The sequence below is a fragment of the Mytilus galloprovincialis genome, chromosome 3 (assembly GCF_965363235.1).
Source record: "Mytilus galloprovincialis chromosome 3, xbMytGall1.hap1.1, whole genome shotgun sequence".
Taxonomy (NCBI): Eukaryota; Metazoa; Mollusca; class Bivalvia; order Mytilida; family Mytilidae; genus Mytilus; species Mytilus galloprovincialis.
The window spans coordinates 53,590,840-53,705,226 of record NC_134840.1 but is presented as its reverse complement, the minus strand read 5'-3'; the positions used below and the strand labels follow the sequence as shown (position 1 = coordinate 53,705,226).

The 114,387-nt window shown below is 32.0% G+C and overlaps 2 protein-coding genes and 1 long non-coding RNA gene across 6 annotated transcripts; 1 reads left to right on the top strand and 2 right to left on the bottom strand.

The window, feature by feature from the left end:
- Positions 1 to 7,951: 7,951 nt before the first annotated feature.
- Positions 7,952 to 92,120, bottom strand: LOC143068310 (transient receptor potential cation channel subfamily M member-like 2). Of its 3 annotated transcripts, none has more exons than XM_076242253.1 (33): positions 91,978 to 92,120; positions 68,317 to 68,526; positions 65,736 to 65,921; positions 63,428 to 63,655; positions 61,762 to 61,954; positions 61,230 to 61,416; positions 59,995 to 60,142; positions 59,701 to 59,730; positions 58,193 to 58,286; positions 57,788 to 57,918; positions 52,821 to 53,015; positions 52,122 to 52,289; positions 51,400 to 51,581; positions 50,107 to 50,359; positions 48,601 to 48,694; positions 40,536 to 40,603; positions 39,657 to 39,794; positions 39,124 to 39,267; positions 36,457 to 36,690; positions 34,987 to 35,161; positions 34,625 to 34,678; positions 33,413 to 33,466; positions 32,158 to 32,287; positions 30,602 to 30,824; positions 23,856 to 23,995; positions 20,707 to 20,846; positions 17,271 to 17,395; positions 14,996 to 15,090; positions 14,385 to 14,576; positions 13,838 to 14,033; positions 13,378 to 13,497; positions 11,680 to 11,853; positions 7,952 to 11,100 (listed from the first exon to the last, which is right to left on the bottom strand). In XM_076242253.1, exons 2-33 carry the CDS (start codon positions 68,488 to 68,490, stop codon positions 10,999 to 11,001), a joined length of 4,767 nt encoding a protein of 1,588 aa, XP_076098368.1. In that variant the 5' UTR covers positions 68,491 to 68,526; positions 91,978 to 92,120; the 3' UTR covers positions 7,952 to 10,998. The 3 variants fall into 3 exon arrangements, with proteins under 3 accessions (XP_076098368.1, XP_076098369.1, XP_076098370.1); XM_076242254.1 differs by lacking the exon at positions 91,978 to 92,120 and adding an exon at positions 73,654 to 73,777; XM_076242255.1 differs by lacking the exon at positions 59,701 to 59,730 and having other exon boundaries at positions 91,978 to 92,119.
- LOC143068313 (uncharacterized) lies at positions 25,838 to 30,312 on the bottom strand. 2 transcript variants are annotated; one of them, XR_012976150.1, is made up of 5 exons: positions 29,698 to 30,312; positions 28,398 to 28,459; positions 27,831 to 27,918; positions 26,991 to 27,129; positions 25,838 to 26,253 (listed from the first exon to the last, which is right to left on the bottom strand). It is a non-coding gene; the product is annotated as an uncharacterized LOC143068313 (long non-coding RNA). The 2 variants fall into 2 exon arrangements; XR_012976151.1 differs by lacking the exon at positions 28,398 to 28,459.
- A 57-nt stretch (positions 92,121 to 92,177) lies between the features above and the next one.
- Positions 92,178 to 104,066, top strand: LOC143068312 (ADP-dependent glucokinase-like). The gene is made up of 5 exons (XM_076242256.1): positions 92,178 to 92,549; positions 94,188 to 94,378; positions 97,252 to 97,348; positions 97,815 to 97,951; positions 99,049 to 104,066. Exons 1-5 carry the CDS (start codon positions 92,215 to 92,217, stop codon positions 99,717 to 99,719), a joined length of 1,431 nt encoding a protein of 476 aa, XP_076098371.1. The 5' UTR covers positions 92,178 to 92,214; the 3' UTR covers positions 99,720 to 104,066.
- Positions 104,067 to 114,387: the final 10,321 nt, after the last annotated feature.

Here is a 114,387-nt window from a genome sequence, read left to right as displayed (position 1 = left end):
TATTTTGATGATCCAGCTATGTATCGTTCTTTATATGGAGTTTTGTGAAGTTTTGGTATCCAGTATAATGACGGTAAATTTTCTTCGTTTTATTTGATATGATACCAAAAGAAAGAAGAACAGATTTGTGATTTTGTAAAATTTCATCCGTAGAAAATGATGTTAAAGAATATGTAGGATTACCAGTTGTGCTGTTTATTCCAAGCTCTGTTGTAAGACATTGCAAATAATGGCTTTTACATATGAAGACAATATCATTGGAGGCTTAATCTGCGGGAACATCGACATATTTGTCATGTAAAGAGGATAGAGCATCCACAACCTCCGGATTCTTAAAAGGGTTAGAAACTTTTGTGCTCGTAGTTTCTGAATGCGCCTCTGAGTGCACCTTGAATTGCGCTTTACCCATTTTCTTGCATAGTCCTCAACTGCATCCATCAGAAACCTTAAGTTTTTTTCTTTGTTAATGGGCTGGGGAATTCTAGATTTTGGTCCCTTGGCTTACAACTCTCTTAGATCTTCATTGGTAACGATACCAAGGTCGCCAGTAAGAACATGACCAGCTGGACTAATGAGCAATCCGGAGGCTTGAATTTCACATCTTGTAGGTTAAAGGCCTCTAAAACCCTTTTGTGGTTGAAAATCTTGGATGCAATAGACTTGGTGTAAGTAAAAGAAATTACAGGTGTAGCTTTATTTTTGAAGTAATCAGGTATATTTTTTTGTACAGATTTCTGGTGGAAAATATTACTAATATTAATAGCATCTAAACCTTTATTGGCGAATTCTACTTTAAAGAAATTACGTTTTTCCTCATTTTTGGATGTAGTTGATACGGGTTTAAATAGTTTATGGTTAGCAATGTCCATGATTGTTGCCACTAATCTATACAAAACATAATTAGAATCAATAACGGAAGTATTTTGGCCTCTTGAAAGTGTAGACGATGAAATTGAGTATAATTTAGTTCTGATGGTGAATTCCTAAAGGTTTTTGAACAGACGTTAACAGACTATCAATTGTGACGGTGTGCACAGCAGGTGGTGTATATTTTCTGTGACCATGACTTCTATTACGTCGAGCAGTAGTATTAAATAATTGTAATGTATTGACAGTACTACACCTGGGACTAGACAAAATAACCATACCATTAATTTTGTCATTGCATCCATAGTGAATGGCTGTTCCCAACTCTCTTATCCAAAAGTCTTCTCTTTGTAAAAGAGTGACGAAAGATACCAAAGGGACAGCCAAACTCAGAAATCTAAAATAAACTGACAACGCCATGGCTAAAAATGTGAACGATATGGGGTCATTTGTTGAATGATATATTTTCTCTATAATCCGGACTTTCATTCAAACAATAGAATGGTCAGATTAATCGAAATGTTTATAGAGAAATTTGTTGTTATCCGGATCATTAACATTAGACCGATGGCCATTCATTTTAAAATTGGGTCTTTGTCAAGTTTCCCCGACGTAGATCAACCCACAAAGAGTACATTCAATACCGTACACATTATTAGAAGCAGTGGAATTCAAATCCTCATGACTGTGTGTATTGTAACTTTTGGTGGTCAAATTACTTTGAAAGTGGGTATCAGATATTACATGTAGTATATCACAGGTTTTACAATTTTTACGCTTACATTTGGAAATAGAGCAATATTGAAAGTTGTCATTGAAATCTAAAATGTCTGTAAGCTGAACAGTACAGGGCCGAATATAATCAAATTTGTCTAAATTTTTAAAGGACAACGAGAAATCAATAAACTGCACATGTGTCATTTTCATTACATCATTTAAGATGATCCCGGGGACACCTGAAAAAATCGATGTTGTTGTGGCCTTGACAACATCCGGTTAATACCTTTTTGATCCTGGGCGGCATGTCATCCAGTATTATATTTTAAATTCTACTAGTTTTCATGCTGTTAGGCTACCGGACGGGTAGAATCCTCGGAGACAGATTGTCCAACAGCAGAGATTCCGGTCCGGTGGTGATAAATAAAGGCAACAGTAGTATACCGCTGTTCAAAAGTCATAAATCGATTTCGAGAAAAAAAAATCCGGGTTAAAAACTAAAAACTGAGGTAAACACATCAACGAGGGGAGGGGGATCAACTATAAGAGGAAAATAACGAAACAACAGAAACAACAGAAACACTGACAAAACCAAATCAACCAACGGAACGAATGGGACACATCTGTCATATTTTGAATGACATATAAAGAATTTGTCATGTTCAGGCTTTCCTTGTTTAGTCAAATCAACTAATAATGAAAATTTCGCAGTTAGTAAAACAAAGGTTGCAAAACATTTTTGAAGTTTATTTGCATTATTGCAAGTGTAGACATCTATATACTATCAGATGTATCATATGTCTCTGAAACTATATTGCCTGTTTATTTTGTTACTCATAATTGTAATTTATATAGAATCATGTATCTCCATGCCTAGCACACAGAAAAAAACACCAAAAACACAAATATCTCATTGACAACAACAGAAACGTGTCAATTTTCCACCTTATATTCATGAAATGTGGTAAACGAGTCAAAACAAGTCATAAGATGAAGCCGACGTTTTTCAACAACACCGCTAGACGAACGTTTAACAGGTATCAGACGGAACAGTTGGCTATGCCCCGAACGTCAATTCCAAAATGGCACAACAAGAGTAAATCAGAATGAATTCTTCAATGAAGTCAACTATCATTTAAACTTGTCTTGATGACTCTGATTAGGAAAAGATATACTGTTCCCAGCTTTGATGTTAGTTATATGGCTCACTCGAAACAGTTAAACGGTTTAGGGATCTGTTCAACGAGAAGTCGATCAGAACATAACTCTTATTTGTCTTCATTCAAGAACAAAAAAAACGACGTGGTATTTCACCTTATCTAAAGTAAGTTAATAAGGAAAACGAAGTTTGTGTACATAATGTGTTTTTCTACAGCACGATGTAGAAGTTGAATCTGACACAAAAATGAATAATATACTAGTGGTATTCTAAACAAGGGTTAAAGGAAAGGCTTGTATGGTTTTCAACTTGATTTTTTTTATCACACGGCAAATATATACAGAGCATAGAAGAACCATTATAACAGAATAAACTTACAGAAACATTCTGGCCCTTGCTTCACATTATGGGAACACAATTCAAACCAGATGCTCCGCAGGGCGTAGCTTTATACGACCGCAGAGGTTGAACCCTGAACGGTTAGGGCAAGTATGGACACAACATTCAAGCTGGATTCAGCTCTAAATTTGGATTGTGATTAAATAGTTGACACAGCATAGGTTTCTGACACAGAATGAATGTGTTCTAATGAACTTAAAATTTTTGTTTCTCTTAGAGCAATTCACTATGCTGTTGAATATTAATCCTCTCAAAAAAATGTTTGAAGAAATTTTCTTTTTTATTTATGAAATTTCAAATGAGAAAAATTGAACCCATTTTTTTAATCACATCCCCCTTTCCCTTATTCCAAAACTAATCTCAATTAAAATTTCTAATGGAGTTTGCAACAATAACTACTCATTTAAATACATCATAAAATATTAAGATGTAAAAAAACTGCTTGTTATCACTGAATGGTAAAGATTATTTTAATTTATCAGTTGGTAGTAAAAAGTGAACATACATTGTATATTGTATATAACAAAGATTTAAGTTGATTCTGGACAAAGAAAGATAACTCCAATTAAAAAAAAATCTTGCTATTGCACAATTTTTTGCAATTAGATATTTCTTGCTTACTATTCTGGACAAAGAAAGATAACTCTAATTAAAAAAAAATTTGATATTTCACAATATTGTGCAATTAGATATTTCTTGCCATTGCGCAATACTGTGCAATTGAAAAGACTTGCTATTGCACAATACTTAATATAATAATTTTAGATCCTGATTTGGACCAACTTGAAAACTGGGCCCATAATAAATCAAAGAGCTGAAGAGCTCTGAAGGGAAAAGACGGCCATTGTTCCAATTTTAGGGGGGGGGGGGTATCTTTTGATAGTCTACATACAAAGAATTAGCAAAAGAACAGCTAGAACATATAGAAAGGCTGACAATAATGAAACTAATTGTTGTTTGTTGTTATTTCATTTCCTTAGTCAAGAATTCATCATAGAGACAATTTGGACCAATGAGATCTGGGAGTTAATTATCTAAAATTCAATTGAATTTAACAACTACTACATTATATTTTAAAATTTTAATTATGTACAACTGAACGGCAGGCTAAGACTATTCTCAATTTTTTGTGACAATATTCTCAAGAAAGTGAGGACTGAAAAATCTATTCAGTTTTAATTTTCCATTGATAAAGTTCCCAGTTACAACTCTCATCACAGGGATACATGTACTTATAAAATCAAATATGATTGATATAAAAGCTGTGTGAAGTTTGTTTCCAGATCCCACATTTTGATATATCTGTAAAATTCATGAATAAATAGCTTTAAACTACAAAAAGCAATATTTAAAAAAAAAAATGAGAAAAAAAAAAATGACCACTACAATAATTATGTTGGTACGCAAAATTATTTTTTAATTGATGACTACTTATCATATATATACTTAATGTGCTATTTTTAGTGTTCATATACATTAACTTTCATTTTAGTGGGTAATTACTCATCAATTGAGGTGCTCCTTAATTGGAGAAAGATTCTAAAAACATAACTTTACAGAAAGAATGAAAACTGCAGTTGCTCTCCCCAATCTCAATAGATATAAACTACAAAAAGCAACATTTTTTTTTTTTTTTTTTTTTTTTTTAACCATTTCAATAAGTATGTTGGTACACATTTTTTTATATAGAAGACTACTTATCATATACTAAATGTCACATTTTAAATGTTCAGAAACATTTACTTTGATTTTAGTGTAAAATTACTCATCAATTGAGGTGCTCCTGAATTGGAGGAAGATTCTAAAAACAGAACTTTACAGAAACAATGAAAACTGCCGTTTCTCTCCCCAATCTCATGTATCCCCATTGACATTGTTTACCGCGAAAGTTGACCTACATATTATCTGATTATAGCCTCAGATTCAAGCATTTCATGTTGTTGTGTGAATCATCTACACTACAGCAAACATCATTAGGTTTATATTTAACAAATACGGATTTTAAATTAGTATACAAGTACTGTGAATGATTTTTATAATGAATAAAGGATATCCCTGTGTAGTGTAGCATTCCAACAATGACGTCACTAGGTTAGATATATTTAGAATATTTCGTAATACTGATTTTTCCGGACTGTAAAAGAAACGTATATAGTGTAAGGGAAAGCTCAGTATACGATAATTTCATGAGAAACAGAAGGGAAATGTGTAAAAAATGTATTTAAAGTCAATCTGTTCTCCTTGTCATCAATTTCAGTATGACATTTTGAGGGGGTTTCCAAACTATCAAAACAAAATGATTGACGTGAGGGAATGATACTCTGGCCAACCCCATTAGGGAATTGACGGCTTGAAGCCGTCTTTCCCCAAAAATCTAAGTACATTTTTGGATTCAGCATATCAAAGAACTTCAAGATTTCAATTTTTGTTAAAATCAGACTAAGTTTAATTTTGGACCCTTTGGACTTTAGTGTAGACCAATTTAAAAAAACAGGACCAAAAATGAAGAATCTACATACACAGTTAGATTTGGTATATCAAAGAACCCCATTTATTCAATTTTTGATGAAATCAAACAAAGTTTAATTTTGGACCCCGATTTGGACCAACTTGAAAACTGGGCCAATAATCAAGAATCTAAGTACATTTTTAGATTCAGCATATCAAAGAACTTAACTGATTCATTTTTTGTCAAAATCAAACTAAGTTTAATTTTGGACCCTTTGGACCTTAATGTAGACCAATTTGAAAACGGGACCAAAAGTTAAGAATCTACATACACAGTCATGACAGTTAGATTCAGCATATCAAAGAACCCCAATTATTCAATTTTGATGAAATCAAACAAAAGTTTAATTTTGGACCCTTTGGGCCCCTTATTATGTTGGGACCAAAACTCCCAAAATCAAACCCAACCTTTCTTTTATGGTCATAAACCTTGTGTTTAAATTTCATAGATTTCTATTAACTTAAACTAAAGTTATAGTGCGAAAACCAAGAAAATGCTTATTTGGGCCCTTTTTGGCCCCTAATTCCTAAAATGTTGGGACCAAAACTCCCAAAATCAATACCAACCTTCCTTTTGTGGTCATAAACCTTGTGTTAAAATTTCATAGATTTCCATTCACCTTTACTAAAGTTAGAGTGCGAAAACTAAAAGTATTCGGACGCCGGACGACGACGACGACGACGACGCCGACGCCAACGTGATAGCAATATACGACGAAAATTTTTTCAAAATTTGCGGTCGTATAAAAAGGAAATAAAAGTAGTTTAAATGCATTATGAACTGCAGTTATTTCTGTGTCTTTGAGGAATTTTGTGTCGATTTTCAATCAATTGTTGGAGTAGTGAAATCAAATTCAATAGACAATTGTATAAAGCGTTCTCGTTGACACTGAGATTGACAAATTTCTTCTTTGAGAAATGACAAGAATATATTATTTTAGGAAAATAGAAAAGTAGAGCGTTTACTTCAGAGACAATAATTGTACCTGGTATACATGAAGTAGTAGCTAAAATAGGGTCTGACAAGAAAGGGTACTTCATTTATAATTTACAATGTTGTGTCTCCAGGAGTAATTTTTATGAAAAAAATATGGACAGGCGCTAATGAAAGATCTTGTGATTAAACACCAAATAAAGAATCCCCCATGTAAAGTACCATTGTTTAAGAAGAAGTTTTGGAAATGGAATAGAGCAACTGTAGAAGAAAAGCATCTAAGGAAATAATGAAGTCTATGGTCCGCTCCCTGTAAAAAAAGATTATGCGGATATGTGTGGATTTGCGGAAACTAAATGAAATGAGAAAAACAGATGCGTATCCAATCCCGAGATTTAGGATAATTTGGTTATTTGTGTGGGTCTCAGTAGTTTTCATCACCGGACTTGATACAGCTTATCGTCTAATTCCAATTACATCTAGTGACTAGGTAAAGACTGCATTTTCGACCCCATGCTGTGGACATACACAGTTTGCATCAATGCCATTTGGACTGTGTAACTCGGCATCAAATTCCAGAGAATAATTGTAGCATCAGATAGCTAATTTCAGTGACATATTGCAGTGTTATATCTTTATGACATTATTGTTTATGGTAAATCATCACAATCTTTCAAACTTTTGTAAAGGCCTCAATGGTTCTGTGGTAGCATGTTCTCACCAAGTGCGGGAGATTCTGGGTATGAACCCTAGCCTAGTCAAACCAAAGATTTTAAATAAGTATTCGCTCCTGCTACGATAAGCACACCGCATTTTAAAAGCAGTGAAAGTAAAGACATATCGCAAAAGAGTCAAAATAACGTGTTCAGGTACGGTGACATATATTCCTGTAGACTGTTACATTTAAACTAACATATTAAAAATTAGACTCAACGTGCCCATCTTGTACAAAGCAGACTTAATATTCCTATTACATTAAAATGTTTTTATACCAAATATGCATTTCATCAGCTGCTGGACGTGAAGCAGTCTTTTTCCTCCTCATGTGGGTGATCTTAGGTGCTCTGGAAGGATATGCAAATCTTGCTCAACATGTGGAACCCATGTGTTGCACATTTTAGTACAAAGAATTTTGACAGATGGTATTTCGTCTAAAATGTTAGTTCAAATTGGCAGGAGAGGAGTGGTTGCCAGTATTTTACCAAACTAAAGACATACATTTTTGGATAAACAGCTTTAAAGATAGAACCCAAATGTTTCACAGACATGAAATTTATCTTGAACTATATTTCAATGTGTAAGCATAAAGATTGCAATTTGGCAACTTCCTGTTTAAAAAATTAGTTCCTATGGTTGAAAAAAATATGTAAAGAAATAAGGTAACTTTTATTGACAATAAGACAAACAATCATCAAAACAAGTTGTAAAATCTCTAGGTAAGAAAGGCATATATTATAAATGGTAAAAACCATGCATAGTGATAAAACAAATTACTAAACAATGGTCAAAATCTTATAATAAGCATTGTATATAGGTTATAATTGTCCTAAATGACGTTTGAACAAATAAGCCACTTATATCAAGTTTGTGTAAATTTTTTGTTAAAGATATCTAAATTTATAATTTTCTTTTTAAAATATTTCTTAGACCAAAATAAATATGTAATCTAATGTTTTAAGCAAAAGCTAGTCGACATTTTGATTAAGCATGGTATAAGATAGTAGTTATGCTCTTTCAATAAGTGTCTTTGAGATATAGATAACATTTTGTCCATTTATCAGTATGTACATTGGTCTAGTTTGAGAAGATTTTTGAAAATTATTGCGCCATTCTCATAGATTTATAATGGTATTTTGAGTCACCATAACATACAATTCATGCTTGAATGACTAATGAAAAAAAAGATGCACTTTCCCCAATTTAGTTTAAAACAATTTATCATAAACTGTTGACATAATTGTATTAGAAACAAATGTCAAAAGACTTCTAAGGACAACTAAAAATACTTAGTGCAAAGATCACAAATGATACACTACCCATCACCCCCATCCCTTATTCTCATCTCAACACTTGTATTTGTAATTTAAACAAAACTGATTATTTCTTTGTAGATAATTCTCCTTTAAGTTATGAATCTAACATGATCTGAATGGAAAAACTAATGGACAGACAGAGTGGATACACTGAACTAATTTGCTCATAAGGGTGTAAAAAATTAACACTTTTTTCACTGTGTTATAGTGGAGAGATTTATACAAAACCTTACAAGGCCATTTGAATAAAAATAAATAGTTTAAAAATATCTGTCACACTAACATTCAAGATCTATAAGATCAATATTCAATAACAATCACAGTAACAAAACTTTTACAACCAAAGCAAAGCTTTTATATTTTGATTACAAACATTTACGTGGTATAGTTTGACAAAAATGTCATGCATAAAAAATAAAACTACCTGACTACAAACTAACACATTTTACCTTGAAACTGATCAAATACATTCTTTGACTCTTACAGAAGCTTTTTAAAGTTGTGGCTATTGTAATTAAAACTAAAATTAAAATAGCTTTTTTCAAGGCTATCAGTCATTGCAATAACTCCTAATAATTGAATGTGATAACAAATTTTCATGCAATTGGTCAGTTCAATTCAATACCTTATAACTATTCAAAAAATTGTAACTTATTGAAATAATCATTGCTTAGGTCAAAAGCTTGGTTCAGGTGACTTTACTTATACATGTATTTACCAGATTTACAAATACAAAAAAATAATTTTCAACACCTGAATATTTTGAATTAGCTTTCTAAAAATTAAAAATAGAATTGACTGGCTGCAAAAAAAATAGTTAACACTTGACAAATTGTGAATTTTTATAAAATTAGCAACATACATTCATTTTTTGTTTACATAGTAGTTTCATAAATATCATTCAATAGCAACATTATTTTATGCGCTTAAAATGGCACATCAAAATGTTAATGACTAGAAATGAAAGAAAATGCTTCCATTTTTATACTAAAATGGTGGGAGGTATGATTAGATCATCAAATTACTTTACAAAACATCATACATGTAAATATAAAAAAATAGCACTTAAAAACTGAACACATGTAAAAAAAAAAAACCAACTAAATACAGAGGTAAGAAAATATTATCAGAAATAACACTTAACAATATACCATAATGTAAACAAAAAAATTATTTTTTTTCTTTCACTTTAATTTTGAAATAGATGATAAAATTGTACTTGATATAAGTTCAAGGTTCAACTGACTTTTGCCATATTGAAATGAGATATCATCAGCCAATTCAAACTTTATTTCAAAGTCTTAAATACAAGTTTTCTTTTACAATTTTCTCCAGTAATCAATATGGGAGTAATAAAAGCCTTACATTATATTGTATAGCTTTTTTCATCATATATCAAAACTAAATAAATAAACATAATATAATACCATCAATAAAAGTCCTTTTGCATTTTCAATAATTAATTTTATTACATTATAAACAAAGACTCAGTACTTCATTCTCCCCATGAAAAAAAAGTCTACTTATAAAAATAGTGTATATGTACTACATGTACTAGAGGGGTGTTTAACAACCTTGATTACCCCTGCAGGTCTCACTTAAATATTGTTAAACAACAGTATCAACTTTCATACAAATCTGTACAGAGAAATCATGATGTGACCTGATTTACACAGAAAGTGAGCAAAGTATGAATTACCTGGTCATGGGTCATATAAATAGTGTTAAGTATCAGGTCATTGCTCCTATGAAAAGTGTAAAATATCAGATTATGACTCCTATGAAAGTGTTAATATCAGGTCATTGCTTACATGGTGGTATTGCACATGGAAAGTGTTGTACAGTGTTAGATCCTCACTTACATAAAAGTCTTTTCCAGTATCAAGTCTTGGCTTACATGGAAAGTAGGTGTCTCCTTACATTTCAAGTGGAATAGGTTTTGTAAGTATAAGGCCCTGGACATCATTTAACAAAGCTAATAAAATTTTAGTCCACATAACAATGTATATACATTATGCACATGTAACACATTTGACTGTTTTGGGAAATAACATCCCAAATTGCTTTCATAAAAAGGGCTGGGAAATTGTAACTACTCCATTAAAAAGTTCCCCAATTTGTGGAAATGAAATTTTGTGAATTGTTGTAAAATGTTAAAGGTTTCAAAAAATCCTAGATTGAGACTTGGTGAAGAGTGAAAATAACAAGTGAACTCAACTCAAGGATATATATAAAAAACTTCCATGCTCAAAATATACTGACAACTTTGCCTAAAAAGCCTATAAATTTGCATCTCTTCGGGTAGTAATTTTATAGTTTCAGCACACAGTTAAAAGCCACAAATTTTGTCAATCACAAACAATAACACATTTATAATATATTCAGTAATAAGCATTATGTAGATTAGCAGCTTGTCTAAGTATCAAGTCCTGGCTTCCAAGGAAAGTATTGTAGGAAGAGACAGTTTTCCATTTCTTCTCTTTCTGTAAAATGTAAATAAATAAAATGATTGATGGATAGGTGCTTTATGTCCACATGCAAATTTAGGAAGATAACATGTTAATGTCATATGAATATATCCGACTATGTTATTAACAACAAAGAAAATGCTACCATTATTTGATTGGTTGATGTTTAACGCCACTTTCAGCACTAATATGCTATTTCAGGGTGATTATGTTTTGTTGGTGTATGAAGCCAGAGTTTCTGCAGAGAACCACCAACCTCTGAAGGAAAACTGACAATCTTAGTCAATTGAGATCGAAACTGAGTACACCTGCCATGTTCAGGATTGGAAATCACAACCTCAGTGTTTACATGCAAAGCTAAACCCTTCAAACAGAAGTTGTAGCATTATATATGGTTAATGTAAAAATTTGACACCTCAAATCTAAATAATTAACTTTTTTTTCAAGAGGATATATTCTAAATAAATGCAACAGTAGTATACCGCTGTTCAATAGTAATAAATTGATGTAACTGAAACAAATCTGAGTCACAAACCAAAACTGAGAGAAACACATCAACTGTAATGAAAAAAGAAATTTTATCAAAACACTAACATTTTTTAAGTTGAATTCTTTCTCTCTGTCTTCCTCATCAAAATGTAGATTCCAAACCTCTACCTCTCTCCATGCATTATCTGTATTATACTGATCGTCAAAATATCCTTTGTAGATAACAGTGGAAGTAAAGGGAGAAGAAGATCCATGGGAGGGAGAATACTGACGGAAAAACTAAAAAAAAACAAAACATTCTTCACTATAAAATAAACTAAAAAAAAAAACACTAGTTGCAGGTCATAAAATCCAAAGCTACTTGTATTAGCAATCATTACATTACAGTTCAATTATTTGTATAAACGCAGAATTTAGATTATGCATCTTCATTTTAAACAGGTGAGCCACAAATTGTTTATTAGCTACAGTAAATATAGAAACCTACTGACCAAACTGGTTTGAGAGATATCCTTTTACAGGATCCATGAATTAATTGGCTAGTTACATATGAACAGTAATCAGGCTTGTCTTGTTCACATGGTATATTGTCAGCACCCCCTTCTAGCCACTCAGGTTTAGGTAAAAACTTTTTGAAACTGTTGGAAAATGTCTAATGAAACTTCGGTCAGAATTTAGTTTATATTTCATGAATTTAGCTTAACTCATTCGCCCCCAAGAGACTTCTGGAAAATTAGGCATTTTCAAAAATTTGCAATCATATGCAAATTATATGCAAATTAGTAGACTCTTGATGCTGTAACTGATGCTCATCTATTAAACAATGTATTGAGATTTGGGGTGGATGCCATGGGTGGGAGGTGGAAGGTTTTCTCGTGGGTTTGAACCCTACCTAACTGAAAAATGACCATTTTCTGTCTATTTTCCAATTTTAAAACAACCTTGAGAGGTGAACATTGACCAGACTGTGTTTCTTTGTCATTCAAGTATTACCCTATAGTTACAGCAATCCATTCATGCTAACTGGGAGTATATGGGACTTTAAGTGTCTTGCTGGCGAATTATTATTATCAAGTCAGGTCTGCCTAAATGTCCGTTTTTACAGATTTTTTTACAAAACAGAGACCTAGATTTTACAGACTAGATTCCTATTGGCCATATTATACCTCTTTGTGTTCCTATACCACCTATATAGATATAGGAAGATGATGTGTGAGTGCCAATTAGACAACTCTCCATCCAAATAACAATTTATAAAAGTAAACCATTATAGGTCAATGTACAGCCTTCAAATGCAGAGCCTTGGCTCACACCAAACAAAAACCTATAAAGGGCCCCAAAATTACTAGTGTAAAACCATTCAAACGTGAAAACCAACAGTCTAATGCATTAAGAATTATAGTTTATACCTACAACAACTACTAGTTACGTAGTGGCCATCAAAAGATACCCACCCCCACCTGATTTTGGCTACTTTTCACGTTTTTCTGATTTTGAACTCTTAAACGGCTTTCAAAGTGCCATATTTTCATAAACAGATGTCTGAGAAGAGTTTATGGACCATGAACTGCTTGGTTTAAGTCCCTGCTATCATGACAGTTCAGGTGGGGCAGTTCAAAAAAGGTATTGAGGGTCATACGGGCCATCAAAGAATGGTTGTCACCATCACGTCTACAGGCGAGATTGGGGGTTTAAGGGTTAATACAATAACTAGACATATTTCTTCCAGGATATAACTTTTTTAATTTATTCTTTATTTTATATCCATGTAAGTGCAAAATCTGATAATGCTTGACAACAAACCTTTATCATATCAGTGTCTTCCATGTCTGGATTGACCTTGGTAGCTGTATCTTCTGCTGTGAAGGTCAAAAACTTCTGACATACAGCACTATACATAGTCAAATATCCATAATCACCTCCCTGTAAAATACACATTCAAAGTTCTTACTATTCACCTACCGGTAAATGTTTTAAACTATTTATTAAAATTTCTGCACAAAGCTGACGTCTTCTATGCTGTTTTTACATTTTTAGAAAAGAATTAGATTTCTATTTGGTTAAAAGCCTACAGTTATACATGTACTGTCAAATTCTTATTTAAGTTTGTAACTTTTAAAACTGATTAGATATATACTGATCTTGGTAATTTAAAGTATTTTTTTCCTAATATGGTTAAAGCGCACAAAGTTTAAATCAAATCTGATTGTGGACTGTATTGCATGGTTTTAAAGTAGACTTGTCCTTAAAAGAAGTATGTTACCCTTGGTAATGAATATTCTGAACTGTCACTGTTCTGTATAGCTATCACTTCTAACACTCTTTTATCATCAACGCTGAGGAAATCATCAGAGTTATCTTTCCTCTTCCAACGTGTGATGACCACCATTACATTATGATTAGGTCCCCATCTGTGTAGTCTTCCTCGTCCTCTTAAACCTGTTCTCCCACGGGGGTTGCTATTTGTTAATATATGAAATAATAATGTATTTTTTTGCTTGGCATGACCAGAAAATGTGTTCTTAGTGTTTTGTATTATCTTCTTGATTTTTTCTAACATAAAAATTACCGTTTTATATCGAATTTGATATTTGTCCATCAAATTTTGTCTCATTTGAAAATTTATAAAAACTGATAAAAAAAGAAGGCTAATTATAGGGAAAGAAAATACAATGTTTTATAATTATTTTGTTTGAATGATGACTTTTTAAATTTATTAAGAAGACAATATTGTTTAAGCAGAGAAAGTTTTGATTTTGATTTCACATAATGTTTAATCAATAAAATGATATTGATAAAAACTGTCTTACATAGGTAAATTACAGGTATCTAGCTGATATTTAACTTTGACTCCATCTTGTTTGATGTAAGTTTTCCTGTCTATATTCCTCTTCTTGCCTTTAATAACAACAGTTGTAGATGCATTCCATGCAGGCATTATACTGACTATTTCTGATTCTCTCACATTCTGCATAGACATGGCTTTACTGTCTATCAGAGATCTGTAGCATCAATGAAATAGTTTATCAAAGATACAAGAATTGCCCCCTAATTGAAAACTTATTTGCATGTAAGTATATATTCAATGATACTTTCAATATTTAGAGGTTCTTTTCAAACTGGAAAGTACTAACTTATCTCTAAATAACTCTTAGTGTTCCTTTCATTACAAACTGAACTTTCCCCTTCTTTAAAATACATCCCTATATCAATTATAATTATAACATAACGTCCAGAAACAATGCTAACTTGTAGCAATTCCATTTCAAATACCCAGAATGCTGAGATTGAACAATAAACCACATATTCCAATACACTGATACAGGAATGGCCAATGTACTTGAAAACTCCTCTGCTTAACAAAAGCGACATAAAAAAGTAAGTATCATTTACATTAAGCCACTGTTAATATTTAACCTACTGTAAGAAGTCTTGATCAACATATGGTTGTGTCTTCTCCGGATAATTGTCTTTGGGGCAGGAATAGACCACAGGATCATAGGTAATGTACACTATCTGTAATGGTAAAGTATAAGTTATTGTGAGTTTTAATACTGCTGTAATCACTAGCCAGTTAACCCTGATGTTGTGAGTTCAAACCCGGCTTGTGATGGTGCACTTGACTCCAATCTTAATTGATTAGGATTGTCAGTTTTCATATCAAAGGTTGGTAGTTTTCTCCAGGCACTCTTTCTTCACCAATAAAATCTGGCCGCCATAACATAGCCCGAAAGTGGTGCTTACAAGTGGTGTAAAAACACAATCAAAGCACTGTAAGCGCTGAAGGAAGTTAACCAAAAACCAAGGCAAATATAATTATGAAAACTGTGGCAATGTTTTAAGATTTAAAAGAATAAACATAAAACATTCTTATATTGTACATTAATGTTCATTTAATGAATTAATCATTATTAAAGGCAAATAATTCATATTTTATCAAGGTTTTCAAAAGCAAGGCATATATCAAATATATTTTTTTCATGGTCATGAGTCTGCAGTGGTACAAGTTCGCAATGATTGCAGTTCTTCTAGTTGATAGTTAACGTTAGTATTAGTTGACTGTTAGTAGTTCAAGTTGACTTTAGTACGAGCTTGTAAAAGTATGAATGGACTTGCTTCCCTGGAAAGAAAACTGAGTTTGTGTTCTATAGTACAAAAATTATGAGACACAAATCAGACAAATGTTTACTACTACAGGGATCAATGGTGAGGTCTGACTGACCTGCCCATAGTAAATGTAAATGACCCCCACCTTCACCCCAAGTCCGTGATGTCTAAGTTTGGAATAAAATGACAGGTAATTTTAAAACAGTTGGTCAAACATTCTTGGGCTTGAAAGATATGTTTTCTTTAAAATGAGCCATATTAAAATGAGAATTTTTATAGAACCAGAAATAATTCAAAATATAATTAAGGTAAATTCTTTAAACCTACTCATTTTTTTCCATCACTAAAATTTTATAATAAAAAAGAAATAATTGTATCATAATGCTGCTACGAAGTCTCCCAAACAAAGCTCCCATAATTATTCATTACCATTGTCGCCTGACATTGGGCAAAGTCTAGTGCACATTGGTTTGGTCTTAGAAAGTGATATGCATATGTGACGCCTATGAAATTGACCTTGTATGTCATTCAATCTTTTTGAAATGACAAACAGGAATGGATATGGTTTAGGAGTTGGTATCTCAATCTTTTACAAGTTTTCAAAACACACACAAGAAGGGGTGGGGTGACCCTAGGGAATACCCCTATATTTCATTTGATTTTTTATATTTTCCCATACATGAATATATATGGTTTAGGGGTGGGGATCTTGACCATTATCAAGTTTTCAAACAGGAGGGAGTGGGGTGACCCCAGTGACTTCTATATTTCATTTGATTTGTTATATTGTTCAATACATGAATATATATGGTAGAAGGGTGGGGATCTCATCTGTTGCCAAGTTATCAAACAGGAGGGGGTAGGGTGACCCTAAGAACTCTCCCTATATTTCATTTGTCCCATACATGAATATATATGGTTTAATTTAAAGGTGGGGATCTCGACTGTTTCCAAGTTCTCAAACAGGAGGGGTGGGGTGACCGCAGGAACTCCCCCTATATTTCATTTAATTTAAAGGTGGGGATCTCAACCGCGATTAAATATTTCATACATTTCTTCTTTGACATCTTAGCCAAAAGCTCAGGGGATAATAAACTACATAAGGATTCCTAATGTGCATGTGCAACTTCAAAACTTTTGGGTGATTCGACCATCATTTAAAGTTTTTCTGGTCATATCTTTTGTAATCCAGAATTAAAAGTATGAAAAACCTGTCCAATTAGTTATAAATAACATAATATCCAGCTAGATAATAACAATGGCACGTATTTCAGCATTTATTGGGTAGAACACAAATCTAGGGTGCTCACATAAGGCAGCTTAACTGCCTAAAAAAAAATCAAATTGTAAGTTTTTAAAGGCTCCAACTTCTTTCAAAAGGCAAAGTTGACTTTAGATGATTTTTATTTTTATTTTTGCCCAATCTGGATACAGCTTTATTCATACTACATGTGAATGTAAATTGTTTATTGATTCCAGATAAAAGGAATTTAAATACATGTATAGAAAGGACACACCGACGAGAAAACATGATGTCCTCCTTTTTATCAAAAGTGGGGCATAAAATATTATTATATATCTAGTTATACCTCCCAAGGCACATATTTATCAAAGACAGGAAATCTGGTTACAGTTGTCTCTGGGTAAGGTGATCTTCTACTAAGCACATGTATAAAACTTTTTTCTGCTACCAAGGCTGGCTGTAACTGTGGATCTTAAATAAATAAATGGACCACACAATGTTAATACTTGTTTTATTTTGATCAGTTCATGTATATTAATTGCTTCTCACTATGTGATAACTTTTTTTTATTATTGAAATTTCTCATCTATTACAGTAATAAAAATGTTTATCATATAGTATATATTATACTTGTATTAAATAATACTTAAATTTTACAGTTCAATAACATTTAAAAATATTAAAAGGCTATGAAAGGATTATAAGGTTTATTAATCAGATTCCTACAAATTTCCTCACCTAACTGATAAAGGCACCTTTATTAACTGCTTCCAAAATGTTATCACATGCTTTTCCGTTATTGTCTGTGGGGTTTATCACATGCAACTTTGGGTATTTCCAGAAAGTTGAATTGTTTGTAAACATGGCAGACGACACGGACACTGCTGCTTTTGTTCAATCGTTGAAAAACGAAAATACAGTTAGGAAAACTGCTAGTGATATGAGACTCTTTACCAAATGGTTGAGATGCAATAACGAGATGAGGTTAGCAGAAGAAGTTCCTGTTACGGAGCTTGATAAATATTTGGTTCATTTCTTTATGACAGTGAAAAATTTAAGACGACGAGTCAAACTATGAACCACAATCTGTCAGATCAATGCAGAGCAGCATTTCAAGATATCTAACCAAGAAATGTGGAATAAATATAATGGTGGACAAAGAATTTCATCATTCTAGAGATGTGATGTCTGCCAAACTGAAACAGCTTAAATCCATGGGAATGGGAGCCAAAAAAAGGAAAGCAGACCCCTTCACAGCTGAAGAAGTTAATTTACTATATGAAAAAGAGCTGCTTGGTGCAGGTAACAATTCTTTGCATAATTATTATTTTTTGTTAATGATATTTTAAGTAACTTTGTCTTGTTATTTCACTCTTTGTGACGTCACAATTTCCTCTAAAAAATGTACACATGTACAGATGGTCAGCAGCATCTAGAACATACTGAAAGGATAACTAAAATAAGAAATGGTGCTAACTTGGACACACATGTCTTTCAAGCCAAGATGTTTGCTGACACAGGTAAAATTTCAGGAAAAAGGGAGACAAAATTCAAAATTATTATTTAAATTTTTAATCAAATTACAGAAAAAAATCAATTAAAAAGCACAAAACATAGTTAATATTACATAGTTTATATTGTCGGGTTGTTGTCTCTTTGACACATTCCCCATTTCCATTCTCAATTTTATTAACATGTAGTGTAAATATATATCTAACAAGATATCAAGATATTGCCATCACAAATTAACAACCAGATATTACAAGTGTAGCTATATATATATTGTAAACATGTGTATAATAATGATATTTTAACAATCAATATTGAACCGGTTTATCTTCTTTCAGGTAATCCTAGATGTCCTATACAAACATATAAACAGTTTCTTAGAAGAAGACCAGAAAATATGGTTACTGATGATTGTCCCGTTTATTTGGGGTTTTCCATGCAAATAAAGGATGACGGTGTCTGGTTTTCAAGACAAGCTTTAGGAAAGAACACTTTAAGGTGGCTCGGGCCTATTCGAAGTTTCTATCAGAAGTGCCATATTTTTTGTTATTTTATTCTTTACATAAAGTGAATCAAATTGGTCCAAAAAAAATAGGAGGTCACGGACCATTTCAGCTCAAAATTTTACTTTTAAACAGGTATGTAAAAGGGACAATTTTTCAATGAAATGATAGGGAAAATAGAGGTGTTGACATATTTTTATTGGAATATCAAAAAAACTTTCTATGACAATTGGTCCAAAACTGTAATATAAAATGCTGAAATATAGCTTCATAGAATGAGCAAATAAAAAACATAGGTCACCTATAAGGGAAACAAATATTTGCCTTAAAACACAAATTTTTGCGGCAAATGGTAAAAATGAGTGAAATGTCATTTTCAGCCTTTAACAGATACACATAATAACGAAAACATTCTTTTAATGACATAACTACATATTTCAAAATTTCTAATCAATCAAAATATTTAAAAAAATAATATTGAATTTACGACAAATACTTTTTGGGTGCATTGTAATTCATGCGTGAAATTATGCGCAGTCGAATAGTCCCGATCCACCCTAAGTAGTTTTGTTAAAAATATGTGTGAAGACGGTGGTATTCAGGGTAGAAAAACTAATCATAGTGTCAGAAAAACTACTATCACTGCCTTGGTACATGAGGACATACCAGATACACGCATAATGCAGCTGAGTGGACATAAAAATGTTCAATCCATAAACTACTATAGCTCAGCATCAATTGAACAACAGAAGGAAATGTCTAATATTTTGAGTAAAATTGGTACAGGGATAATAACTTCGGACAAAAACCCAAGGCCTTTGGATGATAACAATAATGATATACCATCAGATGATGATGCAGAACTTTTGTCTGCTTTCCAAGAAGCCAAACTTTCTTTTGTTTTAAAGGACATTTCAAATTTCAAATCTAATTCTAAACCAGTTTCAGTAACAACAACTACAGGAATAAATGAAATGCCAGAAATCGTACATGAAAATCACAAAGGAAAAGCAATGCATATGTTTGCAAGGGCAACTATTACAGGAAATGTGACCATTAATTTTTCAAACTAAGAACATTATACATGTAATTGTTGTCATACATTTATGTCACCCTGATGCTTGTTATATTCTTTAAAACAACAATTAAAGTTCAGAAATTTGTATTTGGTTAATTATAAATTATTTTCTTAAAGTTCAAAGAAAGACAAAATTTTAATAGTTCTTGTCTGTATTTCTTCTGTTGAAGTATATGATAAAAAGATGGATACATGTCATTTTTCATATCATACCCTTTATCGGCCTTTGGTCATGATATTATCCCTTGACTTGAGCCTACGGCTCTTGGGCTGATATCATGACCGAGGGCTGATAAAGGGTAAGATATGAAAAATGCCATGTAATAATCTATACATATTTTATGGAATGTTTCAGTTTTTTTAATGTCAAGCCTACATAAATCAGAGCCATCTAAATAATAATTGCTTATTTGATGTGCTTTCATCACTGCATGAACTCATAAAGATCTATTAAGCATAAAAATTTGCCTTGTTTTTTTTATCTCAAAAAGCTTAGATTAAAAACTAGAATGTTTAAATGTTTTCCTAAATGCATCATGATATGTATATAAAAAGTTTTCAAACATTTATCAGATCTGAACGTTTAAGTGATTTTTTTTCAAATTAACCATTAACAAGAATGTTAAAAGTATAAACTGTTGGAATACTCCAATTTGACAAAATTCTACATAATGTGGTTACTACAAACTTACTGATCTTCTCAATCATGTGACGTAGTTCTTCAAGTGCCATTTGACAGTTAGTAACATTCTGTTCCAAATTAGAAATCTGTTCAACCAATTTACCATCAAATTTTCTTTCTTGTAAAAACTGGCTCATTATACTGTCTAACCTAGAAATGTATTATTTGTAAGTGTAGAATAACAGATATGTTATTTTTGTACAATCATTTTCCTAAAAATTCATATCTAAGTTTGTTTCTGTCTACTTGTCATTTCTCAGACTACTCAAGTGGGACTTAACATTTAACCCTTTCATTATTCAAATAATTTACCAGAGTTTGTTTCAGGTCTTTAATTCATCTTTAAAAACACTACTGTGTGTTCAGACTGCTTACATTTGACTGATTTTCAACCCTATTGTATGTGACATAATAATGTCATACTACCGTTCTGACATTCAATAAAATTGAGAATGGAAATGGGGAATGTGTCAAAGAGACAACAACCCGCCCAAATAAAAAACAACAGCAGAGGGTCACCAACAGGTCTTCAATGTAGCGAGAAATACCCGCACCCGGAGGCGTCCTTCAGCTGGCCCCTAAACAAATATATACTAGTCCAGTGATAATGAACACCATACTAATTTCCAAATTGTACACAAGAAACTAAAATTAAAATAATACAAGACTAACAAAGGCCAGAGGCTCCTGACTTGGGACAGGCGCAAAAATGCGGCGGGGTTAAACATGTTTGTGAGATCTCAACCCTCCCCCTATACCTCTAACCAATGTAGTAAAGTAAACGCATAACAATACGCACATTAAAATTCAGTTCAAGAGAAATCCGAGTCTGATGTCAAAAGATGTAACCAAAGAAAATAAACAAAATGACAATAATACATAAATAACAACAGACTACTAGCAGTTAACTGACATGCCAGCTCCAGACTTCAACTAAACTGACTGAAAGATTATGATTTCATCATATGAACATCAGGCACAATCCTTCCCGTTAGGGGTTTAGTATCATACCATCATAACATATATGAGAAGAACATAACCCGTGTCATGCCTTTGTAACCTATAGCTTTTTCACATAACCCGTGTCATGCCTTTGTTTTGACTAGTTTGTGATATCGACCATACTTTTCAGCCCTTCTATTTATCAGAATATTTATACATGACTTTCACATACAAGTGAATTTCAGTCGGCATACAAAGGACTCTCAGTTATCATTTCAGCTTTTAAACTTTTTAGCCCCGTTTTTTTTCAGCTTATTAGCCCTGTTATCTTCTGCTTGAAGCTGCTCTTCCTCAGTTTCTAATTTCTTGACAAAGTTTCCCCAATAACTGTAGTTCTCTGTATATGAGAAGAACATAACCCGTGTCATGCCAACAACTGTTTTTAGAATAAATGTGTTTAGTTCCGATGCAAAGACCTTATCAGTGACTCAATATTAACGCCAAAATATGCAATCTTTAATGACTTGACAACAGTATCGTAATTATATCCCTTCTTAATAGTATTAATTGCATAACAGTGTGGTCGACAGTAAAACGTTTGTAGGTTGTAACTTGTTTGTCAACGGCTATGATTTTATGCTCACCCAGTCTGTCAGAGGCCTTCCAGTGGGGATTGAAATATTCACTTGTCACACATTCCGATACATAAAATGAAACTTTCTTTTTACAAAGCTTGAAAGGAATTTGTTTTAAATATTTATTATAATCATCACATACAAAAGTGTCATTTATAAGAATAATAATGTTCAGAGATGATATTATTTAATAATAATAAAAAAAATAGGTTTATCTATTGTAAAAAAACTATTAAGTTGATGGGGTTAATTCACAAAATATCTCATTGATTAAGAGCACAACCCCTTCTACGGTGTGATCATTTAAGAATGGCCTACTATTTATTCAATTCGTATACATGTGGGTTTTGTTTGTGAAGAGTTCTGGATAATTAAAAAATCATTTGATTTCTTTGTTTAATACCATAAAACGATTCATTTTTTCAGATATTTGTCACTTTGCCTTATCTTCAAGTCCAACACAATTTCTCACGTTTCTTACAAAACTAATATTCTTGTGATGTATTCTTTTGTTGAAAAAAAAATGTATAGATATAGATAGATATAGGAAGATGTGGTATGAGACAACTCTCGTCCCAAGTAATAATTCATAAAAGTAAACCATTATAGGTCAAGGTACGACCTGCAACACGGAGCCTTGGCTCACACCGAACAGCAAGTTATAGAGGGCCCCAAAACTACTAGTGTAAAACCATTCAAACGGGAAAACCAACGAGAACGAAAAACACATATGAACTACATAAACAGGCGACATCATACATTGTAACTTTTAAAGCCAATTAAGTAAAAAAAAATATCTGAAAGAACGTGCGATATCATATTAGGAAAATTGATGGTCAAACCATAACAAAAAATCAAGTAAAGAATTTTAAGTATTCAACCTTTATAGCTTGCTGTTCGGTGTGAGCCAAGACTCCGTGTTGAATGCCATTTTTATTTATTTTCAAATTACAAAGGTTATTCCTGATTAGTATTTTTAATTATTTTATTTAGGCGTTTAGAACCTTTGGTGACCTCACAGTTTAAATTTCTATGATAAGTACGTCGTGAGCAGTGGGCATTACAGACGAACGTTCACCTAATTTTCCCCAGTCAATGAATGGCCATAGCTACACTGTTATGAATTTCATTCTAAGTATATTCAAAGGTTTTGTAAGTTTCTGAGGTGAATACTGACACCTTTGTGCTTTATAAAGAATATTACCATAAAAAATTGGATGTGAAATACCTGAACGTATTAGAAGTCTGCATGTTGAGCTATATTTACGAATGATGTCTTTATACCGATGATAAAATTTAGTAAATGTTTTGACTAGTTTGTGATATCGACCATACTTTTCAGCCCTTCTATTTATCAGAATATTTATACATGACTTTCACATACAAGTGAATTTCAGTCGGCATACAAAGGACTCTCAGTTATCATTTCAGCTTTTAAATTTTTTAGCCCCGTTTTTTTTCAGCCTGTTCAAACCTGTTTTTCAGAATACTCTTACCAGATATCATTTCAAAGCAGATCTGTTTTCAGACGACTGAAACCTAACTTTCTTTAACTTTACTGTTTTATTTTTAGAATACTCACATCTGACTTTGCTTATTAGCCCTGTTATCTTCTGCTTGAAGCTGCTCTTCCTCAGTTTCTAATTTCTTGACAAAGTTTCCCCAATAACTGTAGTTCTCTGTATACTGAGTCATCATGATATTTATCTTACTAGCTCCATCCTAAAATATTTTAAATGTTAAGGTATTCGGCCCATAATTAGCCAATATACAACAAGCAAAATAATTTACATTTTTATCAAGTATTGTAAGTAGGGGGGTCTAAGAATTCTTACTATGAAATAAAAATCCGCAAAATATTTGAGGTTAACAGCAGAGCTGGGTTACAGTGCCCCCCCTTTTTGTCCTCAAATGCCAAATAAGGGGTTTAAATAGTATGTAATTTTAATAAATCTATATAGTATAATTTACTAATCTATCTTTTAAAAGGAACCTTACATGTAACCTTGTAAAATTAAACATAAAAAATAAATTGTTTTTTTGCTATTCTATTTTTAGAACTGTGTTATTGTTACTAATAATAGAAAAAGGAGAAAAGTCTAAAATTTGTCAATTTTATATCATCACTAGTTCAAAAGTGAATATTTTACCAGAGCATTAAAAAATGACATTTAAATTAACTTTATATATTGTTCCATCCTAAAAAAAATTTTTAGAAACTTTTACCGTACCAATTTCGAGAAATTTTGATTTAGAATGTCAAGGTCACAGTTCGTAAATGGAGACTTGGTATCCCTGTTCTGATGTTTTTTGGTATAATTTATGTAAATCTTTAGCAAAACTAACCATACTTCATATAATCTTATAATAAGAATAAACTATGATATTTATGACATGTAAAGTTCAAAAGGTCAAAGGTCAAGGTCATTTTAGGAGCTAAAATTAACAAAAATCTCCTTTTTTGCTTAATTTTCAAAAGTGTATCTACCTATTGGTCCCATAATCTTCACAACCTTTGTAAATAAAGACCATTTGATGATATTCAAAAAGATCATGGTTTGGTTTCAACCTTTAGGGGTCAACAGGTCAAAAGGTCAAGTAATTTTAGGAGCTAAAATTAGACAATGACCTCCTTTTTTGCTCAATTTTCTATAGTAAACTTACCCTTATGTACTATAATCTTTCATTACATTTGTTAATTATGATAACTTTATGATATGCAATAGATAAAGGATTAGCTTCAACTTTGAGGTCAAAAGGTCAAAGGTCAAGGTAATTTTAGGACCTGAATTATGAAAATTCTCTCCTTTTTGCTAATATTTCAAAAGTATATAATAAAAAGAAGATGTGGTATGATTGCCAATGAGACAACTCTACAAGAAACTAAAATGACACAGAAATTAACAGTTATAGGTAATTGTACGGCCTTCAACAATGAGCAAAGCCTATACCTCATAATCAGCTATAAAAGGCCCAAAATGACAATGTAAAACAATTCAAACGAGAAAACTCACAGCCTTATTTAAAAAAAATGATCAAAAAACAAATATTTTACACACAAACAAACCACAACAACTGAATAACAGGGCCAGGCTACTGACTTGGGACAGACACATACATACATAATGTGGCGGGATTAAACATGTTGGACAATATTTATGGTTTTGCTACATGTTTTCGATTTTGTCCAATGTGCAACACCAGACATCACATGACAGCATTAGGGCTCAGACTGAGGATGCATTTTCTTACATTTCACACCAGCATTAACTAGAGCTCATTAAAAAATACCCCATCATTCCTGTTCAACATTGAACTCAGTAAGGTTAATTATCTCCCATGAAATATTTCAGAAAGTGTTTATCCTACTTCATGCACATAATAAATAATAGAAATAATCTTCTTCAATGATATAAATAAACTCTATCACATTTCAATATTTATTTGTCAAGATGGTTCAAAGGATACAAATAAATATTATCATATCTAAATATACAATGTACAATCAATATTAAATCTTTTGAATATTAACATTGATCAATAAAAAATGACAATGGGATCAGGATCAATCATACAGTATACCAAATTAAGCAGACCTATTGCTTTTTGAATCTGATACATGGACTTGACCATGGGTACATAACTTTTTTCACCGATCCATGAAATGTGGTCAATGTCAAGGGAAAACAGTTTTACAGACATGAAGAACTTTCAATTCATGCTCATTGCAAGTATAGATATCATATTATTCATAAGAGAGAGAATTAACATTAAAAACATTAATAAAAATTGTTGAGTTCAAAATATCTGTAATGCAGCAACAACTTTGATCTTCAGTCTAAGGTTGGTCAAATCCCACACAATTCCTGTTATGTCTTCAGCCCCTGATGGTGTTGGAGCTTTTAGTACCACATTATATCAATACTGGCTGCCAGTTTCATATTCTATCTCTTTGATATGAGAGATAACATCTTGCCTAACTGGAAGTAAAAAAGAAAATTTATCACAAATTAATTAAAACTTTTAAATTTAGCATTCTGAAGAAGAAAAATATCACTATAGTATATGGTTGAAAGCAATCTGACTACCAAATGTGTTTATGTGTTACAACACTGAGGGATGTTCCAGAAATAAATGTAGGGGGAGAGGGGGTCAGAAGACACTTTTTATTTCACCCCACCATGCATAATCTTTCATTTGTCATTTCAGTGCCTTTTAAAGCTGAATATGCGGTATGAGCTTTGCTCATTGTTGAAGGCCTTACAATGACCTGTTGCTGTTAATTTCTGTGTCACTTGGTTTCTTGTGGAGAGTTGTATCTTTGGCAATCATATGACATCATCTTTTGTATATAAATAGGGGTATTAAAAAAAAAAGATTGTAAAGTTCTAGATTTCTTTTTTCTTTTTTTTTAATAGAAGTCATTGACTTTCAAATATATACACTACGTTTACAGCTCAGGTGGATTTTGCTTTGTCCACAACTTTCTAGCTTGTCAACTCTGCCCACCCATAGGAGTGGGCATGCAATTTCTTTTGTTTAATCAAAAGACTTGCAAGTACAATCAATTGAAAAAAAAGCAGATAAGCATTAGATATTTTAACAAAAAAGAGATTATAGCTGGAGTGGGCCAGTGGAAAAAGCAAAAAAGCAAAATCCATCCAGGCTGATGTGTAGCACTGTTCAAACATAATTGATTAAATGTTAGCTAACATACTCAATCAGTTGTTTCAAAGTCCATTACAATGAAGGATGTATATGTATTCATAGGTCCCTCAACATTTGAAAATGTCTGCTTTGGTGTGGCATTTGGTATCTGGTGGATATATCTGCATCTTGATCTCACAGGCTAATTTCTACAAGAAGCAAATTATAGTTTAACAAATAAGTAAACAGCAGAGTAATCTGAGTTCACTTACATGTAGTAATAGGCATTTTTAGTTTGATAATGGGTAATGTTTTAATAAAGTTCAATCTAGTTTATCCCTGCCACATTCTGTATGTGCCTGTCCCAAGTCAGGAACCAGTAATTCAGTAGTTGTATTTTAATGCTGTATAACCAATAATTCAGTAGTTGTATTTAGTCTTCTCCTTTGAATTGTTTAAATTTATAGCTGATTATGTAGTACGGGTTTGTCTTATTGTGTAAGGTTTTATGGTGACTTAAAGTGGTTCCTTTATATGTCATGTGAAGTACATGTATTGGGGAGAGTTTTCATATTGGCAATCATACCACATCTTCTTATTTTCAAAATGGCTTTGTACCAATGCAAGCATTATGAATATTTTATCCAACTTTATAGATTTAATTTTCAAACTCTATCCATTATAAGATAAATCATGGACAAATAGAGAAACAAATAGACTAAAATTATGATAGTACTAAGTAGTTATAAGCTTTTAAACAGTTTAGATAACTCTCTAATACATGTAAACATGGAACATGTACATATGTGTTCATGTTTCATATCTACCTTTTTTAAAGACGAGACATAATATACATGATATAACAATTAACATGAACATGTATCTTAGAAAACTGCTCTAGATTTATTACCTATGCCCATCTGTGTTTGTCTGTGTATTAGGTACATGTAAATGTAGCATAAGTTCTCCACAGTCATTAACAAGGTTAATTAGCATCTCTGAAATTTAAAAAGTTCCTTGCCATCATTGATACATTGATCATGTATGTACATATAGATATACAAATGTAAATAAAAATTGGTTATACAATGTACATTGTATCTATATATAAGTTAAGTTCAGACATGTTTCAAATAATTTTAGGTACAACCATTTATTTCATTCATTTATCAATGACACTACAACAATTGACAACAAAATTGCTATCAATCTGAACACAAAAGAAAAACCTGTGTATTAGTTAATGAAAATACACACGATTAGTCTTTATACATGTATCATGTTTTGATTATTTACTGACCCCTAATGTACATTTAAATTAACAGTGACAGATGGCAGAAATACATATACAACTGTACAAATTACAAGGTACATGTATCTTCATGATCATATAAATGAAAGAAGAGTAATACATGTACATGTATGCTACATTTCTTGGGATGGTAATCAAAAATATCTCAGATAATCTGCAAATTACCTAATCAATTGTGTTTTGTAGGTTTTGAGGGATTAATGTCACATCTTTAACAAGGATGGTTTCTTTATAAAATGAAATATAAATTTCTGTTACAAAAATGTTCTTCATTTTTATAAAACACATAGATAAGGAATGTATACATGCATATGTAGCAGTACAATGTACATGTACATGTACATCATTTGTACATGTATGTATGTACAAATGATGTTTGTTAGTTTGTAATACAAATTTTCTTACCAAATATAATAAAGTGAAAACTGGACATATATTAAAAACCACATTACATTTTATAATAAAATAATATTTGTTGTAAAAATGCTATTTGCCAATGTACATGATGTAATAAAAAGAATAAATAATCAAAGAATTCAAATATTGAAAAATTAAAGCTTTACAACTTGTGATCTTACAACGCTGAAAATTTACTCAGGGACAATGCACCTTGGTGAACTTGTGTCTTATTCGCTCAGTCTATATATTTGTCAGTATTTAAATTTTTCGACTAGTTATTGAATAAAAAAAAATAAGTATAGTATGGATATCAGATTAAAATGGGAAGTACATGTACAAAAAATGTACATTGTTTTGTACATGTAAAGAATCAACTTCTTCTTGCATTCATAGAAATTAAACAGAAAAAACTCCCAGATATATACATGTATGAACGGTCAATTGTTTGTTTGCTCTTCATTTATGTTTCTTTGTATCCTACATCATGTACATGAGCATTTGACTTTTAATCAAATACTGATTAAATTATTAGATGATTTTTAGATGGATATTATCAAATATATTACTATAGTCATGCTAGTATATACATGTATCAATTAATTAGTGTTGTGGCAGTGTCTGTGTCAATGTGACAAGTTTAACAGCCATTGATGGTTCATGCTACATGATGATCATACATGTACACATTGTATGTGTACGGTACCATGGCAATTCAACTTTTGAACATGTTGAAGGGTAGCCTTGGCTGGAATCCCTCAATTATCTTATAGCATGCATGTTTTCCTATTTAGTTCTACTGCACTTTTGTTTAATGCTTTCTTGCAATTCATTATTGTTATCAATATGTTTGTATTTGTTTTTTGCCTTGACTTGGGTGTTTGTTCCTAAATTATTACAAACATATAAACTGACCGACCTGGATTATTTTTTAAATAATCATTTTTTTCATACATGTATCTAGTTAATGGCTGTTTTGCCAGACAAGCTGGTGTCGTGGGGCATAATTAACATGACAATGTTGTCCAACTCAAGTTTTAAAATGTTTAGATTTGTAAATGCAAATTACCTGGCACCTGCTCAAAGTTTTACACTGAAGCTTGGCATCAGCTTGGCCTTTGGTTTACTAGGTTCTCCATGTTAGGAACCATAAGGAAGTCGGTTCAATTCCATCCAGATATACACTTTACATATGAATACAGAACTTTAAAACATAAAAATGAACGATCCATTCAAATTGTCTCCCAGAGCAGATCGCCAGATGAAAAGGACAAGTGCGTGATGTGTTTACATTCCTTCTATCAACTTATCTTCCTATGCCGGTACAACATATTTGACAACCAGTTGCATCCAAACTGCACACATTATTTCCGCATCACGATAAGACAAATAGACTTAAATCGGCGTACTTGTTTTGGTAAAACGCCTTCGTCTGTCTTGGCAGCCGACCGAGTCGTCCATATTTGTTTACCATAACTTCTGTTTCCAGATTGTCAAAATTGGACAATTTATAGAAAAAATGAGCGTTTACTCTATAGTTAATGAAAATATACTTCAATTAAGCCTTTCTGATATTTTAATCGTCATTTTAAAAATAATAACTATACTTTCGCTTACTAGGCGGAAAATACCGAGGTGTTGAAAAAATTGACACCTCGGTAAACTCCGGAAAATTTTCCGTAAGTCTTTATTGTGGGTCGGATACCTTAAACTATAGGATTAAACTTTTCTTTACAGTTATATTTTAACTACCATACATTATACATGATTCAGCAAATGCCATGATTTCAAACTCATTCAGAAAATTGATAAAAGGCTATTCATTTGAAAAGTCAGGATCATCAATTGAACTTTATCTACTCTACTGTATATTTTTTATTCATAAATTTTATATAACTAATATGAAATAACATTGTAAAGGATGTTTTATGAAATTTTGTTTACACTAGGAGAAAATATAAATTTTAACTCACTACTGTTTCCTTTTTTTTCTTACAGCAATCAGATAAACGCCTGCAGCATCTCCTCCAACAGTACCTGCATGAGCTGAATATACATTGGAATACCATTATAATATAGCTGATGATGTTTAATGGTGGAGGGAGAATAAGCTTCTCTTCAAAGTCTATAATCAGACTATACTTCTGGTACTTATATATAGATTCTGATTCACTCTGCACTTTGGAATTTGTAGAGCTGTAAAAGAAATATAATCACATTTAGATTATTAGCATATGTCTTGATTAATGCCTAATTGATAATTGACGTGTCTGAAAATATAGACTGATTTATATATAAATTTTAATTTTTTCACTAAAAACTTAAATAACAATTGATACATTTTAAGTGTCTGATGTGCTTTTTGGATATACCGACATCGGTTAATCGGTTACACTCGAAACCAAATATTTGAAAACCAAGGATGTATAAGAACTGATACAGGTGAAGTGCTATGTGACCAAAAGTGGCATGAATGAAATAGTCAAAATAAAAGAGCTGTTCCTTTACTTTTGTGTGTGTTTTTTGTTGTTGTTGAAAAAATATTGATAACAGTAAAATCAAAATTTTATATCGATTACTATCTGTTAGTTCTAATGATAAAAATAGATACATAACTATTTCTCAATAATAATAAAATTAGGAAATAATTCATGGAAGCCATGGATTTGTTTGAAATTTACACGGCCAAGGCCATGTGTAAATTTTCAACAAATCTATGGCTTCCATGAATTATTTCGATTCTAATAGGACAAATACGGTCATTAAAAAACTGAAAAGGGTGGGTATTGCCGTGTGTATGGCTGTTCTTTTTTACTCCCTGTTATTTAAAGCTCAAAGATTCTAATAAATCTTTAGCTTGCATGGATTATTTCATGAATAACTGCTAGAAAAAATATGTTTGATTCTTTTAATTCTCAAACGCAATATTTGCCATTTTTCATTTACATGGTTTTCTGCTACTTTCAAATCCAAAGTTGACATTTTGTAACTAAGGAGCCGCCATGTTGACTTGCTGAAATCAGTAAATATGCAAATAATGCAATAGAAATCAAAACAAAACAAAACCTACCTCAGAAATCCATTTTAATACAATATCTTAATAATTTCGATGGTTCACGTAACGAAAAACCTTCAACTCTAGCATTTTCATTGTATAATGTCATGTTTTGAAATGACTTAAATGTGCCAAAAACATAAATAGACTTTCGCGGAATTTCATTTTATTTTTTATTTTGTTAATTTCTCTGAGCTCTTGTGTATTAATTTCTTTTTATTATGCAACCAAAAAAGAATAAAACTTCTTTGGTCTTTTTTTAATTGCAATTTTTTAAACAAAAAAATCAGCAGAGCGTTTTCAAATAGGTTCCAATACATGTGGATTTATGTGGGAGGTAAATTGTAACATCCATTATTATGTATATCTCTGAGTCTGCGATAAGTATAGATATATCAAGAATATCATCACGGAGTTGTTTACAAAGCGAAAGAGGCTTCTCATATTAGAATATATTATTACAGCTCAACTTACCTAAACAAAGCATACAGTAAAGTGACCATTATCAGCTTAACAATAAGTAGATACTGTATAACTATCAGGTAACCTCCTAAACTATTGTATGGACACTTTTCTATTGGGGTAGTATCTCCCGGTGCTGATGCTGCAAGAAAATGATAGATACATATCAAAATATCTAAACTTAACTTCAAATACATGTACAATACTGTGGATTCATTTATTTTCGTGGGTACCAATTTTCGTGGTTTGAGGAAAACTTGCATATTCGTGGATATTTAATTTCGTTGTTTTGGCAAAGTCTGCATACATTCCTTTAGGAAATTTGTAATTCGTTGAACATTTGAATTTGTGGTTTCCCTGTTCCCACGAAATCCACGAAAATTGAATCCACAGTTAACCAAAGTACAATTTTCTCTCCTGTTCACAACTCTTCTTACATTGCAACATTGACTTATTATCATTCAATTACTGAGGTCAATTTTTCTTAAAAGTCCACATCAAATACCTTACAAATACCTTAATAAAATTATTGCTACCTTGGCATAACACTATTTTGTTAAATAGTCTAAAAAAAGAATTTATAATGAAGGATCTAAATAATGTTCTCTTTAATGCATTTTGTTGTGTGTACTCAGAAATACAGGATAAGATGATGGTTAACAAATTGCAAACCTGCTGGTTTCTATAATAATAATAATTCTTTATTTAAAGAGGGTTACACAGTTAGCTATAAAGCTAATCTTCACTGAGGCCCTCATGAAATACAATGATATATTAAACAAACAATTACAAAATAACAAACACACATACATGAATAATGAAATAAAAAATTGTTATGAAATATAAAATTTTCATAACAAGTAAAAGTTACAAATTCATATATGAAATATATATAGTATTGGCATCAACAATATCATAAGTTTGAGTAAGTGTGTGAAAATTATTATGTATATAAAAACGCACAGCTTCTTAATGTTCCAACAAGTAATTTTTTAAATCTTTTTTGAATGAGCTTGTACTTGAGGTTGATTTTTTCAGGGATATTGGTAAGCTATTCCATAAAATAGATCCTGAATATATAAAAGATTTCTTATGAAGCTCTGTTTTGGCTTTTGGAACTTGTAAATTTTTGCAAGTGGCATTTCTCAAACAATATAGGGATTCAGTTGCAGTTTTTTCTTCTATACATAAAAAAGATCCCTCCATTTATTAGCCTTAATATGATATCATCTCAAATTATTTACAGAAATGACAATCAAATACTTACCAAGATTAGTAGTGTTGAAATACTTCCTTGTCCACAGAGATGCAGAATCTTTATCTAAAAACATAAAAATAACACAATCATATAAGTTGCCTTATTCCTTCAAATGACTAAAACTATTATAGAGGTACAACTTTGTGACCTATAGTTTTTAACTTAACGTCATTTTGGTCTCTGGTAAGGTAAAATGTTGTTACATTGACAATCATACCATATCTTTTTTATTTTTATAAAGATACCATCCAGTTGATAAAAGATTGCAGTATTTATTCCTGCACAGTAGATAGCTAAAACCTCTATTAATAGATTTGCAAGACCCAAGATATTTGTTGACAGTCTCATGTATCTTGATAATAAATAGATTTCATGTGATGTGTTATAATTACATATACAAAAATGTACTAAAGTTTAAACTAGAGGCTCTAAAGAGCCTGTGTCTCTCACCTTGGTCTATGTGCATGTTAAACAAAGGACACAGATGGATTCATGACAAAATTGTGTTTTTCTGATGGTGATGTTTTTGTAGATCTTACTTTACTGAACATTCTTGGTACTTACAATTTTCTTTATCTATAATAAACTTGGCCCTTTAGATGTAAAAATTTACAAAAATTTACAAAATTAGTGAAAATTGTTAAAAATTGACTATAATGGGCAATAACTCCTCAAGGGGTCAACTGACCATTTTGGTCATGTTTGACTTATTTGTAGATCTTACTTTGCTGAACATTATTGCTGTTTACAGTTTATCTCTATCTTTAATAGTATTCAAGATAATAACCAAAAACGGCAAAATTTCTTTAAAAATTACCAATTTGGGGGCAGCAACCCAACAACCATAAACAATTTAACCCCTTGTCAGATTTGCTCTAAATGCTTTGGTTTCAGAGTTATAAGCCAAAATCTACATTTTACCCCTATGTTCTATTCTCAGCCATGGCGGCCATCTTGGTTGGTTGGCTGGGTCACCGCACACATTTTTTAAACAAGATACCCTAATAATGATCGTGGCTAAGATTGGTTAAATTTGACCGAATAATTTCAGACCAGTTTCGGACGCCAAGTGATGGGAAAAGCTCACATGGCCCTGTGGGCCAGGTGAGCTTAAAATGGGATCAGTATCAGCATCATATAGTTTTATTTTGGATGAATTTGCATGGACTCATCAAGCGCAGAAATGTACCTTATCTTATTAAAATATAAATAAGAACTTACTATAACAGTGACCAATTACTGTAGTATTTTCATATATTTTGGAACATGGTGCACCTATAATAAAACATGTACAGTAATAAATATTTTTAAATAAGTATTCTGTAACACAATAAAATTTCCTTTTCAGTTTAGCTACTTTAGTTAATCTGGACCTGAAATAAAACTTTTTCTGTAGAAAACATGTAGGCATTTAGTTTGAAATAAAAGAAATCATTTTGAATTGAATATATATTTTATTAGCTTTTATTTTGCCACTTGTTATAAAGGCAAGTTATTATTATTACACAGTCATGACTATTAAATGCTTAAAAGGTGATGGTTTTATAAATAATCCTTCAGCAATATTATAATAAGTAACCTACCTTCTAAATCATCTATTTTTGTTAGAAACATAGCAAAGAAAGCTCTAGACAGTGCCACCCTTATTCCTTCAGGCTCCAGGGGAAAGTTTGGATACAGAACTGCGTGCATGGTAATAGCACCTGATACCATAATGATAAGATACATCCTAAACCATGTCAGAAAGTCATGTTTTACCTGAAATATTATATCAAAAATGTTCCTCAAAGGGGTGATTTAACCTGATAAAAACAATCTGTGATGTTTGTTAAAATAAAGAAAATCTCAAATATTCTTCTACAAATTTATTTTTCGTAATTCAGAAAGAACTAGATGTGTCAAAGCGACACGAATGGCCCTGTCTCAAAATTTTGAAAAATCTGCAATTTCAATAACACATGTGGACACACACATGATGGTAGTCTCACATGTCAAAAATCAGCTCAAAATCTGGAGGCGTATAGAAAAAAAGTCTGTATAACTGTCATTTTCAACAATTTTCAAAGTTGTTAACCCTTAATTTTGGCAAAAATTAGCAGAGCAAATCGAAATTTAAACTTGATCTGCAACTCATCATAGTTAGGTCACATACAAAAAAAAACAGCCCAATATCTGAAAGCATTTAGAAAAAACGTCCGTATAAATGCGATTTTTCAAAAAATTATCAAAGGCCAAAGCCCAAAATTACAGAAAAAAATAGCTGAGTGAAACAAAACTTAAACTTGATCTGTAACTCATCATGGGTAACTCACAGTCCAAAAATCAGCTTAATATCTGAAAGCATGTAGAAAAAAAAGTCTATAACTGTGATTTTCAACAATTTATCAATGTCCATAGTCTGTTATTTCGGCAAAAATTAGCCAAGCAGAACAAAACTTAAACTTGATCTGTAACTCATCTTGGTTAACTCACATGCCAAATATTATACCAATATCTGAAAGTGTTTAGAAAAAAAGTCTGTAAAACTGCTTTTCAACAATTTATCAAAGTTCAAAGCCCGTAATTTCGGTAAAAATTAGCGGAGAGGAATGAAACTTAAACTTGATCTATAACTCATCATGGTTAACTCACATACAAAAAACCAACCAATATGTGAAGGCTTTTAGAAAAAAACTCTGTATAATGGTTTGTTGCGGAATGACGGAATTACAGAATTACGGAATTAGGGAATTTTGGAATTTCGGACAAGGGTAAAACTATATGGCATCGACAACTTTGTTGCGGGGCCATAAACATTTCTAGAATCTGGAATAACTTCAATGTTAACAATTTATCCCTCAAAATGTAATGCATTCACAAACTAAATTTGGGGAAATTATATTCACAGTGCAACAGTAATGATTGAAAATCATAGGAGTCATATATTTAGACCCAACGATAATGTCCAAATTAATTTTTTATAGGACTAATACAATAACTTCAACTATACTTTAAATCCTTAATAAATCTACCCATGTACTTAAAAAACAACTATAAAACTTCATCATTCTTACCATTCTTTTAATACTGATGAGCATAGGTCCAAGCACTGAACTGATAGGTAAAAACACAACCAACACTCTGTAGTAGAAATAGAGCAGACCTAAACTCATTATAAACTTAGTGGTTAGGTAGGTAAAGAATGGCTTGAAGTATTGTGGTATCCTTGCAGTCAATATAACCATCAATAAAAAGGCCATCACAAATATTTCAAATACAGTCCAGAACAAATCCATCTCTTTGTATTTCTGAAATGATAAATAATATTATTACATTACAGATATTGGCATTCAAATCACTTCTCCTTTTTATACATGTATTAGTAAAATTAGTTAAATATATAAAAATTAACCAGTCAACATTCAAATTAATTTCCCACCAATTCATAGTTGAAAGTTCAGATTCCAGTTTCAGATGCATACATTATCACTGTTTACACCAGGGATGGGGTTGATTACTTTAAAATGTAATCGATTAAATTACAATTACTTTGCTATTAAATGTAATCGATTACATTACAATTACACCCTATTTCATACGTAATCCATTACATTAGATTACTTTTCTTTAAAGTAATCCTGATTACTTTAGATTACTTATGATTACAATTGTATATTGCAATATCAAAGGTTTTTTTTATAACTTTTTATCCTCACAAAAAAGCTAATTTTGGTTACTTTTTTAAAAGCTTTAATTTATTCATCTTTATTAAATGCTAATTTTTATTAAAAATGATTTTTTGGCAAACTAGGCGGTACTATGGAAAGCGGTATAACTCTTTGTTCTTATTTGGTAGAAACGCAAATACCAAGTTATTCCTTCCCCTGATCATGTTATATGATCTCAGAAGGCGCTTCAGTTGCAGTTAGAAGTGGCAGGAAAATTTTGGAACTAATTTCATTATACATGTTTTTCATTGTGTTGCTTCTTCGTCATTTTAATAATAAATGACAGTTTTCAATTCTTAAATATTTGTTTGTTTGTCATTCATTCATCCCATCAAACAGAGCAAGCCTGTGTTGACAAAAAAGAATTTATAGACAAGTACAGTGTAACATGTGTACATGTAATTTGATAAAATAGCTATTATAGACAAGTGTCCTTTCTCTATGTAAAAGATATAACTTTATTTTTTCTACTTTTAACCAACTGCCTAATTAACAAATAAACCTGAACAAATAAAAAATTATTAAGTATAGTTTTATTGTCTGTTGGGACATAATTGACACATCCATTAATGTATTTACAGGTGTTAATCACTACTTCCATTTTTTTTAACAAACAATAGTTGAGCTTGGGTATTAAAATTTTATTGTCTTAATAACAATATCAATAAAGTTAAAAGTGGTTGATTGTCATTATTTGTTTGAAATTTTTTTATGCTTGATCTAAATAATAATTAATAGAATGTTTGTCAGGTGAAAACACAAAACAGTTTTGTAACTTAGGAAAGTATATACGTTTCTCTTTTAACAGTTTATTGTAATAAAATATTTGTATTGATGAAACTCCTGACGTAACCTATTGTTTACTATGCATATTGTTTTTAATATTATGCCATATGTATACACTGTACATGTTCTTGTTTATACTGATGAGCTGTATTAAGACTCAAAGTTAATAAAAAATTAAAAATTAGAAAGCATATATTAATCACGAATTTATGAAAAACAAAATTTATTCAATTTGTCAATAAATGAAATCTGGTTTAAATCTCCATTTTGAATTAAGTGGGCTCATATATTTATGTCGACCATCAAAGTCAAATTGGAACTAAATGTTTTTTCTGCATTTGAATTCCAATGTAGTTATGTAAAAATATTGGGTAAACTTAGATGAAATTGGAGTAAATATCAGAAGTTTTCAATCAAGGAAAAACAAATGCTTTCAAGGCATATTCTTGTTTCATAAGAGCTCAATCTCACAATGAAATATTGGAGAGGCAATTTCCTTTGGTAAACTGTTAACAAAATAAAACACTTGGTTATACAAATTTGTTATATAGATGTTACAATTTATCACATTAAAAAGGTCATGAAGGTCCCATCATTGTGAATACTAGTTCCATGATTTTTCATTCAAGCTTTACATTTTCTTATTTTCAACTTGTCTTTCAAAAACTATTTTCATATATATACAAGATTTGTAATCAGCAAGTAATCATATAAATGTAATCTTAAAGTAATCTAAAAGTAATCATGATTACACCTGTTTTTTTTGCAATGTAATCGATTACATTACGATTACTTGTAATCAGAAATGGCATGATTACTGATTACATAGGATTACACTGCAAAATGTAATCGATTACAGCTGATTATGATTACTGATTGACAAATTGCACTGATATTATTCCAAAACTTTGTATACAAATATTGAAATATTGTTTTTTATGAAATAGTAGTGGAATTTAAGAAGGATAAAACACTTCTGACCTAAGACTGATGTGTGTGTTTTTTATAATATTTTTAGGAAAAGTTGTTGTTCATTTCTAAAAATGAATTGAAAGATCTGAAAAACAGCTTATTATCCCAGTTTCTGGAGTCTTTCATTGACATATGAGGCCTTGCAGCAAATATGAAAATACCGGATACCTAATGAACTAATAGAGGATGTTATATTCTAGATTAATAATTCTTTTTTTTTATTATTCAAAGGCCAAAAATGTTGTCTTTACTTACCTTTCTTTTCACAAATGTGGTTCTTACAAGTTCTGCCCATATCATTAAAATCCAGGTAAATACAGCAATATCAAGTGAAAATACACCACAGTATGGGTACAATGTGGCCAAACTGAATAAAATCAGGAACATGATATAAAATACCTGCAAAAAGAAGGTAAAGTACATTTATAATATATATTTTCTCTTTATTTACAAATTTCAACAAAAATCCTTCAATTGGGTTACAAAGTGTTATATATGCTAATGAATCATATATAAATGAGGAGAAATTTGTTAATTAAACTTTCTTGGTTTACATGTGCTAACTCAAAGAGTAATTTCTAGCAATGTATTGACCAATTCTTAATATATGAGTGTTCACACTGCAACTCTTTTATTTATTATGTTACATGCAAAAAAGGTAGAAAAATACCAGTCAAGCATAACGGAAACCAATTCAGGAGGTAAGGACATATGGACAAGGGTTAAATTGAATTTTAAATTTATTTTAAAAAAACATATACAGAGAAAACATCTAATAATATCAGTACCTGATTAAGCCAAAACTTTGTGATTGGTGCACTCCATAAATAATAAAACTGTAAATGTATTGGAACCTTCAATCTCTCTCGTCCATACTGCCATACACTTCTCATTTTAAAGGCAACTGTTTCTGTAGGTTTCACTATCTGATGGAATATAATTTTTTAATTTTATAAAAAGTAAAGAAAAGAAAAAAATAAATACATTTATCCTCATGTAAAAACTAAAATAAACTGGATTACAATATAATTAAATTAAAACCAGAGAAGTTAATATATGTAAACACAAAGACCCACTAGCATACGAAACAACATAAAAAAATTGATATTTGTATGATGAAGTTTAAGGTATCATATCTCATAAAGATACTTTGATTGCATACTTTGAAATTATTTCAAACAAATGAAACTAGAGCTATCAGCATAGTGTGACTAATGCATTTTAATTGCTGCTGTGAAATTCCATTTTGACATTTTGTACTATTAGCCATTCATTTTATATAATCATTGCAATTAGATATTTGCTGGATATTCCACATCCATTTTTTCTGATATCAATGTTAAAGATCAACCATGTTTTCAGGTCAAAGGTAAAAGCCACAATGAAATAATGTTACTGACAAATTTATGCAATGTTCCCAAATCAGACATTTTTTTCAAACATAGGTGTCAAACTGTCAAAAATCAAAGTCAATATTATTATGATGTTTCTTCATACAAAGTTTTGTCAATGTAAGTTTTACCTTACAAAATTATTCGTATGACACAAATCAGACAAGGTTTTGCTATCATATGGGGTGAAGCGTAATGAAACTGCATTTTCCCCCATTCTCAACAGTTAAAGTTTTCACACACAAGGTGCATTTTCAAAGCTAGTATGAATCTTACCCAGTCATCAACAAAAACAGGTCTATTGTGGCGAGCTAATGGGACATCTGTCTGTTCATCATAATCATCTGTAATATATAGAAATATTTTTTATTAGGTATTTCAAAACTGGTGAGGCTTTATCATAAGCATCCACAAAAATATTTGTATTATATTGACCTAATATCATAAAAAAAACCCTCAAAATTGATATTACTGACACATAATATGTGAGCTGGGAAACCCCAGCTTTTTTATCATTGTGGCATTTGGACATACTAAAATAGTAAAAAGAAATATTACAATTACCAAAAGAACTATGTTTCCACAGCTAGCAATATGTTTGAGCTATCAGTTCCACTTATGACAATGCCATATATGGTCATGCTCATGATGCTGTTAGGAACTAGTCATCAAAGTATTGAGCAGCACTACAGGTGCTACATATGGACCAGGAACTGCTTACCCTTCAGGGGCACCTGAGTTCATCCTCTATCTTATAGTGGGATTCATGTTGGTGGATTTAAGTTACCTTTTTTTGTAATATTTTTATCAAGCGATTGTTGGTTTTCATCAACTTAGGAGTTTTAAATATCCCATTGGTGTCTTCTGTCTCTTTAGTATGTATTTTATCATCTTTTTACATTTCATTTGATGCAAGCAATTTATAATTTATTATGACAACTTTAAAAATGGCAGACTACCATGGCAAAGATATGTACCTAAAATACCAAGTGAGATTTTCATAAATGACACATTTAGTACATTTATTACTGTTAAATTAGGAATAAAAAGCACATGATTTGTATTAGGAATCATAAAGTGCATTTTAGAATTATCTCCATAATTTACCAATGTTCACCTATTCAAAGATATATATGTTGTGTACATGTTATTATTTTGTACAGATTATTACCTGTACAAGCATTACTTGTATGATGGCATTACTTGTACAAATACAATTGTACAAGTAATTACTAGTACAATTTTTACTGAGGAAAAGAAAATAACTTGTACAAATCATTTTGTTACCTTGGCCTATTGATGTTCACAACAAATCATTTCCCTTTTAACAAGTAATTCATTACTTATGCTAAAGATATCAACTCTTAATATGTGAGTACATTTTATATATCAAATATATGAGCAAAACTTTCAGTTAAGTAGCCAAAACTAAACTGTAGAGATGGGAAACAGTATAGAAAAGAAATTTCCCGATTTCCACGTGAAAGATACAGAGATGCTATTGGTAATGTAAAGGAAGCAAAATTAAGTTCCAAAAAGACTGCTCTTCAAACAACATATTTCTTAAGGCAGTATGATGTTTTGAGTGTAGCAGGAATTGAAAAATTTATTATTGTACAGTATATTAACTTTATTCGTTGATGAGAACTGCACATTCTAGAGTTGGTCATGGAGGCATCCACAAAATATATAAGGAGTTAAAAAAAATTTGCAAATATACGCAGAGAAATTATCAAACTTTTTATTCAGATGTGTGAACAGTGTATTTTGAAAAAAGTCGCTCTGAAACCATCAAATTAGTTGTTAATCCTATCACATCTTCATCTACCTACATACTTTAATTCACGTTGTTAAGTAGACCTTGTTGACTATCAGTCATTTCCTGATGGAGAATATAATTTGATCATGCACTACAAGGACCACTTCACCAAAGTCAGTATATTGTGCCTTTTAAAGTAAAAAAGAGCAGCTGAAGTGGCTTAGCAAATGGAATCTGATTGACAGCATCATTGCGTATTATTTCAATGTTGCTAGACCATAATTGAACTTATTGTGTAATTGAAGATGCAATGCTTCCTTGTCTTGTGCAAACAAATAGGTTCTTTTATCTATTAGGCTCGACTTTTGTTTCCAATATATGCTATTATGCATGCAACTTTTTGTAGTGATGTATGTTTGAAAATAAATGGTTGAAGGGTAACACTTTATTTTTTGCATTTAACGACTTTGTCACTTTGCACCAGAAGTCTGTATTTATGTGGCATCAAGCTGTTTAGCTAAATTTGCACCAGGTGTCATGTTAACTGATGTTATTACTTTGCTTCCTTCGTTCATCTGTAAACTTCTAAAATTCAAAATCAATACTAATAAACACTTGAAAATAAAAAAAGAAGAACAAACACAAAATACAACAAAATGCCCCAAAAAGTCCAGACTAACAAGCAAAAAAGAGAAGAGTTTGTAAATAAGAAGAAATAAATATAACTTAAAGATAGTGAGTTGTACAAATTATTATCTTTTTCTCCAAAAAAAATGTACAGGTAATTACTTGTACAATTATATTTGTACAAGTAATAACCTGTATGATGGCATCATACAAGTAATTACTTGTATAAAGTTTTTGTACAAATAATAATCTGTACAAAATAATAAAATGTACACAACATATGCAGGTTATTGCTCATTGTTTTCAAATACAAATATATATCCAAAAAGCAAAAATGATTAGGCCATTTCAAACTTTAATATTTCCTTTCTTTAAAACCTTAAAATCGTAATAACACTTCATAATATTTGATAGAAATTACAGTTGAGACTTTGTTTATATCTATCAAGCATCTGAAATTAAAACTGGGATGTTTTATAAGCCTAATATGTCCCTTAATGCACCATGTCCTAGATCTATACAAAGTAGCTGAAAGATAAAAATGCATGTCATGATGATACTCATATTTTAGGATTGTTTTAACATGTATTTAACCTAATGATAAATGATGTTAAAAACAAAATTTTTCTCAACACAACCATCCTTTTGTGATATGAACCAAGATGCAAAAACATTTAAAAAGTTACTCATGCATAAGATAAAGGTAACAGGGGCACAAATGATACTGAACAATGTTGTGATGTGTTAAGAGATTCCAGAACTTTTAATTACTTTCCCAATGCACATGTGTTCAACTAGATACAAGTTAAAAGATACTTTTTCCTAAAGTTACAGAGATATCAGTTACAACATGAAACTCAACTAGTCAATGTATAGCAAAATGTAGGTCACATTGACCTATTTTTGCTGCATACTGACATACTTCATCTTTACATAGTTAGAATGGTCCTATTACTAATTGTAAAAGAGATATAAACTCAGAAGTTAAACTTTTTATATCCAAAGCCAACAGTCTGTGAAATATTGGTAATGCGTGACTAACATTTGCCTGCATGCTGACCTACTCCCTCAAATGCATAGTTACACAAGTTTAGATGTAAAACTTAACTTTTTAAAGCATGAAATGTAGGCTAAAGTTACATAATTTTGCACCTAATGTTGATCTACCCCTAAAAAATCATTTACACAAGTTCAGCTGATCCTTTTACTTAAGAGTTGTCTGTTGATGTGATATGGACTTCAATGTTAAACTTAACAAAGGTCCATTAACTGATATATATGTCATAGTGACCTACTTTTGCATGGCTGCTGACTTGCTTCTAAAATTGCATTTGTAAGCAAATTCAGATGATCTTATTACTTACAGTTTACAAGTGAAGTATAAAACTTAAACAACTTTGGCTTTTCATGATGATCAAATAGGTAAATCTGATGCTCTGATTATAAATCAAATAAATTTCTGACAAGGTATGCAATGTGAATTAGTACTTTTGTTAGTATGCACGTTTAGAAAAACATTGCTCTTGAATATAAAACTTATTCAGAACATGTGCCTTAGCTGATTATACTAAGCAATTCACATACCAAACTAATACAGCTAAGGTGTAAAAATGTTGTTCCTAAACTTAAACCAGATGCTCCGCAGGGTGCAGCTTTATACAACCGCAGAGGTGAAACCCTGAATGGTTGGGGCAAGTATGGACACAACATACAAGTTGGATACAGCTCTGAATTTGGATTGTGATTAAATAGTTGACACAGCAAAGGTTTCTGACACAGAATGAATGTGGTCTAATGAACTTAATTTTTTTTTTTGCTTTTGAGCAATTTACTATGCTGTTGAATATTAATCCTCTCAAAGAAAAAAATATTTGAAGAAATTTTGTTTTTAAATTCTAAAATCTGAAAGGAGAAAAAAAAATTGACCCCCACCCAATTTTTTTCCCCTTTCCCTTTCCCTTATTCCAAAAATGATCTCAATTCAAATTTCTAATAGAGTTTGCAACAATAACTACTCATTTAAATACATCATAAAATATTAAAATATAAAATGTCATACAGTCATGGTTTAACTTTAAATTAATATTAATTAATAGTAACTTCTAAAAAAATAAATGGGGAATGTGTCCAAAAGGACACAGATGATGCCGTCGCTAGCATATAATGTTATAAAGGGACATAACTCAAGAACTGTAAAAGTGAAGCTGCCAAAAATTCAATCTAAAATTAAATCTCTCACTCACTCATTTTTTAATGCTTGGTCGCTATGCAGCGACCAAGCATTAAAAATGAGCGAGTGAGAGTTTTAATTTAAATTAGATTGCCAAAAATTGAACTTAAACTGAGTTTAGAGGTAAAAAGCATTATATACACATTTTATTAAATTTAGTTGAGACAAACTTAAGTTAAGAGAACAGAAACTAAAAAATTCTCCCTTTTGTGGGAAAATTTGGTTGATTATATATGGAATCATTGATGTATGACTGGAGCGGGACCCCCCTTAGGTCAGTCAGCGGGTCCCCTCTTAGGAAAAGTTCTGGATCCGCCACTGTATCAGTTGGTAGTAAAGTGAATATTGCATTGTATATTGTAGATAGCATTGATTTAAGTTGATTCAACTTCTAATCTGGACAAAGAAAGATAACTCCAATTTTTAAAGAAGATTATACATGTATAAAGCATTGGGTTTAGGTGATTCAACAACCATTCTGGACAAAGAAAGATAACTCCAATTTATTGACTTGAAACTACAAAAATGCTTGTTTTTTGCCCCTTCTTGGCCCTTTATTTCTTAGACTGTTTGCCCCAGAACCCTTAAAATATATCCAAACCTTCTACTTATAGCCTCGGTCACATCTTACCGGATAGCTCGAACGGACGCCTAACGGATAACTTTTTTTCTGTCCGTTCATGTTCGTTAGACTCCGTTCTTATACGTTAGACGTCCGTCCATATCCGTTGCATGTCCGTTAAGCGTACGTTTTATCCGTCAACGTCCGTTCTGTCCGGTGGAAAATTTTGAGCATGTTCAAAACTTTGAACGGACGTCCAATGGATAAAATGTCCGTTGAACGTCCGTTAGGCGTCCGTTTTGTACGGTACTCGTCCGTTTCGTTTCCGTTTTGTATCCGTTACGTGTCCGTTGTACATCCGTTGGAGGTCTGGAAGATAAATTCACCAACGGACTTCTACCAGACGTTTAACGGATAAAACGGATGTTGAACGGATGAGAAACGGACTTCTACCGGACTTATAACGGATAAAACGGATGATGAACGGATCTGAAACGGATAAAAGCCAATTGAAAATTTCGCGTCAGAAATGCCAATTATTGTTATGTCAGATTTCTTAAGGTTCTTGAATTCTTATTATTCATAATCGATCTTAGAGTATAGACACGTCTTCACAATCAAGCAGTTCTTATTCAGGCCAGACACTGCCCTTTGGCAAACCAAAACCAGTTACACAGAAATATTTTGAATATTTATGCGATTTACATGTATTATTATTGTCGCCTTTGATTTTTCCGTATATCTTGTTCATCTGTTTTATCCGGTACGCTTCCGTTAGGTGTCCGTTTTATTCGTTACTTGTCCGTTTGATGTACGTTCGACATCCGTCCGTGTCCGTTTCTCGTACGTTGCATATGCGGTGTGTGTCCGTTATGCATCCATTACACGTCCGTTTTATTCGGTCAGTTCATCAACGGACTCCCAACGGATAACAATTTTGTCAACGGACAACTTTTATTTTCATCCGTTAGGCGTCCGTTCGTGCTATCCGGTAAGGTGTGACCGAGGCTTATGGTTTTAAACATTGTGGTACCATTTCAGAACAATTGAAAAACTAATACACAACTTATTGTTCTGACACTAGATAAATGCTATTTTTGGGCCCTTTGGGCCCCTAATTCCTAAACCTTAGGAACCATAACCCCCAAAATCATTCCCAAGCTTACTTTTGTGGTTATAAACATTGTGTTAAAATTTTACTGATTTCTGTTTACTTATACTTAAGTTATTATCCGGAAACCATCCGTCTTTGGACGCACTGACAACTACGACAAAGTGATACCAATATACGACCGCAAAATTTTTTGTGGTCGTATAAAAACAGAGATCTTTTATATAGTGGATCATTTAAACATGCAGTTTGCAGTTATTTTTTTTACTGCAGCATTCAACATGTATCTATCACTTTATTTTACAACATTGGAAATCAAACATATAGAAAGTCTTACAAAATATGTATGCAGAAGCTGATATATTTTTACTTACTTGTTTTTCCTTTTATGGAATGTAAATTAGTGTAAAATCAGTGTTTTCATAGTCTTTTCAAAGGTACACACACCAACCTAAACTCAATATACTTCAAAGTCTTCTGGGGTTGCTTGAGTTATATCTTAATGTTTTTGTCATTTAGGGTTAACTTGGTGTTGAAAGCAGATCTATGATTGTTTCTGTTTTTATTCACAACTTGTCTAGAAATTGAGCGATTTTGAGCTAAACATTTTATATGGACATTTGTCTTTTATTGAAAACCATATGTTAACTCTAAATGTCTCTAGCTTTTTTGTGTACTTGGTTGTTAGTCTATTGATGTTATACAAAAATCCCTTTTGTTGCAAATTTAAAAATCTGAATTATTTTGTCAATATCATGCTTGCTATATTAATACTAGTCATATCATTAAACTAAATCAGTGTGATTCATCCTGTTAAATGTATCAAAACAGACCTTTAGAATTACAGTTTTAAATCTTCTATTCACATCATGTAGCTGAGTTAAAGTAATGGTATTAGTGGCATGCATTTAGTTAAAAAAAATCCTTGGAGAAAAATTTAACCCAGAAGCCTTGTTCCATATTTTATTCAAATACTTCTAGAAATAAACCCAACCTGAGGCCAGAGTGGACATCCTAAAGTGTCTAACAAACTTAACTGAAATTTGTTTAATTTTTGAGACAACGTTCTATAAGAAGATATTGCTAAAGTCAAATTTAATAAATGAACTCTGAAAAATAGATTATGACAGACATGTAGAACTTACAATGTCTCTATAGACAAATATAGTTGACCTATTACGACCAGTTACTTAAAAAGTTTCAGAATCACAAAAATGTTGATTAATGAAATAAAAGTGAAAAAGGTTAAAGATAAAAAGTAACTATTGACTTAAAGGTTTTCTTCCTTGAAAATAAAACACCTTTAGGAAAGGTATAAAATATCATACCAAGTTTCATTACCCTAACTTCAAGGGGTTTGAAAGTAAACTAGAAAAAATGATTTGTGACAGAAGAACTGATACTGATGCATGGACAGACATAGTCTGCACTAAAATCTATTCTGACTTCTAGTCCTAAAACCATTTTTCTCATGCGCCTGAACAAAGTTTTGCAAAAACTTACTACATGTAGCCAAATAAATTTTTACTAGTTTTGGGCATTAGACAAGTGGCTAATGGTGCAGACTGTAGACAAGCTGACTAGTATATCCTTCAGCAAATCAATGAATAATTGATATGAGGTGATGATCTCAAAAATGCTTTTAGAAGGACACGTACATCTTACAATGATCTTTTAGACTATAGTATAAGGTTGAAATTTAATCTCAAAAGTTATTCTCTTTTCTGATACTGATACTGGTATTTGTATTTTTTTATTTTAAATTCAAAATCTCATCTGGAATAATACTTGAAATAGATAATTTTTAAAATAATACTTTTCAAAAATATCTGCCCTGACCTTGACCATGACAGAAGTCACTAAAGACAAAATTCCTGAAACCACATACATAACAAACTACTAACTAAACACAAATAATGTACATATTTTATATGTGTAATGCATACTAACATGTATATGTATGGTAAGAGGACAAATGTCCTTTAAAGGGAAACACATATATATATAAATTATATTACTTTTTAAATGTGAAAGGTAAAATTGTATACATACCATCCATTATTTTGTCCTGTCTCCTTTTTTTATCTGCTAAATCATACTCTATCCAGATAAACATTGGAAAAATCAGTACCAAGCTCAAATAAATCTATAATAAAACAAAGAGAAAAAATAAAACAGGACTTTAGAATAACAAGAGTGCACAAGCTTAAATGACTCGCCTTTCTTACTAATCATTGATATTATGTTGATAGTCCTAAATATAAAGCTTTACTACAACTATCACATAAACTTAACATGATCAAAGAAAATTAGGTCAAGGTCATATAAAGCAAAGGACAAATACATCTACATAGACTCATTGTTGAAGGCCATACAGTGACCTATAGTTGTTAATGTCTGTGTCATTTTGGTCTCTTGTTGACAGTTGACTCATTGGCAATCATATCACATCTTCTTTTTTATATTAACCAAGAAAAATAAGCATTGACCAATGAACCATGAAAATGGGGTAAAGGTCAGATGAACAATGTCAGGCAGACATGTACAGCTTACAATACTTCAATACAACAAATATAGTTGACCTATTTTTAGCTTATAGTTTAAGAAAAACAGACCAAAACACAAAAAACTTAACACTGAGCAATGAACCATAAACATGCGGTCAAGGTCAGATGACACCTGCCAGCTAGACATGTCCACCTTAAAATCATTTCATACACCAAATACAGTAGGCCTTTAGCATATAGTATAAGAAAAACAGACCAAAGCACAAAAACTTAACTATAACCACCGAACCATGAAAATAGAGCAAGGTCATATAACATTTGCCAGCTAGACATGTTCACCTTACAATCATTCCATATGCCAAATATAGTAGACCTATTGCATATAGTATAAGAAAAACAGACCAAAGCACAAAAACTTAACTATAACCACCGAACCATGAAAATAGAGCAAGGTCATATAACATTTGCCAGCTAGACATGTTCACCTTACAATCATTCCATACACCAAATATAGTAGACCTATTGCATATAGTATAAAAAAAAACAGACCAAAGCACAAAACTTAACTTTAACCACCCAACCATGAAAATGAGGTCAAGGTCAATTGACACCTGCCAGTTGAACATGTACACCTTACAGTCCTTTCAGACACTGAATATACTAGACCTATTGCTTATACATGTAGTATCTAATATATGGACTTGCCGTATACAGTAACAAATCAAAAGTGGTGTTTCAATGTGTCCAAATGAAGTTAAGCCATGAACCAAGAATAAATAAGACAATTTTTCTACAGCAGATTGTACTTGATATTACAACCAAAATCTTATAAATAATTGTTAAGCGTTTAGTTCTATTTTCTTGTATGAAGAACTTTTAAAAAGAAAATCATAATTGCTCAAGTGGAACTTTAGCGCAATTGATTTTAATACTTGAATGTTTAAAGATCTCTTGATGGCTCTTTACGAGAAAATAAATCACTTGTATGAGATATGGCCCACATAAATGTGAATCAGACACGATATAGCTGATGATTTACACTTTTACATACCTTTACCCAGTTAGGTATTTTAACAGGTCCCCAGTCATACTTTCTAATGAGTAAGTTTCCAAACCACCTTCTTCTAAGCCACTTCTGGCAGATATAGTGGGCAATAAAATGCTTATTCTTTGACATATGAGCAAGTTCTATAACAGTCTTGAAATTAAAGTCCTCTAGACGTTCATCCAACAGTGCTATTGTGTTTATGTTAGAATCTTTGTAACTGTAGTCTAATAACTGAACTGCCATTTTGCCAAATTCTCTGAAAAAAAAAAGAAATTATTTTGAAATGATTGTAATTGCAATCTTTTAGAGGCAATCTACACAGAAAAGATACTACAGTTAATTTTTATGCCCCACCTACAATAGAAGAGTGGCATTATGTTTTCTGGTCTGTTCGATCCTGTGTCTGTTCGTCCGTCCATTCATTTGTTCGTACGTCTGTCTGTCTGTCCCACTTCAGGTTAAAGTTTTTGATCAAGGTAGTTTTTGATGAAGTTGAAGTCCGATCAACTTGAATCTAAGTACACATGTTCCCTATGATATGATCTTTCTAGTTTTAATGCCAAATTAGAATTTTGACCCAAATTTCACGGTCCACTGAACATAGAAAATGATAGTGCGAGTGGGGCATCTGTGTACTATGGACACATTCTTGTTACTTTATTTTTCCATTCAAAGTCAATGTTGATATGTATTCTAAAAATGCACAATGAAATTAAACTTTGGTGACTTACTACTGTGGATTCATTTAATTTTCGTTGATATTTTATTTCGTGGTTTAGTAATCTCTGCATACAAAGCCTAAACACAATTTGTAATTTGTTGAACATTTGAATTAATGGTTTGCATGTACCCACGAAATCCATGAAAAGTGGTATCCAATGAATAAATATGAATCCACAGTATTCAAGATATCACAGTAACTCAAGTATATTTAAGTTAACTTCATATTTCAATGCTTTTCTAAAATGATCACTTTTAAACACAGAGAATTATTTCTGTACAGTTTTTCCTTCAGTTTCCTAAGTTGATAGACAGTAAATTTGAATAACATATTTTTAACTCATCACTGTCTTGTTGCTGATTAAATATGAATTCATCATTCTGTTTGGAAAATCAAAGAAAAGGGTGAAGAAAATATCTGTTGTACAAACAAACGTATTGTAATGGTGAATAATATATTTAGTCTCATTCCTAGAGTGATGGTATAAAATCATCGTAAAATGTATACAGATCAAAAGTCTAGGATAAAATGATATGCTTTTCTGCCAAAAATCAATTTTAAAATAAAATATTTACTTTGAAGATGCCAACAGCCTTCTTTTCAAGTCCACATCAGGACACCATCTTTTTGCCATTCTATGCCAAATCATACTGACAATAATAGCCATTGCCATTGGTTCTTCTGTTTTCTTCCATAATGTCTTTGTTAGCTCTGCATCAAAATTTAATGCTGCCCAGTAAACTAAGATATTGAAGGCCTAAAAAATTTAATAATTCATTTTATTATTTCTTTCAATATGTCTCCACCACTTTGATGCTGTGTCAACCTCTAAATCAAAAGAGCTAGTTTTATTTGAAAAGAAAAGCTGATAACAGTTTGTTCTTCTGTTGTGCTATTAAACCACTGTCCTAGAGGGAGGGTTGAGCACTCACAAACACATTTACTACCACATTATTTATGTGCCTGTCCAAAGTCATGATCCTTTAACAATTTGTGGTTGTCCTTGAGTACAAAATGTACTGTGTTCCATATTAATGTTTCATTTATTGATTTGTGGTAATTCAGGCTGTCTCATTTCAATTGTTTCACATTTTGTCATGGCGGACCCTTTCATAGGTTACAATAAAAGGTTTGGTCATTGTCAAAGTCTGTACGGTGACCTATTAACTATTATTTACATAAATTTTCCTTCTGTCTCTGGTGGATAGTTGTCTGGTTGGCAATCATACCACAGGACTTTAGTTTTAAACTTGAAATAACTTTCATTAACAATACTTATAAATATGTGTGATCAAACCTTTCTTTCAGCAACAGCAGGTGCTGAAACATTGCCATCCATTGCCTCAATTTCTTCAAAATCAGTAAATGATGCTAGTTGTGTCAGATATGTTGCTTTATACAATAGTTTATTCATTCCACATTTGTATCCATATACAAATCTTTTACCAACAGGATAGTCTGAAATCTAAACCAAAAAAATAAAAACATGACATAAATCTATACTTTGGATGTTTGACTTGTTTTATATAACATCTAAAATAATTGAACATTGTTGATCACTGAACAATAAAAGATAACCTGAGGCTTCAGTAGCCTGCCCTGAATCCTTGATCTGAAAAATATGCATCAGTATTACAAGCAACATTAGCAGTACTTTTTGCACACTAAGTAGATAGTTTTGATTCAGATCCACATGGAGAATTTGACTCTTAATGTGCTTAGAAAAAACAGTAACTATATCTCCCGTAATAAATTAAAAAAAAATCAATAAATTGTAGTATAAAGGAGTTTCAGTCACAATTAAAGGAGGATCCACAAGCCACACGTGTACGAAACCAATGTTTATATAGCAAATTGCTCAGTTTATCTTAAATGATGTTTGTTTCTACTATATCTGGTAATGGTTACTTGTACAGGTAACAGCAGGTGTAAGAAATAATTCTTACATCAAATTGAAGCCTAATTAGTTATGGTTATATATCATAAAGATACCTACTGGTGAGTAACCCAACATTTCTCCAAGGCAAATAGTGCGAAAGAATTCTGGATCCTCAAAGTGGTTTATGAGATACAAAAACTTTTTATGGCTGAAATATTTGTGCACTTCTATTGCATCCCGGTCTAAGAATAACTCTACAAACTTGTGTCTGTCTTTCTTCATCATGGCTAAGTCCAACAAATTATTGGAAATCTGTTCATAAAATAATTTATTGTTATTACATTACAATGTATAAACTATAAAAGTTTATGTACCATTCTATTTTAACATAGTTATCATATTCAAACCTCATGTTAGGCATAAAACATAGGTTAACCTAGGTAAACTGCATATTTTTAATCACTTAACATTTAGGAAGGGTTAACTTTTTGATATTACAGTGCTAAAATAAAAAAAAAAATGACTATAAACAAATTAAGGGGGTTCGCGGGTCTAAATCATTTATATAGGATTTCTCTATATTTTTCTATAAATGAACTTTATCTTATAGTTAATAGAAAAATAAAATAAAAAAGTGGGGTCACCGTTAATTTGCGCTCACAATCTGCCTTCGAAACAAGCATACATTTTTGTAAAGGTGGTTTTTTACTGTTGAAGTAATAGGAGAAATAAAGGTAATATCGAAATAAAAAAAGAAATTTATTTCAGAAATCAATCAAATTTTACAATAATTTAGTTTAAGTACAGTTTATATTGAAATTATATTAAAAAATATAGGTCACCGATGAGTTAAATAGGTACTTATATGTTATATAAGTTATGTTTATACATGATTTGATTTTAATTACTCAGTAGTCATTATTTTAGGATTTTCCCAGGATGTGTATTTTCTTTGCTGTTGAGATGAAACAGATTTATTATCATATGTCAATCAGTTAGATGTGAAGTTTATCACATGTTCTTAGCAGGAGGTCTAATTTCATCAGTTCCAATACAAATATACATGTCTTGTTAATTAGTGACCACTTGTGGCATTTGGTTTCCTTTGTCCTTTGTTTCTTGATACATTAATCTGGGTGCAGTTTTGTAACTCCTTCCACTTAGGAGTATCCCATTAAGAAGTTGTGTATTAAAAACCTGTGTATGCTGCCTTGAGTATTCATTTATCTAAATGCAGATTAAGCAGTTATAGAATAATCTTGCCTAATAGTGCTAATAGTGTTTTAGCTAAAAACTTGAACTTTCAGTGTTTGGATTACTTTACAAAGCTATATGACAGTTTTTAAACAACTAAATATAATTCAAACTATATAACCTGAAAAAATAAACATTATTTTGGAATAACTGACAACAAAATGTCTGGCAGAGGAAAAGGTGTTCGAAGGAAAACTAGGAGTTCTCCGTATGAGACCCAATGGGATTCTAATAACCCTTCTAACTGGACAATAAACAAACTAAAAGAAGAACTTAACAAAAAGGGAATAAGAACACCTTCTGGTATGTCAAAACAAGTGTTAAAACAACTTTATTTAGAGAATTGTTTTGATGGAGTAACACCTTTAGAGACACAACAGACAGACACCGTTAGTGATGAGATTAACACAGATTCCTCACCAGAGAGCACTCTTCCAATTACCTTAGCAGAATCAGTGCATCAACACAGAAGCAGTGTTTCAAATGGTGAAAATGAGAATGGTGGAACAGACAGGAACATAGCTCAGTGTTTTGAAGGACTTCAAGAGACCTTCAAACAGCTAATTTACAGAGACAATTGTACTCATGACACAGGTAGAGATCACGAATTCAACCTTCAACAGTGGTACAACCATGCAGGGATTGGGAATAGGAGTGAAACTTCTAACAGAGGAAATAATACCGTTTTACATGGAAATACACAAGAGCATGCATCTTTCATCTCAGGACCACAAGTTGGAAATGTTTCATGTGGAGTGCGTTCGGATGAATATTCTAATGTGGACATTATATCTCCTTCTATTCAAAAGCAAATCATTGACGGTAAGGATGTTAATTTGGCATCTCTTCTTATCCCAAACTATGAAACTCCCCAAATTCACTCTGTTGCAGCTAATGGGTTAGAGTTAAATATTTCTGGGAAGCCAGATCCCTGTCTTAATAGAAAACTCACAATTCAAGAATTCATTAAGGCATTTGGCTTGGGACACTCAGCTGTTACCATCTGTGTTATGGCCATTTATGAAATTTTATCACTGGTTGTTTCAAAAATTTCACTCATCCCCCAAGAATTTCTGGGGATAAACTGTCAAATTTCATACAAATTCATTCCAACACCAATTCAACATCAACACTACTAGGCTTCCTCATAGCCTCCTTACAGGCTTCCTCATTGTCTCATTATAGGCTTCCTCATAGCCTCATAGGCATGATAGCCTCTAGGAATGATAGCCTCATAGGCTTCCTGATAGCCTCATGCATTTATTTTGAACCATCGTTCCAATTGGATTGGTGTGATGTCAAGCCAGGGGTCTATACTTTGCTACTTTTCAGTATGCACATAGCTAGGCTCTTGGTTTAGGCATGGAGCAAAAAATTAAATTTTTTAGCTGAGTAGTTTCCCCAAGGGCCAAATTATAATTGTGATGTATATATATAAAATAAAAGTTGTAATTAAATTATGATTTATGTTTAATTCAAACATGGATACCAATGGCATTGCTACACAGTATTTCCCAGGAGTTTATTTACAAGATAGGTGATAGCAGGAATAATTAGGTTGATAATAATGTGAGCACTAAATCCTTAATTTTACATATCATGAGTTCAAACGGTGTGTTCTGAAAGAAATCAGGGGTAATTAAATTATTTAAATTACTATGAAATTAATATGAACTCATTATGTGTGACTTTGAGGATTTTGTTCACTGACACATTTATTAGCAAAATTAAAATATAGGGCCGAAAGTTAGATCAGGATGGTTTAATTGTCAGGTCAAAGAATTTGCAAGAAGATATGAGGTTGGATGTTTGCTCAGGTGTTAACACACATTTCCCTATTACATAACAGATTACCACAGAAAAGATACAGTATAAACAAAAGACAATTAAAATAAGATTAGAACAGCATCACATCAAACAGAAATAAATTTACCATAAAAAATATTTACAAAGAATCAGAACACAATGCAAACATGGAACAAATGACAATTAAACATATTCAGGATCATTTCTGAGAATTTTGTATAAACAAGATATTTCAATTTTAAAGCCAAAAAATGGCATTTTTCCACCAAAGGGAGATAATTTGGAACTTTTTCAATGATGTATACATTTTATAAGTCATCTGGGGCCAACACGAATTGATTGTTTTGAATGATTTTTGTACCATATGATAAAGTAACAACTACAAAAGGTAACAAATAAAATTTGTAATGAAAAACAAATGTTTAATTTTTTTCTGAAATTTTTATACCCTCGAGCCTCCTTAAGCATTTTGAGTTGAATTACATTGAGGTCTGCATGGTCTCCCACACAATTTCATTTGAATAAGGAACAAAATAAAATAGATACAAATGAGAGGTCTGTGTCCTTGCTTTTGAGATACAATCTTTTGAATATTTGGCAGGAAATTATCTCTCAATTATTCCTACAATTAGTATTCCAACTTTTTCTTTCAAAAACTATAAAAAAAAATAACAAGGATATTCGAAGATATTCAAAATGACTTTTTCAATTATATCTAATAAAATTATGAAAAGATAAGTAGGTGTTAGCAGGCAAATTTTTTATCAGCACTTCATTGATAAAACCAGGATTCCGAAAAAAGTAAATAAACTGTTATCACAGAGATATGTCTCACCTTTTTGTAATTTTGATTATGAAATGTTAAAATTAAAATAACAAAACTTTAACATCTAACACAAGTTATGAAAATATTCAAAGTCAATGAATCATGACTGAGTTATATGGCTAAACAATGTCCATTTAAATGAGATGTACCAATGCTTATACAACTGCATACCAAATACCATCATGACCATTGACTTATTATAAGTCGTTTCCAAATCTAAATACAAACATTAACTAGTAAACTATAGAAAAGTTTCAAAGTCAGTAAGAGGGGGTGGGTCTCCATAGAAACGATGCTTGCAAATGCCAATAAATTTGCATACCAAATATCATTGACTTAACATAAGAAGTTCATCTTAAACTGATCTAATCACAAACTAATACATGTAAACTAAGATAAGTTTCGAAGTCATTAGACTGTGACTGAGGGGTGAGGCCAAGTATTCTTCATGGAAATGTGATGTGCCAATGCTTATACAACTGAATACCAATTAACATTGGCCTACCAAAAATGGTTCCCCTTGAATTGACCTAATCACAAACTAATACATGTAAAATAAGCAAAAGTTTCAGTCAATAGACCACGACTAAGGGGGCGGAGCTAAATTATCTCCATGGAAATGAGATAGGCGGATGCTTACACAACTGCATACCAAATATTATTGACCTACTACTTGTGGTTCCCCATAAACTGACCGTATCACAAACTAATACATGTAAATAAGCAAAAGTTTTGAAGTCAATAGACCATGACTGAGGGGGCAGGGCCAAATATTCTCCATGGATATGAGATGTGCCAATGCTTATACAACTGCATACCAAATATGATTAACCTACCACTTATGGTTCACCATAAACTAGAACAAATCACAAACTAATACATTGTTAACGCCGCCATCGCTGGCGCTGGCGCTGTCGCCACCTATGTCTTGCTTTTTTACTTCATCAAGGCGAGACAAAAAAAAGTAGTGAACATCTTTAATTAAATTAAACAGCTTTAATATTGTACAATGACTGAAACTGTTACATATAATCGGTTCTGGCTAAGTTTTAATTTTCAACTTGTCATAGAAAAACTTGAAAGTGAAATTGGTGTTACAGATTCTGACAGCTTAAAATTCTAATAAATGCGAGGGCTACTTTTATTCTAACTCAGTTATATTACAACAATGTTACACAAGTATGAATATCAGTGTTACCTTTATTCTAACCCAGTCATACTTCTGGAATATCTGTGATAATGCTAGATCCTGTCTATTCCAGTCTAATGTCAGTTTCAAGTTTTTCTGCAGTTGTTCTTGAAGCATTCTACCTTTCTGTGGTTCTTGTGCTGCAAAGGAAACTCTATTTAAGTAAACAATAAAATTTATCATATTTCTATTTTATATTATAAACACATTTTCTGATTTATATTATCATATATACATTATATTTATATGATAAATTTGCATGGTTGTTGATCTTTTGTACTGTATTTGGTAATTCTTGTTATTTTTATATGTATCATATTATGTATGTCTATAGATTTTCTTCCAATGTGCATTGTTGTTCCATAGTTGTATAAAGTATATGAAATGATATTCTTTATTAACACAAATACTTACATTCAAATAAAGCAAGAAGAATGTACTTGTTTAAATTCTGTAGAACACTGGTGTCTGCATCAATGTCTAACACTGTAACAAAATTTTGTTCAACCTAAAATTATAAACTGCATTTACTTAGTACAATGTTGTAGATATTAACATATAAGTCTGCAACTTGTGTCAGAGAATCATATCTTTTCTTAGCCTTGATTCTTGGTTCAATTTAGGTCCAACATATATGGGACTTTTCTGGTCCCATTATAAATAATCTGTCTTTCTGATATGAACCATTAAGTTATCTTAAAAGTCATTGGGGAAAGCCAATATTTATCTTACTATATGATTTTAGATATCTATGATGTTATATTAATACATGTAGTATGATAATCATACTTGTACTATAATAGGTCTTATATGATTTGCATAATTATAAATCCTGTTCTATGATTGATTACAGGAGCCTCTCTTAGTGATCTTTGAGACAATTTTTTCTATCAACCATGTTCACAAGACTACTTTCGTAACTAAGAAATGTAAAGACAAACTGGTGGCTTAATAAGTTTTACCTGTGTTGATTACACTCTAAATAACTGCTTAAACAAATCAATGGAATACTACACTATGTTGCATATAAGTGATCTGCAATGGATTGTTTTTAAAACATATGATCCAATAGTTAAAGAATTGTATCAAACTTTTTTGGGATGTTTATTGGTGTGTAAACTGAACAAAATAACTCACAAGAAGATTCATATCTGTTTGTAGAAACTAGTCCAGTGCACATAAAAAACCTCCAGAAAAATGTATTTAATTTTTTAATAAACTGCAATTGTTAGTTTTTATCCTGAAAATTCAAATTTTATGATGTTGTAAATGATTGAAAGGAGGCATAGGTGATTACCGGTACAGAAGAACAAAACCAGAGCTACTGGTGAAATTTATAGATATGAAGATAGGGAGAAGAATTTTGAGATTAGATCAGAATGAACAAAAGCCTAGCACTAGAGCAATCTGTTACAAAGAGACAGAAACCATGATGAGGACAAATGATAAGAGAATGAAATCTATTTGTACTTATTTCTTCATTATCTTCACTAATCAAAATAAGGAGTTGTGGTATGGTTGCCAATGAGACAACAATCTACCAGATTTCATTAGATTTTACTTTATTTCATATTTTCATATTCTAAAGTAGGTACTTTTTCATAAAAAACAACAACAAATGTACCAACATAATTATAAAAGTAAAGTCAAGTCAGAACTCAAAGTAACTATATATGTATCAAATTTGGTTGATTAGAAGAAATCAGAGAAAATGCATACAAATACAGTATGTCTAGTGACTCTAGTCTTCAATTTAAGCTCAACTACAGTCTTTAAACATGCATATCCTAGCTTGAAGATTTGAGAATCAAATCGATCAGATACCCTGTCAATATCTAGAATGCAGCAAACAAATTTTGTCATCTGGATACTGCAATGTGACCATACCAAGCATTGCAATAGTACAAAGCTTAGTCACTTACCTTTTTTAAAGGAACTGTGGGAAATGTATCCTGTAACAAGTGGTGAAATCATGGAATTTGAGGTTGGGGCACATTAATATTGGAACAAGATAAGAAAAATACTTCTAAATGTCAAATAATATTTCTAAAAGTGCTACAAAATATATAGGATATAAATAGTAAATTAAAAAAGAACAAACATAGTGGACGTGTAATTATAAACAATGAACCATACAACAATATAGCTAAAAATCTGAAACAAAAAAGTATTTTCCTATCTAAAAGAAATCAATCTAACATTCAAATAATACACACCTTCAAAGAAAACTGTAAACATTCAACCATCCTGTCTCTACATTGATTTCTGGCTAAAACATCATTCTTAAATTCATTAGGAAATGCCTTCATCAATCTTTTGAGGAGTTCAGGTTTTACATATGAATTCACATGCTCTTCATCTGGTCTAAAGAAGAAAATGTAATAATTATTACGGTGAAGTTAAATTCCCTGTTATTTATTTATATTCACACAGAAACTTGTCTCAGAAAAAAATATATCTATGTACCTTGAGCTTACTTTCAGGTAAAGAGATATGATTTTTTTTCTGAGACCATTCACTAGAACTTGCGGTCTTTTGATGTTCAGTTCTTCAGGACTTTGATTAAAATTGTTATGTAAAACTAATAGAAGATTAATGATCTATGCTTATCTTGTTATTCAGTCACGTCTCTGTCAGAACAGACGTGCTAGGTCAGCTCTCCTTTACCCGCTATCTACTATGAGGGACTACTGATAGATGGATCAAAAGTTTACTACTTTTGATGACAGAAACCAATTCAACGCTGTACAGTAAACATTTTTTTTCTACATAAATACCCGCTTCAGCATGCACTCCAAAACCCATTTTGGATTGTGGAGTGTTATGCCGACTGACGACGGAGGGCTGTATCCTAGGTGTTTGATAATGGATCTCCATTTTACTGTGGTCCTGATAAGGTTTCCTGTCATCGTTATTACTATGTCCGAGACTTATCTACCAGTACTCCATCATTGTGGTTAGCGGGCTGCCAAGCTGACCAGCCTGGCCCTGAAAGCAGCCATTGTGAAATACAGACTCAAAAGAAACATCAAAATAGTAAACAAACCAAAAACAACTCAACAAAACCAAGATGGCCCTTACCAAAATGGCACCTTCAACCTGTTCCTGACCACCAACTGCAGAAAATATTTAAAGCTCATCAGGCACTGAGCCAACCGTGCGAGGGATGTAAATCCAGTCAAGGTGGTTAAACACTTCCATCACCATTATCTTTTTTTTTTAATTTTGTCTGATTTTCAAATCGTATGGTTTTATCCATGTCTCGTTATTACAATGTTTTGCTTGCTAACCCATTCAATTACCTGGTATATAAAGTTTAAAAAGACATTTTTGAAAATCTTGTACAAACCCTTGTTATCTAATAAATTTTTTTTGAAAGAAAAAAGGTTCCAATGTTTATCAATATATGAAAAATTAATTTTCATTTCAATATGTACAGATAAATGTTTACCTTTTTTTAATTTCATCATGTGCAAATGAGAAGAGATCAGCAGCAGATCCTGTTCCTTTCAGAATGACTATCGGTACTTTGATTTTGATCAAATCACAAACATGTTCTATATCTGTCCTGCCACCTTGAATCAGCAGACCAACAAGAGGAGTAGTGGTACCTGTGATTACTTCCCCTGATCCATTGTCTGGAATAAAATTGAATAAATGCAAAAGAAAATATTGCCTATAATTTGAGCATGATAGGAATAAAGACCATGATTTGTATTAAACAAATAAATTAACTGTATTACATGATAAAAGTTCATCAAAGCCATGATAAGATGTGTCATTTATATACATTTCACTGCAACTCCAATTACTAATTTAAATTTCTTCAGTATGACCATAAAATGGATAGGTCTGTTGTCTTCTACAATCAAATCAAGCATGCTTTACATACCCTTTTTTTCAACACATTCACAAATGCTGTACTAAGAATACAAATTAATCAGTAAATAAATGACATTTAATGTATCCCACTCAAATTTTACCATCAATTTTTCTGTACTGCTTTGGTTTGCCAACAGGACGTCTAAATCTCTTCTCTATAGCTAGTCTATAATCATTTACATCTTGGTTAGTCTTAACCTGATCTAACATTATAAAGTTGGTAAGGTCAGGATTTAGTTCCTCTAACAGCGACATGTTATCTTGATCACTCAATTCAATGCTGATTTCTGAATCCTGGAAGGAAAATGTTATTCAAATATAGTCAGTACATGAACACAAAATCTGACAGGACCATAAAATACACTCAAAATTGTCATTTAAGGGCAACAGCACCTATAAGAAGTCAATAAATGGTTTGTTTTTACTGGACTATAATTGTTGATCACTTTCTACTCTTTAGCAGTTCCTGTCCTTCTACGTGTATTTCAGTTTTCAAAATAATAGGCAAAATGTACACTTTTTAAAAATGCAACTTTAAGGGAAATAACTCCAAAAAGCCATCATTTTATGGTATCAACCATTTTGCAATTTTGTATCACTCAAATTTCTGATCATTTGTGTTTTTTCAATTTCTGATTTTCTATTAAAGTTTTTAAACTAATACACAAAATTGATAAGAGGAGTATGTCCGGTAAGAGCCGATTTTGGCCTCAAACTTTAGGTTCATCTGATTAAAGATTTTGGACACTTTTTAAACACTTAAGTGTCTACTTTAGTGGATTCAATTAGTTTATATGAAAGAATTGCACTGATTTATTCATTAAATATGCTTGAATTCAAGCTTAAATATGAAATATCTATCAAATATATTATAACATGCTACTTTTCAGATGTTTTTTGTAAAAATGAAAGTGGCTGCATCCGTTTTCACTCTCAAAGTTTATATACCGCTTTTGTTATGTATTATCATCAAATATAACTTATATTTTAATATTAAGAATGAACACACATGCAGCCACTTTCATTTAAGACGGAAACCGTCTAAAACTTTACTCAAATGCTAAAATTGTTACGATTTAAGTAATTTAGCATGACTTAATGATGCTAGTACTTAGATGCTAGATACATGTAAATTGTATTGCCAAAAAACAGCCCATATTTATGTAACAGAAGTATTCTTCTTTCCAATAAATAGCTAAAAGTTCACATTTTAACAATTTTGTAAAACTGTTATATTTTGGGACCAAAAAGGGGTCATACTGCGCTTACTCCTTTACCAAAACAGCAACTTAAGGTCAATAGAATCTACAAGGATTAATCTTAGGATATTTTTTTTGAAATATTGACACACTTTACTATTTGCCCACACCCCTTTGAATAATCTGTAACAATTGCAGTTGTTATTAAAATATTAAACAGTTGGAGAAGATCTTAGAAAATGTTTAAAGATAAAGGTGAATTCTGAATGATAATAAAAGCTCACAATGGCCTTTTTTAGATAAGTTAAAAAATATCCCTATGTCTCGCATATTATGGCTTTCATCAAATGCGGAGAAAAAATGGTATTCAAAGGAAAATCATTTAAAATTGAAATCACCTATAGAATTGCACATTCCTTTCATTTAAAATTCATATATTTGAGTCATTGCATGAGAAACAAATTTTCTGCATCAGGTTTGATTCCTGCTAGGGAACTTAAAATCTTAAATAGATGATACCTGCACACTGTTATAACACTCCTTAGCATATATTGTACAGTTCACAAACCTGAGTCTCAAACACTTCAGCATAGGACAATTTAGAAGTTGGAATAACTCCTATTGCTGTAATTTTCGGTAGTTTCTCTAGATTATCAGAAACTAAGTGCTGCTTAGAAATATTTGCTGCTAACAAATGTCTTCTTTCTTTTTCCTTCTTTATAGCATTTCCTATCATCTTAGAAACACCAGTGTTAGTGCCATCAGTAAGTAACCACATGGATGTGGTATTTATAGCCTAAAAAAAGGGCACATGAGTTATATTTGTTAAAGAATAGATAAAAATAAATGACATTATAATCAAACATCAGTGCAGATATTAAGTAAACAAAAACATAACTTAAAGCATCAGCCTAGTACAAATACAGGTTTAGAATCTGAAATAGCCTATTAATCTTGTAAGGATTCATTAATCCCATAAATTTGACGTTTAATAGTAGGAAGGAGTTATTTATAAAAATAATAAAAAATAATAACTAGAGGCTCTCAAGAGCCTGTGTCGCTCACCTGTTACTGTATTTACTGATGTCAGCGATCTTGGTTGGTAGGTGGGGTAATTAGACACTTTTTTTTAAAAAAGATACCCTAGTAATGATTGTGGGCAAGTTTGGTTAAATTTGGCCCATAGTTTTAGAAAAGAAGATTTTTGTACAAGTTACAAAAATGACGAAAAGTTGTTCAATATTGATTATAAAGGACAATAACTCCTTAAGGGGTTCTCTGACAATTTAGGTCATGCTGACTTATTTGTAGATCTTACTTTGCTAAACATTATTGCTGTTTACAGTTTATCTCAAGATAATAACCAAAAACTGCAAAATTTTCTTAAAATTACCAATTTTAGGGCAGAAACCCAACAATGGATTGTAGGATTCATCTGAAAATTTGTGAGGGATAGATCTTATTCTGATGGACATTTAAATCTTGAAAGATTTGCCCTAAATGTCTTAGTTTCAAAGATTCATAAATATAAAGCAAAAACTGCATTTTACCACTATGTTCTAAATTTAGCCATGTCGGCCATTTTGATTGGTAGGTGGGGTCATTTTAAATTTAAATTAGTTTAAATTTGGCCAAGTAGTTTTAGAGAAGAAGATTTTTGTAGAAGTTACAAAAAATGACGAAAAAGTTGTTAAAATTGACTATAAAGGGCAATAACTCCTTAAGGGGTAGACTGACAATTTTGGTCATGTTGACTTATTTGTAGGTCTTATTTTGCTGAACATTATTGCTGTTTACAGTTTATCTCTATCTATAATAGTATTCAAGATAATAACCAAAAACTTCACAATTTCATTAAAATTACCAATTCAGGGGCAGCAACCCAACAAAAGGTTGTCTGATTCGTCTGAAAATTTCAGGGCAGATAGATCTTGACCTGATCAACAATTTTATCCCTGTCAGATTTGCTCTAAATGCTTTGGTTTTAAAGATATAAGCCAAAACATACATTTTACCCCCGTGTTCTATTTTTAGCCATGGCGGCCATCTTGGTTTGATGGCCAGGTCATGGGACACATTTCTTAAACTAGATACCCCAAGGATGATTATGGCCAAGTTTGGTTAAATTTGGCCTAGTAGTTTCAGAGGAGAAGATTTTTGTAAAAGTTTACGGATGACGGACGACGGACGCAGGACGCTGGACGACAGACGACGGACGCCAAGTGATGAGAAAAGCTCACTTGACCTTTCAGGTCAGGTGAGCTAAAAAGGATTTTGTCCTTCCTTGAATCTATATGTACTGGGTTTTTTTTTAATATTATATGTCACAATGCTAGTGGTAGGTCTGAAGTGTCTAGTTATTTTCAAATAATCTCCAAGTCAATATAAAATATTGTATTCTTCACTCGTGGGGTCCACTTCAATACTTAATGGATAAGAGATGCCGCTGAAGTTCTGTTACCCTACCCTTTTCATATAATTTAGATTTTAAAATGGTATACCTTTTCATATATTGCGTATGTAAAAATGTAACCTTTTCCAATATTGTTTGGGTTTCATATGGTATGCAATGTAAGAGTGGATTACGAAAGTGTCAAAAGAGAGAACTTGGTTGAAATAAACACAGACAGGAACACCAAGAAAGATGACAGACGAAGAAGTTTTTAGAACTTTATTGACCTTATCATATATTTCTGATAATTTTTCCGACCTATTTACATATTTTCAAACTTGAAAAGGTGACCTATTTCTATCAACTTGTAAAGTCTTAAAGTCAATTTCGTTATATTTTACAAGTTACTAATGAATGAATATGTTCTTTAATTTTTTTTTATATTGATAACCTTTCTTTTCACTTAAATAATAACAGTTAATACCTCCACAATCCCTTTCTGGAAATCATCTCTTTGTTTCTGGTTTTTCCATCTCTTCCAAAGATCAGGATTAGATATAATAGATACCACTATGTTTGGTGTCCCTAACTTCCAGGCTTTGTAGAAATAGTCTGCTATCATATCTGTACTTGTTTCTTCTGCCATCTTTACATAGTAGCTTACATTGGACTGCAATAAGGTCTCAAATTAATCCACATTGGAAATTCAACCATTCACTTCATAAAACATGATTGTTTATGCATTATGTTGATTTGACATTGTTTATGCATTATGTTGTTCTGACATTGTTTATGCATTGTGTTGATTTGACATTGTTTATGCATTATGTTGTTCTGACATTGTTTATGCATTATGTTGATTTGACATTGTTTATGCATTATGTTGATTTGACATTGTTTGTGCATTATGTTGATTTGACATTGTTTATGCATTATGTAATTTTGACATTGTTTATGCATTATGTTGTTTTGACATTGTTTATGCATTATGTTGACTTGACATTGTTTATGCATTATGTTGTTTTGACTTTCTTTGTGATTTTTGCTGTTTTCACTTTGTTCATGCATTTTGTTGTTTTGACATTGTTTATGCATTATGTTGATTGACAGTGATTGCATTATGTTGTTTTGACATTGTTTATGCATTTTGTTCACAGGTATTTGGGGCATGGATCCCCCTTTTTTGGACCTCACTAAAAAAAAATTGTTTAGTGTTTATTTATTTGAAATATTCTACAATGTATAAACATATATCAAGTCTCAACAATCCATTGCTAGTCGATTACAATAACTTTTTTACTAAATCACTTGGGGCTCGTATGCCCCAAATACCTGTGATTTTGTTATTCTGACATTGTTTATGCATTTTGTTGTTTTGACTTTCTTTGTGGTTTCTGCTGTTTTGACTTTGTTCATGCATGTTGTTGTTTTGACATTGTTTATGCATTATGTTGTTTTGACATTGTTTATGCATTATTTTGATTTGACATTGTTTGCATTATGTTGATTTGACACTGTTTGCATTATGTTGTTTTGACATTGTTTGCATTATGTTGATTGACAGTGTTTGCATTATGTTGTTTTGACATTGTTTATGCATTTTACTGTTTTGACTTCGTTTATGCATTTTACTGTTTTGACTTCGTTTATGCATTTTGTTGTTTTGACATTGTTTAAGCATTATCTTTTTTTTGACATTGTTTCTGCATTATGTTGTTCTGACATTGTTTATGTATTATGTTGTTTTATTTTTTTTAATGCATTTTGTTAAGACTTTGTTGATGCATTGTTGATTTGACATTGTTTTTTGCTATGACATTGTTTATGCATTATGTTGTTTTGACATTTTTTATGCATTTTGATGTGTTGACTTTCTTTGTGATTTCTGCTGTTTTGACTTTGTTCATGCATTTTGTTGTTTTGACTTCCTTTGTGAATTCTGCTGTTTTGACTTTGTTCATGCATTTTGCTGTTTTGATTTTCTTTGTGAATTCTACTGTTTTGACTTTGTTCATACAGTGTGTTGTTTTGACTTTCTTTGTGAATTCTGCTGTTTTGACTTTGTTCATGCATTTTGCTGTTTTGATTTTCTTTGTAAATTCTGCTGTTTTGACTTTGTTCATACATTTTGCTGTTTTGATTTTCTTTGTGAATTCTGCTGTTTTGACTTTGTTCATGCATTTTGCTGTTTTGATTTTCTTTGTTTGTGAATTCTGCTGTTTTGACTTTGTTCGTGCATTTTGCTGTTTTGATTTTCTTTGTGAATTCTACTGTTTTGACTTTGTTCATGCATTTTGCTGTTTTGATTTTCTTTGTGAATTCTACTGTTTTGACTTTGTTCATACATTTTGTTGTTTTGACTTTCTTTGTGATTTCTGCTGTTTTGACTTTGTTCATGCATTTTGTTGTTTTGACTTCTTTTGTGAATTCTGCTGTTTTGACTTTGTTCATGCATTTTGCTGTTTTGATTTTCTTTGTGAATTCTACTGTTTTGACTTTGTTCATACATTTTGTTGTTTTGACTTTCTTTGTGAATTCTGCTGTTTTGACTTGGTTCATGCATTTTGCTGTTTTGATTTTCTTTGTGAATTCTGCTGTTTTGACTTTGTTCATACATTTTGCTGTTTTGACTTCCTTTGTGAATTCTGCTGTTTTGACTTTGTTCATGCATTTTGCTGTTTTGATTTTCTTTGTGAATTCTACTGTTTTGACTTTGTTCATACATTTTGTTGTTTTGACTTTCTTTGTGAATTCTGCTGTTTTGACTTTGTTCATGCATTTTGCTGTTTTGATTTTCTTTGTGAATTCTACTGTTTTGTTTTTGTTTATACATTTTGTTGTTTTGACATTGTTAATGCATTTATTATTTTGACATTTTTGGTTCATTTAGTTGTTTTGCCTTTGTCTATGCATTTTGGTTGTTTTGTTTACAACTTTACAGATGAGTTTTTAATGCATATAATTTCTCCTTTTTAGTCATACTACCACAGAATAATTTTTATGTTATAATGTTGCAAAACAGCATGTTTTCTCTTCAGATTATAATGTTCTCTATCATTTCTTACTCTTCTCTGTACACATCCCTGTGTTGAGAACTTGATTATTCCCCCTGACATCCCACAATTTTCAATCCATTTTAGATCAGCAGTCTCATCACCATCATCTAGTCCAGACAAACTGGTGACTGTAGCATAGACAGGGTCTATAAACACCACAGGGAATTCATCCATTTCTGCCATGGTGTCAATTAATTCAGCTGGTTAAAAAATTACCATCTACAACATTAGAATAAACAGTTTACTAAATAATATAGTAACATATGTTCATTTATTTTGGAAAATATTTCGATCGTGAGATGTAATATTTTCTTTAACCTTTCAAAAGAAATAAGTAAATATAAATTATCCTTTGCAATAGTACAACATCTTTCTTTTTTAATCAAAAATGTCTCAAAAAAATATGCCATTTTTTGCATAAATCCAATTAGAATTTGAAGATGCTTCAATGAATGAACCTAATCCTGAGATGTTCTTAGCCTTGACCACATTTGAAAAAGTAAGAGTTACTTCTTTCTTTCCTTTTCTAAAATTTCAAAATTTGATAATAAAATTGAGAATGGAAATGGGGAATGTGTCAAAGAGATAGTTTATGTTTTTTGGGCTCATTTATCATTGAAGCAGTAATGAGATCCTTACCAAAAACGTAAAAATATTGATGACAAAATATTTAACAAGGTACATACATTGTACAATGAACTTAATTAATTTAATAACTTTTAAACAAAAATGCACATGTGTTTTGCTAAGCATACCTCACTCATAATTTAAAGCAAAATGTGCACACATAACAACTTACTGTTTTTGCTTACATCTTGACATCAAAGGAATAATGGACTCATGGAATTAAAATGAATGACATTATCTACATTAACCATTCCTATTGACATGATTGATGTTCTATGTAAATAAACAGATATATCATGCATATATTCGGGAGTATCTAATTATAAATAAATGAAGATACTATCAGGTGACCAGTGTGAAAAAAACTACAATACATAATATGAGATATTATCACTAGTCCCCCTCCTGAAAAAATTGTCCCTTCGTAATTGAAATAGAATATGCTGGACACCAAAATTTACAATTCTGTAAAATTCCTATCATTCAGCAAAAAAATCAATAAATATTCCTGTTGTATAGCCAAGATTTGTTATTAATATGTTTCTGACTTGAAGGAAATTATCAATATGTAAAAAGGGTCATTAATTCATCAATAATTTACAAAGCAAATACATTTCAATCACAACAATCTGTGATCTGTAGACTTATCAGAATTAGACATTAGTAATTGGGTACACTTTATCAAGTCATCAAATGTGTCTCTATATCATGTATATTCATTATCTAGTTACAATCAGAAAACCACTTTCATAACAGATATAATTTTAAAACTGCTTATATGTAAGCTCTTTAGTGCTATCTTTGCAAAAGGTTATAAAGAATTGCCAATAAAAACAGCATTCTTTGGCATATGATTATTTCCTACATGTAGCTTTGCAATACATGACTTTTATATCTTTTATATCATTCAACCTATGTCAGTCCTTTACCTTATTTTTTATATACCTTTAAATCATAATCAATTAAGGACACAAATATATTTCCTTGACTCATTTATAGTTTGAATTTTATGCTTTGACTAGGCATCAGACGGTTTTGCTTCATTCACAATAATATTCTATAAAAAAAAAAAAAAACTTGACCACTTTCAACCATTTTTTACCTATATCATTCATGCTTGTTAACACCCTTTTTTTTAACATTAAAACAGGTTATTTTAAATGTAACCAGGTGCTCCGCAGGGCGCAGCTTTATACAACTGCCAAAGTCGAACCCTGAACAGTTGGGGCAATTCAACCTTGATACAGCTCTGAATTTGGATTGCGATCAAATTTTTACCATAATATGAGTTTCTAACACATAAAAAATGTCAAAATCTTACAAATCTTTTGCACAATGTTCTTTTAACTTTTCAAAAATTTAGAATTTGAGAAATTTGAAAGAAAAAAAAATGAAAACAACCCCCCCTTTTTTTGGCAATTAGTCCAAAACCTGACATTTCTTTATACATAATATATAAATAGTGTAAGGGAGGTAAATTGTATGTTAAATGTTTTAGAATTACCTCCCTTACACTGCTTTTTAATTGTCCATTGACCAGAAATACCTAGTTTTTCCCCTTTTTTACCCTAATTCCGTAATAATTTGAGCCATAACCCCCAAAAGTCAATACTAACCATCCCTTCATGGTATGAAAACTTGTGGTTTGATTTCAGAGAGATTCATACACTTAAACATAAGTTATTGTTTGAAAACTACAAAAACGATTATTTTGGGCCCCTTTTTGGTCCCTAATTCCTAAACTATTCCCATAATCAATCCCCACCTTCCTTTAGTGGTATTGAACCTTCTTGTAAAAAATTTTAGAGATCCATACACTTAAACACAAGTTATTGTCTGTAAACTAGAAAAATGCTTCTTTTTGGACCCTTATTCCTAAATTTTCGGAAAAATTAACCCCAAACTGATTCCCAGACTTTCCTGTTTTATATGGAAACTTGTGGTACAATGTCTGAGAGATCGTACAGTTACACACAAGTTGTCTTGAAAATAGAACCAGGTGCTTATTTGGGCCCTTTTTTGGCCCCTAATTCCTAAACTGATGGAACCAAACATCCCAAAATCAATCCCAAACTTCCTTTTGTGGTCATAAACCTTGTGTTTACATTTCATAGATTTCTATTTACTTAAACTAAAGTTATAGTGCGAAAACCAAGAAAATGCTTATTTGGCCCCTAATTCCTAAAATATTGGGACCAAAACTCCCAAAATCAATCCCAACCTTCCTGTTGTGGTCATAAACCTTGTGTTAAAATTTCATAGATTTCTATTCACTTTTACTAAAGTTAGAGTGCGAAAACTAAAAGTATTCGGACGACGACGATGCCAACAACAACGACGACGACGCAGACGACGACGCCAACATCATACCAATATACGACCAAAAAATTTTCAATTTTTGCGGTTGTATAAAAATGCTTGTTTTTGGCCCTTAATTCCTAGACTGTTTGCCGAATAACCCCTTAAAATAAATCCCTACCTTCTACTTATGGTATTAAACATTGTGGTACAATATCAGAACAATTGAAATACTAATACACAACTTTATGTCCTGAAACTAGATAAATGCTGTTTTTGGCCTCTTTTGGCCCTTAATTCCTAAACCTTTGGGACCATAACCCCCAAAATCAATCCCAAACTTCCTTTTGTAGTTATAAACATTGTGTTAAAATTTAATTGATTTCCTTTTAACTTATTCAAAAATTATTTTCCGGAAACAGTCCGTCTTTGGACGACGCTGACGATGACGACGGTGCAGAAGACACTGATGACAACAGCGTGATACCAATATACGACCATTTTCTAACTTTTGTGTCGTATAAAAACTCTCAAAATCAAGCTACTTTTATGAATTGTTACTTGGATGGAGAGTTGTCTCAGTGGCACTCATACCACATCTTCCTATATTTAACTATTTAACCTGTATGTCATGGTTAATGACATTGTGATCAAGTTTCAAAAACATTTGGTCAAAAGGTATAATATATCATTATCATCCAAAAACTGAAGCAATTCCAATTTTGTACACGTCAAAACCATCATACGGTAATCAACATATCTTAGGCAGCAACCATTTGATTTTCTGGGGGGGGCTATGGTTTTTTTTTTTTTTTTTTTTTTTTTTTTTTGGAAAAAAAAGTTTGTTTCCAGTTTTTGAAAAAAAAAATAATTTGTTTTTGATTATGAGAAAAAAAAATTGTTTGTTTCACCCTCAGCTGCCACTATATGTAATGCTAAACTTGAAAGAAAAAAATTGTTTTCGACTTGTCGTGAAAAAAATAGATTGTTTTTCGCCGCAGGCTAAAAAAAAAATTTGTCCAGAAAAAAAAACCATAGCCCCCCCCCAGAAAATCAAATGGTTGCTGCCTTATGATCCACGACATTGTGTTTAAACTTCAAAACATTTGATAAATCAGTTATGCTCATTATCAGGAAACTAAAGCTTGTGACTCAGACAAACACATTGAAGGACATGTTCATCACTTTATATCCCCTCTGTTTGAGGCATATGATAGATTGTGTAACTTACTAACTAATTTTATTCAGTATAAAATACAGTACAAAAGGATCATAGCTGAAATACATGAAAACATAGAAAACATCAATAGAACCAAAAAAAAAGACAGCAATTGTGTGATGTATAACAAACAATAGACAAAACACCCACATCAATATTATGCAATTATTCCCACTGATGAATTACTTATCATGATACATAAATTGTCTATATATAAAAGAAATCTGTTGAGAACATCAAGTCTCCAAACAGTACATTAAATATCTGTGTGTTAACGAAGTAGTAAAACAAATTTCCCTATTCTATAAATAAAGCATGCACTTCTTCAAGTTTTTAACAAATAACTACTAATTATATTAAGTACATGTATTGAAACTTCTTACTTTAAATAATACTTAAAGATTTTTAAACAGGAAATGTATGTACTGGGGTATTTCCTAGCAGAAATGTTGCAACAAGCCACTTAGGGGTCATCCATAATTATCCATTTTCCAAAGTGTACAAAATGTACACTTGGGGGGAGGGGGTTAAAAAATCAACATTTTTACTGTACGCTTTTTACAAAAAATAAGAATAAAACAGGCAGACATGTTTAAGTTTATTTTCAAAGCAAATTTCTATATACAACTAAACTATGATAGACAGGATCTTCTTTTTATTAGGAATGATTGATTCTTTTCTGGAAAATCTTAAAATGGTTGATGTACACTTTTTCAGGGAGGGTGGGGGTCTGAAAAAGTGTATGTTTTGTACACTCTGGAAAATGGTTGACAATTATGGATGACCCCTTAATTACTGACCCTTCAATTAGTTGTTGCAAGGGGAGTTCTTAAATGTGACGAGAGTGTGACACTCTCTTTTATACACAAGGCATCAGGTCTAACATCCCAAATCCAACTGGACAATGTAAAATTTATAAGATATATGTTATCAATGATTGAAAATATATTATATAGAATATGATATATCTGGAATGTTGAATAAATATAAATATAGTGTACCATACTCAAACTTCAATGGCCTAAATCATAGTTGTCACTGATTTTTAATCAAATCTTTAGTAATATTAAGCTTCAACAATATCAAATCAAAATTATTTCTATCTCAATTTTTGCAATAAAATAAAGGCTACGTAACTGTCATAACAAGTTATAGATTTTTTACTATACATTTTTAAGAAAATAAAAAAAAAAAAAACTTACTGCAATTACGTTTGTATTAAACATGATATAGTCATACAGGTTCAAGGTAGTGTCGTATAATAATGATATTTCACCTGTAAATATTACAGATAGATGTATAATAATTGATTTCTTCCTCCTATTATATACCGAATGTTGTCATACATATGCTAATAATCTAATCTAATTAGTGAAGCATGAAAAGTATTAAAATAACAAACATTTACAAAATTGTTTTTTTTCTATGTTCAACTGACACATTAACAAGTTTGATCTGATTAAAACCAGATTTCTTATTTTGTTAGTAAGCGTGTGACATCCCAAATAAGGGAGCAGAGATGTTCTATGGATTAGACTTTAATTTACCTAAGATTGAATATTCATAAGATAATGTTTGTACTTTTAGTATTTTTTTGCTCTGATTTCTTACTTTTGACATGCTTGAATGGATGTGGCATAAAAATAATGATGTCAGAATAGGGAATAACAAATGTACTTTGTTTTTTTAGATTAATATAACACAGTGTTTTATAGTATATGTAATGTCTGTTTACTTCAATGTATATTCCAACTGAGAGATTTTAGCTTGCATACCCTACGTTACCCAAACCTAAAATGATCAATTGATTGAAGGTGTATTAACGCCACTTTTAAACGCCACATTTGGGCTATTTCATGGCGGTCGTTTTTTATAGGTGGAGAAAGACGAAGTGCCCAGAGAACACTACCACCTTCAATAGGAAAACTGACAATCCTAGACAATTAAGTTTGGAGTCAAGTGTAACCACACGAGCAGGATTCGAACTCACAACCTCAGTGTTGACTGGCTAGGGATAACAGTAGCCAATTGGCCACCGATGCCCCACCAAACCTAATGAAGTCTGACAATAACAGTCAGAGCTCAGACATAAACAAGTCGATTTCTGTTTTTGACTTAAAGAAGTCAAAACATGTATTTATTATAAAAATGTGTTTCAATTTTAGACTTATCTAAGTCAGAAAATGACAGACTTGTTTAGGTCTATTTATGTTGATGAAAAAACTTAATTGTACTTGGTGGCCAAAGTACACCACCTATGACAGCAAAAACCTGTCTGAGAGTTCACAAGGACTTGAGCTATTAATATTTAATTATCTTATTGAACATCTTTACTAAACACAGATGTTTTGCCTCATTAAGTGTGGTTCCAGGTGGTTGCATTGTAAGGTTAATTAACATTATCTCCGATTTTTTAGACTCTCATTCATATTTTTCTTTAGAAGACAAAGCATTGTCCTTCAATGTTGTCATTATTTGATTTAGATGCATGACCTTTTTGTAAATATGCGTGGGTCTTGAAGTTAACCAATTTTGATAACTTATCGACTGGTAGGAGTCTATATTTGCAACTTTTTGATTCTGATGAATTATTTCTTGCTTAACAATATTTGACTTATTAAAGTCGTATTTTGTCTTGCATTAAAGGGAGACAAATCCTAAAACTTGCAAATCTAGACTTCTATGAGTCAAAAGCAGATTCAGACTTATTTATGTCTGAGCTCTGACTGAATAACATGTTGTATATGTTTCACACCATAATAGTTACAAAATGGTGTATATACTAATATGTTCTGGGTACATCATAAGATATTTTACTGTTATCAGCTTCAAGGTTTACAAAAAAATTTAAAAGAATTTTTAAAAACCAAATTTTGATATATTTACCCTGTTTAATTATATGCATCATTGTTACACTTTATTTTATGTTGAAAGTCTTTGAGATAAAAGTTTTACTAAAAACGTTTCAGACAAACATACCTTATAATATTTTTATACAAATATAGTTGACCTATTGGTTGTGCTAGCTACTGTAAATTCAGAAATTATTGCGTTCATTTATTATTGCGATTTTGTCATTTTAAATTAAATGCGATTTTAATTATTACGATTTTGAGAAAAGTCATGCTTAATTCAGTTAAGATATTACAAAATGCGAGTTTTAATTATTGCGTTTACAACTCTGTCGCATTATTCGCAATAATAAAAACCTCGCAATAATTTCTGAATTTACAGTATATAGTTGAAAAAAACAGACCAAAACACAAAAACTGAACATTGACCAATGAACCATGAAAATGAGGTCAAGGTCAGATGATACCTGTCAGACAGACATACACCAGATATAGTTGACCTATTGTTTATAGTTCTTGAAAAACAGACAAAACACCAAAAACTTAACATTTACCAATGAACCATAAAAATGAGGTAAAGGTCAGATGATACCTGCTAGACAAACTTGTACACCTTACAATAATTCCATACATCATCTAGTAGTTGGATTTTTGTTTATACATGTAGTACATGAAAAACAGACCAAAATACAAAAATGCAGCATAACTACTTGTAAAAAATGACAAAAAGGGCAATAACTCCTATGAGGAGTCAATCGATATTTCAATATATTTTATCTTGTTGAACTAATAGTAGATCTTGTTTTGCTGATCATCATTGCTCATCAAAGTTTCTATCTATTTAAATAATTTAGGATAACAGAATGCCAATGAAAGTACATCTTAGATACCCCTTCACACTAGGACATTTATATCGATTTAAAATAGACCATTCACTTTAGACGGGTTTAAGGGCCAATGTGAATGCTTTGAATCGATCTTCAATCGGTCTAAACTAAAACACCAAATGAGGTAGTTTAGTTTAAATCGATCTAAAGTAAACCGATCTTCCTTTAAATGTGAACACAGAGATAGGTTTAAACTAGTACGATTGAATCGAAAATAATTAATGCACATGTATAGCGCAAAACTATTTCAGAGGTTTGTTGTTTAACCCATATTTCTCTGTTAACAGACTTTTAAAACAAACTGAAAACATCTTGTCTTCGCCGTAGCATAAATTTGCGAAATCTGTGTCTTCTTTTCTTATGTTAATTTTTATTTCTTTTCAGGAACCGCAGTATTTTGGCATAATGTAATTTTGTTGCTAAAGATATTTTTTTTCAAAATTAAAGAAAACTGCTATAACACCAGTATCAAAATTTCAAATTGTGATTCAAGAGAAAAAACAACAGTTTCCATTTTTTTCAAGTGTGTGTATCAGTGTATCAACACATAAATTTGATAAATCAGTTCTATCTATACAGAATGTTTACAGTTTTATAAGTAAAAAGGTCAGATCAATTGCGCTTTTATTTGTAGTGTGAACACAGTGGTTCATATTAGACAGATAGAGATCCTTAAGATTAAAGATTAGGTGAATTGCAAACTGGTTTTATTTAGATCCATTACAAAAAAATGCTAGTGTGAATGGGTCTTATTTGAATTTGAAACACCAATATTTTGCCAAAAAGAGACATTTTCAACTGTTAAAAATCCTAACTGTAAACTAAAGAGTAAGGGTTCTAACTTTGGTTTAAGCTTGAATTTTTATCAAATGTATCTTATTAATCAATCATGGTCACTGAGTTTTATGCAGTCAACAATGTCAATGAAAGTTGATGATATCTTTTGAATTCAGAAGTCCATTACCAGTTCTATCAATCAAATGATACATTTTAAGCAATTTAAAGTCAAAGGCATTTATTTCATTGCATCAGTAGCCTTTGAATTACAAAATGAGGAAAGTAAACTTAAGTACCTTCATGGTGTGCAAGTTCCACTTAAAGTTTTAATGTTATAATATTTAACAAAACTAATCTTCTTTTCAATTGATGGTTTGTCTGAAGTTTACTGAAATACAATTGATATGGTGTAAAAATAAACTATTGACAGGGATGTCTCCCCTGATGGCAGAAAATTCAGGAAAAAATAATCAGATGGTCACCAACATTGCTAACTAATTCAAAGTTGCTGGACCATGATATAGAGGTGGCTCGTAAAAATGATCGTCACACTAAGATGTTTTGATAGTAATGCAACTTTAAAGAAAATAACATTGGCTATCACATTAGTAACATAAAACTAACTTGAACGGAAAACTTAACATTCCATGCTTATGGAAAAACAACTACGGTATGTCTGGCCTTCCATGACTTTTGATTCTGGTCAAACAAAAAATTATTGCCTATGGTATTTTCTGTCAAAACTTAGGTATCTAATCAAACAATCCAAATATTTTTTTTATAAAAGTTTATAGTCTCCTTCCTATTAAACAGTTGCTTTAAATTGATATGAAAAACAAAAGTAAATATATACAAAATTTTATAATGAATAGATTGTTTTGTATAATGACTGTCTTTATCAGTATTGTTTTAGTTCATTGATATACTGGTTAATTATTATGAAAAGACGGAGATTTATGGTAAACTTCAAAGAGACAAAATTTGTCAAGCTCTTACTTTCCCTTAGTCTAGAAAAAGTTATGAATAAATTTTATGGAGATAATCAAAGGTTCACCATCAATACTAAATCCCCTAGAGGACAAAACACACTAAAAATAAATGGAGACAAACATTGATGAGTTCACTGACTTAGGACATGGACATCAACTTTTGATGTGTTAAACTATTGTTTTAACACTTAACCCTCAAATCTAAAATCTCTATATGTGGAAGTACTCATAGTTCATTGAAGAATTATGGTACAATTGTAAGGGTTGTAGGGAACCATGTGTCTCGCCTGCTATCGCTGCTGTCAATGTATTAGTGCTTAATTTATTGCCAAATACCATTTATTAGTAAAAATATGAAAATATAAAAAACAATAACACTTTTTTCTTTGGATGCTATTTTTTTTTTAATTTGAGGAAGAAGCTTAACTTTCATCAAATTTTTCATAGCATTCCACAAGGGTTAGATAAATGTATTGATATATTAAAAAAAAAAACATGTATTAAAATTAGAAAGATCATATCATAGGGAACATGTATATCAAGTTTCAAGTTGATTGGACTTCAACTTCATCAAAAACTACCATAATCTAAAAGAAGAAATTTCAATGAAGGATCTAAATTTAATACATTTTGTTGTGTGTACTCAGAAATACAGGATGACATGATGATCAACATAGTGCAAACCTGCTGGTTTCAAAAGGGATTCAGTTGCAGTTTTTTTCTTCTATACATAAACCAGAATGTGTCCCCAGTATACGGATGCCCCATGCATCCTCACTATCATTTTCTATGTTCAGTGGACTGTGCAATTGGGGTAAATACTCTACTTTGGCATTAAAATTAGAAAGATCATATCATAGGGAACATTTATATTAAGGTTTCAAGATGATTGGACTTCAACTTCATCAAAAACTACCTCGACCAAAAACTTTAACCTGAAGCTGGACTAACAGACAGACGAACATAGGGACGAACGAACAAACAGACCCACAGACCAGAAAACATAATGCCTCTCTACTATTATAGGTGGGGCATAAAAACAATTTAGGAGCCAATGGAGTGTTATTGAAAACAAAAATTCTTGAAGGACATTTGGACTAGCTGACACTTAAATTAAATTTGTCAATCCAAAATAGATGTCCATCAGTCCAATCTTATAATTTTATGATAAATGGACTGACATTGTTAATGATTGTAATATATATGATCTGTACTAGTTAGAAAGTGAGAACAAGACCAGATCTCAAGATTTTCAGAACGTTGGTTTTCTACATGTCAACTGGATATAAAAGATTAAGTAATGTTTTCAATGAACAGTTAAAAGGGCATGATTGGCCACCTAGGCAAACAATAGTTTAGATCTCAGTGTCGGTGATTTGATTTAGTGGCTTCATGGATCATTGGTATTTACTGGACCAGCTCATAAGATTAACAAGAGTGCACACATTGAAATGTCTCGCCTTCTTTTAAAACCATTGATTTTGTGTTGATAGTCCTAAATATATATCTTTACTACAAGTATCACATTAACTTAACATGATTCAAGAAAATGAGGTCAAAGTCAGATAAACCAAAAGAGAAGTACATTTACAAGTACACATTACAATCATTCAATACACCAACTATAGTTGTCCTATTGCTTATAGCTAGTTTCTAAGAAACAGACTTAACCCTGCCACATTCTGTATGTATGTGTCTGTCCCAAGTCAGTAGTCTGAAATTCAGTGGTTGTTCATGTTGTTTGTTGATGTGTTACATACTTGTTTTTCATTCATTTTTTGTAGATAAATTAGGCTGTTAGCTTTCTTGTTTGAATTGTTTTACATCTATCATTTCAGGGCCTTTTATTGGCTAGCTGACTATGAGGTATGGGCTTTGCTCATTGTTGATGTTGTATGATGACCTATCTAATTTTTGTGTCATTTAATTGGTCTGTTGTGGAGAGTTGTCTCATTGGCAATCATACCACATCTTCTTTTTTTATATTAACCAAGAAAACTAAACATCAGAGGTGGATTTAGAGGGTTTTTCATGGGCCCTGGCCCCACCTTTTGAGGGAAAAATTTGGTCATTTATATAGGGAATCACTGAAGCATGACTGGAGCGGGCCCCCTCTTAGGCAGTCAGTGGGCCCCCTCTAATGAAAATTTCTGGATCTGCCACTGAACATTGACCAAGGAACCATGAAAATGATGTCAAAGGCAGATGATACGTGCCACACAGACATTTGCACCTTAAAATCCTTCCATACAACAAAAATAGTTGACCATTGCTTATAGTTTAAGAAAAACAGACCAAACACAAAAACTTGACACCAGTACACTGAGCAATAAACCATGAAAATGAGGTCAAGGTCGGAACTCTGGCTTATAGCAATTGATATTTGGACTTGACCACAAAACTTAACCTTGTTAAATGATCCATGAAATGAAGTTAACATGCAATGAAAACTGTCTAACAGGCATGAGGACCTAACAAGGTATGCACAAAATAAATATAGTATTCCTTTCACTCATAATAAGAAAGAAATTAACATTACAAAAAATCATGACTTTTTTTTTAGTAGTCACTGAACCATGAAAATGAGGCAAAGAACAATGGACATGTGACAGACTTCGTAACATGAGGCATCTATATACAAAGTATGAAGCCAGATGGAAACCATAACATAAGGCATCTATATATACAAAGTATGAAGCATTCAAGTTTTCCAGCTTCCAAAATATATGTTTTTTTATGATAGCTAAAGCCACCGCTGCCGCCATATCACTAACCCTATGTTGAGCTTTCTGCGACAGAAGTTGCAGGGTCCACAAAATTTATAAATAAAAAAAATGGGCTCATGATCTATTCTTGACTAACTTCAAAATCCTATTCCAACTGTCCATTTTATTAAACTATTCTTCACAATATTCATTCTATAATCTTTTACATATGACACATAATCAATTTCTTTTCCTGCCCCAAGATAGTATTATCTGTGATAGACCATATTTGTTTCCTACCATCAATGTTAGAAAACAGAACTTTCATCTCATTAAATAATCCATATTTCAAAGCACAATGAGGATCCCAATGATTACCCAGGCTTTTGATCAATTATTTTACCACCCCTTTAGGGAGAAATAATGCAAGACACAGCAAAGCTTTCAATTTTGGACTGTCATCAGTTTGACAAACTGTGCATACCACTTTATAAATGTGATGTCTCTGAAGATTTTTCTTGATTTACCTTCATCAGAACTGCTCATACTAACCAGGTGCTCCGCAGGGCGCAGCTTTGTACGGCCGTAGAGGTTGAACCCTGAACAGTTGGACCAAGTATGGACACAACATTCAAGCTTGATACAGCTCTGAATCTGGATTGTGATCAAATTCTTGACATAATATGAGTTTCTGACACAAAAACAAATGTCAAGATCTTACAAATCTGTTATGCAATATTGTGAAAATTAAAGATTTCTTCTTCAAACTTTTCAAAAATTTGGAATTTGATAAATTTGGAAAAAAAAATTGAAAACTACTACCACCCCCTTCTTTTTCTTTGTCTTAATTGTTCATTGACCAGAAAAACCTAGTTTTCCCCCCTTTTTGCTCCTAATTCCAAAATTTTGAGCCATAACCCCCCAAAGTCATTACTGACCATCCCTTAATGGTATGGAAACTTGTGGTATAATTTCAGAGAGATTCATCCACTTAAACAGAAGTTAATGTTTGAAAACTACAAAAATGCTTATTTTGGGCCCCCTTTTGGCCCCTACTACCTAAACTATTAGGACCATAACCCCCAAAATCAATATCAACCTTCCTTTAGTGGTATTGAACCTTCTGCCAAAGATTTATAGAGATCCTTTCACTAAATCTTAAGTTATTGTCCGGAAAACCTAGTTTTTCCCCTTTTTTGCCCTTAATTTCGCCTTTTCAAACCCTTGATTCCAAAACGTTTTGATCCACAACCCCCCAAAGTCATTACTTACCATCCCTTCATGGTATTGAAACTTGTGGTATAATTTCAGAGAGATTCATACACTTAAACACAAGTTTTTGTTTGAAAACTACAAAAATGCTTATTTTCGGCCACCTTTATGGCCCCTAATTCCTAAACTAATGGGACCATAACCCCCAAAATCAATCCCAACCTTTCATTGAACATGGAAAAAATATTACACTGCCAAGATCAGAGAGAACATGCCAGTTTTGTTCAATGAACTTGGTTGAAGACAAAGAACATTTTTTATTTAAATGTACCTTTTATAAGGAAAGAAAAACCTTTCTGGATGAACTCTTTACAAAATACCCATATTTATCCCAAATATCCGATAGTAATCTGCTTATGTCTTCATTTTAACTCTAAATTATGTGAATTGCTATCCTCATTTTACACATTGAGAAACTAAATATTTGCTTAACTGAAACTTATAAAACTTATTTATAGTCTTCACCAGTTCATTGTCATATTATACTTGAATTGTTTTTTCTTTTTCTTTTCTGGGCAGTAAGAGCTATCCTTCGTTCCACATATACAATGTAGGCAACTGACTCTCCTCATAAAAAAAAAAAAAAAAATACATTTGTGTTTGTATTTTTATCTGTATTTTATTTTTCATTTACATGTTGTACTGTTAAATCAATCATCCTTAATCAGAACGATAGTTGTATGTGTGAGTGTATGCTAGTGGGAGAGAAAGGCTTTTTATTTTTACTTTATGTAATTACATGCTTGTTATGAGCCCTATGATTAGGAAATGAAATATCTTTATCTTATCTGATCTTATCTTATTAGTGGTACAGCCCGTAACAGAGAAGTGATCGAATTGATGTTTCTTTACCGTCAAAATTAGCTACGTTATCAAAAAACTTAATTGAGTAGTGACCGAACTATTGGTACTTTAACGTTAAAAAGATTGACAATGCTGACAAACTTTCATGTGTCGATAATCAAGTTTAATACCGATAATATTGAAAATAATTCTAATAATATGAAACAAAATATGTCCATGCACCATTTCGATTGGGCGAAAAGTAGTCATTTTATCAAAGTCAGAACAGAAAAAAAAAGATTTATGGAAGGACGTCTTGATAGTATTATTTCCTTTACAATTTTACCCAAAACTAAAAGAAATATACTGGTAAACAATTAAAAAGGTGTTTGATAGAAATGAAGTCCTTTATTTTTTCGGACTACAATGTGTACCGTATGTGTGATGGATTTGAATTCAATCAATAACTTTGAAATGTTTTCTCATATGTATACACAAAAGGGAGGACTGGTATTTGTACTTCTGTTAGAATATGTCTTCGTTCGTTTGACATGCCAAACTTTTTTCTAGTACAGTTTAAACGGGAAAATTTTGTTGAGAATTTTTTTTAATATGACAAAATAACGAGCAAAACTATTTCTTGCAATGGCACACACAGAGAATATTTTTTTTTAGTAAAAATCAGTAAAAAAAAAATTCTCCAAAATATACCATGGCCAGGACCTGACAGTTTTTAGCAGTGTACAAATGAAAATCGTCCGGAAAACTGTGCTTGCTGTCATTTTGAGGGATCATGCAACATTTTATCTATTACCCATAAACAACATAGGATCTCAATCACTAAAAAAAGTTCTAAAAGATAATTTCAAATCAGAGTAAACATATTTACTTCCTTATATCCAGTCGAATTTGTCTATAGGTTACACAAAGCTGGTTCTTAAAACGTTTGTATCAGGGAAAACATTTTCTTTGATTTTTAAAACATGTAGGGGAAACGGATTTCCTAACCATTCACATATAATATTCCATATATCTGATTTTTTGTTCGATAACGTAAATTATACGACTTTTTTTATGACTACGTGAACTTGTGCCATTTATTTTTGCTGGTCTTTAGGAAGACAATTTACAAACGGAGGCACTTATACATAACCTTATAATGCTGTTTGGAAACAAAAATAAATTCCCAATATATAAATATACATGCATAAATATACATGTATTATATGCGTAGTTGAGTACAAGTGTCCTCGTAGTGAACGCACCCGACTACGCGTGCAGTAAAAAGTGTACTCTTACGTCGGATACCGGGCAGTTTCTTTGTTATATCTGTACTTTATCAAATACATGTACATGTTAATATTTACTTAATATTAAATAGGTAAAAATTATTGCTGAAAGTCTGTTCAGGGTTTCTTTCTTGTGTATGATTATATAATTTTTCACATGCCTGAACTCATTGACGATAATGTAAGGTGCTCTATTAGAAAAAAATGGATTTCTAGTTCGGGTTTGAAAAAGAAATTTCGCCTTTTCTTGAGCCTGTTTTGTGCATTTAGTTTAACAGATATGATCCAATGGAAATTTTCACATGGAACCTTCGGTAAATAGGAAAATGAAAAGATATGGGGTAATTTACAGAGAGACCACACTCCATCCATGAGAAAAACGGAGGGAATTTAAAAATCTAGAGGTCTCCACAAGGCTTTCAACAAGGGTGGAATCTCACTCCTTCTGAAAAGCTCTAAATCGCCCCAACGTGTACATACGTTTGGTCATCAAGGGATTCTGGTTTCTCTTTTTGTGTGTCATAAACTTTCAATTCGGATTTGAATTTAATTTACCGAAACATTTCCGTACATTAAATCTTAGGACGGTCAGAACATTTTAAGGATGCAACAGATCGAAGTACAATTTTAAGTAGTACATAGATGTGCAATAATTCAGCTTCCAATGATAGAAATTTCAGAGATCCTGTATTTGATCCTTTACCGTTAAAATGAAAATGCCAATGACAGAGGTTGATTATAAAAAATGTTTTACCTTGTTAAAAAAACTTTGACTTAAACCGGCAATGAAAACTTACACGTTGGACATGAAATATTTTGTCGATGAAGAAAATTAAATGATGTCACTTCTGAAATAAGTTTGTCGATAACGTAACTTATTCTGACGGTGATGAAACACGAATTCGATCACTACTCTGTTACGGGCTGTATTTAACCTCCTGGTAAAAATTTATAGAGATCCGTTCACTAAATCTAAAGTTATTTACCGAAACTAAATGCGTCTTCGGACGACGCAGATGACGACATGATACCATTATACGACGCAAAATTTTGTTTGCGGTCGTATAAAAAAGGAGAGCCAATAGAGAGTTATATAAAATAAAATTGTCTTACGGAACATTTGGACTCAACTCAAATTTGTCAGTCCAAAATACATTTTAATCAGTCCAATCCCATTAGTATTTTCCTTGTGTTAGACAGTTACAACTTCTGTCAGACATATACATTTTTTATTGTCAAATGATCTGCAAGGATTATGTCCTGTCCAGGATCATACCTTATAGTAAGATCCAAAATAGTCCGGCCGATCGGTGAAAAAATTGCTCAAATAATGAGGAAAGCACCAATTTTTGCATGATGGTAAACTTTTGTGTACTGAGCAATATTAGCTATGGACCCACCCTCAAAATTCAATATGGCGGCTTATTTCAAGATGGCTGCCGTACGTTCTAAAATATTTTCCAGTAGTGCACAAACCACAGTGGATTTGATGCTGGGTGCACACAAATCAACATATTTTAATAACTTGGTGTACTTAGCAAGATTTTGTTTTGATCTATTTTTGAAATACAAAATGGCGGCTATGTTCAAAATGGCCGCCTTGAAAAATAAGCAAATATTCATTATTGAGAATTGACCTGAATATAAGCATTTTATTGATGTATAGTGTCATTTGGTATCTCTCCAAGTTCTGCCCTTTCTGATTTTGCCTTGCTTGTCATTTCATACACAAAGTAGTAGCTTTCATAAAAAGCTGAAGTAGTAGCTTTCATTAAAAGCTGCACTATTTGTTGTCTTGGGTCACACATAAAAGCTGTGATTTGGGATTTATCTGCCTTAAGATATTATTCAGTGCCTATCTTATCTCTTGGGTCGCCATATTTTGCAATTTGAGACATTAAACTGTAAATTGAGAATCAGTTAAACACATATCAGTGAAATGGCAGGAATTGAGGACAACAAAGACAAGTTCATTGAAATGGCAGAAATGGAATCACTTGGGATATGTAGAAACCCACAGCTGAAGACGCTTTAACAGAGAACAGCTCAAAAATGACTATTAAACAATTGTACCAAGAATATTTAACAGATAGAAAATCAAATGCTCAAAGAACAGCTGAGATTTAACGCAATATAAAACAGAGCGAAGCGCGAATATATAAAATATGTGTTGGTCTCATTACGTTTCAAGCTGAACAGAAAGAGGCAATGAATACTAATACCAAACAGATGAAAGCAATATCTCCGCAACTTCAGCAGTCTGAAGACAGGATAGACCACAAGGCAAGTAATAATTGCTTGCATTGGCAGAATTGATGGTCAGACCAATAAGATATTCAAAGTTGTGGTGAGACGAATGGACAAGCTGACAACAACTGAGAAAGGCGACACAGTTCTATTTACAAGTGCGTTTGAACAGCAGGGTACCTTCCAACAACTGGCATCTGTTGTAAATGAATCAGTGGACAATCAAAATAAAGAAGTTAATATTTCTGCAATGGACACATCATCTTAGCCAAAATTTGACCTTAGCCTGTACAACGCAAGTTTACCAAAAGTACACAACAAAATCCATGCCGTGGGTCTTTCCCCAATTGTAGTTCGCATGAACCATAAACCGCGCCAACTTTGTTGAAGGTGTTTTCACCTTAAGTCAAAAGTCCTATGCCAGGGCCCTTGGCCCTGCATGAGACAGTTTAAATTATTCAACAACAATCTCCATTTAAGAACATACTATAAACCTCTAGTACTAATCAAGGATACCAGCAAAAGGCTTATGTGTCTTCTTACGCACACTTACCATCTACTATGAGTCAATAATATTTGTTTCAGATCAGCACACCATTACAGAAACAATTAGCTGCAAGTGGATTCTATAAAGTTTCTCCAATGCTGAATGCAGTGCCTACTATCGATATCATCGATTCACCGTCGAGTCAATGGCAAATCCCACATTAATCACTCCAATTATGACAACCCCGTCCGCTTCTGGGGCTTTAATATGCTTCCCATAACAGCAAGTTGACTCCATTGACCGATCCAGGAAAGGGCAGAGGAAAGAAAAAGAGTGTGACAACACCTCTTCTTCAGACTATTCACTGGAGAGAGAATATACCCGATGGCAAGAAAATTTTTGTGCAAGGGACCGGAGCCGAAGCCCACAGCTGCCAAAAATGCAAAAACTCAATTGAAGAGAATCCATCACTTGGGAGGCGTTCATTTACCAATTTGAACGAACTGCCGGTAGATGACAATGGGAAATCAGGAAAAATGTGTGTAGGCCCCAGATTGCTAGGCCGATGTTGAATTTGAGTACGCTCGCATGGTAAACACAGATTATGATTCCAAGGCCTTAAAAAAGCATTCATTTGGAGCAGCGCTTCAGCAAGAAAGACGATCAAACCAGATTGGAACCCAAACATTCCGTCGAGGATGTAAAGACAAAGATTCTTCAAGGCATGTAATAGAGAGTAGCCTAGAAAGATTCAACACGGCGTTAAAACAATTGAAAACCTCAAAAGCAAACCAGATGGCGATGTATGGATAAAAAAAGTGCCAATTATGACCATCGACAAGTCTACTTTGCTGATGGCGCAGTATCACCGACCGATGAAGAAAATATGAGCAGTCCTTTGGATTATGAGTTGCATTACCTCACACAAAATGTCACAAAACTAGCTGATGTTATGCTTTCAACTAATCAGCATAACTTTGGATTGGCCGATCAATATAATCTCGGTTCTTCTGATAAAAAAATCATGAAAGATCACCAGTTCAATGGAAGATCACCTGATCAATATAAACGTGGAGGATCTCTTGAGCAATACAATCACGGTAAATCGGCAGATAGAAGTACACCAAAGCTTAATACCTATCAATCAGGAACACCCCCACTAAGCTAGAGATCATATAGTCCCTAAAGACAACGGTTAGCATCTCTGATAAACTCCAGAGATCCCGATTATTTCAGACAACGGTCACCTTCACCAGGATACGGAGCAAATCAAAGTGTAAGCCCACCAATGGAGCAAAGGGTCGGGCCAGTAGGACAACTCAGATTCCAAAATCTATTGGCAATGAAACATCACCTTATCACAAAATCGAACAGAGTCCCACTGCCTCGTCCAATATTGTCATCAGACGAAACATTTGAAAGAGCTTAGTAGTATGAGGTACTATACATGACCAAAATATGAGCATGATTGTGGACACTGCTGCAATGATAACATTAGTAATTGAGAAAATAATTTTGCGGCAGAAAATGGATATTTGGAGAACGTAACGCTACGTGGTTTGGGTTAACAGCTTGTTATTGGGAAGATTATAAGGAACGACTCTCGACATTAATAGAGTAAAAATTCAATGGGATGTGTGCAAAGAGCCATTAACAGACGATGTTATAGTTAGGCTAGTTATTTTGAACACACTGATCGCAGTGATAAACAAGAGTACTCCCACAAATACCATCAACAATAAAGTGATAAATGCGCCATTTGTTAATAGTGGAAACGAGATTTTAAATCAGCTAGTTTGCATAAAACGAACCATCACAGTTCCGTCAAATTAAAACATGACTGTTACCATTAAAACTAATAAAAGTGCTGACCAGGAGTGCATTTTAGGACCATGCTCGCTGAAATGTTGCAAATTGGTTACGCACGTAGTTGGAAAAGGAAATAGTTGCCCCTTAACCATTTTAAATGATGGCAATCGTCCAATCCGCCTGAAGAAAGGTACACCTATTGATTACATAGAATAATTTGACGATGTAGTGGGTACGGCAGATGAAAACGCAATAAGTGACGTAAGACGTGGCATTGAAGAGACACGAGACAAGGTGCCCTCGGCACTGCCTCAAGGTTCAGATGAGTTACCTACTATTCCACCACATTTACCCGACCTATATTAACGTCAATCGACTCGTTTCAACCTATTTCATTCCAACCATTGAAACTCAAAGCGTTTAAAGAACAATTACAATAACATGTAACATATTGATTAACATTTTGAATTTCACTATTTGTTTTTGTATATGCAGCTATATTTGCAACTTATGTTTTATAAAAATACCAAAATTATTCTTTTTATACTTTAGAATTAATTGATAACAAATTCAAGAACATGAAGTCCATTTTTAAAAAATCATTTCTTTAATTTCCGAAATTATATAGAACACTTTTAGGAAAATCTTGAATTTTATACTGTTTTTCCACCATCTTGAAAATGGCAGCCATATTGGATTTTTCAGAGTGGGTCCATAGCTGAAATCAAAGGGTATATAACCAAGAACTACTATGCAAAGTTTCATGCTTTCCTCATCAAGTGAGCAATTCTGCTCTATATCTGCACCAATCGGCCGGACTAAAAAGAAACACACTGAATCTGATTATTTTTAAGATGTGATTAATTCCTGGATTAAGCATTATAGACTCAAAAAGGAATAGCTGGTTCCTAAGGACTGATGAAATTTTGCATCTATAAATAAAATTCATATGCTAGGTAGAAAGAGTATATTACAGAAAGAATAACCTTTACTTATATACAAATCAGGAGATAAATTTCCAGTGTTCTTTTGGGAACTTATTTGAAAGGTGAATTTATTTTCAAATGAATTGATTCAAATTAATATAATAATTAAGAAATAATTGATGCAAGCTATACTTTATTGTAGTTTAAATCAGGGTAGGCATCATATTCATGATTATTTTTGCCCTAGCGATAGTGAGGGCTAAAATAACATGAATATAATGCCTACCCATGTTAAAACTACAATAAAGTATAGCTTGCATCAATTATTTTGATTCTGATTAGGACAATTAAGGTAATTTCTATGTCCCATGTGTATAAGGGTAAAGCGATTGTGTAGGCTCTTCCATGATTCTCCGTTTTTTGTTTGTAAAGAAGCTTGCACTGTGATTTTTCAGAGGGAGGAGTTTTTTGAAGAGCCAGCATGAACGGTTGTCGTATCTAGGTCAAATATGTCAATTTTGAAATGCAACACATTACAGTCATAATAAATGAATTAGTAACAAAATGTGCATCATTTAAGAGTTTGGAAGTGTTTTAAGTAAATGAAATATATTAAATGCATGTCAATTTGATAAAATTCATTATTCTGCAGGAGTCAAAATACGCATGTGCAAAAAAACATTATTGGATTTAGAGAATGGGTTTATTCATAAAGCAAAAGAAGCACGTCATATTAGAATTCAGACCATTAATAATGAAAGATTCTGAATAGTATATTTATACATGATATAAATATCATAAAACTAATCATAAAAGAATGTAATACCCCAAATCAATATACAGTTATCTAACGTAAATGCATCTTAATATAGGATGCTTTAAAAAGGAGGGTAATTTTTATATAAACTCTTTCATTAACCATATTTTTGGCACATCCCCATACACCTTATACTAGTAAGTCAAGAGATAGTTAAAAAGCTTAAGGTTCTTATAAAACAAGCATGCATAGGCAACACTCAAATATACAAAATAATCATTTAACAACTGAATCCACATATTTAAATTATTATCCAGCAAATTGAAAGTTACATATTATGTTTAATTTCTGAATGCTGAAATTTGAAGAAATGATACCAACAAACATCAAAAGACAAGAAAAGGTGACCGATTCTAGGGGAAATTTAGAGGTTATCTCCACTAATGTGTTATTTGTAATTTATCATTTCTTACTTTTTTTTTGTACTGTAAATTCAGAAATTATTGCGTGCATTTATTATTGCGATTTTGTCATTTTAGAGTTATATGTGATTTTAATATTTATGATTTTGAGAAAAAATCCTGTTTAATTCATATAAATATTTCAAAATGCAAGTTTAAATTATTGCGTTTGCTACTCTTCCACATTTTACGCAATAATAAAAACCTCGCAATAATTTCTGAATTTACAGTTATTTGAAATAGTTCATTGCCTTATTAATTAAAAATGCTATGTTATATATCAACTTATACAAACTTTGTCCTTTTCATATAGGAATTTCAAATTGATGCACATTCTCACATATTTTCTACATCAAAATGCATACCCATGTACATATATTATTATGTCAAAGTAAGAACCAATTGTTCGATGATTTTTTTAACGTGGATCGACATCGGGTCGAACCTCATTCATAATATACAACTTGAGATTGATCTATAAAGGAGGGTGGTAATGGGGGTACCTTCATGACTGACAAATAACAGTACAAATTCTTGACAAAGACGTTAACAGTAATTTTTGATAAAATATGCACTTTCTTTTAGACTTTCTTCTGGAGTGTCCCTACTATGAAAAAGAACGAGAAGATATGCTACACCAAATATCCAAAGAGGTCGGGGTCAGAAACTTGAATTTAGCTACTATGCTGACAAGACTGGACGGCGAAAACACAGAAGAGACAAAAGCCAAATTACAAACAGTGGCACATTACATTGACAGAACGGGCAGATTTAATACTGCTGTTCCTCAATCCCAATCTTAACCAGCGCATACCAAATTTAAAGCACAGAGAGTAAAACCGTACATTGGGACAATTCGTGCCAACAGGCCTTAAGATTGAGGATTGAGGACGATAAAAAAATCGTATAATTTGACGAGTGACAGAATCACTTTAATTTTTTTCAAAAATAACGGTAACGATTATTATTTCAGACATCTGACGTATCAAGATAAGAATATCTTGGTGAATAACGGTAAAATTTTAATCAATTTGACGCTAATAGAAGCCCAAAATGACCTTTTGACGCATTTCTACCCTCATTATGGAAACATTCAGGTCTGCCTCAAACATGTATAATACTTATATGATATGTATCTTTTGATCCAGATATCTCAATTATTAATATATGTACATGATGTATATGAACTAAAATTTGGTCCCAGATTTATCATAGACATTTATTAGACATAGTATGCGTCTCACATCAGCAATGATCAGTGCAAATATTATAGTGTCAAATTTACCTAGAGGGTTTAAAAATAAAGAATTCAACCATCCCTCATTTCATTTTCCTAAGGGTTTCACTTTAGAGGTGATGTAAACAACATCTCCTTCGGTTTCACTTTCATTGTTTTTTCGTGTCTTATCCGTCATCGGCTCAAATTTTACGAAGAATTTTCAGCTTCCGGGAAATACGACAACAACTTTCTTAGTTGTCTACATGATCATTTTATCTCAAGAACGAAAATCAGCTAAAAAATATGTCAAGTTTGAAGTATTTGTTCGTTATTCCCGTCCTTGTTGCCTTGCTTTCTTACTTTTATCCATCAGATTACGATTATGAAAACGATATGAACGAGAGACTTCAACACATTTTGTCGGGGTTACTCCGAGCAGAGAAGAAAATTGCACAACCAAAGGCGAAAATTGCAATTGGTTTTGGTGGTTGCCAAGATATGTTTGTAGATGGTCTTGCACTCTTAGATGCTTTGAAATTTGAGGCACCAGAAAACCCTGAACACTTTATGGCTGTTGATACACAGCAGGAGTTGACAAAGATGATGGCCTATTTCTTTCAGCATGGTGCTGCAGCAGAGTAAGATTACTCTTTAACTCTTTTAACTCTTTAAATTGTTACTTTATAAAATTTTCTTTTGATCTTGCTGACTGATAATTTCCTTTCTCAGCGGAGTCGAGTGATATGAAAATTATCGCTAGAAACTAAGGGGTATGTGGCGTTGCTAATGAAATTGTCAACGTCGTCATAGGTAAAATAGCGATAAACAGATTATCATTGGTCATCTCAATTCGATTGCTTTTCTCACTTATGGCGTACTGGCTCTAGCGAGAAAATCAATCTTGTTGAGATGATCAACGATTATCTATAAATATTGTGGTAGATTTCCTTTCATATCATTCTGATCCAACGAAATGAGTTACATAAGAAATAATCTGCTTCTACTGCCAACTTCTGTTTAAAAAGAAAAATGTAAAAATACCAAAATTGAATGAACAACATGAACAAATAGAATTAATTGAAGAAAATATACACCTTTTTGCTATTTTGAAATATGTCCTGGTTGACCTGAGAAACTGTCCCGCTTGAACATGTTGAACTATTGACATTATACAACAATCACTTTTCCATTAGATACTTTGTAAGTTCATCAAAGGCAGACAAATAGCGGTAAGGTGTATTGAGATTTTCAATTAAAAGAAAGGTCTAATCATATAAAAGATTTGACTGATACAAACATTTTAAGATATACAATGTTTATGTACATGTATGTTTATGAAAGTACACATACAAGAGTTCATGTATTACATTTTTATTTGTAAAACTGCGATAAAATGCCAGATTTTGATTGGTTGATACAAGCTAGAGAGATATTTTACTGAGCTCTATCCCATGGCTAACACTCTTTTACAATATACTCTTCATTATGGACAGGTATACGTAATAATGATCAAGTTTAGACCAGTTTTATCATTGTCAACCTTAGCATCACCTCAGATTTTTATCTCAGGATAACAATATGCAAATTACCCTCTCAACTATGTGTTATTTATTTGATATATTATTATATTGGTTGCAATAAATTACATTTGATTTCCCAGTGAAATAAAAACTGATAATTTCACATGTGAAATTAACATGGTTATAAACAATAGGCGTTGTCAAGATGTTGATTACGTTGGATCAAAACAAATTGTGAATGCGTAGTAAAAGATATAGTTCCTTACATTTTCTACTTTGATTTCACACAAAAAGCCATGAAAAAAGATAACTGATCAAAGAATTCAATGTAAGAAAATATTCAACTCATGTCCGAACAACACTGATAATTAACTAATCCGTCTTTCTGTCCCGCTTTATGTTAAAATTTTTTATCAAAGTAGATTTTGAAGAAGGTAAAGTCCAATCAACTTGAAACCATGTTCCCTATGATATGATCTTTCTAATTTTAATGCCACATTAGAGTTTTAACCCTTATTTCACGATCCACTTAAAACAGAAAATGATAGAGTGAGTAGGTCATCTGTGTACTATGGACACATTTTTGTTTTAAAGTAATAATCGATACAAAATGTGACAATTTGGCACATTTTAAAAAAAGTTCTGTGACCCATACATACAAAAACAAATGAAGTACCATTTATAATATTAAAAAAAATGCATGATATAAACTATATTTTGGAAAATTAATACAAACTTCTTTTAATTTTATTTTAGACGATATGTTGGAAATGACACATTATTTAACCAGTTAACAAGAGTTGCTAAAACAATACCAGGTTACAGAGAAGCTATAGGTGGAAATGCCCCTGCCATGGCACAAAGACTGGCCCAGGAAGGTGCAGACGTTCTGTTGGCTGCCAAATTATCAAACAATGCCAGGAAAGCACTACATTCTAGTTTACATAGTAAGTAGTAAATGTACATCTTCTTCAACCATGTTATCACTTGATACATGTATTATATTCAGCCAGCATTGTTTTATCATTGTACACTGTACATGTATCTAGCTTAGGTTAATTTGTCTCTAGTGATATGAAATCAGACCGGATATATATGAATTTGGATACTAAAACATTTGATAATCAGAAGTTATGCAACTGTAGATTTTGTACTACATTTTGGACATACATTTATAATTCTGTTTGCTGATTCTTCTGTTACTTGCATTGCAAGTCTTGAATCCAATCTTCAAATAACATATATATATATACTTTATTTTATAAACCTGCTGTAAATACAATGTTACAACACTAGATAATAAACAATACATTTGTAATACAATTCAAAAGTACATATGTAACATGTTGATCAAATAGACAATAAATTTGATAGAAATATATATATACATTTTGTATATGTATACATGTTAAAAATGTATACTGTTACTGTATATTAAATGAAAGGCCTAAAATTATGAGAGAGGAGGGAGAAGGTTAATTGTTTTTGAGTCCTATATAATTCCAAGGTCAGTTATCAAATTGACACCATTATAAGGCTGAGCCACAAGCTTGAGACCAGTGTTTATCAAATATGATAAAGTCCTAGGTCATTTTTTTAGAAAGCATGACTCTTATTTTACATGTTTTATTGATAACATTATGGTAAAAGTTTTCTGGCATTATAGGGGCACAGGACGTTTGTCCCTTTTTACCTGTAAAAGGATAGGACATTTGCGCTTCAAATACTATGGACATTTGCGCTTTAAATTTTGATTCACCTGTATTGAATTGACCGGCCGTTGCGCTTTTCACCTATAGTCGTCTACATGTAATTTTAATGAGAAGCATTAACCATTACATAAATTTAACTTCTATTTGTCATTAGTATGACATATGGTCCAGAATCCTTCCATGCCCACTATAATGAATAGTTTTAATCGACTCATCCTGCAATTTTTAGCTCACCTGGCCCGAATGGCCACGTGAGCTTTTCTCATCACTTTACGTCCGTCGTCGTCAACTTTTACAAAAATCTTCTCCTCTGAAACTACTTGGCCAAATTAAACCAAACTTGGCCATAATCATTATTGGGGTATTTAGTTTAAAAAATGCGTCCGGTGACCCGGCCAACCAACCAAGATGGCTGCCATGGCTAAAAATAGAACATAGGGGTAAAATGCAGTTTTTGGCTTATAACTCAAAAACCAAAGCATTAAGAGAAAATTTGACTGGGTAAAATTGTTTATCAGGTCAAGATCTATCTACCCTGAAATTTTCAGACGAATCGGACAACCCATTGTTGGGTTGCTGCCCTTGAATTGGGAATTTGAAGGAAATTTTGCTGTTTTTGGTTATTATCTTGAATATTATTATAGATAGAGATAAACTGTAAACAGCAACAATGTTCAGCAAAGTAAGATTTACAAATAAGTCAACATGACTGAAATTGTCAGTTGACCACTTTAAGAGTTATTGCCCATTATAGTCAATTTTTAATCATTTTTCGTAAATCTTAGTAATCTTTTACAAAAATTTTCTCCTCTGAAACTACTGGGCCAAATTAAACCAAACTTGGCCACAATCATCATTGGGGTATCTAGTTTAAAAAATGTGTCCTGTGACCCGGCTAACCAACCAAGATGGCCACCATGGCTAAAAATAGAACATAGGGGTAAAATGCAGTTTTTGGCTTATAACTCAAAAACCAAGGCATTTAGAGCAAATATGATATTGGGATAAAATTGTTTATCAGGTCAAGATCTATCTGCCCTGAAATTTTCAGATGAATCTGACAACCCATTGTTGGGTTGCTGCCCCTGAATTGGTAATTTGAAAGAAATTTTGCTGTTTTTGGTTATCTTGAATATTATTATAGATAGAGATAAACTGTAAACAGCAATAATGTCCAGCAAAGTAAGATTTACAAATAAGTCAACATGAATGAAATGGTCAATTGACCCCCTTAAGGAGTTATTGTCCTTTATAGTCAATTTTTACTAAATTTCCACTGAAACTTAACTGGGCCAAGTTCATTATAGATACAGATAATTGTAAGCAGCAAGAATGTTCAGTAAAGTAAGATGTACAAACACATCACCATCACCAAAACACAATTTTGTCATGAATCCATCTGCGTTCTTTGTTTAATATTCACATAGAGCAAGGTGAGCGACACAGGCTCTTTTAAGAGCCTCTAGTTATCTTTTTGAAGGTAACATTGAACAGCAGTATGTAAATTAAATTTAAGCTTCGCTTTATTGATGAACAGGCACCCCTGTCAAGAATTGAGAACGAGCAACTTGATTATTTATTTAAAATGTGGGCAAAATACCAGTCAGAACAGATAACAACAGCTAAATTTGTTCACTCCTTGGGCTTCAGATATCAAGCGAAAAAATGACCTCTGATGACTGTACATGTTTTTATGTCTTTAGAATGTTCATTTTTGCTCAGATTATGCAATGCAATGATTTTTAAACTTTAAACTATAAAGAAAAATATGACTAACTCTGCCAGGTCAAACATGCTGGTCCCACTCATAAAAACAAATATTGCAAAAGCGCAAATGTCCTATGATTTGATGCGCAAGTATCCAAAAAAATGAGCGCAAATGTCCTATAAAAAAGTGCAAATGTCCCGCACCCCATTATAGACTAAGACTTACTGTGGATTCTTTTATTTTTGTGGATTAAGAAAAGTTGTACTTTGGTGGATGTTGGTGGATGTTTGATTTCATGGTTTTTCCAAAGTCTACATATAAACCTTTAGAAAATTAGTTCTTTGTTAGATATTTAAATAATTCATTGTTTTCCTTTATAATATGATTCTTTTTTTTGCAGTTCTTGGAGATGTTCTAGAAGAAGATGATATACATTTAATTTTAGAATACAAAACAGGAGATAAATGGGGTAAATTTACCTCTCCTAGAGCTAATAGGTAAGTAGTCTTTAACAGCAATTATAAAATATAGGTTTTAAAGAAAATTTGGTTATATATATATGTAAACATAAAGAGATATGGTATGATTGCCATTTAGACAACGTAATTATCCACCACAATTCAAATTAAGTTAATGTAAGCAGTTATAGGCAATTGTATGGCCTTCAACAATGAGAAAGACCCATACTGTATAGTCGGCTATAAAAGGCTTGGACATGATTATTGTCATGATTGTTAAATAATTCAAACAAGAATTTTTAATTGTTAAATAGAATTGAGAATGGAAACAGGGGATGTGTCAAAGAAATAAACTTACCAAAAAACAGGTTGCCATCATTGAACAGCAAAAATACATTTTGTAATGTTAAAAATCAGTGAATAAGTGAAAAAAATATTTTACTGACATTCTGCAATTGTAAAGATTAACAACTCTCACATCATTAATAATTGAGTTTCTTTGAAGATTCATAGTTCACAGTGATAACAGTAATCCCTTATTAGAGACGGTAGATGACTTAGAAAAGGAAATCCTAAAGTTTGACCCTTCTGTACTTGTTGTTGGTGGATTACAGATGATGGATAATTTTCCTTTTCAAGAGGGTATGATTCGATAAAAAGCATTTAAAAATTGCTCTTATACTGCATATAATTGTACAGATGTACCAATAACATGTGGATAGTATTGTTATATAAGTACTAAGAATAATAAACAAATGATATTGAAGTTATTCTAATGGACCATTCCTTATTGCTTAGCCACTGATAATGTGTTCAAGAGGAAATTTTCTCTCAAATTTTCAGTTTAACAAACCCTCAAATCCTAGGAGTCATGACTATTACAGTTATTCCACATAAATCAATTTGTAATGTAAACAATGATTCTAGTACCAATTTCCTATCCAATAGCCATATATTTCACTATATGCTGGATGTTTAACTTAAGATTCAATTTCACCCTTTGTTTCTACCGTGAAAGGTGAAATGTTTGGTTTTAGGTAGTCTGTGGTAACATCAGATTTAGACTTAGTACACATGTACCTTTTCAATTGAACTATTTGATTATATGCAAAATAAGGGTTTTGACCTTGCTTTCACAGATCACTGAGTGATCATGGAAATGTATTAGTGTGATGTAGTAATAGAGTCTATATTTATTAAAAGCTGTGTATCTATGAGTGATAACCACTGATTGAAAACAGTAACAATAAATATAGAAATTTGAAATGAAAAAGTGATAATGCAATAAAATATGAGCTGCGTCGTATAGAAATCGACCTTATGCAAGTGCACGTCTACATGTACACGTAGAAGACTTTAAAGTGCACGTCTACATGTACACATAGAAGACTTTAAAGTGCACGTCTACATGTACACGTAGAAGACTTTGGTTGATTTTGGAATATTCAAATACGAAACCGAAGTTGAATTGTATCTGCCTTGTAGGGCTCTTATAACAACACAGTTTACAAAGAGTTAAAGACTTTTCGTAGAGATTTGTTTAACTCGAATTAAATGGACAGATAATTGATAGTCATTTGCATAAGGTCGATTTCTATCTGACGCAGCTCATATGTTCAACTGGTAAACATTATTTTAGGTTCAGTTAAACCCAATGTGATGAATTGTTAACTGGTAAACATTATTTTAAGTTCAGTTAAGCCCAATGTGATGAATAAATTCATTGTGTTATTTTTCAGGTCAAATGGAATCAAGACTTGGTAAATTGAGGTCACTACTGGCAACTTTACCTAGAAAAATAAATACACATTTTGAAATGGCTTCATTCTCTGATCCAGCACTGTTACAGAAAATCATCAGCACAGTAGTCGAGTATTCAGATTCATTAGGTATGAATGAGCAAGAGTTACCAAACCTTGTTAGCATGTTACAGTATGGAAATGTGTCTCTCCTGTCTGATGCTCACCCAAGAGTAGCTTCTGTTTTAGACCAGATGAGACAAGTATACAAGCTGTTGAAAAATACAAAGGAAGTTGATGGAAAAAGAAAATTAACACGACTTCATGTCCACACTCTTGCCTACCAAGCCATATTGACAACCAAAGGTTCACCATGGAAAAACACAATGTCTGCCACTGCTAAAGCTTCTTTGACAGCTCATCGTCATGTATGTGGATCAAATTGGATACACACACAAAAGTCTAAGCTATTGTTGGATGAATCATTCTCATCAAGTATATCAGCTAGTTCCACAAGAATTCCAGTACATGAGAAACGTCCTGTGTCATGTTGGGATGAAGATGATTATCAGATTTGCGTTGCTCCTGTGTTGGTGTGTACTCAAGTTAAACAAACAGCTGGCGGAGGCGATAACATATCATCAGCTGGTCTACTGGTACAAGTCAATTAAACTTTGGACTTTTATATTTGTTGTTGTTGTTTTTAAAACAGATTCCACTAGAAAATAGGTTTAACCTTGTTTTTATGTGTACTGCCAAGATATGTTAAGCAAATTTGCCATGATTTAAGATACTTAAAAATGTGTGTGAATGAGATTTAAATGATGAAGTAATCAATAACATAATATTTTTTCCCTTCTTTTTGTTGTTTTTTTCTTTATTTTTTTTCAAAGTGTAAGTATTGTAGCAGTTCTAAAATGAATGAAAAATGAAATAAGTAAATTATGGTTTTAAATAGTGTTATGGATATTTTCAAGCTTAATATCATTTACATATATATTTATATATAGATATGATTAGTTTTGTAAGCTATATATCCTGGGACCACATTGTATCAGCTTTTGATTGACGCATATAATTCACTATATTTACATATTATTTGCACTAGTAATATACATCTTGTAATATCACACTAAAATTTGTATATGAATTTACAAAATGGAGAAATTTTACATAGAAGATCTTGATTTTATAATCTTTTGTGGAATAAGAATTGTCAATGTGAATCTATTTTGATTTTGGGATAAAACCAGGTTGCCAATAATTTTCAAATTCCTCCATTCAGGTCTTGATATCAAAATTGTTGTAGTTTTATATTGAATTTAACACTGCTAATTCTAATATAAAAAAGAAGATGTGGTATGATTGACAATAAGACAACTCTCCACTTTGAAGAGACCAAATGACACATAAATTTTACAACAACTAATGTCCTCGTAAATTTCAATCAATTATTATCCAAAATGAAGACTGTGTATGAATCTTGTTTTTAAAACTTCCTAATTCTTAGTATAGATTTTATTTTTCACCATCAATTTCTTGTCTCTTATTATTCAATAAATGTCTTATTCTAGTCTTTAATTAATATTCATCCTCTGTTTTGTTCTTATTGATGCTTTTTATTTTAAACTTGTTATAAACATACCTCTCTTGTTGCTTGTATATAGTTTTAAAGATTTTTTTTTACACTATGTTCCTTGAAGAAAAAGTATTACTTGTAAATCTATTTAACCATATTTTCCTTGTCAATCATGGTGCTAGATAATCAAAATAAGGTGAAAAAATACATTGTTTTTTTATAAGTTTGTTTAATTATAAATGTATAAATAGGAGAGTTGTTCCAATAAGTTGTGGCACTGATCAAAGATTATTTTTAAAGGCTAATTACTGCATTATTTCTGACTTGTTGTGATGAACAAATTGATATAACTTTAAATTTTAGAAATTTAAAAATTGTTCTATAAAACTTCTTGATCAAGTATCACAATTTATTGGAAAACAATCATAAGCCTGATCTAGAAATCCATGTTCATGTCATAATATCAAATAAGATTACTGATGATGTGCAATTATTTGTTGCTGTAGATACCAAATTTCATATTTTGAGGGTAGCAAACTGTTTGTGTATTTTATGAACTTTTGTGAAAGTAATGAAAAATTTAGTATGCTATGTTTAAATTTATAAGGTGCAAGTCATTTTTAGTTAAATTAGTAGCATGCATGTATAAAAATCATATTTCAGAAACAAAATCTTTGGAAGTGTTCATTATTTTAAAATTTCAAAGAACCAGCTAAATGTTGTTTTCTACTTTGAGTCTTAGACCTTTGTTTTAGAAATCTTCCATTTTTAGCTCACCTGGCCCGAAGGGCCAAGTGAGCTTTTCCCATCACTTTGCGTCCGGCGTCGTCCGTCGTCGTCCGTCGTCGTTAACTTTTACAAAAATCTTCTCCTCTGAAACTGCTTGGCCAAATTAAACCAAACTTGGCCACAATCATTATTGGGGTTTCTAGTTTAAAAAATGTGTGGCGTGACCCCGCCAACCAACCAAGATGGCCGCCATGGCTAAAAATAGAACATATGGGTAAAATGCAGTTTTTGGCTTATAACTCAAAAACCAAAGCATTTAGAGCAAATCTGACACGGGGTAAAATTGTTTATCAGGTCAAGATCTATCTGCCCTGAAATTTTCAGATGAATCAGACAACCCGTTGTTGGGTTGCTGCCCCTGAATATGTAATTTTAAGGAAATTTTGCTGTTTTTGGTTATTATCTTGAATATTATTATAGATAAAGATAAACTGTAAACAGCAATAATGTTCAGCAAAGTAAGATTTACAAATAAGTCAACATGACCGAAATGGTCAGTTGACCCCTTTAGGAGTTATTGCCCTTTATAGTCAATTTTTAAGCATTTTTCGTAAATCTTAGTAATCTATTACAAAAATCTTCTCCTCTGAAACTACATGGCCAAATTAATCCAAACTTGGCCACAATCATCTTTGGGGTATTTAGTTTAAAAAATGTGTGGTGTGACCCGGCCAACCAACCAAGATGGCCGCCATGGCTAAAAATAGAACATAGGGGTGAAATGTAGATTTTGGCTTATAACTCTGAAACCAAAGCATTTAGAGCAAATCTGACAGGAGTAAAATTGTTCATCAAGTGAAAATCTATCAGCCCTGAAACTTTCAAATGAATAGGACAACCGGTTATTGGGTTGCTGCCCCGAAAAAAGTAATTTGCAGATTTTGGTTATTATCTTGAATATTATTATAGAAAGAGATAAACTGTAAACAGCAATAATGTTCAGCAAAGTAAGATCTACAAATAAGTCAACATGACCAAAATTATCAGTTGACCCCTTAAGGAGGTATTGCCCTTTATAGTCCATTTTGACCAATTTTTCGTAAATTTTTGTAATCTTTTACAAAAATCTTCTCCTCTGAAACTCCTGGGCCAAATTTAACCAAACTTGGCCACAATCATTATTGGGGTATTTAGTTTAAAAATTGTGTGGCGTGACCCGTCCAACCAACCAAGATGGCTGCCATGGCTAAAAATAGAACATAGAGGGGAAATGTAGATTTTGGCTTATATCTCTGACACCAAAGCATTTAGAGCAAATCTGATTAGGTAAAATTGTTTATCAGGTCAAGATCTATCTGCCCTGAAATTTTCAGACAAATCAGACAACCTGTTGTTGGGTTGCTGCCCCCAAATTAGTAATTTTAAGGAAATTTTGCAGAGTTTGGTTATTATCTTGAATATTATTATAGATAGAGATCAACTGTAAACAGCAATAATGTTCAGCAAAGTAAGATTTACAAATAAGTCAACATGACCGAAATGGTCAATTGACCCCCTAAGGAGTTATTGTCCTTTATAGTCAATTTTCAACAATTTTTAAAAAAATTGTAAATTTTTACTAACATTTTCCACTGAAACTACTGGGCCAAGTTCATTATAGATAGAGATAATTGTAAGCAGCAAGGATGTTTAGTAAAGTAAGATGTACAAACACATCACCATCACCAAAATACAATTTTGTCATGAATTCATCTGCTTCCTTTGTTTAATAGTCACATAGACCAAGGTGAGCGACACAGGCTCTTTAGAGCCTCTAGTTTGTTATTATCTTGAATATTATTATAGATAGAGATAAACTGTAAAAATCAATAAATGTCGGCAAAGTAAGATCTACAAATAAGTCAACATGACCGAAATGGTCAGTTGACCCCTTTAGGAGTTATTGCCCTTTATAGTCAATTTTTAACTATTTTTCGTAAATCTTAGTTATCTTTTACAAAAATCTTATCCTCTGAAACTACTGGGCCAAGTTCATTATTGATAGAGATAATTGTAAGCAGCAAGAATGTTCAGTAAAGTAAGATAATAAGATGTACAAACACATCACCATCACCAAAACACAATTTTGTCATGAATCCATCTGCGTCCTTTGTTTAATATTCACATAGACCAAGGTGAGTGACACAGGCTCTTTAGAGCCTCTAGTTATTAAATGATGCAAAGTGTACATGTGTTATGCTTTCAAATGTTCCAAGTTTTAAAGCATTTTACCAGACCAATACAATTTTTACATGGAAGAACATTTTATCAATTGTATACTTCAAGAAAATTCCCCACACTTTCACTAAAATTTTATATGGAATTTCAGCCATCAGCTTCAGTAAATAATCTAACCATGCTTTAAACACATTTCAAAACACAACTTGCATATTAATTGATGTTCTATATTTTGTAATTATTAGTTATTTTAAAATTAATGTTAAGTTATACAGACAATAAGTTATGATAATTTAATGTAATTTTGTAGATGATTACCGGTAGGTTTATGTTAGTATTATGGGATTAAATAAATAGATTTTTTTGTCCAGTAATTTTATAGGTAATGCTATGCACAAACTTTCATGTTCATATATTTCATTAGTAATTGTCACGGTTGTTGTCCAATTTATTATTGTTACCGCTTTGTAATAAATAAAATCCTTTATTTTTTTTTTCCTTCTTTGATTTGAATGAGGCCACTAGTTCTTATTTCTGCTGATCTTCTAATACCTTCTTACAATAAAAGTTTCTTAAATAAAAGAACTGAAACTGGATAAATCCTTTTAGCAATTGGTATATGTATCTTTTGAAAGGTTAAAACCTTTGAATATGCACAGTAAATAGTAAGTGACTACTCTACAGCATATATTAAAGTGAATGAAATACTCTGCATTTATCAGTTGAAAGAAACCACCTTTTTTAGAACACCATTCATGTGAGCACTGTGTTCTCTACCTACACGGTTATAATTAGTGTGTAGATACATCTGTACTACTGACTAGATTTACCATGAAGGATAAATAACCCATATTTTACAGTTCAGTGGCTTTTTATCAAGTTTCCTATCATCAAAGTTTAGTACCCTTCATGTCCATGTTAATAGCTACATCTACATGTTAGGTATGAAGTTCTATCTGGGAAAGTTGACTATATTGGACATATACACCTTACAATCGTTCAATACATTAAATATTGCAGACCTATTTCATTCAGTATAAGAAAAAATACCAAAACACAAATACTTAACTATTACCACTGAACCATGGAAATGAGGTCAAGGTCAGATGACACCTGCCAGTTGGATATGATCTGAGATATGGACTTATCCACCAAAATTTAACCTTGTTCACTGATCCATGAAATGAGGTTGAGGCCAAGTGTATGCACATACCTAAATATAGTTGTTCTATTCCTCATAATAAGAGAGAAATTAATATTACACAAATTTTACCTTTTTAGCTCACCTGGCCCAAAGGGCCAAGTGAGCGCTTTTCTCATCACTTGGCGTCCGTTGTAGTCTGTCGTCGTTAACTTTTACAAAAATCTTCTCCTCTGAAACTATTCGGCCAAATTTAACCAAACTTGGTCACAATCATTATTGGGGTATCTAGTTTAAAAATGTGTCTGGTGACCCGTCAAACCAACCAAGATGGCTGCCATGGCTAAAAATAGAACATAGGGGTAAAATGTATATTTTGGCTTATAACTCTAAAACCAAAGCATTTAGAGCAAATCTGACGGGGTAAAATTGTTTATCAGGTCAAGATCTATCTGCCCTGAAATTTTCAGATGAATCGGACAACCCGTTGTTGGGTTGCTGCCCCTGAATTAAATAGCAATAATGTTCAGCAAAGTAAGATTTACAAATAAGTCAACATGACCGAAATGGTCAGTTGACCCCTTTAGGAGTTATTGCCCTTTATAGTCAATTTTTAACCATTTTTCGTAAATCTTGGTAATCTTTACAAAAATCTTCTTCTCTGAAACTACTGGGCTAAATTAATCCAAACTTGGCCACCATCATCTTTGGGGTATGTAGTTTAAAAAATGTGTCCAGTGACCCAACCATCCAACCAAGATGGCCGCCATGGCTAAAAATAGAACATAGGGGTAAAATGCAGTTTTTGGCTTATAACTAAAAAGTTAAAGCATTCAGAGCAAATCTGACGGAGTTAAATTGTTTATCAGGTCAAGATCTATCTGCCCTGAAAATTTCAGATGGATCTGACAACCGTTTGTTGGGTTGCTACCCCTAAATTGGTAATTTAAATTTTGCCATTTTTTGTTATTATCTTGAATATTATTATAGATAGAGATGAACTGTAAACAGCAATAATATACAGCAAAGTAAGACCTAAAAATAAGTCAACAAGACCAAAATGGTCAATTGACCCCTTAAGGAGTTATTGTCCTTTATAGTCAATTTTTAACAATTTTCATAAAATTTGTAAATTTTTACTAACATTTTCCACTGAAACTACTGGGCTAAGATCATTATAGATAGAGATAATTGTAAGCAGCAAGAATGTTCAGTAAAGTAAGATGTACAAACACATTACCATCACCAAAACACAATTTTGTCATGAATCCATCTGCTTCCTTTGTTTAATATTCAAAAATACCAAGGTGAGCGACACAGGCTCTTTAGAGCCTCTAGTTTTTCAAGTAGTCACTTAACCATGAAAATGAGATCAAGGGCATTTGATATGTAGACGGAAACTTCGTAACATGAGGCATCTATATACAAAGTATGAAGCATCCAGGTCTCCCGCCTTCTAAAACATAACACTTTAAAGAAGTTAGATAGCCCGCCGCCAGATCACTATCCCTATGTCAAGTTTTCTGTGACAAAAGTTGCAGGCTGGACAAAAAACTTACCACTTATCAATGAAAATGATGGCAAGGTCAAATAAATCTGTCAGACTGACATGTACATCGTAAAATATTTCCATACACCAATTATAGTTTACCTGTTGCACTTATTGCATATTATATAAAGTAATAAAGGGACATGACTGGGAACAATAAAAAGTTGATCTGAGTTTTGTTGTTATATAAGTTTCATAGCAGTTTGCTGAGGCAAATTTGAATTAGAGAACAGAACATGTGTAAAGGGGCTTAACTCTAGAACAAAAAAGAGACACCAAATATAGTTGACATAAAAAGTTGTACCTGATCTGTATGTTGTGGTAATAAGCATTGTTTATAAGTTTCATAACATGTGGTTGAGGCAAACTGATGTTAGAGAACAGAAACGAAAAATCAGCAATTTTTCAATTTGGAAAGGGGCATAACTCTAAAATGGTTATAGTTACACCACCATAAAAGACAACAACACAAAATCTTTAACTTTAACTACTGAATCATTTAAAAGAAATCACGGTCAGATGACACCTGCCTGTTGGACAAGCATCTTACAATGATTTCATACACCAAATATATTAGACCTATAGCTTAAAGTATCCAAGATATGGATTTACCCTGCTCACAGATCTATGAAATGAGATCACTATAAAATGAAAATTGTATGACAGACAAAAGGACCTTACATACTAAATAAAGTTATCCTTATACTCATAAAAGAAATAAATATTACAAATATATTTTCAATATGTCAAGTTTTTTTTTCAAGTTGTCACATCACTGATCCAAGAAAATGAGGTCAATGACAATGGACATATGATAGATGAAAACTTTATAATTAAAGGCAACTGTATACAAATGAGTCTAATTTATAGATTCGTTTTCCCAACAGCAAGATATTGTGCAATTGTAATTTGGATATGTTTTTCAAAGCAACTACTATTCTACTACTATTAAAGGGAAATAAACAAAGACTTAACATTGAACATGGAAACATGAAAGCGAGACCTGCCAGTCAGACATGTACACCTTACAATCATTTCAAACACCAAGTATAGTTGACCTATTGCTTATAGAAATTGAAAAACAGACCAAAACAAAAATTTAACACCGACAAATGAACCATTAAAATGAGGTAAAGGTCAGATTAAAGTAAAACCTACCAGACCGACATATAAGGCAGCAACCATTTGATTTTCTGGGGGGGGGGGGGGGGGGGGGGGGGGCTATGGTTTTTTTTGGAGAAAAAAAGTTTGTTTCCAGTTTTTGGAGAAAAAAATAATTTGTTTTTGATTCTGAGAAAAAAAAATTGTTTGTTTGACCCTCAGCTGCCACTAGATGTAATGCTAAAAATTGAAAGAAAAAAATTGTTTTCGACTTGTCGAGAAAAAAATAGATTGTTTTTCGCCACAGGCGAAAAAAAAAGTTTGTACAGAAAAAAAAACCATAGCCCCCCCCAGAAAATCAAATGGTTGCTGCCTAACCATTATAAACTTTCCATTCACCATAGTTATCCTACAACTGAAATCAGGTCAAGGTCAGGTAAATTCTGTCCAACGGACATAAAGACATTTCAAGGAACTTTTTCTTTTCAAGCAGTCACTGTATCATGAAAATGAGGCAAAAAGTAAAATCATAAAAATACTGAACTCCCAGGAAAATTCAAAACGGAAAGTCCCTAAACAAATGGCAAAATTAAATAAAAACACACCAAAGGAATGTACAACTGTCATATTCCTGACTTGGTACAGGCATTTTCAAATGTAGGAAATGGTAAATTGAACCTGGTTTTATAGCGCTAAACCTCTCTATCGTATGACAGACGATTAAACTTCCAATATTGACAAAGATGCGAGAAAAAGTGTCACAAATATAGGGGGCAATAACAACACAAACCCCACCAAAAAATCGGGTTATTTTGGTGTTTTGCTCATATTATTACAAAGCCGGTAAATAGTCTAATTAGGTAGGTCACATTCGTGAAAAGGGAACGGGATTGCAGTTACGACATAGAACACATCCCATAGCATCTGTATAATGGATATTCCATTGCGATCATCAACTAGTGATGGCCTACGTAAACTATTCAAAGTGACGATTTTAACTTCATCATTTGGAACTCTTGGTTAAAAAATGAAAAGGTCGCAATTGGGAAGATGAAATCATCTCCTATGTCGCAAAGTTTTCTTTTTCAACCAACCCTCATAATCAATTTCCAGATTCAAGTCCTAATAAAATGGCAAAATCAAAAGCTCAAACACATAGAAGGAAAGGATTTCAACCATTATATTCCTGACTTGGTACAGGCATTTTCTTATGTAAAAGGACATTGGACATGTTTGATGGAAACTTAGGAACATAAGGTTTCTGCAAACCAAGATATGAAGCATTCAACCTTCAGAAATTTAGCTCTTTGTTTTCCCTGCGGGATACTAATACCTGTCTCACATTCTGTCTTCATGTCGCAGGTGATACTAAAATGAAAAATTAAATGTTCAACCATCTTCCAAAAGAGCAAAAAATAAATAACAAGAATGTGTCCATAGTACACTGATGCCCCACTCGCACTATCATTTTTGTCGAGCCTTCGACTTTAGTCGAAAAAGCGAGACTAAGCGATCCTACATTTCGTCGTCGTCGTCGGCGGCGGCGTCCACAAATATTCACTAACTTTCTTAAACTATCCTGGATTTCTACCAAACTTGGAAAGAAGCTTGTTTATGATCATAAGATAGTATCCAGAAGTAAATTTTGTAAAAATAAAATTCCATTTTTTCCGTATTTTACTTTTAAATGGACTTAGTTTTTCTGCCAGAAAATATTACATTCACTCTGTGGTTAAAGTTTTTAAAATTTGGTTAAAGTTTTTAAAATTTTAATAACTTTCTTAAACTATCCTGGATTTCTACCAAACTTGGAAAGAAGCTTGTTTATGATCATAAGATAGTATCCAGAAGTAAGTTTTGTAAAAATAAAATTCCATTTTTTCCGTATTTTACTTTTAAATGGACTTAGATTTTCTGCCAGGAAACAACACATTCACTCTGTAGTTAATCTTTTTAAAATTGAACTTTTTTATACTTTTTTGGATTTGTACCAAACTTTGACAGAAGCTTGTCTATGATCAAAATCTAGTATCTAGAAGGAAATTTAGTTTTCTTCCAGTTGACATTACATTTAGTCTGCAGTTAAAAGTTTTTAAACAGTATTAGATTCATAAACTATCCTGGATTTTTACCAAACTTGGACAGAAGCTTCTTACAATTTAAAGATAATATCAACAGAAGTATTTTTATTAATTTATAGATTTATTTCCTCATTTTTGTTAAGCCTGCGATTAACAGAACGAGTAGGCGAGACACTGGATTCCGCGGAACCCTTACAATTTTTTTATGTTTAGTGGACTGGACCTTGAAATTGAGGTAAACTCTAACTTGGCATTTATTAAATTAGAAACATCATATCATAGGGAACATGTATACTAAGTTTCAAGTTGATTGGACTACGACTTAATCAAGAACTACCTTGACCAAAAACTTTAACCTGAAATTGCACTATCATTTTCTATGTTCAGTGAACCGTGAAATTGGGGTCAAAACTCAGATCATATCGTAGGGAACATCTATAATATTAAAATAACGAGGTCCTATTTGACAGCCGTCATGGGGTAAAAAAGACAAATCAAAGAATTCAATTTTATATAGTATGAAATTCAAAACAGTGTAGCTGTGGCCATTGATTGACACATTAAAATCATTCATTGACTGGGACAATTTAGGTGAACGTTTGTATGTAACGACCAATGCTCACTATGTACTTTTTAAAGACACTTAAACTATGGGGTCACCAAAGGTTCTCAACACCTAAATAAAGTAATTCGAAAAATTAATCAGAAATAACACGATATTTTGATTTATATCAATTATATAAATCAAAACACAAAGGTTATTCCTGATTAATTTTTCGAATTATTTTATAATTAAAGGCGTTAAGAAACCTTGTTGACCCCACAGTTTAAATGTCTATCGTAGGCAGGGGCGTAGCTAGGTATTCAGTCAACTGTAGGCATCAATCGGCAGGGGGTCTGGGGGCCTCTCAAGGCCCCAATCAGGTGCAGGGCAGAGCCCTGGTAGGGGGTTAAGGTGGGCGAAGCCCCCCGACGGAAAACGGTTTTCAGCGTTTTAGCTCAGCAAAATTTTATGTACAAAAATATTAAATTTACTGGTTATTTAATCATGATAATTATGATATACATTATGAAAAGTTTGAGAATTGTGAATAATTTACCGTAACATCTGACTGTAAAATCCCTACCTGCTTAGGAATTTGAATAATTGTGGTCATTACACGTAGATCTGAGAGTACTCAAAATTACTGGAAGCTAGTTGATTGATTGATTTTTAAACACCCAGTGTCAAATATTTATGCAAGTTCAGGTTCCAAAAAAAGTTTACAATAAATACAACAGGGAGCTAGGTCTTGTCTTGTCGTCCAGGACGAAGGTCTGGAAAGTTAAAAATGCCATGCATTGGAAAATGAGGAATTATTGGATAGGAGCAGAAAGTTTGCCTTTCAGTAGACCAACTACGAAATCCTCATAGAGTGGTATTCTCTGTACAACTAGGCATCGGATTCAATGTCCCCATTCTGACCAGACGTGACTGCATATTTATACATCATATAGATATAGGAAGATGTGGTTTGAGTGCCAATGAGACAACATGCACAGCCAAACAGACGACCAACATTGGCAAGTCGGGTGAAGACAAAGTGGAAAGCTAGTTGAAAACTAACAACAACTAATTGAAAACTCATGTGTCTCAGTTGTGGTTCATTCAAGTTTTTGTTGATAGAAGTGAAATGATCTGAACCTAAGTTCTAGTTTATAGTTTCTAAATAAGGTAAAATCATAAAAACATTCAATTCTATCCAATATTCCATTCACTAAGGACGAGAAACGTATGTACTGAACATTCGATAATTAAAGAGTTTTGACAACTTCACTGGCGTTCATCTATGGATAACATTGTTTTTTATTTTTCTTAATAAAAACAAAATATTTGTGAAAAACTTATGTGTAGGCACGTGCCTAAAGTGCCCAACGGCAGCTACGCCCCTGGTAGGTACGTCATGAACAGTGGTTGTTACAGACAAACGTTCACGTAAATTGTCCCAGTCAATGGATGATTTTGATGGGTCAATCAATGGCCACAGCTACACTGTTTTGAATTTCATACTATAGCCAATATAGGACAATGGTGTTGATTAAAAATTACACCACTCCAGACCCTTTTGTTTTCCACATAATTAATATTGCCAATAATAAATAAGTTCCGGATCGATTCCGATACCAATAGTATATTCACCTGTTACCTATTACCTTATCTGTACGTTCTGCAACTGACAGGCGCACCACCAAACGGTGTATTTCTGATTTTGCCATATACAAAGGATTGACACTAGTAAATTCAATCATTGTCAACTTGTTCCTTATTGTAGTATTTTAATCAGTAAGACTTTCTAAGAGGACAATACGAATACTAAAAATCAGGACTTAAAATAAGGCGTTTAGGTACATATTTCAATTTGTTAGCGGGCATGACGTAAAACAGTGAATCAAAGAATTCAACTTTATTTATAACTAGCATAGGACAATGCTGTTGATTAAAAAATACTCCATTCCAGGACCTTTTGTTTTCCAAATAATTGATATTAAAGTAAAGTAAAGTAATCTTTATTTAAAGTCGGGTTGCATATAATATACATAATAACAAAGAACAGAGACATATATACACGTGTATATATGTCTCTGCAAAGAACTTTAACCGACTGATATTAATAAACAAAACATGCATGTAATAATTAACATCAGATACACATACAACACAAACATACAGACAGACAGCACATATATATATATATATATATTAATGCATAAATAGCACATGCAGAATAAAAGCTAAGCAAGATATATTAAAACAAATGTCTAATATCAGCACATATATAGTAGCACATAGTATTTATATCAGAGTAGCACATGCAAACTTAAACACTATAAGCACAAACAAAAAACTGCATGCAGCTATAGCAAAGGTAATGCATAAGCTAGCATCGAATTATATTACTAATAATTGATAAGTTCCAGGTCGACGGTTTCAAACAGAAATATTTTGAAAGCAGAGAACACTGTGCATCTTATAATCGGCATGACTTATCAGATGACAATCCAATACTAAAATAAGGCTTACGCATAGTTATATACTTTAATTCAGTCGCGGACCAGCGATATCACGGGTGTGTTCTAGTGTGTACGAAGTTTCAAGTTGATTGAACTTCAACTTCATCAACCAGATGCTCCACAGGGCACAGCTTTATACGACCGCAGAGTTCGAACCCTGAACAGTTGGGGCAAGTATAGACACAACATTCAAGCTTGATACAGCTCTGAATTTGGATTGTGATTAAATAATTGACACAACATAGGTTTCCGACACAGAATGAATGTGGTCTAAGAACTTGAAAATTTTAAATTGGACATTTACCTATTATGGTCTAATATCCAAAATCTAAATACATGGTTAAAGTCAGCATATCAAAGAACTTCAAGAATTCAATTTTGGACCCTTAAGACCTCAATGTGGACCAATTTGATAACCGGGCCCAAAATGGGGCAAGTATGGACACAACATTTAAGCTGGATTCAGCTCTAAATTTGGATTGTGATTAAATAGTTGACACAGCATAGGTTTTGGACACAGAATGAATGTGGTCTAATGAACTTAAAATAATTTTTTTGTCTTTGAGCAATCACTATGCTGTTGAATATTAATCCTCTCAAAAAAATGTTTGAAGAAATTTTCTTTTTATTTATGAAATCTGAAATGAGAAAAATTTAACCCCCCCCCCCCCCCCCCCACCACCATTTTTTTTTCACATCCCCCTTTCCCTTTTTTCAAAACTGATCTCAATTCAAATTTCTAATGGAGTTTGCAACAATAACTACTCATTTAAATACATCATAAAATATTAAAATGTAACAAAAAGTGCTTGTTATCACTGAATGGTAAAGATTGTTTTAATTTATCAGTTGGTAGTAAAAGTGAATATACATTGTGTATTGTATAAAACAATGATTTAAGTTGATTCAAATACTATTCTGGACAAAGAAAGATAACTCCAATCAATTGAAAATTTCTTGCTATTGCACAATATTGTGCAATTAGATATTTCTTGCTATTGTGCAATACTGTGCAATTGAAAATATTTGCTATTGCACAATACTGTGCAATTGAAGATTTCTTGCTATTGCGCAATACTGTGCAATTGAAAATTTCTTGCTATTGCACAATACTGTGCAATTGAAGATTTCTTGCTATTGCTGAATACTGTGCAATTGAAAATTTCTTGCTATTGCACAATACTTAATATAATAATTTTGGATCCTGATTTGAACCAACTTGAAAACTGGGCCAATAATCAAAAATCTAAGTACATGATTAAATTCAGCATATCAAAAAAGCCAAAGAATTCAATTTTTATTAAAATCAAACTTAGTTTAATTTTGGACCGTTTGGTATTTAATGTAGACCAATTTGAAAACGGGACTAAAAATTAAGAATCTACATACACAGTTAGATTTGGCATATCAAAGAACCTCAATTATTCAATTTTTGATGAAATCAAACAAAGTTCAATTTTGGACCCTTTGGGCCCCTTATTCCTAAAAACCTGTTGGGACCAAAACTCCCAAAATCAAACCCAACCTTCCTTTTATGGTCATAAACCTTGTGTTTAAATTTCAAAGATTTCTATTTACTTATACTAAAGTTATGGTGCGAAAACCAAGAATAATGCTTACTTGGGCCCCTTTTTGGCCCCTAATTCCTAAACTGTTCAGACCTCAACTCCCAAAATCAATCCCAACCTTCCTTTTGTAGTCATAAACCTTGTGTTTAAATTTCATTGATTTCTATTTACTTATACTAAAGTTATTGTGCGAAAAACCAAGAATAATGCTTATTTGGGCCCTTTTTTGGCCCCTAATTCCTAAACTGTTTGAACTAAAACTCCCAAAATCAATCCCAACCTTCCTTTTGTGGTCATAAACCTTGTGTCAAAATTTCATAGAT

Coding starts and splice junctions, on each gene's coding strand:
- LOC143068310 (XM_076242253.1), bottom strand. CDS start 68,490: ATGGCAGAAATGGATGAATTCCCTGTGGTGTTTATAGACCCTGTCTAT. Junction 36,691..39,123: donor CCACATTTGTGAAAAGAAAG/GTAAGTAAAGAC, acceptor TTATCATTTCAG/AAATACAAAGAGATGGATTT. Junction 35,162..36,456: donor TCATCAGTATTAAAAGAATG/GTAAGAATGATG, acceptor ATAATATTTCAG/GTAAAACATGACTTTCTGAC.
- LOC143068312 (XM_076242256.1), top strand. CDS start 92,215: ATGTCAAGTTTGAAGTATTTGTTCGTTATTCCCGTCCTTGTTGCCTTG. Junction 94,379..97,251: donor ACTACATTCTAGTTTACATA/GTAAGTAGTAAA, acceptor TTTTTTTTGCAG/TTCTTGGAGATGTTCTAGAA. Junction 97,349..97,814: donor ACCTCTCCTAGAGCTAATAG/GTAAGTAGTCTT, acceptor GTTTCTTTGAAG/ATTCATAGTTCACAGTGATA.